At 47.0% G+C, this 128,872-nt stretch overlaps 2 protein-coding genes across 2 annotated transcripts; both read right to left on the bottom strand.

The window, feature by feature from the left end:
• Nucleotides 1-24,720: 24,720 nt before the first annotated feature.
• Nucleotides 24,721-72,519, bottom strand: LOC141155539 (olfactomedin-like). The gene is made up of 9 exons (XM_073642404.1): nt 72,457-72,519; nt 38,326-38,509; nt 37,429-37,496; nt 35,412-35,506; nt 34,464-34,587; nt 31,453-31,605; nt 28,278-28,493; nt 28,041-28,191; nt 24,721-25,544 (listed from the first exon to the last, which is right to left on the bottom strand). Exons 1-9 carry the CDS (start codon nt 72,517-72,519, stop codon nt 24,721-24,723), a joined length of 1,878 nt encoding a protein of 625 aa, XP_073498505.1.
• Nucleotides 72,520-72,798: 279 nt separating this feature from the next.
• On the bottom strand, nt 72,799-74,279 carry LOC141155538 (olfactomedin-4-like; the record flags this gene model as incomplete). Its single annotated transcript, XM_073642403.1, is given in 4 exon segments — nt 72,799-72,924; nt 72,927-73,253; nt 73,255-73,340; nt 74,111-74,279. Coding segments are annotated over 4 exon segments (708 nt in total), but the record flags the coding sequence as incomplete, so codon positions are not given.
• Between the last annotated feature and the right edge of the window lie 54,593 nt (nt 74,280-128,872).

Here is a 128,872-nt window from a genome sequence, read left to right as displayed (position 1 = left end):
TTTTTTCCCCAAATATTGGGTATCTGCGTGCCCAGGGGAAATTGCACAACAAATTTTGGGGTCCATTTTTTCTTGTTACCCCTGTGAAAATAAAAAAAATTGGGTCTAAATTAACATTTTTGTGAAAAAAGTTAAATGTTCATTTTTTTCTTCCACATTCAAAAAATTCCTGTGAAGCACCTGAAGGGTTAATAAAGTTCTTGAATGTGGTTTTGAGCACCTTGAGGGGTGCAGTTTTTAGAATGGTGTCACTTTTGGGTATTTTCTGTCATAAAGACCTCTCAAAGTGACTTCAAATGTGATGTGGTCCCTAAAAAAATGGTTTTGTAAATTTTGTTGGAAAAATGAGAAATCGCTGGTCAACTTTTAACCCTTATAGCTCCCTAACAAAAAAAAATTTTGGTTCCAAAATTGTGCTGATGTAAAGTAGACATGTGGGAAATGTTATTTATTAACTCTTTTGTGTGACATATCGCTCTGATTTCAGGGCTTAAAAATTCAAATTTTGAAAATTGCAAAATTTTCAAAATTTTCGCCAAATTTCCGTTTTTTTCACAAATAAACGCAAGTGATATCGAAGAAATTTTTCCACAATCATGAAGTACAATATGTCACGAAAAAACAATCTCAGAATCAGGGGGATCCGTTGAAGCGTTCGAGAGTAATTACCTCATAAAGTGACAGTGGTCAGAATTGTAAAAATTGGCCCGGTCATTAACGTGCAAACCACCCGCGGGGCTTAAGGGGTTAAGGAGGCATGCAAATTGTATTTCAAGCTTCGTCCCTACTCCTCCGGTAACGAGAAGCAACGGGTTGGCATTGTGATCTCTCTACTGCAGGGCAATCCTCAGTCATGGGCGTTTTCGTTACCGCAGGATTCGGTTTGTCTCCAATCTGTGGAGGGGATTTTTGGAGCTCTTGCCCTCATCTATAATGACCCTGACCGAGTCGCCTTGGCTGAGTCTAAGCTACGTTGCCTTCAGCAGGGGATTTAGTCAGTGGAAACATACAGTTCAGAATTCCGTAGATGGGCAACGGATTCCAAATGGAATGACTCAGACCTTAAAAGTCAATTTTGTGAGGGGCTAACGGAAAGGTTGAAAGATGCCTTGGCTGTATATGATACCCCTAAGTCCTTGGATGCTGCCATGTCTTTGGCCATACGTCTGGATAGGCGCCTTCGGGATAGACGGGTCCTTCTCCGGGGCCTTCTTGTCGGGGTTGTGTACCTTTGCCAAGGGAGCGGTCTGGGGTTGAACCAGTACTGGGGGAGGTGGATGAACCCATGCCGTTGGGGGTGTCTCTACAGCATACATCTCCAAGGAGATTCGCAAGAAAAAAGGCGTATTTTTTTCTGTCCTTCAATTCCTAAACAAAAAGAGACTCAATTAACTCTCGGTAGTCTGGAGTTGGATAAACAAGGGGTGCATTTGTGGCCAAACTGCAGTTCCCGCTTTGTCCTGACTGCAGAGGTGGTGCTAGAGAGCAAAATCAAAAAAATTATTGTGTTTGTTGACAGTGGAGCTAGGGTCACCATGGTTGATGCTGAGTTTGTGAAAACTCATGGTCTCTCTTGCTGTGCTTTAGCTGAACCTATTTCCATCTTTACCATTGACTCGGCGCCATTTGCACAGAAAATATTTACTCAGATTGTACATAATGTGAAACTGAGGGTGGGGTCAGTTTATTGTGAAATCATCCCTTGCTATGTTTTGGAGAATCTCCCTACTCCGATTGTTTTAGGTATCCCCTGCCTAGTTAAACATAATCCATTGGTGGATTGGCAAACCGGGGAGATTATTGAATGGGGAGAACTGTCTGAATGTTTCCATTGCTGCTGTCTCTGCGGAGGTACTGCCTGCTTTTCTGTCTGGTTTTGAGGATGTTTTTTCTGAGAGGGGGTCTCAGGATTTGCCTCCTCATCGTGCATATGACTGTCCTATTAACCTGACCCCCGGAGCTAAACTACTGAAATCCAGACTGTATAATCTTTCTGGCCCTGAGAGACAAGCCATGAAGGATTTCATTGCAGAAAGTCTGGAGAAGGGACATATCAGACCCTCATCTTCACGCGTGGCGGCAGGGTTTTTCTTTGTGAAGAAAAAAGATGGCGGTCTACGTCCCTGTTTCAATTTCCGGGAATTAAATCAAATTACCATGCGTGATCCATACCCTCTACCTCTGATTCCTCATTTGTTCAGCCAGGTTGTGGGAGCCAAGGTATTCTCCAAGTTGGATTTAAGGGGAGCCTACAACCTGGTTAGAATCAGAGAAGGGGATGAATGGAAAACAGCGTTCAAAACCCTGGAAGGTCATTTCGAGAGTCTGATTATGCCTTTTTGCTTGACCAATGCACCTGCGGTATTCCAGCATTTCATGAATGATATTTTCCATCATTTGGTGGGGAGGTTTGTGGTGGTCTATCTGGACAATATTTTGGTTTATTCACTTGATTTTGAGACCCATCGGGGGCATGTTAAGCAGGTGCTCCAGATATTAAGGGATAACAAACTCTATGCCAAACTAGAGAAATGTGTTTTCGCTGTTCAGGAGGTGCAGTTTTTGGGGTATTTGTTGTCATCTTTGGGTTTTCGGATGGATCCGGAGAAGATCCGTGCAGTCCTTGACTGGGAACGTCCCGAGAACCTGAAGTCCTTACAACGTTTTCTGGGCTTTACTAATTTTTACAGGAAATTCATCCAAAAGTACTCTGTTGTAGTGAAACCCCTTACTGACATGACTAAGAAGGGGTCTGATTTTTTTCAAATGGTCGGAGGCTTCTCTCCAGGCTTTTTCTTCCTTAAAGAATCACTTTGCCACTGCACCTATACTCAGTCAACCCAATGTTTCTCAACCCTTTATTGTGGAGGTCGATGCTTCGGATGTCGGGGGTTGGGGCTGTGTTGTCTCAGGGTTCGTCCCCTGGTAAATGGCGTCCATGCGCCTTCTTTTCTAAAAAATTGTCTTCGGCTGAGAGAAATTGTGACATGGTTAATAGGGAACTTTTGGCGATCAAATTGGCGTTCGAGGAATGATGACACTGGTTGGAGGGGGCAGTCCATCCTATTACTGTTATTACTGACCATAAGAAGCCGTCATATCTCCAGTCAGCTAAACGTCTCAACCCTAGGCAAGCTAGATGGTCCCTGTTTTTTACTAGGTTAAATTTTGTTGTCACTTTGTCCAGGGGTCAAAAACGTCAAGGTTGATGCTTTGTCCCGGAACTTCCCTTGTGGTGGTGACCATGAGAACCCTGCCCCGATATTATAGAAAGGGGTAGTTATTTCGGCTATTTTTCCTGAACTGGAGAGGGAGGTGCTGGAGGCTCAGGGGGACGCCCCTGCCTCCTGCCCTTCAGGAAAGTTATTTGTACCACCTGATCTGTGCCGTAAAGTAATCAAGGAACATCATAACTCTGTGCTTGCTGGACATTCAGGTGGTAATGTGGCGCCCAGGGGATGGGGACGACTCGGCGCCCGGGCCTTAATGCCTGGACTTGGGGGGATGTCGCGGTGGTCGGCTCCCGGGCCCGTACCCTGGGGTCTCTCTTAAAAAAGGGGAAATTGAAATGTCAAAGTTCGTGACGCCACCTGTGGTGTCTGGTGAGGATCACCAGCGCTGCGGCAGTCCACTGAGGCCGGTGTTACGGCAGCTTTGATGGTGTAGCTCCTCACAGGTGGAGCTAGGCCTCAGGGCAGCGATGTTTGACAAGGTGCACGATATGGCGGTGACCCAGCCAGGTCCAAGGAAGAACAGGGGACACACACACACGGTTTGCTTCTGTACCTTTTACTGGTGGGAATGCAGGTACCGTCCGGAGCACTGTAGGGTGAGGGGTGCACTGCAGGACTCTCCCCAGTGAGCAGGTGTAGGGCCTCCTGTTTCTTCGCCGCTTAGTGTTAGTCTCTGGCCTGCCTGGAGCTAGGCCTAACTTAGTCTCTGTTCTGCACCGGCTGATCCTGTGGTAGGGCCTTCTGTTGGAGTTCACACTCCCTGGTATATGGGGCCTCGGTAACTCCTGACCCTGGTATAACAGTCAGCGTTTGGTATTCCTGGGACATGTAGTTCACCAGGGGTTCTGGTTGTCTTCTGCTGGGTGTAAAGAATCCCTGCAGACTCGGACCCTGTGTCCGGTATATGGTTTCTGGGGTGAGCTGGTAAAGCTCCTCTGCCCCCAATGCTACTCACTTCTCTAGCCTTCGGCCTACTAGGGCCCTCACTAGGCTATACACATTGGCAGTTAGATGGCTGCCTCTTCTGCTGTTCTCTGAGCGTCAGCAACGCTCCTAGCTCACTTAACTCCAGCTGCTTGAGTCTGACTGAGCTCCACTGCAGACTGACCTGTTTCTCCATGTCTCACTCTGCAGGAACTGGCTGTGGACTCCAGACTGTTCTGTCTCCACTCTCTTCCTGAGGAGAACTCACTCACAGACTCTCTCCTTCTGTGTCTGAGCAGAAACTGCTGAATCACTGTCTGGGCTGCATAGCTCCACCATCCCTATTTATATCCCTATCAGGCTCCCTCTGGTGGTCTGAGGTGGAAGGTGGAGGTGTGTGTATGCTCTGAGGGCCTCTTGTGGAGAAAACCTGAAGTGCACCCCTCCAGGATCTGTGGCTCCATGCACAGCAGGGCGTCACAGTAAGGCAACCGTGGACCTCCTCTCTCATCGTTTTTGGTGGCCGTGGTTGCATCGGGATGTAATCACTTCTTCCGCTACCTATCCCTAGCAGGCCATGGACACACTTGTCCATGGATTTTATTACTGACCTACCGGTTTCTGCAGGCAAAACGGTGGTTTTGGTAGTAGTAGATAGGTTCAGTAAAATGGTTAACTTCGTCGCTTTACCTGCACTTCCCAATGCTAAGACACTTGCCCAGGTGTTCATAAATGAGATTGTGAAGCTTCAAGGGGTTCCCTCCAATGTGGTGTCTGATTTGGGGACCCAATTTATCTCCAAGTTCTGGAAGGCATTCTGTTCTCGACTAGGGGTGCAGCTGTCCTTTTCCTCTGCCTTCCACCCTCAATCGAATGGTCAGACCAAGCGTGTCTATCAGAACTTGGAGACATACCTCAGGTGTTTTAGCTCCGAAAATCAGGAGGATTGGGCATCCTACTTGCCGCTGGCAGAATTTGCCATCAATAACCATCGTCAAGAATCCACTGGCAGGTCACCGTTCTTTGGTGCATATGGTTATCATCCACAGTTTGGTACCTTCAGTGGGGGTGAAGCTTCAGGAGATCCTGAGGAGGAACGGTTTGCTTTGTCGCTCTCCTCGGTATGGCAGGGTGTTCTGTTTAATTTAAAGACCATGGGTGACAGGTATAAACGTATGGCTGACTGAAAATGCTTGCCAGGTCCAGACCTGAATGTGAATGACTTTGTGTGGTTGTCTACCAAGAATATAAGATTGAAAGTTCCTTCTTGGAAGCTGGGACCTAGGTTTATTGGTCCCTACAAAATAACCACCTTTATTAACCCAGCAGCATTTCGTCTTGAACTTCCTCAGACCCTTAAGGTCCATAATGTGCTTCATAGGTCCTTACTCAAAAGGTACGTAGAACCTCTTGAGCCCTCACCTCTACCACCGCCCCCAGTAATGGTTGATGGTAACCTGGAGGTCGAGATTTCGAGGATTGTAGATTCTCGTCTCCAACGTCGTTCTCTACAATACTTGGTGCACTGGAAAGGCTATGGTCCAGAAGAGAGAATGTGGCTTTCAGCGTCAGAGGTAAATGCTCCCAGATTGGTTTGCTCTTTTCACACCTCTTTTCCTGAGAAACCCGGTCCTGAGTGTCCGGAAGCCACTATTAGAGGGGGGTTACTGTCACAGGTGTATCAGAGGTGAAAGACAGTCGTCCTGCAGTGGTTTGCAGGAGATCTCCACGTTTGGCAATGCAGACAGCTGCCTAGATAGGAGGCTGTCTTTAGGATCCATTGACAACCTCCCTGTGGCCTGGGTGTGTATATACCTGATCTTTCCAGGTGGGCGTCACCTGTTATACTCATTTCTACTTGGAACTTGGCTGAAGCAGAATTACGTCCTCTCTGGAGTCTTGAGGCTGTGTGCCCTGTTGGAGTTCTTCTAAAAACTAAGTTGTTATTCCCCTGTGTTGTCTTCCCCTTTGGTCTTTAGAGTGCTAGCGGAGGTTGACTAGTGCTCATCTCCTACCACCCCCAGCTATAGCCTTACGCCAGGGATAGTAGGGCGAGGCACGTGATCGGCGACAGCTGCGGAGGCTGTATAGGGACGTTAGGGGGAGACAGGGTGATGCTAGTCCTGATTAGGAGGTCACCTCTTCCCCCTTTCCCTAGTATCTTGGCTTCCTTTCCCCTCTGTGTTGCACTCACACCTGACGTAACTCTCTTTGTTGCACTCACACCTGGCGTGGCACCTGCGCTCCAGACCGACGCAAATCTGGAAAAGCAGTTACTAGTAGCAACATCATCTATACCACCTAACATCACAGCTGCACCAAAGAGAAGCAGTTCCAGCCGTCACATTAAGGGTGGGTTAATTAAATGTTTGACCCAATATAGCAGGGTAATTTTCAAGTTGATAACAGGGTTATAGATATCCAAATGGCCCTTAGGCTGTGCGCCCACGATGCGTTTTTTAAGTGTTTCCGCAGCGGCAAAAACGCTGCAGAAACGCTTAAAAAACGCATGGTAGAAGGCCTGCCATGTTCCCCAATGATAATCCGCATGTGCTGTGCACATGCTGCGGAAATTTCCGCTGCGGATTATCATTGCAGAAAAAAACGCAGCACTACCAATTATTTTGCGGAAGCGCCGCGTTTTCGCCACCATTGACTTGCATTGGAACGCTTGGATTCCGCATCACTGTATATGTAGATGCGCATTCCATGCGTTCCAATGTGCGGATATTACCCGGGTCTAGAGGATAGTAGACTCTCCTCCAGACCCGGGTACCATAGAACCTGTGAAAAAAAGAATAAAGAATAAAATAAATGTTATATTTACCTTCTGACGGCCTCCGCTGCGCTCGTCCTCCCATGCCGGCAGATTGCGGTGGACTGAAGGACCTGCACTGATGTCATAGTCATGTGACGGGTCACTCGATGCTGACGTCGGCAGGTCCTTCAGTGTACCGCGATCTGCCGGCAGCCAGGACGGAGCGAAGCAAGACTGCGGGGGCCATCGGAAGGTAAGTATAGATTTATTTTTTTATTTTTAACTATTCTTTGGGGTCACACTATATAAATCCACGCCGGTTGCATGGATTTATATAGTGTGACCAAGTTGACAAACACTTTCCAAGTGATGCTAAAATCACTTGGAAAGCGCTTGTCAACACGCATGTGGAAATGCATGTGAAGAACACTTCACATCCGCATGTCCCTGGCAGGAAAAACGCATGTACAATCCGCATGTACAATCGGCATGCGTTTTTTATGCCAAGGTGATGCAGAAACTCTCAGGAAAAATCCGGAGCATTTCTGCATCGTGGGCACATAGCCTTAGCAGAAAAAAGGTTCCTCACCCCTGCTATACAGTGTCTATGATATTGGTTAATTAATTTTACATTGTTATAGATCAGACTTTTATGGACTCAGCAAGACTGATTAAAAATGAATGAATCTTTTTAAATTTGAAATTTCTGGCTTCATCAAATTTTCTCTGAAAATTTAATTAGCAGCAAATGGATTTGCTGCAAATCACAATACTGCATAGTCTCCAATTGCCCAGAAAAGACATTGTGTGGGACTCTGAGGTCTCCTAGGACTATATATTCTAATATTAATTTAATAATACAGTGCACTGACAGACTTTTAAAAATTTAAAAAACGGTTCTAAATTACTGAAGGTTTGGCAAAAAATTCCAAGTGAAGTGAAATGGTGAAAAAAAATGCAATTTCGGGATTGTTTTGTGGGCTTCTTTTTTACATGATTCTGGACAGTGCAATTAAGGTAATTCTAAACTTAGTAGTGACCAATAGTAGTTAGTAGTAGAGAAGTGTCACGGGTGTGTCAGATTTAACAGGCAGTCATTTCAGACGTCTTCCTAATTTGTCTGCTTTTAGGACCTAGCAGCCACCTCCCTTCTGCTCAAATTGACACACCATGGTCTGGGAGTTTAAAACCTTTCAGTCTTATCCAGGGCCTATCTCTAGTAACATACAGGGTGTAGCGTCGGCGTCCCTGCCTCCTGCTAGGCAGGGACGCTGTTCCCCTCACCTCCCCGCTCCGTGCCCGGCGTCTTCCTCCCGCTCTGCTGGCAGCGCGCGCTCCTTCCCGGCCACTGTGCTTAGGGCGCGCGCGCTCCCCCTCTCTTAAAGGGGCCGCGCGCGCCGTCCTAAGGAGTCCCCGGCCAATGGCCGGAGGATCTCTCCATATATAAGGCACCTCCTCCAAAATGGAGGTGCCCGAGCAATGTTGTTGCAAAGCCTTCACTCTGCTTCAGCCCTCAGGTCCCGTTACCAGTTACCTGCCAGTCACCTGCCAGATTCCTGCTTGTTACCTGCCAGTCACCTGCCAGATTCCTGCCTGTTACCTGCCAGTCACCTGCCAGATTCCTGCTTGTTACCTGCCAGTCACCTGCCAGATTCCTGCCTGTTACCTGCCAGTCACCTGCCAGATTCCTGCTTGATACCTGCCTGATATCCGCTTACCTGCTTGCAAGCCTGCGGTCCGACGGTCTGCCTTCCGACACCTGTCAGTCTGTCTATGGACCAGCCTGCCCGCTCACCTGGGAGCGCTCACCTGCTACCTGCCTGCTAGCCTACCTGGAGGCTCTGCCGTCACTTGCCATGACCACCTGCCAGTCCAGAGACTCTTGCCCGCTCACCTTGGAGCGCTCACCTGCTACCTGCCTGCTAGCCTACCTGGAGGCTCTGCCGTCACTTGCTGTGACCACCTGCCTGTCCAGAGACTCTTGCCCGCTCACCTGGGAGCGCTCACCTGCTACCTGCCTGCTAGCCTACCTGTAGGCTCTGCCGTCACTTGCCGTGACCACCTGCCTGTCCAGAGACTCTTGCCCGCTCACCTGGGAGCGCTCACCTGCTACCTGCCTGCTAGCCTACCTGGAGGCTCTGCCGTCACTTGCTGTGACCACCTGCCCGTCCAGAGACTCTTGCCCGCTCACCTGGGAGCGTCCACCTGCTACCTGTCTGCTAGTCTACCCAGAGACTGTCCCTGTCACTTGCTGTGACTACCTGCCCTTCTACCCCGAGACTGTCCCTGTCACTTGCCGTGACTACCTGCCCTTCTACCCAGAGACTGTCCCTGTCACTTGCCGTGTCTACCTGCCCGTCTTCCCTGGGAGCCACCCGCTTCCTTACAAGGACCGCCCCCTTGTATAGTTGCTCAGAGGTTCCGCCTCCTAGACCCGTTACAGTTTGCTCGGGCCATGGAACCCGGTGGCACCCAAGCTCCCTCGCTCTCGGACCTATGTCATGAACTTTCCCGTCAGAGGTCCCAACAGGAGTCCATCCTGAGTCACCTGCGTGGAGTTAACTCTCGCCTGGACACTCTGACTGCTCCACCAGCAACCACCGCTAGTGTCATGACTCGCAACCCGGCAGCGCCACTGCTCACCAATACCATGGTATCCTGCCCCGGACCCCGGCTTTCTGCACCTCCTCGCTTCGGAGGCGATCCCGCTCAAGCCCGGGGCTTCATAAACCAGTGCACCCTGCACTTTGAACTCCTGTCCCACCAGTTTATCTCTGACCGGGCCAAAGTAGCCTTCATTATGTCCCACCTCACGGGGGAGGCACTGGCTTGGCTAAATCCTCTATGGGAGAGAGGAGACCCCCTGGTGTCCGACCTGCCAGCCTTTCTCACGGCTTTCCGGAAAGTCTTCGACGAACCCGGACGGAAGACCTCATCCGCATCATCTCTGCTATGCCTCCATCAAGGAAATCTCACCGTGGGCCAATATGCCATACGGTTCCGTACCCTTGCTTCGGAGCTGGCCTGGGATAACGACGCCCTGGTGTCTGTCTTTTAGGAGGGTCTGTCCGGCCGTATTAAAGATTAACTCGCCGGTCGGAACATTCCTACCACTCTCGACGACTTAATAACTCTTGCCACCCGGATTGACATCCGGTTCCAGGAGCGCGCCAAAGAGGTCACCCGTGAGAGGAGGTTTCCACGTCTAGCTCCTACCTTTCAGAAACCCGTCTCTTCTCCCGCTACTCCCCAGGCGCACTCACCCGAACCTATGCAGGTCGACCTGACCAAGATGGTCAAAACCCGTCTAGAGTTACGCCGAGCTGAGGGGAGCTGCTTCTACTGTGGCAGTAAGGAGCACCGGATCCGTACCTGCCCGGAGAGGTCGAGAAACGCCTGTGTCTAGGATCGCTTAGAGAGGTCGTCCTAGACAAGAATAAACCCTCTCCATCTCTGCTGCTGTCGGTCTCTATCATCTGCGGGGAGAACCGTTACTTTGAACTAGCCCAACTTGACTCTGGAGCTGCCGGGAATCTCATTTCTCAGTCCCTGGTAGAAAAATACCGCATTCCCACCAAACCTCTGGCTGTACCCTTATCTGTCGCTGCCGTGGATGGGGGCCTCTTACCACATCCCATCCAACTCATCACCGAATCCATTACTCTGCAGGTGGGAATGCTGCACTCTGAGAGCATCTTCTTTCATGTTCTGCCTGGACTCTCTCACGCCCTCTTGCTAGGCCTACCTTGGCTTCAGAGACATGCACCCGTGCTTGATTGGCAGACCGGAGAAGTCCTTCTCTGGGGACAGGACTGCCATAAGACTTGTTTAGTTCCCGTCCATCCAGTCCGTCCTTCTCCTACCCCAGCTAATCTACCTGGACTTCCGATTCCTTATTGGTCTTATGCGGACGTCTTTAATAAAAAGGAGGCAGAGACATTACCCCCTCATAGACCATACGACTGCCCAATCGACCTGTTACCCGGCTCTACTCCTCCCCGTGGGCGTATTTACCCGTTGTCCGCTGCTGAGACCCGGTCTATGTCTGAATATATTGAGGAGAATCTGGCCCGGGGATTTATCCGGAAATCTACCTCCCCGGCGGGAGCAGGCTTCTTCTTCGTTAAAAAGAAGGACGGCTCTCTCCGTCCCTGTATAGACTATAGAGGCCTTAACCAGATCACGGTGAAGAATAAATACCCCCTTCCGCTCATTCCGGAATTATTTGACCGTCTGAGGGGGGCTAGAATCTTCACCAAGCTGGACCTCCGTGGGGCCTATAACCTGGTCCGTATCCGTCAGGGGGATGAATGGAAGACGGCATTCAACACTCGGGACGGCCACTATGAATATCTGGTAATGCCCTTTGGTCTCTGTAACGCTCCCGCCGTCTTTCAAGAGTTGGTCAATGACATCTTCCGGGATCTTCTCTACTCCTGCGTAGTGGTGTACCTGGACGACATCTTGGTCTTCTCTCCGGATCTCCAGACTCACCGGAGGGATGTTCGTCAGGTTCTGCTCAGGCTCAGGCAGAACCACCGCTACGCTAAATATGAGAAGTGCCTCTTTGAGCAGACCTCGCTTCCGTTTTTGGGCTACAGAATTTCTCAGACCGGCCTACGAATGGATCCTGAGAAACTGTCTGCCATCGAGAAGTGGCCTCGACCAGAGGGGTTGAAGGCTATTCAGCGGTTCCTGGGCTTCGCCAACTTCTACCGCCTCTTCAGACCGCACTTCTCTTCCCGGACTGCCCCAATCTCTGCGCTCACCCGTAAGGGCACTAATCCCAGAGAATGGCCGCCTGAAGCAGAGGAAGCCTTTCTTTCCTTAAAACAGGCTTTCTCTTCCGCCCCGGTGCTGCATCGCCCAGACGGCAACAAGCAATTCTTCCTGGAAGTTGACGCCTCCTCCTCTGGAGCCGGAGCGGTACTTACCCAAAAATCGTCTTCCGGGAGAATGGTAACTTGCGGCTTCTTCTCCAAACTCTTCTCCTCTTCTGAGCGCAACTATTCTATAGGAGACCGAGCGTTATTGGCCATTAAGCTGGCATTGGAGGAGTGGCGTTACCTGCTCGAGGGGGCTCTTCACCCGGTAATAATTTACACGGACCACAAGAACTTGGCTTACCTCCAGAGTGCCCAGAGACTTAACCCGCGCCAAGCACGGTGGTCCTTGTTTTTTGCTCGCTTTGATTTTGTTCTTAATTTTCGCCCGGCTGACAAAAACATCAAAGCTGACGCCTTGTCCCGATCCTTCCTGGTGTCTGATCTTGAGGAGGAACCTAAACACATCATCGATCCGGCCAGAGTAATGCAGGTGGCCCCCGTGAGTCTAAATCATCTCCCTCCCGGTAAGACGTTCGTAAGGGTACCTGATCGGGAGAAGATCCTACACTGGGGTCACTCGTCTAAGCTAGCTGGCCACGCCGGTCAGAAAAAGACCCTCCAGCTTATCACCCGGCACTACTGGGGGCCTACCCTGCACAAGGACGTAATAGACTTTGTTTCTGCCTGTGTGTCCTGCGCCCGCAACAAGGTTCCGAGACACCTGCCAGCCGGTCGCCTCCTTCCTCTTCCAGTACCTGCTGCCCCCTGGCAGCATATAGCTATGGACTTCATAACAGATCTCCCTGTCTCTGCCGGTTGTACGGTCATTTGGGTAGTCGCTGACCGCTTTTCCAAAATGGCTCATTTCATTCCCCTGCCAGGCCTCCCGTCTGCACCCGAGCTGGCTAAAGACTTTATCCGCCACATATTCTGTCTTCATGGCCTGCCCCTCCACATCGTGTCGGATCGTGGGGTTCAGTTCACCTCACGCTTCTGGAGAGCCACATGTAAGATGCTGGACGTCACCCTGGACTTCTCCACATACCACCCACAGTCCAATGGTCAAGTGGAGCGGATCAATCAGATCCTGACCAGTTACCTCCGGCACTTCGTTAATGCCCACAATTCAGACTGGGTGGATCTCCTGCCATGGGCCGAATTCTCTTACAACAATCACGAGAGCGAATCTTCCTCCAAATCCCCGTTTTTTGTAGTCTTCGGTCAGCATCCTCGGATCCCATTTCCCGTCTCCACCTCGGTGGACAATCCGGCTGCGGAATCTCTCGTTAGCAAATTTTCCTCCATTTGGGAGAGTACCCGATCCGCACTCCTTCAGTCGTCCGAGCGGATGAAAAAACACGCTGACAAAAAACGCCTGGATCCTCCACAATTCCGTCCTGGAGATAAAGTCTGGCTCTCGTCCAAGTATGTCCGGCTCAAGGTTCCTTCCTACAAGTTAGGGCCTCGGTTCATCGGCCCACTGGAGGTTATCAAACAGATCAACCCGGTGGCCTATAAATTGAAACTCCCGGCCAACTTGCGGATCCCTAATTCCTTCCATGTATCTCTCCTCAAACCCGTGGTACTTAACTCTTTTTCCAAGTCTACAGGTACACCTCCTGCTCCGGTTTCCGCTGAAAACGAGTTTGAGGTAGAGAACATTCTGGCCACCAAAAGGGTAAGAGGAAATACCTTTTTTCTAGTAGATTGGAAGGGGTTTGGTCCTGAGGAGAGAACGTGGGAGCCCCGGGAGAACATCCATGCCCCTCTTATCCTTGGTAAATTTCTGTCTGGTCTAAAAAAGGGGGGGCCTAAAGGGGGGGGTACTGTAGCGTCGGCGTCCCTGCCTCCTGCTAGGCAGGGACGCTGTTCCCCTCACCTCTCCGCTCCGTGGCCGGCTTCTTCCTCCCGCTCTGCTGGCAGCGTGCGCTCCTTCCCGGCCACTGTGCTTAGGGCGCGCGCGGGCGCGCTCCCCCTCTCTTAAAGGGGCCGCGCGCGCCGTCCTAAGGAGTCCCCGGCCAATGGCCGGAGGATCTCTCCATATATAAGGCACCTCCTCCAAAATGGAGGTGCCCGAGCAATGTTGTTGCAAAGCCTTCACTCTGCTTCTGCCCTCAGGTCCCGTTACCAGTTACCTGCAAGTCACCTGCCAGATTCCTGCTTGTTACCTGCCAGTCACCTGCCAGATTCCTGCCTGTTACCTGCCAGTCACCTGCCAGATTCCTGCTTGTTACCTGCCAGTCACCTGCCAGATTCCTGCCTGTTACCTGCCTGTCACCTGCCAGATTCCTGCTTGTTACCTGCCAGTCACCTGCCAGATTCCTGCCTGTTACCTGCCAGTCACCTGCCAGATTCCTGCTTGTTACCTGCCAGTCACCTGCCAGATTCCTGCCTGTTACCTGCCAGTCACCTGCCAGATTCCTGCTTGTTACCTGCCAGTCACCTGCCAGATTCCTGCTTGATACCTGCCTGATATCCTCTTACCTGCTTGCAAGCCTGCGGTCCGACGGTCTGCCTTCCGACACCTGTCAGTCTGTCTATGGACCAGCCTGCCCGCTCACCTGGGAGCGCTCACCTGCTACCTGCCTGCTAGCCTACCTGGAGGCTCTGCCGTCACTTGCCGTGACCACCTGCCAGTCCAGAGACTCTTGCCCGCTCACCTGGGAGCGCTCACCTGCTACCTGCCTGCTAGCCTACCTGGAGGCTCTGCCGTCACTTGCTGTGACCACCTGCCTGTCCAGAGACTCTTGCCCGCTCATCTTGGAGCGCTCAGCTGCTACCTGCCTGCTAGCCTACCTGTAGGCTCTGCCGTCACTTGCCGTGACCACCTGCCTATCCAGAGACTCTTGCCCGCTCACCTGGGAGCGCTCACCTGCTACCTGCCTGCTAACCTACCTGGAGGCTCTGCCGTCACTTGCTGTGACCACCTGCCCGTCCAGAGACTCTTGCCCGCTCACCTGGGAGCGTCCACCTGCTACCTGTCTGCTAGTCTACCCAGAGACTGTCCCTGTCACTTGCTGTGACTACCTGCCCTTCTACCCCGAGACTGTCCCTGTCACTTGCCGTGACTACCTGCCCTTCTACCCAGAGACTGTCCCTGTCACTTGCCGTGTCTACCTGCCCGTCTTCCCTGGGAGCCACCCGCTTCCTTACAAGGACCGCCCCCTTGTATAGTTGCTCAGAGGTTCCGCCTCCCAGACCCGTTACACAGGGCTTAGGTTTCCTTCTCGGCGATTATTGTGGAAGCAATATAGGGGCGGTAGGGGAGGCAGGGTGTTATTTGATCTGCCTAGGGGTCTCCACTCCCCCTTTCCCTAGTGTCTGGGCTTCCTGCCCCTCATCCCTTCGTGTTGCACTTAGTCTTTCCCACACTGTGAGTGACATTATCACCGGCCTTGCATATTTAGGAAAAAAAAACAACTGACACCTGGTTTAATTTGTGTGTGTTTTTTTCTTCTCTTGGTTATGGATCCGGTTGCAGAGCTGGCAGAGCAGCTGTGCAGGCTGTCTCTAGAGGTGACTGACCCCCGCCATGAGGTTCAGCAGCAGCAACATCGGCTGCAGGTCGCTAATGTTGGGGTCTCGGCAGGTAGGCCGGTCCAGCTTGAACCCAAGGTTGCCCTCCCTGACAGGTTGTCAGGAGGTAGGGACAAGTTTTTTGTGTTCAAGGAATCTTGCAAACAGTATTTTAAACTTTCTCCTTTCTCCTCCGGAAATGAGGAGCAACGAGTCGAAATTGTGATCTCACTGCTGCAAGGAGATCCTCAATCCTGGGCTTTATCTTTGCCAGAGGGTTCGGTTTGTCTCCAGTCTGTGGAGGGGTTTTTCGGGGCTCTAGCCCTCATCTATGATGACCCTGACTGAATCTCCTTGGCTGAGTCCAGGTTGCGTCGCCTTCAGCAGGAGAATCTGTCAGTGGAGTCGTACAGCTCCGAATTCCACAGATGGGCAACTGATACAAAATGGAATGACCCGGCTCTCAGAAGCCAATTTTGTCAGGGCTTTACTGAAAAGTTGAAAGATGCTTTGGCAGTGTATGAAACCCCTGAGTCCTTGGAGGCTGCAATGTCGTTGGCCATACGTGTTGATAGACGCCTTCGGGATAGGTAGGTAAGACCACCTTCTCTGGGGCCTTCTTATCGGGGTTATGCCCCTTTGCCGGGGGAGCGGTCTGGCAGTAAACCAGTACTGGGGGAGGTGGAGGAACCCATGCAGTTACGGGTGCATCTGCATCGAACATTTCCCCGAAGATTTGCGAAAAAAAAAGGTGTGTGTTTTTTTTTGTGGAAAAAAGGGACATTTTATTGGGGCCTGCCCTTTGATGCCTAAGGAAAAGGAAACTTGTTTAACCCTTGGTAGTCTGGAGTTGGATAAGAAAGGGGTGCATTTATCATCACCCTGCAGTTCCCGGTTTGTCCTGACAGCAGAGGTGGTGCTAGAGAGCAAAACCGAGAAAATTTTTGTGTTTGTTGACAGTGGAGCCGGGGTAAGCATGGTTGATGCTGAGTTTGTGAGAGCTCATGGTCTTGCTTTCTATACTTTAGCTAAGCCCATTCCCATCTTTGCCATCGACTCAGCGCCACTTGCACAGAAAGCTCAGACTCAGATTGTACATAATGTGAGACTGAGGGTGGGGTTGGTTCATTGTGAGATAATTCCTTGCTATGTCCTTGACGGTCTTCCCATCCCAATTATTTTGGGTCTACCCTGGTTGGTGAAACATAATCCGTTGGTGGATTGGCAAACCAGGGAGATCATTGAGTGGGGAGATTACTGCTATGAGAACTGTTTAGATATTTCCCTTGCTACATTGTCTATGGAAATATTACCTGCATTTTTATCTGGTTTTGAGGACGTTTTTTCTGAGAGGGGGTGTCAGGATTTGCCTCCTCATCGTGCTTATGACTGTCCTATTAACCTGACCCCCGGAGCTAAACTACCAAAGTCCAGACTTTATTATCTTTCTGGCCCTGAGAGACAAGTCATGAAGGATTTCATTGTGGAAAGTCTGGAGAAGGGACATATTAATCCCTCAGCTTCGGCCGTGTCGGCAGGGTTCTTCTTCGTGAAGAAAAAAGATGGCGGTCTATGTCCCTGTTTAGATTTTCGGGAATTAAATCAAATTACCATCCGGGATCCATACCCTCTTCCTCTGATTCAAGATTTGTTCAGTCAGGTTGTGGGAGCTAAGGTGTTCTCCAAGTTGGATTTAAGGGGAGCCTATAATCTGGTTAGATTCAGAGAGGGGGATGAATGGAAAAGAGTGTTCAATAACACTGAAGCACATTTCGAGAGTCTGGTTATGCCTTTTCGGTCTGACCAATGCACCTGCGGTATTCCAGCATTTCATTAATGATATTTTCCATCATTTGGTGGGGAGGCTTGTGGTGGTCTATCTGGATGATATTTTGGTTTACTCACCTGATTTTGAGACAGAACGGGGGCATGTTAGACAGGTGTTTCAGATATTAAGGGATAACAAACTATGTGCCAAAATAGAAAAATGTGTTTTCACCGTCCATGAGGTGCAGTTTTTGGGGAACCTGTTGTCAGCTTCAGGTTTTTGGATGGATCCGGAGAAAATCCGTGCTGTCCTTGATTGGGACCATCCCAAGAACCTGAAGGCTCTACAACGTTTTCTGGGCTTTACTAATTTTTACCAGAAATTCATCCAAAATGAATCAGTAATTGTGAAACCCCTTACTGACATGACAAGGAAGGGGTCTGATTTTTCCAAATGTTTGGATGCTGCCCTGCAGGCTTTTTCCTCCCCAGGCCCGGCATCAGCACCTGGTGCACCCGGGCAAGTCCCGGGGCCCTGAGCAGGCTGGGGGGCCCACTCGCCGTCAGGCACCCCGGCGCGCTATGGGGCCCGTGAGCGGAGGAGCCAGGACCCTGGCACAATACTTACCTCTCCCCGTGCCTTCGCAGCAGGCCCTGTCGCTTCCGTGTCTCCTGACTGTGACTGCTCAGGTCAGAGGGCGCCCTCTACTGAGCCGTCACAGTGCAGCAGAGAGTGGGAAGACAACGACACTGACGAGTCCGGAGCAGAGCAGCGGCAGCAGGAGAGGAGAGGTGAGGTGAGTATTTTATTTTTTTATTTTTTTATGTATGGATGGATGGGGCATTACATGGGGGTCATACAGGATGGGGTATTATATGGGGCCATACAGCATGGGGCATTATATGAGGCCATACAGGATGGGGCATTATATGAGGGCCATATAGCATGGGGCATTATATGGGGGGCCATACTGGATGGGGCATTATATGGGGGCCATACAGGATGGGGCATTATATGTGGCCCATACAGCATGGAGCATTATATGGGGCCCATACAACATGGGGCATTATATGGGGCCCATACAACATGGGGCATTATATGGGGGCCATACAGCATGGGGCATTATATGGGGGCCATACAGCATGGGGAATTATATGGGGACAATACAGCATGGGGAATTATATGGAGGCCATACAGGATGGGGCATTATATGTAGCCATACAGGATGGGGCATTATATGGGGCCATACAGCATGGGGCATTATATGGGGGCCAGTATTCTGGATGGAGCATTATATGGGGTTCATCCTGCATGGAGCATTATATGGGGGCCAATATCCTGTAGGGAGAATTATATGGGGTCCATTATTCTGTATGGAGCCTTATATGGGATCCATTATTCTGGATGAAGCATTATATGGGGCTGATTAATGTGTATGGAGCATTATATGAGGCCCATTATTCTGGATGGAGCATTATATGGGGTCCATTATTCTGTATGGAGCAATATATGGGGCCCATACTACTGTATGGAGCATTATATGAGGCCCATTATTCTGTATGGAGCATTATATGAGGTCCATTATTCTGTACGGATCAATATATGGGGCCCATAATACTGTATGTAGCATTATATGAGGTCCATTATTCTGTATGGAGCAATATATGGGGCCCATAATACTGTATGGAGCATTATATGATGTCCATTATTCTCTATGGAGCATTGTATGGGGTCATTATACTGTATGGAGGACTATACTGTCCGGTCTGCACTGTGCGCTTCGAGGATTCGCTGGTTTCTGAGCTATTGTAGAATTTACAATAGATATCACTCATGTAATGTAAGAAGTGAAATCCCACTATGCAAGACCGCAATCTTACCTGTCAGTCCAGCCTGAAAATATTGCTCCAGTTCATGCTGTGTGCATGTCTCTTGACTGACTGCTTAGGGCGGCGGCCCGCTTACTTCCTGATTCTTATAGCTGCTGTGGGCGCACCCCTAATGCGTCTCCAACCTATTGCTGTGAGTCACTGGATATTTAAACCCCCTCCACCCAGTAGGAGGTGCCTGAGCAACACTAACATTCAGTGTGCTCCTTGACTCTGAAGTTGCCAGGTCCAGCTCTGCTTCTTGTCTGTTTCCGCCATCTCTGGGGGCTGCATAACCAGACCTGTTACCTGTGACTTCTTGTCCGTTTCCGCCATCTCTGGGGGCTGTATACCCAGGCCTGTTATCTCTGACTTCTATTCTGTTCCGCCACTCTGGGGGCTGTATACCCAGGCTCGTTCTTGTATCTCATTGCAGTAGCAGTTCCTGTCTGAACTGTATCCTAGCCTGTTACCTGTTTTTCTCTATGTCTGTACCTTCCCTTTTCCTGCAGTATCTGAACCTGCACCTAACTCCTACTCGTTGTCTCTGTACTTCTGTTTGTGAGTTTTGTGTCCACTCGCTACTTCATAGTAAGTACTTTGTGTGTATCTGGTTCTGCTTGTCCCTTTTCCCTTCCTCCGTATCCACCTCCTGTGTTCTAGCCATCTTCCTGCATTTTCCAGTCTGTTCCATGTGAACAGAGCCCTGTCCTCTCTGCCTGCACCTTCAGCCCTGTTCTGCTCTGCCTTGTCCACCGCACCTGCGGTTTCGCTCCGCTCTGTCTTGCCCACCGCTCCGGCGGTTTCTCTCTGCTCTGACTTTCCCACCGCTCCGGTGGTTTCCCTCTGCTCTGCCTTACCCGCCGCTCCGGCGGTTTCTCTCTGCTCTGACTTGCCCACCGCTCCGGCTGCTTCCCTCTGCTTTGCCTTACCCACCGCTCCGGTGGCTTCTCTCTGCTCTGCCTTGCTCATCGCACCAGCGGTTTCTCTCTGCTCTGACTTGCCCACCGCTCCGGCGGCTTCTCTCTGCTCTGCCTTGCCCACCTCTCCGGCGGCTTCTCTCTGCTCTGCCTTGCTCACCGCACCAGCGGTTTCTCTCTGCTCTGACTTGCCCGCTGCTCCGGCAGCTTCTCTCTGTTCTGCCTTGCCCATCGCTCCGGCGGTTCCGCTCTGCTCTGCCTTGTCCACCACACCTGCGGTTTCTCTCTGTTCTGCCTTGTCCACCGCTCCGGCGGTTCCGCTCTGCTCTGTCTTGCCCACCGCACCTGTGGTTTTCGCTCCGCTCTGCTTGCTCACCGCACCAGCAGTTCCTCTCTGCTCTGCCTTGTCCTCCGCTCCGGCAGTTTCGCTTTACTCTGCTTGTCTACCGCATCTGCGGCTCTGTACCTGTCTCCCAGTCTGTACTGGACCCTATCCAGCCTGCGCTCCAACCTGCTAGTACCTCCTGGTCTGCACTCCAGCCGTGCTTGCCAGTATCTCCCTGTCTGCATACCAGCCGTGCTTGCCAGTGCCCACCTGTCTGCATACCAGCCGTGCTTGCCAGTGCCCACCTGTCTGCATACCAGCCGTGCTTGCCAGTGCCCACCTGTCTGCATACCAGCCGTACTTGCCAGTACCCACCTGTCTGCATACCAGCCGTACTTGCCAATACCCTCCTGCCTGTATGCCAGTCTAACCTGCCTGTTCCTGCATTCCCCGGTGTGGGTCAACAACTGTGACCGGGGTCTGACCTGGAGTCGCACCTGGTTCCTCTGCTCGGTTCCTCCTTGGTCCACGGAGTCGACTAGCCGCCGTGCGACCTTGGTCGGATCGGGTTCATACTTAGTTACGCCCCTCCAGGCACTCCTCGGTTCATGGTACAGTGGGATCACTAATCATGCTCACGCCAGTCAGTCCGGGCGCGAGCGTAACAATATATATATTTCTCTGTGGTATCTGTGCATCATGAATCGTGGTATGTGTTAAGGGGGCCCACTGAGACTCTTTCGCCCGGGGCCCACGAAAACCTGGAGCTGGCCCTGTTGCTCCCTAAAGAGTTGTTTTGCCACTGCACCTATACTCAGTCAACCCGATGTTTCCCAATCCTTTATTGTAGACGTTGATGTGTTGGAGGTGGGGATTGGGGCTGTCTGTCAAGGGTGTGTCAGATGTGACTGTCGCCCTGCAGTTGGTTGCAGAAGATCTCTTCGTTTGGCATTACAGACACCTTCTTAGCTGTTTCACTCTAGGACCCAGCGGCTACCTCCCTCCTGCTCTAATTGACACCCTGGCCTGGGTGTTTAAATAGTTTCACTTTGCTGCAGGTCGGTGCCGGTGATATTCACATGTTTCCTTGTGAAAGCTTGGAGCGAGTGCAGTCTGTTTACTTCCTCTCTGGTGCTAAGAGGACATGTGTGTTACCTTTCTGAAGTCGGCTCAAGCTAAGTTATTTTTCCCCCCGCTTCTGTCTACCTTGTTGTCTTTAGTTGTTAGTGGGGATCGACTAGTACTTATCCCCCTTCCCTATCCAGGGCCAAGTGCTAGGGAAATACAGGGGTAGGTTCCTGTGCGGTGATTGGGGAAGAACCAATATAGGGACGGTAGGGTAGGCAGGGTGTTATTAGATCTGCCTAGGGGTCTCCACTCCCCCCTTTCCCTAGTGTCTTGGCTTCTTTACCCTCAGCCCTTCGTGTTGCACTTAGTCTTTCCCACACTGTGCGTGACTAGTAGTGACCAATATGTATATTTACAAAACTTGTAATAATCTGATGTTTCTGAGTTTGAGCTTTTCGATAGATACAAAATGGAATATTAGCTTCATGAAAATACTTTGACCCACCGCTCTAAGCGGCCTCATACAGTATATGTAAGTACAAAGTAATGAGTTGGGCAATATCCTCTGTTCATATTCTTTATTTTTCACTTACAATCACGAGAAAACCAATTTATGATTTCATATTTACTTATCAATCATTTGCATATGAACAAACATCAGGGTGACTGATTTATTACCTTCCTCCCCAGCAAAGTTATAAATGCTCTGACGGGATGGCAAGAAAGAACAAGACACAAGACAATTCATGGAGAGAGGACAAACGTGAAATAAAGCATGTATTCTGCTTACACTACATATTCTGCTTACAGTATGTCTTATGCTGACAGTATGTCTTATGCTGACAGTATGTATGCTGCTGAGTGCTGACAGTATGTATGCTGCTGAGTGCTTACAGTATGTCTTATGCTGACAGTATGTATGCTGCTGAGTGCTGACAGTATGTCTTATGCTGACAGTATGTATGCTGCTGAGTGCTGACAGTATGTCTTATGCTGACAGTATGTATGCTGCTGAGTGCTGACTGTATGTCTTATGCTGACAGTATGTATGCTGTTGAGTGCTGACAGTATGTCTTATGCTGACAGTATGTATGCTGCTGAGTGCTTACAGTATGTCTTATGCTGACAGTATGTATGCTGCTGAGTGCTGACTGTATGTCTTATGCTGACAGTATGTATGCTGTTGAGTGCTGACAGTATGTATGCTGCTGAGTGCTGACAGTATGTCTTATGCTGACAGTATGTATGCTGCTGAGTGCTGACAGTATGTATGCTGCTGAGTGCTTACAGTATGTCTTATGCTGACAGTATGTATGCTGCTGAGTGCTGACAGTATGTCTTATGCTGACAGTATGTATGCTGCTGAGTGCTGACAGTATGTCTTATGCTGACAGTATGTATGCTGCTGAGTGCTGACTGTATGTCTTATGCTGACAGTATGTATGCTGTTGAGTGCTGACAGTATGTCTTATGCTGACAGTATGTATGCTGCTGAGTGCTTACAGTATGTCTTATGCTGACAGTATGTATGCTGCTGAGTGCTGACTGTATGTCTTATGCTGACAGTATGTATGCTGCTGAGTGCTGACAGTATGTCTTATGCTGACAGTATGTATGCTGCTGAGTGCTGACAGTATGTCTTATGCTGACAGTATGTATGCTGCTGAGTGCTGACTGTATGTCTTATGCTGACAGTATGTATGCTGTTGAGTGCTGACAGTATGTCTTATGCTGACAGTATGTATGCTGTTGAGTGCTGACAGTATGTCTTATGCTGACAGTATGTATGCTGCTGAGTGCTGACTGTATGTCTTATGCTGACAGTATGTATGCTGTTGAGTGCTGACAGTATGTATGCTGCTGAGTGCTGACAGTATGTCTTATGCTGACAGTATGTATGCTGCTGAGTGCTAACAGTACATATGTTGCTGGCAATGTGTATTCTGCTGACAGTATGTATATTGTTTACAGTATATATGCTGCTGACTGTATGTATTATATTGACAGTATATATGCTGCTTACAGTATGTATTCTGCTGACAGTATGTATTCTGCTGACAGTATGTATATTGCTTACAGTATATATGATGCTGACAGTATGTCTTATGCTGACAATATATATGCTGCTGACTGCATATATTCCGCTGATTACATATTCTTCTGTATATGTAATCTGCTGTAATGTATATATGTATATTGCTTCCAGTATATATGTTACTGACGGTATGTCTTGTGCTGACAGTATATATGTTACTGACAGTATGTCTTGTGCTGACAGTATGTCGTGCTGACAGTATATATGTTACTGACAGTATGTCTTGTGATGACAGTATATATGTTACTGACAGTATGTCTTGTGCTGACAGTATATATGCTGCTGACAGTATGTCTTGTGCTGACAGTATATATGCTGCTGACAGTATGTCTTGTGCTGACAATATATATGTTACTGACAGTATGTCTTGTGCTGACAGTATATATGCTGCTGACAGTCTGTCTTGTGCTGACAGTATGTCTTGTGCTGACAGTATATATGTCACTGACAGTATGTCTTGTGCTGACAGTATGTCTTGTGCTGACAATATATATGTTACTGACAGTATGTATTGTGCTGACAGTATATATGCTGCTGACAGTATGTCTTGTGCTGACAGTATGTCTTGTGCTGACAGTATATATGTCACTCACAGTATGTCTTGTGCTGACAGTATGTCTTGTGCTGACAGTATATATGTTACTGACAGTATGTCTTGTGCTGACAGTATGTCTTGTGCTGACAGTATATATGTTACTGACAGTATGTATGCTGCTGACAATATATATGTTACTGACAGTATGTCTTGTGCTGACAGTATATATGTTACTGACAGTATGTATGCTGCTGACAATATATATGTTACTGACAGTATGTATTGTGCTGACAGTATATATGCTGCTGACAGTATGTCTTGTGCTGACAGTATATATGTTACTGACAGTATGTCTTGTGCTGACAGTATGTCTTGTGCTGACAGTATATATGTTACTGACAGTATGTCTTGTGCTGACAGTATATATGTTACTGACAGTATGTATGCTGCTGACAGTGTATATGTTACTGACAGTATGTCTTGTGCTGACAGTATATATGTTACTGACAGTATGTCTTGTGCTGACAGTATGTCTTGAGCTGACAGTATATATGTCACTGACAGTATATATGCTGCTGACAGTACACGTTCTGCTTACAGTGTATGCTGATGTTACATTAGGGTAAGAGCGCAAAGCATGTGTGATTCTATAGTGTGAGCGCAGACATAAGGACGAGTATCCACTGTGTCTACTTGATCAAATTGAAGTATGAAGGCCAGAAGCTTTTATTGTGTTGGGTCTATATAACAGGAGGGGTGGAGAATGTATCTGAAAAGCATGATATTCAGGGATATTGATTACAATTAAGGGATTTTTAGACCGAACGAGTGCAGATAAGAATATAAAGAGCTCTATTAGTAAAGACAATAGACATACCGAGAGCTCAAGGCTTGACCATAACATCATAGTGCACCAGATAGCCATCACTATACATGTAAAGCTTGCGTTCATTGGCGTTATAGCTCAAACTTTGCACCTTATCAGATATCTTCTCCATCATGAAGCTGATCTGACCTCCCTTTCCAGTCTTGGTGTCAAACATATAGAAGATTTCCTCAGTCTTTTTGCTTACAAAGCGAGTAGTATAAAGAACTCCGCACATCATGAATGCATTGGTAACCTGAGTCTTCATCTGTGTGGTGGTCCAGGTCTTATCTACCATCATGGTGCCAACATTGAACCTACCCACCACAATGTTTCCAGCACTTTCATCTGTGGCATAAATCACCCAGAGACCCTTCTCATCAGAAGCAAAGTCTATGTCTTGGAAGCTAACTCCTGAGTAGGAGTATTGGTTGTTGAATGCGGCATTGGATAGAGGCTTTCTCTGGTAGACCCCGTTGCTCAAGCTTACTCTGCACACGTCGCGACTGTTGTAGCAGTTGTAGTACAGATTGTTGTTGTAGACGATGGATCCTGCACCTTGACCGGCAAGCGTGTGGTTCCATTTGTTCTTGATGAGCACAGACAGGGGAAGGTCAACAGAGTTTTTGTACATTTGTATGTCATTCATGGAATTGTAAACACGTATGGACTCAAGAATTCGGCCATCGGTATTAAGAGCACCGACCCAATACATTGATTTCTTGGTGGTGTTCCATGCTGCATCCTTACCCCATCCTCCTGCCTTGAACCCAACTCCCTTCCAGTTAAGCTGCAGTAGGTTGGGTTTGCTGATAGAAGATAAGCCACGGTGTTGACATGATCCTTCGGGAAGAAATAGGATACCGTTATTAGATATAGACAAAAATAAAGGGCGTTTTGGACCCCCAAAACTGAAATTTAAGTATTCAGAATATACGTGTCAAACCCTGGCCCGTGTGCCAAATCTGGTCGGCAGGGTGGTTTTATTTGGCCCGCAACACCAGAACCACCACACCTATGTGGAGCCATTATTCTGTATGGAGGAATATGCGGGGCCCATTATTCTGTATGGACACTGTATGTGCACGCACTCGGCTACTGCAGTGTCAATGTGTGCAGAGCTGGAGATTTAGATCAAGCAGCGCTCCAAAGCGAGCACGGTCAATCATCGTAAGGGCAGGGGCGAAGGATGGTAATTAAAGAGGCAGAAAGGTGCACCTAGCATGTGGCCACTCCAAGGGAGGCCCCTCATCCACAGTACATAGATGATAAAACTGTTTTTATATAAAATGAAAATTACTAAAATCTACAGTGTCAGTGTGATTCTTAAATGGGCAAATCCTCCTATATAAAGATCTAAATAGTTTAATTTAGTTTTTGGGGATGACAGACTCTCTTTCATATTGATTTTAATTAACAATGTGGCTATTTTTATGTTAATAATATATATAATTGATGTTAAAGAAGCACTCCTCCCATCAAAGTTTTTATCTTCTTAATATATTGTGATCATCATATTACATAGCATTGTGTACTTACAATTGCTCATTTTGTCTTTCTACCCAGATAATGCTTCTCTTTTCCATTAGGTCTATGACATCATGTGATTAATAACAGACTGGCTGAATCCTTCTAAGCTCTATGTAGGAACAGGAATTCTATTTTCCCTGCATGAGTCATGAGTCTCTGCAAAAGTCCCTGGCGGGGGGGGGGGGGGGGGGGTCAGAAGTGGAAAAGGGGAATGATTTTTGCAGGGAAAAGAGACTTCTTGTTTCTACACAGAGCAGAGAAAAGAGAAGAATTATCTGGGTAGAAAGACAAAATGAGCAATTGTAAGTGCACAGCGCTGTATAATATGATGACTGCAATATATTAAGAGGATAAAAACCTTGATGGGAAGAGGATGAGGAGGAGGAGTGCTTCTTTAAGGGTTCTGGTCACTTTTTGCACTGTCATTTTATTTTATTTTGCTTAATCATCTTGAACTGTGTGCATTTGCTATGAAATTCCTACCATTATAGTTGCAGCACATGGTCACTATTGTAATTACATTTTAGCCATTGTTTGACATGTTATTGTGTTTTTGCACAATATTATTAATTTGTGACCGATCGTTGTACTGTAACGTCTAATGTTGATCATACCCTATACTCCACCTATTACTTGAATCATTCTAAAATACATCTTTTTTATTAATGGTACATTTTACTTAATTATATGAGGAATAATATGTTTTACTCATTCCTCTTGGCCGTTTATGATTGTATAATTTTTGTGCACAGGTAGTCATTTATATAGAGTTTTCACTATTTTCGATAATTGGTAAATTGTAGCGAGGTCTAGTCTCTTGTCGCAATGTTCCTGGCAGAGTTACATAAGTGGCAGCTAGTGAATTTTGTTATACTTGTAAATATTATATATTGAAGTGTTCAGTCCTGCTGATTAGCCTCCTACAGTATTAGCCTAACATCCCCTACCACCATAATAAAGGCCCTCATACACATTGGCCTAGTATCATCCGCACCTTCCGATATTGACAGGTTCTAATATGTTTAGGGGAGCTTGCCAATTGATTGTCCGGAGATGCTGTGTCGAAGATAAGCCGCCGGCATAGATGTCTGTCAGTGGCTTTTGCATAGAGAACACAGGAGCGCTCAGCCAAGCTAGCGCTCCTGTATATTGGAGAGCAGCCAAAGCATGCCGACCGCCATCTAAAAAGTATGGGGGCCTTTAGATTGCCAAAGTTCATATGTTGCATTGCCAGAAACAACAGCGAGCAGCCTATCTCCTGGGAGAACAACAGGATTGGGTAAGGACAGGGTTGAGAGGTCCCCCTTGATATTAGATGTTGGCTGATCCAGTTGAAATCAGTGGGGACCAATGCAGTAGAGCAGCAATTGTCTACATGTTTTATTAGAAAATATGGATGACATAAAGGGGGGAAGGGGTTCCTCTGCTCCAGAGCCCTGTCTATTAGCCAAATTTGAGAGCCATTGCAAAGGATGCTACAATCTGGAGGACTCGACACATGTAATACCACATTTCTCCTTCAGTGGCCACTGCAGCATAAATGTGCAGCTGCTTTCAGTTGATCGATGATCACTGGTGAGTGGCCTATTTATAAAATTGGAAATCCAATTAGGACAACCACTTTATTTTAGCTACACTGAGCCATGTCTGGTAATAGTTTGGACATTCATGGAGTCCTTGGTTTATCTTTGGAGGCTAGCTGAACAAGATGTTACAGAAGAAACTTTCGTGCCTTTCAGATTCCTGAGATTTAAATCCTACATTTTTATTGCTTTACTTCTCAATTTGGGGATATGCTAACCAACTTACCGAGTGGTACCATGGGTGCAGGTTTCAGTTTGAGATTCTTCTCACAATCTGCAAGACGTTTCTTCAGATTCTCCATTTCTCTCTGGGCTCGGAGGACGTTGTTCTTGTCAAGGCTTTCTAGCTGTCCAACAGTCTTCGAGATGTTCTTCACCTAAAGATACAAGCCCATTAAGACTCCGCTCCAGTCATAAGTGTCTGTTTTAATGTTCCCACTTGTAGAGTCCACTTGGAACGTACCTCAGTATAGAGACCTTCCACGTGAGCGTTGCTTCCATTAACTTTGCCTCTTATTTTCATGATGACTATCTCCATCTCTTTTATCTCCTTCTTCAGTTCATCATATTTCATTTCAATCATATCTTCAGGGCCACGCTTCTCCAACCATTCCAATTTCTTGGTTAGGTTGATGAGTTTTTCGATATAGTTGTCCAGTCTGATGTCCTGCTCTTGTATCTACAAAAATATGAAACCTTATCATCACATAACCTGGTTCGAGTCATGAATAGTTGAGAACAATACTAGGAATATAACTGGTAATTGTAGTTTGTATTCTTATAGACTATATAAAGTATAGGAATTACATAAAGGTCATCAATGTTTGATCGGTGGGGTCTGATTTCTAGATGTATCCTCACATACCTTGTAGGTACTTGGTGTTATTTCTCACAGAAGGTTTGGCATGTCATAGAGATGTCATGAATCAAACTGTGCCCAGCACATACTAAGTTCACCATTCATTGGGTATGTCTGACCAGGATCAATCTATCTATCTGTCTATCCATCTTTCTATCTTTGCCATGTTTACTGTACACACCAGTCGACTTGTCCATTCGGACATTGGAAGTTTTAAAAAATCTAGAGAAACTTATTTAACTGGGACCCAAAGATGAGGGTGCTTTCCTTATCTCTCCTGTATGAATTGCTGTCACGCCAGGTGTGAGTGCAACACAGAGAGTCACGCCAGGTGTGAGTGCAACACAGAGAGTCACACCAGATGTGAGTGCAACACAGAGGGGAAAGGGAAAGGGATCCCAGACACTAGGAAAAGGGGGAAGAGGTGACCTCCTAATCTGGACTAGCGTCACCTTGTCTCCCCCTAACCTCCCTATACAGCCTCCGCAGCTGTCGCCGATCACGTCTCTTGCCCTACTATTCCTGGCGTAAGGCTATAGCTGGGGGTGGAAGGAGATGAGCACTAGTCAACCTCCGCTAGCACTCTAAAGACCAAAGGGGAAGACAACACAAGGGAATAACAACTTAGCTTAGAAGAACTCCAACAGGGCACACGGCCTCAAGACTCCAGAGAGGACGTGATTCTGCTTCAGTCACGTTCCAAGTAGAAATGAGTATAACTGGCGATGCCCACCTAAACACACCAGGTATATATACACCCAGACTAAAGGGAGGTAGTCACTGGGTCCTAAACACAGCCTCCTATCTAGGCAGCTGTCTGCATTGCCAAATGTGGAGATCTCCTGCAAACCACTGCAGGGCAACTGTCTGTCACCTCTGACACACCAGTGACAATTGCCCACTGATGATGAAGGGTTCAACTTTCTCACATCCCATCACCAATGTACAGTACAGCATTAAACATTATATTACTTGCAACTCTGATTATGTGATACACCTTTTGCAGTGCCCTTGTTCCTTGTAGTATATCGGTGAGACAACGTGGGACTTTAAAACCAGAATTAACCACCACCGATATACCATAAGGAAAAAGAGGATGGACTTCCCTGTTCCAAAACATTTTACTGAACAGGGACATAGTGAGAAACAATTAAGATTCATGATAATTGATTGTATTCCTCCACAAAGAAGAGGGGGTGATCAGATCCGAAAGCGTGAATTAGAATGGATCCATAGACTCAACACCTTGAGACCACATGTTCTCAATGTGGAATTAAAGGTTATGTCCATATTATAAAAGTTTACTAACTGCCTTTGAAAATTACCTTTTCTTTAATCCAACCATATGTAATGATTTTTTCATTATTCCTTTTTAATAATCTATTATTAATTGTTTTTATTGTTTTGTCTACACTTGTGAAGAAGTGTACTCATCCATATACATTTCTGAGCATTGTCCTTATGCATTTTCTCTATTTTTGTAAGAATTATAATAAAAACATTCTTGTAATTTAAATAGCGGTCTTGCCAATCATATGCCATTATGCTGCAGCGTTTAACAGCAAGATATGGGCTTTTCCTTTTGGTTTGGGGTGGAATAAGAGGCTACCGTTAATAGAATGCAGTACTCTTTCCTAGTGGTGCCTTAGGAGAGCGTCCTCTTGACAGGGAGACTGCACCCCATGGTACATCCTTGTTTCTGACGTCTATCTGCCGGGAGGTGGATGGAGGTTGGACTATGGAAATTGAGCTTATGCAATAGCACTGATCTATTTGATATCCCCCTCTTTAATGTAGTAAAATATGAGTAAAGTTGCAAATAATATGATTATTATATAATTAAAACCTATAATTGCAGTTCATATAATAGGGATCTACTTCATTTTGTCACGGGTTTGTCAGGTGTGACAGACAGTCGCTCTGGATCCGGCTGTAGAAGATCACTGCGCTTGGCATTGCAGACACCTTCTTGATCCTCTCATCTCTGTAGTATAGTTTTATCCTTCTTCCTTTAGGACCCAGCAGCGACCTCCACCTTCTGTTGCTGATTGACATACCCTTGCTTGGTAGTTAAAAACTCTTAGTTTCTCCAGAGAGTCGCGGTGATAGTTCTATGTACCTATGTGCAGACTTGGAGCACTAGCAGTTGGCTAGTTTCTTCTCTGGTGCTCTTGGAGGGCAGTTGGCGTTATCTCTCTGGTGTCTGCGCAAGCTGAGTGTATCCCTTTTGTTTGTTTACCTTGTTGTCTTTAGTTTGTAGTGGGGCCTGACTAGTGCTCACTGCATCCCCTCCCTATCTAGGGCCTAGCTCTAGGGACGTTCAGGGATTAGGTTCCTGCTCGGCAATAGATATGGAACCTATATAGGACGATAGAGTAGGCAGGGTGATATTAGATCTGACTAGGAGTCTCCACTCCCCCTTTCCCTAGTTGTTGGGCTTCCTTCCCCCCCTTCCTGTCATTGTACACTTGTGCCTTCCCTCACCTTGCGTGACACATTTTCAGCGATTTTAACGCCAGCATCTTGTAAGAGAACAGTTTCCTGAATCTAATATGGTGCCCTCTTTGCCTATATGCTTTCTGCGCATGCGAAGGCATTCATGTGAATCCTGCGCGTTTGTGATTGTCCGAACCACCATGACGCGCGCAGATATGCGCGGTCTCACACTTCCTGACGCCGTGTAAATTGTGAACTACTGGTGCTGCTCCATCTTCTTTTGAAATGTCTGTCTATCCATCTTTCTATCTTTGCCATGTTTACTACACACCAGTCGACTTACCTTTTGCATTTCATCCTCCACACGGTTGGTCAGACGCAGAGTTTCATCCTCCAGGGCAGCCACCCTCTTGGCTGGAAAGGTGGTATCTGGCAGGTTAAGCTCACATACACAGCGGTCTCCTCCATTTACCTTCCCTGTAAAATTTTGAGTCACCTGGGGTAAAAGTAGACAGAGGTTTACATGAAATAAATGTTCAGACTGTAGCACAGTGGTACACTGAAGAACAGATAATACAGTGATACTCAATATCATACATCTTCATACAGGCATATTGATCTCTCTTTCATTGGGTTGTATTGGATGTCCAAGTTGCCAAAACTCAGAATCTCCGAATTTGATATGACTTGATAGGTCATTTACTGCATGTGTTATAGTAGGTGATTGACTACCAACCATACCGTTTACTTTATTCTTAAAGCACCACTCCATCGTTTTTTTTAATTGCACCTCTGGAGTGGTGCTTTAAATGTAATTCCCCTGCCCCCTGTCTCATACTCACCTGCTGCCACCTTCATTATTTTCCAGTGTCGCTCCGGCGAAAGTGACCTGCGGCAGATAGTAGTGTTGTTACTTTTCAATGCTTCTCTATGAGAGCCTCGTTCTGGCTCTCATAGACTTGCATTGAGCTCTTGTGTCGTCACTTCTGACTTCCGGCCAGTCAGAAGTTACGGGCACAAGATGGCGCCGTGGGACCGGAGCAGCGTCGGTGAAAGGTGAAAATGCCAGAAGGTGAGTAAAAGAACGGCGGCAGAGGGCTGACATTTAAAGCGCCACTCCAGCACTGAAAAACAAAAAAAAACCGTTGGAGTGGTGCTTTAAGTGATTCCTATGGTGTCCACCCAGGAGTCCGACACAGCAGTCACTGAAGAACAGAGGGCAGGGGTTGTGAAGCACACAATTCAGAGAGTTGAGGACAAATTAGTGTCGGGGAATCCAAACTGGACACCTGTGGTTGGGATAAAAACTTCACTTTCTTCACTCTCATCTAAATCTTACAAAAGTATTATTAAACACTATTTCTGGTTCCTATCTAGTGCAGTTAGCAATTTGGTGTTTCGATGATAGATAGATAGATAGATAGATAGATGATAGATAGATAGATAGATATTAGATAGATAGATAGATAATAGATAGATAATAGATAGATAATAGATAGATAGATAATAGATAGATAATAGATAGATAGATAATGGATAGATAGATAATAGATAGATAATAGATAGATAATTGATAGATAATAGATGGATAATAGATAGATGATCGATAATAGATAGATAAATAGATAGATAATAGATAGATGATAGATAGATAATAGATATATAGATAATAGATGATTGATAGATAATAGATATTAGATAGTTAATAGATGGATGGATAATAGATAGATAGATATTAGATAGATAGATAGATATTAGATAGATAGATAGATATTAGATAGATGGATAGATAGATAGATATTAGATAGATAATAGATGGATAGGTAGATAATATATGGATAGATAGATAAAGACTAAAAATGATAATACCCAACACATTTTTTTCTGTATATTATTATTTTATTCACATTGTAATAAATCATACGCTGCACATATATATGATAAATTGCATATTGTAGGTGTTTTTTCTGAGTTAAAAGGGTAGGTCATCAATATATCAATCTCAGTATCCCTTTAAAGAAAAGCAAATTGCAAACTCAAAACACTAGTAATAAAAATAAAAGCATGTGCAGTACATTCAAAAATTTGTCTTACAGGGGTGGTTCAGGATTTTAAATAATGTTTTTAGCCAGAAACATTAATACTTGTTCATAGGCTGTGCTAGGAATTGCCTCTCATCCCAATAAAGTGAATGGAGCCGAGCTGAAATACCAGTCACAATGGGAATGGTGTTTCATCTGTGGGAAAAAAGCCGACCCATTTTTCTTATACTAGGGAACCCCTTTAATACCATTAAGCATTTTATCTACACAGAAAGGTGAAGAAAACCCCTTTAATATGAGAGCTGCTGTGGTGATCAGCTGATCTCCACAGATCCCGCCTTGAACCCCCCAACAAATAGAGATTTAAGGCAAGATAAGTCTCTATTGTGGTGTTTCTCCTGCAGTGGCCTCTACAGGGAAAATGTAGTATTACATGCAGCCTCTCAAGAGCTTGTAAGCGCTGTGCTCAATGCCTAGGAGACCGGCTACCTCTGTGTGAACCCCTGAGTGATCTGGCTAGTCTGCTTTGAAGTCATGGGATCTAGAAGAGTAGCTGAGTGGCGCTGTAAGTCGGGGAAGTATTTTAATCCACTTACTTTATATTACATGTATATATATATATATATATATATATATATATATATATATTTAGAAAGGATTAGGTGATGCAATATTTTGCAGGGAGTGTTTCTGATATCTGATTGATGGGGTCCGACTCCAGACAGTTCCCAATTAGCGTTTTGTTTAGGAAAAAGCTGCAATACCCAGCACAGCCACTACCCTATGTATGGCGCCCTATTATACAGAGCAGTAATGAAGAGGCCAAATCGGTCACACAAGTGCTGTAGCCCTGACAAACAGCTGTTCATTACTGGAGGTTGAGGGTTGGACCCCCCACTGATTAGAGCTGGTGTGGATCCATTTACAGGACCTGGTCCAACAGCCACAACGTTAGTCTATGGCTACTGGATGGGAGGCTTAAGAACCATCTATCATGTGACGGCATCCGCAGATCTTCTTTTGATTAGCTGGCCTGGCGTAAAGCACATGTGTTATCGTGCCAAGCTAGCTAATCAAAAGAAGAGTTGAGGATGCTGTCAGGCAAGAGATGGTTCTCAGGACTCCCATCTAACGGCCAAGAATATTGATGTGGCTGATGGACCAGTTCTTGATTCAGACCAACTCTACCACTGATCTGATATTGAGGACCTCTCCTGAGGATAGGTCATCAATTTTAGAGAACCGGAAAGCCCTTTAAAATGACAATAAACCATTTGATTGCTATTGTATTTTAGGTACGTGACCTTCTCACCAGCCATAGGCATTTCTTTATTTCTGCTTCTTTGTCTTCAAAGGGCTCTTCATTCTCCTTAACATAATCCGAAACATGGTGAACTCTGGTGTTATTTCTATGCAACCTTTTCAACAGGAAACGTCTGCGTAACATGGAGGACATAGGGTTGAGCTATACAATGGGTTAATATAAAATAAAGGACATTTTAATAGACCTTACTGGAAAGGGTATATGGCTCTTGAACTGGAATTGTAAGGCCGGCACCAAACTGGCATAATGCAGTCATGGGACATTGCATTGGATAAAACGTCTACTCTCCCGAATTGTCCTAACATCTTCTGAAATAAGTATGATCTCCCACAATCCAGATAGATCTGACACATTGCCCACCAAGGCTTCTAAGTCTCCCAAAAAAGGGGTAATCTGGCACCTATCCATTGGAGCAGTGATAGATAGATGGTCATCTATGCAAGACCACTGCTTCATTCAAAGAAGGGACATGAGAGCCCTGTTTTGGTGATTAGTGGGGGTCTCAGCAGTTTCATCCCCATTGTTATTGCAGTTATCTATCCCGATGATAGGTGATAACTCATATACTGGCACTTTTCATTTTTTTATATTGACATTTTTCATTATTTTTAGGTCAACATATTGGAATTGGAAGCATGGACGTATTAGGTCTTATCTTTTGTCTTAGCTTCTGAGAAACAGAAAATCAGACTGTCCTTAGCAGTATGTTCTTTTAAGTAATAAAGTGATGGTTTTATTATACATTTCTGAGATAATTGAAAAGTGACAACCAATATGGCTGAACTTCCTGTTGACGGTTTTTCAAAATGGCCACCACAGCTTGACTACAAAAAAAAGCCAATGTTATTTAATTTCATATTTCTATAATCTAAGATCTTTGCAAAATTAGGTGAAAGGGAAAAAGGGAGAAATACAAGTGTTATTATTTCGGTTCACTTTCTAGCCGCATCTTGTATTGTCTCTGGGAGCTTCTCGGATGAAATATTCCAGATCACAATTGGATGGGTTTTGTTGTCGCGATGGCCAATTCTCTGCAAGCAGGAGAGAAAATATAAAATTCATGTAGAGGATTGCAATGAAATCAGTAGCTCAATTTTTAAAGTGAAAACCTACTTTGATTTTCATTTACTCTAGCATCTTTGTAATATATACTTATAATAATAATAATAATAATTATTTTTTTATTGTACTGTTAACCTAATTATACTTGAGTATTGCATGCAGGTCTTATTAGTTAGAGTTATCCCTAAAATTACTGTATATACTTTAAAGTTGCTCTGTCAGCTGACCTATTTGAAGACAGCATAGGATCGAGAAGAGAATTGTGAATTTAGGGATATATCATTTTCTATGATTTTGTTCAGTACTCGCAGGCTTTCTCTGTGATTTGGTGGGGAAAGAAGGACTCAGACTTTCTCTATGAATGGGCGGGGAAAGCAGGACTCACAGGCTTTCTGTATGAGTGGGCAGGGAAGCAGGACTTACAGGCTTTCTCTATGAGTGGGCGGGGAAAGCAGGACTCACAGGCTTTCTGTATGAGTGGGCAGGGAAGCAGGACTCACAGTCTTTCTCTATGAATGGGCGGGGAAAGCAGGACTCACAGGCTTTCTCTATGAGTTGGAGGATGCAGGACTCACAGGCTTTCTCTATGAATGGCAGGAAAGCAGAACTCAAAGGCTTTCTCTGAGTGGGTGGGGATGAAGGACTCACAGGCTTCTCTATGAGTGGGTGAGGATGCAGGACTCACAGGCTTTCTCTATGAGTGGATGGGGATGCAGAACTCACAGGCTTTCTCTATGAATGTGTGGGGTGAGCAGGACTCACAGGCTTTCTCTATGAGTGGGTGGGGTGAGCAGGACTCACAGACTTTCTCTATGAGAGGGTGGGGTGAGCAGAACTCACAGACTTTCTCTGTGAGTGGGTGGGGTGAGCAGGACTCACAGGCTTTCTCTGTGAGTGGGTGGGGTGAGCAGGACCCATAGGCTTTCTCTGTGAGTGGGTGGGGTGAGCAGGACCCACAGGCTTTCCATGTGAGTAGCTGGGGTGAGCAGGACCCACAGGCTTTCTCTGTGAGTGGGTGGGGTGAGCGGCACTCACAGGCTTTCTCTGCGAGTGGGTGGGGTGGGCAGGACTTACAGGCTTTCTCTGTGAGTATGTGGGGTGAGCAGGACTCACAGACTTTCTCAGTGAGTGGGTGGGGTGAGCAGGACTCACAGGCTTTCTCTATGAGTGGGTGAGGTGAGCAGGACTCACAGGCTTTCTCTATGAATGGGTGGAGTGAGCAGGACTCACAGGCTTTCTCTATGAATGGGTGGGGTGAGCTGGACTCCCAGGCTTTCTCTGTGGGTGGGGTGAGCAGGACTCACAGGCTTTCTCTGTGAGTGGGTGGGGTGAGCAGGACTTACAGGCTTTCTCTGTGAGTGGGTGGGTTGAGCAGGACTCACATGCTTTCTCTGTGAGTGGGTGGGGTAATCAGGACTCACAGGCTTTCTCTATGAATGGGTGGAGTGAGCAGGACTCACAGGCTTTCTCTATGAGTGGGTGGGGTGAGCAGGACTCACAGGCTTTCTCTGTGGGTGGGGTGAGCAGGACTCACAGACTTTCTCTGTGAGTGGGTGGGGTGAGCAGGACCCACAAGCTTACTCAACTAGAATATCTGACAAGCTTTCTCTGAGTACCTGTGTGTGTTGGGGCATTATACGGTGGCACACTGCTGCTTTCTCTGACTAGCAAATCTGCAATCTGAGCGTAGAGTGTATCCAAAGTGTAATTAGCCTTATCTCTCTACGATGCCGGAGCACCTTGTCCCACTAATCCATCACTAGCGCTAATGCACCCCATACACTTTGGGTAGCTGTCGGCTAATGATTGCTTGGCCGACCGCTATCTCTCTCTCAACTCTCTTCACGGGAATGGAGAGAGCCGCGGATAAACTCCTGTGGAAGCGGCTTACCTCCAGGGGGAACAAAAAGATCAACTGCTTAACTTCAGCAGCCCGGATCCTTCTCGTCTCAATATCATCTGTTGAGTCGGGAGGAACCCTTATATCTTAGACTGTCACCAAAATGTAGTCTAATGTGTACGGGGTCTTAACACAATACTCTGAGCTGTGCCAAAGGCATTTAAACCCTTTTATTACATTTCGTCTGAGCCATTATGATTTCTTACATGTTTTTATGTAAAGATCTTTCCAAAACTAAAGATACATTTCAGCAGTGTAATACCAATATAACATCATAGCCATTCTGAGTATTTCCTAGCACTTCCAACCGCATCCAATTTGGTAAAATTGTTCATTTTGCTAAATCCTTTTCTAAATTGTTCTTATCATAATATACTTATTTAATTTGATGAAAGGTTAAAAGGGATTTCCAAGAATGATGTTTTTTTTTACTTGATAGGACAAATAATAAGCAGCTTTTTATTCTGGGGCAGGGTCTTCACTGCTGCCACTGGTCTTGTTGATAGGCTGCAGGGGTGACATCACCTCTATAGCACATATGTCATGGTAGCCAATCACTGAGCTCAGCAGCTGGTGCCTTCTACATGTGATTGGCTGCAGTTGTCACATGCGCTGTAGTCATGACATGACATCGTTGCTGCAGCCTGTCAAGAAAGATCAGAGGCAGCGGTAAAGACTCAGCACCGGAGCAGGATAGAGTCTTTTGTTTTCAACCTGTGGATGCTTATGCAGTAAAAAAAAATGTCATTCTTGGAAGTAAAAAAGAATATTTCCTGGAAACCCCTTTAAATAAATTCTCAGTATAAATCACATGGCTGGAAGTGTGCAGAAATACTCAGTATCACTGTGCATTGCAAAATGTTTCCATATGTAGCAAAAGGAACGTACCATAGATGTTATTTTCTTTCTTCTCACAGATGTCCACTTTACGTGACGTGAGCTTGGTTCTCTGATTCCAGATGTTGGCTGATGTTTCTCTGTCGAGCTTCCAATAAGGTAAAAAAAATGCAGGGTCCTTGTCTTGTAATACGACGTCCTGTAGATCTGATAGATCTAGTGATACACTCCACCACTTTGGTGGAATATGTAACTGGCGCAGGAGTTGAGATCAAGGTGACTCTGCTACTGACCATGTCTTCTATTCCTGGGAACGACACCCGCAGTGCTGCTCTGTTCAAAGTCTATGGCACTGACAGAGGTAACCAATTATAGCGGTACACACCGAGTCCCTTGGTCTCTGAAGAGTACGGCAGCTCTCATATGCAATCAATTACTCGACTCAAACACCAGATAAAAGTCAAAATGAATCCCACATCTGACCAAGGCATCCTCCAAACTACTATCCTTTCTTTCAGTGTTAATAATTGCCATTTTTAGTCCATAATCTCTGCTGATTAAATTTCATAATGTATCTTTACAAGTCTCAGAGCACCATTTCTTCATCACACAGGCCCAAATTATCACTTCCCGTCACACAGCTATTCAGTTTAACTACATGGTGCATAAGTGCAACTGTACATGTGCCATTAAGCTGAGCCTGCTCCATACCAGGCAGATGCCGGCTGTGTTATACAGCCGGCATCTGCCTGTTACAGCAGCAATAAGAACTGGTTCAGATCGCTGCTGAAAAACTATTTAGATGCTGCTGTTAATCACTGACAACTTAAAGAGGTTATCCACTACTTTAACATTGATGAGCTATCCTTAGGATGGGTCATCGATGTCTGATCGGTCGGGGTCCGACACCCAGCACCCCCACCGATCAGCCATTCTCGATGTCAACAGGTGCCAGCCGGAATTGCTCAATTGTGGAGCTACTCCTTCTTCTGATAGTCACCACGGCCGGGTACTACACATCCACCTCCTATTGATTTGAATAGAAGGCGGATGTGCAGTTCCTGCCACGGCCACTATCAGAAGACGGAACAGCTTCGCAATTGAGCAGTTCCAGCCGGCATCCACCGCCGTCACCGAGAACAGCTGATTTGCAGGGGTGCCAGTTGTCTGACCCTGACCGATCAGACATTGATGACCTATCACAAGGATAGGTCATCAATGATAAAGTAGTGGACAACCTCTTTAATTTAAATTATTTAGTTGCTTGTGCATGCATGCACCAGTTCCCATTGAAACCCCTGCGACAAAATCACGGGGTGCTGATGGTTACTATGTCAGCCGTGGGCATACTTTCAACACCCTTGCTCCTATCTTGAACCTCCAATGAAGCCCAAGAGGAGGACGTCATAAGTGATTGTTATTTTCTCTATATACTGTAGTATGATCAAAGGATCGCAAATACAAAAACCTCCCAGAAAATGGAAAAAAAGTTTTTGAACATATTTAAAAAATAGACATAAAAATTCAAATGATCCCATTTTCTTCAATTTAAAATAAACTAAAGAATAAATACATTTGGCAATGACTTGATCACAAAAGTCTAATGTATAAAAATGTTAAATTATTTAACCCGTACAGTAAATTCCAAAATGAAAAAAAAAACCTTGAAACACTAGAATTGCCAGTCGTGCACGACCACAAAAAATGCAGCTAAAGCAATTAAAACATCATCTGCATCCCAAAATGTTATCAATAAAAACTACAGTTCATCATGCAAAAAACAAGCCCTTCCCCCACCTACACTAGAGGTAGTATATAAAAAAGTTATGGATCTGATTTTTATCACCACTTAAATTAAAAAAATATGTAATTTTGGTATCTCCCTAATGATGATGCTAAGGCATTTTTACTGTAAAAACAAAGCCCAAAAAAACAACGTTGGAATTAAAAAAATGTTTTCACCACTTGAAATTTATTTTCCATTTTCAGTACATCATATGGTAAAATTAATGGTATCATTCAATACTACAACTCATTCTTGAAAATACAAGGCCTCATATGGCTCTTGATGGAAAAAGAAAATAGTTTTGTCTCATGGAAGACGGGGAAGGAAACAATGAAAGCACAGAAATTAAATGGCTACGATGAGAAGGGACTAAAGAGATTTTTTCCACTAACTTTAGATATCACCTATCCACAAAACTGGTGATAAATGCTATGCTCCATGCTATTCTATAAAACTGATGGCTAGGATAGCCTTATCAATCCCATAGAAGTGAATGGAGCTGTGATCATGCACATGCACGATTGCTTTATTTACAGAGAGGACGCAATTTGGGGGTCGGTAGTGGTCTGAATAATTGGACCCTCAGCATTTATACACTTATGTTCTATCTTTTGGGTAGATGTAAATACTTTTATGCCCAAAAATGCCAAAAGTTTTCTAGGAGTGATACTTTTATTGACTAGCCAGAAAAATTATGTTTGCAGCTTTCAGGGCACTGAAGCTCCTTCTTCAGGCAGGTTTACAGAAGAAGGAGCCTCTGTGCTCTGAAAGCTGCAAACATAATTTTTCTGGCTAGCCAATAAAAGTATCACTCCTAGAAAACTTTTGTCCTTTTTGGGCATAAAAGTATTTACATTGATTTTTCTGGCTAACATGGTACCACAATATTATTTTTTATTTTACATCATCTTGTGGGTAGATGATTAATGTTTATGGGAAAACCACTTTTAATGGCAAAAATTGTGGCTGTCCATGACTACCACTAGGTGGAGCTAACTGCATATGGAATTATTCAGTAAGTAATAGCTGTACAAATCTGTATGCAGTGCACTCCCTATAGGTTTAGCTTTTAGGTAATATTAGTACCAAATCTTATGCAAAGATTGATAGCAGATTTATGATGTTGTGTTACGACTATACAGTATATAAGCATAAGTTTGTATGTATAAATTACGGGATTTTTAATATTCCTTGACCAAGAACATAAAAAAAGAGTCCACCAAAGATGCCAAAAGAGTAAATTAGGGGGCACAATGAACATTTCTCAATACAAATCTCCACGTATCTAAAAGGACATTTCCCTTCTAACCATACATGAACATGCTACAATATACAGCAGTACAGAGTATGTCAGCACACTTTAGGAAACCCAAAATAGCAAAACGTTCACATCTATTTACTGGGTAATCCATTCAGCATCATGCTTATTGTCACTGCATGAAGTCGGGGTGAATTGTACAAATACCATGTATCGGTAGATATTCTCTATGAATGAACTGAGTAGTGTGATTAATAACCATAAATAGGTAGTTCAAAGTACGGTGTAGTCAGGAGTTTGCAAAGACAAGGACAGACGACCACATGGAAAACATCTACTGTAAATAAGAACTCTTCCTTGTGCTGGTTCACTCTCCTAGAACTCTTCCATCCTGGAAATTGAAGTTTCCTGGAATCACCAATAGAGGGAGCTTACTGTACACTGTTTCTACTCAGAGCACAGTCTACAGTAAACTCTTAGGCTCCCCCTAGTGGTGGCTACAGGAAGTCAGAATACAACCATTTTAGAGCTCTATATCAGAAAAATTGAGCTCCACCTGCTATGACAAAATATAAGGAAAGTAATCAGCTCAAAATTTAGTTCCATTTATTTTGAAACAGTCTACTTTGTGGTATGACGTTGCATATATCTTTATAATCCTGGGCGACCATTGTTAAACGGAACCCGTCATCTGATTCATATTGCCCAAACCACGAGCAAAATGAATCAGGCGCTAGCTGCGGTATGACAGCCATGAATATGACTTTTTTTTTCCCCCTAAAAACAAGTTAAAGAAAAAACTAAAAAAAATATTTTGGATTTTGCTCAAAATTCACGGCTCACTGGCCCCATTTTGAAGAATTTGTCTAAAAAGATGTTAACAAATGCCGCAAGACAAAAAAAACCCCACTCAAATGATTAATCAGGCTGCATGTGTCTTAGATGAGTCCAAGTCCAAGAGGCCGGACCCCGGTGTATTCTCCCGCCCCACTTCCATTGATTGACAGGCCTATCTAATGTGTGTGTATAAGGATGGACCTGTCAGTCATCGGTAGTGGGGTGGAGAGAAGACATGGCGGACCAGCCTCTTGGACTAGTCATCCAAGACACATAGTCCCCAGCCGGCTTTTCGAATCATGTTTTTCCTGACACTCTGCAGCGTTTCTGAGTAAAACATAGACGACTGCCATAATGCGGCCAGACTCTGCTTCATGCTGCCCTTGGTTCGAGCAGCATGAATCTACTGTCAGGTTCCCTTTAATTTATGATTGTCCAGAATGGCTGTAGAAAGTTCTGATGAAAGTTCTGAACCCATATACTCACAAATCCAGCAGCAGCGTGGAGCAGGACCAGGGTCAGGAAACAGAGATACATCTTCACTTAGGATCAATCGTCTGTGCTTTAGGTCCACGATGCTGGGATTTATATAGGTGGATGCTGAGCCCCCAGCACACCTCCCCCAGCCTATTACTCCCTTGTTATCTTGATCCTAAAATGATGTGCTCGGGATGATTACACGGTGCAATAAACACGTATCAATGGCCTGTTTGTAGAAAATTGGATTACTGGTGTATGGTGACAAGTGTCAGGGATTACAGCACATAATGTCATAGTCTTATAAGTAATGCATTATCATTCTTACTGACCATTGTTCTATTCCCATATTTAGCATATTGGGAATTAAGTTTGCTGGTATTTATTTTACAGTCACTTTTCAGTACCTTTATATTGGATATGGCTCCATAGAAGTGAATTGGGCCCATATGTACCTCTGGATGTCTCCCAGTCCAAAACATTTTTTTTTTCTCTTTAGATTTAATAACCCTCTAGGCATTGCAAAGTTATGATTTTTTTTTGCAATATACTTCATTATCTTATTTTGCTTTCCTTCTCCCTCAGTGCAGTTCCTGTTCTTTTAGAAGCTGCTTTTAACTGCTGCTCATCAAGAATCTATACATTATAGTCAGTTTGTACAGGAATTCCTCTGTCTGAGCATTCTACTCACCTACTAGGACAAGAACATTTCCATACTCTGATTAGTACTCGTCTGTCTAGTTAATATTTAAAGGCATTTTACCCTTATAAACATTGCCGTAAAGTATAAATTTAGGAAAACACATGAAAATTAAAGGAGTACTCCTGTTTTAGTACTCCAATTTGACATTCGTACTTGCTACACCACTTGCCTGTTGTTGTATTTGGCATTTTGGACGTCCACCTAGCATTTCTGGTTCAGTTCTTTTTGACATTGTTTTAAAAAAAGCAAAAAAAAAAATCCAGACATTTAACTGTGACTGTGTTTTCTCACAAACCTTATTTGCTTATCAAATTGGACACCCAAAAACACCATGCCAATTCTATGGCCTATTGCTGGCTTTATGAATACCTAGCATTTCTTGTTCAATCCTTTTTAGGAAGAAGGCTATAATTGGGATTGAAAACAGTGATAAAAGTTATTTATAGTGTACTAAAAAATATATTGTAAAACAAAAAGTGGCAATGGATGGGGTAATGTAAAAGAAAAATAAATACCACACCATCTGTCAATAAGATTGTAGGATCCACAAGCAGAGCAGCACCACCACCAGGACACAATTGGCCTCATTGGCAAACGTATTAGTGGGGATGAAGCAGCGGAAATTATGGAAAATGTGGCATATCACTTGGCTCTGTCACAGCAGGAAGATGTTATCTCTGACAGTGACACTGTCAGTTTGAGTCAGTGTTCGGCTCAGTCCTCCTCCTCTTTTCTAACAGTTCATCTTTTAAATTGCAGACTGTTAATTAAACACTACCTCAATCTGTTCTGTCCATTAGTCCCTTAATTAACCCCAAGGGCTAAGAAAAATATTTCACAACAACAACTTCTTCTAGTTGACTTATTGGATGAAATGAACAGTCAGCCTTTGTATTCGGATGAGATAGGGCTGGAGGCGATGGAGGGCATGATTCGAATGCTTAGTTGTGTTGATGACTCAGCCACCCATGGTGGTAGAGGTACCAGAAGGGTCAGCAGAGGTGGTAGTGGCAATCTTACCCCAGGTAAATCTAGAGGTGGGAATCAGGTGGTGGGGAGCATAAAGCTGTGGACATTTCCCTCACTGAGGCAACTGTCAGCTGAGTCAGGGATGGTGATGATAATGATGATCGTGTGGTGGACAAGACCTGGACACCAGATCGGGGTGACGAGTGGGGGATGTCTTCATAGGAGGAGGGTGTTAGCATTGGTGATAAAGAGTGGAGCTGACATCTAACCAAAAGATCTTGTGGGAGCAGACCTGTTTCTTCTGTGGTCAACCCAGGAGCAGGTTATGCTGCAACTGCTGTTAGTGGAGGATGCTGAACAGTGCCTGAAAGCTCTGGTTGTGGGGGTGATGAATCCAACATACAGTCATCTGCCCAGGTATGAGAAGGCTATGCAGTAGAAAAATAAGTCATGGACATCATGGCACAAATCGACTAGGAAAGCAAGCTGGCCAGCAATATGAGAAGGCTCAAACTGTCCACATATCTCTTCTCCTTGTGCTCGTCTTTCTGGTAGCCAGGCCACATTCTCAAGTAGTGCCTGGTCATTGTCATCACCACCATACTCATCCTCATCTCTGCCTCCTTTACTTCCAATGCGTTGTCAGTTAGCCATGTGAGTGCCCAAGAAACATGATTCCCAGTCATCTCAACTCCTACATGTCCAAGTTCACTACCACCCGCACCAGTTAATGCCATTGACTTTACATTTCTGTTATGGGCCATGGTGTCAGTGTTTTCAATTGCGAAGATTCACTACTGCAAGCGGACATTGTGTTTACTGCTGAAAGCGGCACAGCAGGTGACGCTTATGGACGCTTATGGACCTCCTCTACATCCTCCTCAATGGACATCTACCTGTCCCCAACAGCAACTGGGCAGCATGTTGTATCAAATGTCACACTGGATAGCTTTTCATCATTGAGAAACCAACTAAATGACAAAGGTAGAAACATCATGGCTGCCATGCGTTTGGGTCAAGTAACACATGCTCACTGTGTAAGGAACCGATCGTGGTGAGGTTTGCTTCGCAGTTCAAAGCATCTGCTTATGGTACCCCTGAATGTGTGTATAAAATGTAGGAGGTTGCTGACTACCTCTATACAGGCCACGGATGGTTTGATGATATGGAGACCTTGAAAATATGCGATGAATCAGTGAGACCAGAATCCGTTGTATAAAAATAAAAACTTCTTTACTGGAATTTCTTAAATGGAACGGTAACAAACGATAGCAGGCACAATACTTTTGGTACCTTTCTTCTGTATCATACAGAGACCTTCTTCTTATGCGTAACAGACACAAGTGACAGAGTACTTCCCAAGCTTCTACGTTCTGATCTTTACAACCACTATCCTTCACTACAGGTGTATCTTCGTGTCACATCCTGGTCAGAATACAAAGTACTATCTTCAAGGACATGGCACACGTCCCCAATATCATCACACACAATTTTGTTCAAATAAAAATTCATGGGCTTCCATGACTATAATTTTCTTTACCATCATCATTTTTAGTCAATATGAGAAACTTTGTTGGTTGACTGTTAACTTTCCCCTGTAGAACTTGGCGCAGGGCTGAGAACAAAAGGCAACATTTTTTTTCAAAGAACAAATTCTTGGTCATCTATGACTACTATTCTTCTGTACCATCATCAAAATGTTGAATCTCTGTATTTTAACTGGTATGAATTTCTTCAGTAGAACCCTGTATAGGATTTGGCTCCTGCTCAAGGATGGGCACAAAAGTCAACATTATTTTTATAAAATAAATTCAGGACTTCCGTTATTAGCATCATCCTCATTTTTTTTTTGTAAAATTAGGATTTATGGTGTGAATTCCCCTGGAAGATCCCTAACGCCAGATTGGGCCACTGCCCAGGACTAGGAACATAAAATACTTTTTTTTGTTACTTTCTCACATGTTATTTATTTTTCTCACATCGTTGGAGTGGGTGATTAAACTATGACTCCATGTTTCCTGTGGTCTGGACACCAGGAATGGATACATATAGAAGTTGGCCCCTGTGCAAAAGCAATGTATGGGCCCTTTGCAGTCCAATAGCTCATCATAATTCACAATTCTACCTTCTTTGGAATTCCACCTTATCTCTTGGGCCCCTGTTCATCTGCACAAGTTGCATCAATGGTATGCCTGTGACGCTCGCAAGCCCTGCCCTGGGAAGATGGGGTACTCGGAGCCGGGTCCGACGTTGAGAACGGGGATGCAGTCGTGGCCTGGACCCGTTCCGTGCCCAGGGCCGTCACATTGAAAATGATGTTAGGGCTTTCTGGGTTGAGTGGTAATTGTCGACTACCGAACCAACAAAAACCAACAAAAGTTGGAAAACCAGGGTACAAAACTAAACAACAAAAACCAAAAGAAGACCCATAAAAAATACCTTTAATAGTTTCTTTTATAAAAAAGATACTCAGTGGTACCTAAGGAACAGAGTATACAAACAAAAGCAAATATATACTTTGATATACAGTACAGACCAAAAGTTTGGACACACCTTCTCATTTAAAGATTTTTCTGTATTTTCATGATTATGAAAATTGTACATTCACACTGAAGGCATCAAAACTATGAATTAACACATGTGGAATTATATACTTAACAAAAACGTGTGAAACAACAGAAAATATGCAATTATATTCTAGGTTCTTCAAAGTAGCCACCTTTTGCTTTGATGACTGCTTTGCACACTCTTGGCATTCTCTTGATGAGCTTCAAGAGGAAGTTACCGGAAATGGTCTTCCAACAATCTTGAAGGAGTTCCCAGAGATGCTTAGCACTTGTTGGCCCTTTTGCCTTCACTCTGCGGTCCAGCTCACCCCAAACCATCTCGATTGGGTTCAGGTCTGGTGACTGTGGAGGCCAGGTCATCTGGCGTAGCACCCCATCACTCTCTTTCTTGGTCAAATAGCCCTTACACAGCCTGGAGGTGTGTTTGCGGTCATTGTCCTGTTGAAAAATAAATGATGGTCCAACTAAACGCAAACCGGATGGAATAGCATGCCGCTGCAAGATGCTGTGGTAGCCATGCTGGTTCAGTATGCCTTCAATTTTGAATAAATACCGAACAGTGTCACCAGCAAAGCACCCCCACACCATCACACCTCCTCCTCCATGCTTCACGGTGGGAACCAGGCATGTAGAGTCCATCCGTCACCTTTTCTGCGTCGCACAAAGACACGGTGGTTGGAACCAAAGATCTCAAATTTGGACTCATCAGACCAAAGCACAGATTTCCACTGGTCTAATGTCCATTCCTTGTGTTCTTTAGCCCAAACAAGTCTCTTCTGCTTGTTGCCTGTCCTTAGCAGTGGTTTCCTAGCAGCTATTTTACCATGAAGGCCTTCTGCACAAAGTCTCCTCTCAACAGTTGTTGTAGAGATGTGTCTGCTGATAGAACTCTGTGTGGCATTGACCTGGTCTCTAATCTGAGCTGCTGTTAACCTGCGAATTCTGAGGCTGGTGACTCAGATAAACTCATCCTCAGAGGCAGAGGTGACTCTTGGTCTTCCTTTCCTGGGGCGGTCCTCATGTGAGCCAGTTTCTTTGTAGCGCTTGATGGTTTTTGCAACTGCACTTGGGGACACTTTCAAAGTTTTCCCAATTTTTCTGACTGACTGACCTTCATTTCTTAAAGTAATGATGGCGACTCGTTTTTCTTTACTTAGCTGCTTTTTTCTTGCCATAATACAAATTCTAACAGTCTATTCAGTAGGACTATCAGCTGTGTATCCACCAGACTTCTGCACAACACAACTGATGGTCCCAACCCCATTTATAAGGCAAGAAATCCCACTTATTAAACCTGACAGGGCACACCTGTGAAGTGAAAACCATTTCCGGTGACTACCTCTTGAAGCTCATCAAGAGAATGGCAAGAGTGTGCAAAGCAGTCATCAAAGCAAAAGGTGGCTACTTTGAAGAACCTAGAATATAAGACATATTTTCAGTTGTTTCACACTTTTTTGTTAAGTATATAATTCCACATGTGTTAATTCATAGTTTTGATGCCTTCAGTGTGAATGTACAATTTTCATACTCATGAACATACAGAAAAATCTTTAAATGAGAAGGTGTGTCCAAACTTTTGGTCTGTACTGTACTTAAATTATCATACAAAGGGAGGGATGTAAGACAACGATCCAAAATTGCCCTAGGTCACCCTAGTAGTAGATAATAGCCCACCTAAAGGCCAAGTATTCAGTTCACCCTAAGGGTTCGAATGATGTCCCCACTCATCAGTGGGTAAAGCTAAACTCTCCCTATATCCCCATGCACACACAAGTGAAAAATATATCAAAATAAAAATAATAAATAAATTGCAAGGCGTCAGACACAGTGACAAGATGCCAGTCACATACAGTATCAAAAATGGACTAAATGAAAAATAGCCCGTTATACATGGCAATCGACTATACAAAATAGACTTAATCAACTATCGCCCGCAAGATACCAATCACATACAGTATCAAAAATGGACTCAATTGAAAATAGCCCGTTACACGTAACAATCACATATACAAAAAAATGGCTCAGTAAACTAACGTCCGTTTTTTGAGATATCAGCTAGTACTTGTTAAAAATATAGCTTATGGGACCTCAAATTGCCTGGGATCATGAAAGAAATATACGTTTTTTTGAATTATGGAAGCACACATTTGCTGTGCACCTACTATGGGCTTTCTCCTCTGATACTGTCTGTCCCCTGATGAACCCCACACTGAGGAGGGGGTGAAACGCGTAGGGACTGGGACTAGGTCAATGGGACCTCATGTTTGGCATATCACCTTGGGACATCTTTTGATGGACTTTCTTTGGATAAACCTGAATGGGCGTACCTGTTGACAACCCCTTATCGGACATCCATTGTTCTTTTTGGCTGGTTGATCTCCATGGTCCCTCTAGGAACATTGCCTGGAATATATCATCTGTCATCTTAGAAGAAATGCGCTTAAGATATATCTTGTCACTGTGTCTGACGCCTTGCAATTTATTTATTATTTTTATTTTGATATATTTTTCACTTGTGTGTGCATGGGGATATAGGGAGAGTTTAGCTTTACCCACTGATGAGTGGGGACATCATTCGAACCCTTAGGGTGAACTGAATACTTGGCCTTTAGGTGGGCTATTATCTACTACTAGGGTGACCTAGGGCAATTTTGGATCGTTGTCTTACATCCCTCCCTTTGTATGATAATTTAAGTATATCAAAGTATATATTTGCTTTTGTTTGTATACTCTGTTCCATAGGTACCACTGAGTATCTTTTTTATAAAAGAAACTATTAAAGGTATTTTTTAAGGGTCTTCTTTTGGTTTTTGTTAATTGTCGACTACGCCACCTGTGGTGTCTGGTGATGCGCCACCAGCACCACTGCAGTCCGCTGAGGCCCGATGTCATGGCGGCTAAAGTTCTCGCTGCTCCCCACAGGCGGAGCGCGGCCTCAGGGCAGGGGAGGCAGGAAGAAGGGGGTAGTAGTAGTGTGGGAGTGCGGGCACCGTGTCACGTGGTATGGCGCGTAATGAACAGTCCGGAGGCCATAGGGATGAATTTCCAAGGCTTTACTCACAGTTCTCATAAGCAGCGCAAAGCTTCTCCCTGCTCCTCGCGGAGTCCTGCGACCACCAGGGACGGGGGTCCGACTACCTCCGAGGAAGTCCAGTGTGAGGTAGCGTCCCTACACCAGAGTATTCCTGCACTACAGACTTTACCCTTTCCCATCTGTGCGTGTGTAGATAGGCCGAGTCTCCCTCTGAGCTCCTCTCAGGTGTAGGGCTCGGGTGGCAATTCCTCTCCATCCCAAGCCCGGCGGGATCCTCAGGGCCTAACCGGGCTTTCCCGTCCTGGACCTAGAGTACGAGGTCGGGTGTCGGGGGCCGGTACCCCTCTTGCAGCCGGAATCCCTCTGAATAGATCAGGTAGGCGAGGACAGGTGGCGTACTCCGCTCCGTCTGCATCTTCCCCGGGACCCATTTGCTAGAGAGCCACACTCTAAAGCTCCCGGGCCTTCTTGATCCTGGTCCTTGGCCGGGTTGAGACATTCCTTGTCTGCAACCTACCTCTCGTCCCATAGATCGGGGTACGAGGGCTGTGTCCCATGCCGGTGCAGGCCCACACAGGATCTGCGCTCCCGGAGGGAAGTCACTTTACACACAGTATTTTGACAGCTTGACAGCCCAAGAACCGCCAAAGAACCAAGATCAAAGATGGCATACTATTAAATATGAAATTAGAAGTGTCACTAACTAACTGTTCCTCCACCCACACCCACTAACTGGTTCCTACCACTTTGTGTTCCCCAGTGTCCCTGTAACCAGGGGAGCAGCACCTAGTGCATACTAGCTCCCTCTGGTGGAATGTGGTGTTGGATGCAAAAGGCTGGAACACTACCATCACACCAGGCTTACCTCAGAGGAGGAACACCACACTCCATTAAAGAAGTGCAGCATTCCTGTGGCAGCCGAACCCTCAGGGGCGCCACATTCCCCCCTGGTAAAACACAGCACGTCAGCGGGCTGCAAAGGAATAGCACCCAGGAAAATTTCTTTTTATATAACAAATAAAACTATCATCCCTTTATGGGAGGCACATTTCTTGTAACGTTGCATAACAGTTATAAAAGTACAAAAGTGCAAAGTATAAAATTATAAAAGTACGAAGATATAAAAGTGCAAAATTATAAATTAAGACAAGAGACTTTTTGATCAAGACAGCGGACTGCTTAAAGGTAACGACGGTCAGTTCAGTAGCAAGAGAGACATGCCCTAAACCCTCTACGTGGGCACTGGGGTGGCTGCAGGGCATGAAGATCCGGAGTTGGACCCCCACACAAGCCACTCCAGACAGGTTTTGCTTCTGAGGTCTGAGGTAGAAAGTAGGCACGGTTTTGTATAAAACCAATAGGGAGCACCTAAATAGATGCATAACTATTTACAATGCAGTCCGCCGCCTGCCATAGTCCGCAGGGACCAAAGTCTCTATAAATGAAGAAACACACAAATAGCAGCAATTAACTAAATTTCAAACAACTACAGCAGCAGCCGGGGGGGCTGCTTTAGACTTGGGGCTCACGTGGAGGGAAGGGCTCATTCCTCCCGACAGAGGCTAACCGGTCACCTGAGGCTGAGGGCGGGGTGGCGTCACTCCCAGACACTTTACGGACGTCCAGGGCGTACCACCCACGCTCCCCCTGGTGGCGAGTGAAAGTCACAGTATCGCCCGGGAAAAGGTTCCGGCCGGGGTGTCCCTTCTTAAGGCGCGGCTCGACGTCCCGCCTGCTGACGAACACATCGTCCTGGAACAGGGGACACCGGATAAACCCCCACCCCGCCTCATGGTGAAATCGGACGATCTGGCCTTCATACCGGGTACTGGGATGGGTGGCCTCCTCCAGTCGCGCCCGAGTCTTTGTAGCCTTGGTCCTCACCTCGAGGCACTCGCAGCGTTGCTCCCGCCGACGTTGCTCCCGTGCCAGTTGGAAGATCTGGTCGCTGCACCATTGGTTCCTCCTGCGCGCTTCAGATCTGGTCTCCCGCGGGAAGCCCATAAGGTCGCCCATCTGGTTTTCCCAGGCCCACTCCTCTGCCTCGGGCCAGGTTACCGCTGGTGCAGGTAGCGGGGTTAGGACGGGTTGCTGCAAGTCCTCTACCGATGCGGACCAGTCCAGGTTGGAGCCGGTAGCCTCCTCCGCAGCTCCAGGCACCTCCGTTTCTGAGCTCTTGTGACAGCGTTAGTCCCCGCCAACAGCTGCCGGTTGCAGCTCAGGAGCTAGTGCTTGCTCCCAGGTGACCGCGTAGGGGACTATGTACTCCGCCATGAGGTCCAGGATTGTCTCTGATGGCTCCGCAGCCGGAGCAGGGGTTGCACTCTCACCTGCCGCTAGGTCACCCTCGACTTCGACCTTTGGGTCGACTGGTCCTGGAACCTCCTCTCCTTGATGGCGGTCTCGGATCCGCTGCAGCATCTCCGCTTTCCACGCAGCCGTCGCCGCCTCCTGGGCCTCCTTCTGCCTCCTTGCAAGTCCCGGAGCTTCCGAGTGGAGAAACTCAGTATCTCCCGGTGTTAATACGCCGCCACTTCGCTCTCTGCCGGGTGAAGGGCCTGGACCAGGTTCAGTTGTCACGTGGTCTCGCTCCCCAGAGGCATCCATGACTGCCTCCGTTGACTGCCAAGCTCCGACTGACATGGCCGCACCTTGTTGCTTTCCTTCTTCTTCCTCCTCTTTCGGGGCGGTTCCTGGGTGGCATGCTGACAGGCCCGCCTTCGTTCAGCCCATCCTGTTTAACGGGCATTACCCCGCGGACAGTCTCTGATGGAAGGGGCAGTCCACATTTTTGGCGCCAAGCAGGAGCCCAGCCCACGATGGGAGGTGTACAAAGACAGTCTTTTCACAGCATTATGGCGCCTGTTCTTCTTGGGTTGGCGCCATTTTAAGTGTAAAACAACAGTCCAAAGGTGTAAGGCACACAGTACCCGATAGCAATGGGCACTTTTCTCCGTTGCTGCGGGCGCGATATCCTGCCGACTACGCCAGTGATGTGACGCTCGCAAGCCCTGCCCTGGGAAGATGGGGTACTCGGAGCCGGGTCCGACGTTGAGAACGGGGATGCAGTCGTGGCCTGGACCCGTTCCGTGCCCAGGGCCGTCACATTGAAAATGATGTTAGGGCTTTCCGGGTTGAGTGGTAAATGTCGACTACGCCACCTGTGGTGTCTGGTGATGCGCCACCAGCGCCGCTACAGTCCGCTGAGGCCCGATGTCATGGCGGCTAAAGTTCTCGCTGCTCCCCACAGGCGGAGCACGGCCTCAGGGCAGGGGAGGCAGGAAGAAGGGGGTAGTAGTAGTGTGGGAGTGCGGGCACCGTGTCGCGTGGTATGGCGCGTAATGAACAGTCCGGAGGCCATAGGGATGAATTTCCAAGACTTTACTCACAGTTCTCATAAGCAGCGCAAGGCTTCTCCCTGCTCCTCGCGGAGTCCTGCGGCCACCAGGGACGGGGGTCCGACTACCTCCGAGGAAGTCCAGTATGAGGTAGCGTCCCTACACCAGAGTGTTCCTGCACTACAGACTTTACCCTTTCCCGTCTGTGCGTGTGTAGATAGGCCGGGTCTCCCTCTGAGCTCCTCTCAGGTGTAGGGCTCGGGTGGCAATTCCTCTCCATCCCAAGCCCGGCGGGATCCTCAGGGCCTAACCGGGCTTTCCCATCCTGGACCTAGTGTCACAGGTGTGTCGCCACGAAGATCGTCACGATTACACAGCCTGACTTCTCGCAGCTGAGTTTTTGGTGCTTTGTGTTTTTCGGCACTGAGGGAGTTAACTCTCTCTCTCTGTGCTAGACGAGGTCCAGCCTCGCCCAGCTGCAATCAATGCTGCTGTAGTGGGACTCCTTCAAATGCCTGCCGGTCTGTTGGGGAAGTGTCGGTGAAAGCATTTCATGCAGACTAACAGAGCGGATCGTGGTATTTGGAGTTTAAGAGCTAAGTGTATTTGGAGCGTTTTTTCCCTTCCTCGCTTTATCATTTATCTCCTTTCCCATTGGTGTTCCCTCTGTTGTAGTTGTGTAGTTTTTGTATGCAAGGTGGTTTTGGTTTTACCCTTGTACTGTCTCGTTCGTCTAAGTACTGAGTGTGGGCATATTATTACCTGTCCCCTTTTGTTGTGATCAGGGGTCCTTCTCAGGACTAGATTACTTAGGTGCAGGGATCCTCAGGAGGTAGGGGTTACGCTGGCGGCCTGGACCTCTGTACCTTTAACAGTACCTCCAGGTAGAGGGATTAGTCAGGGCCCCAGCTTAGGGTCAGCTTAGGCCCCCTACCTCCAGTACACAGAGACAGCGTGACACCTAGAGTACGAGGTCGGGTGTCGGGGGCCGGTACCCCTCTTGCAGCCGGAATCCCTCTGAATAGATCAGGTAGGCGAGGACAGGTGGCATACTCCGCTCCGTCTGCATCCTCCCCGGGACCCATTTGCTAGAGAGCCACACTCTAAAGATCCCGGGCCTTCTTGATCCTGGTCCTTGGCTGGGTTGAGACATTCCTTGTCTGCAACCTACCTCTCGTCCCATAGATCGGGGTACGAGAGCTGTGTCCCATGCCGGTGCAGGCCCACACAGGATCTGCGCTCCCGGAGGGAAGTCACTTTACACATAGTATTTTGACAGCTTGACAGCCAAAGAACCACCAAAGAACCAAGATCAAAGATGGCATACTATTAAATATGAAATTAGAAGTGTCACTAACTAACTGTTCCTCCACCCACACCCACTAACTGGTTCCTACCACTTTGTGTTCCCCAGTCTCCCTGTAACCAGGGAAGCAGCACCTAGTGCATACTAGCTCCCTCTGGTGGAATGTGGTGTTGGATGCAAAAGGCTGGAACACTACCATCACACCAGGCTTACCTCAGAGGAGGAACACCACACTCCATTAAAGAAGTGCAGCATTCCTGTGGCGGCCGAACCCTCAGGGGCGCCACATGCCCACCCCTGCTGGACGTAATGGTAGGCACAGCAAGCAACATAGATTTTGATAGGACACAGGGTCAGCTACAAAAGAATGGATGGTCATCCTGAAGTCCTGGACCTTGCGTGCATCATTTATAAAATGCAGGGTCAAACCAGGTTTTGCATGGACCAGGTGAACTCTTAGAAACCCCAGAAATTTCAATCGTTCTCCTAGAATTATGCACAGTGATTGTACGGTCTACCTGATCACAAATGACTAAGAGGGATAATTTTTGGATCGTTTTCCAATTTTAAAAAATTATGAAATAACTGTTTTATAAAATAGGCTGCTGGTTACTACCATTACCATCTGTTTAAATGGTTACTTTACATAAAGCTGTGTTTACATAAAAAAGCTCGATAGAATTTGGCTTTAGTCCTAGGAGACCTCATAGTGTTACACGTGTTTTTCAGGGCAATTGGAGGCTTGCAAGTATTTGCGATTTACGGTGAATAAAATATTTTAGAAAAATTTGCCAAAACTTGTGAATTTTAAATTTCAAAAGTTTTGCTCATCTCTGCTGATTTACCAATGTAGATCCATGGTTTTAGAGATGTGGAAAAGAAGAGGGTTGCGTTTTAGATTTTTTAGGTCATGTCCGGTATTAACCTCAATCAGGACAATGTGACGTGACTAATTAGAGGCATACCAGTAAAACGGTATTTAGACCTTACACAGTCACATTCAGTGACTTCAGTGAGGCCAGCGGACTGTATAATATGAAGCTTTGGAATTCATACTACCACACGTGGCTAAAAAGATGGACACCACCGTCAAGGAGATCAAATTGAGTCCAGAATTTCATATTTTAGAATCTGTTTGCCTCATTCAGCTGAATGACTACATCGGGAGAACATCTGAATAACATTTTTCGGCTGTTCATGCAGAAACCTCCGACAAAGTGCTGAGCGGGAAGAAGAATGTGATGTGACTGCTGCCTTCAAGGGTATACAAACATTTGGTAAAAAATAGACATATGCCGTATACACATAGGTCCGCATGGGAACTGCTGCCACAAAATGGTGGTATAATTTTAATCAAGACTTTTTGCTATATTGTTATATTTAAGTTGTTTTTATTTTTTTTTATTTTGGTTGCTTTGCAGAAGCGGATAAATTTATTCATTGGGAGAATGAAGTAGACACTTTTGCAACATTATTTTTTAATACATTCCTAGTTGAATGCTCATAATCTGGTGTTCCGTCATGTCTTTGTCCAATCCTAAAGGCCATGACCCCTCTAGCTCTCTTCCTATAATTCGCACAATCCATGATACATTAGCCGGAGTATTCTGTAACTTGACTCTCCAGCCGTAGACCAAACATCCCATTGTTCTGGCGTTATATAACGGTGATTATCTGATAAATATTGAGACACTTAGCAGGAAATCTCCACCTGACGTAGAGTTTATATCATGGACTGGAAAATATGACACCTTATATGAGCACAATCTGTACTAAGACATCTCAGAGACAATCTTTTACGGTGTGTGGTAAGAATAGAGAGCTAGTCAGGTCATTGCACTGTAATAGGACCAGAGCCGTTCGGCCCAAATCTACGGAGATGTTCACGTTGTCATGCGTTCTTCACAGTTCTTAGCTTCACATCATGAAGGTATACATTGTTATAGACCATCCAAGATTGTCCATCTTTAAATGATTGCCCCGTGCTATAAGTAAAGAAGCCTTCAAAGTAGCTACACTGATTTATCAGCAAAAGCAGTGCCTTTAAGCCCCCATAAACTTAAGATAGCTGCCGGCTGAATGATGGTTTGGCCGATCAGTCAAGCGGTAACTATCTCCCCCAACTCTTCCACACACAGGAGTACTCGATCTGCCGAGTGCTAATGTGTTCTTTAAGACAGCGCTGCTGCCAGACATCTATGGCGGCTTTTTATCTTTTAAGGCCCCCATACACATTAGACTAACTTTGTCTGAACCTGCCAATATCGATGGGTTCGGGCAATGGTCCAATGTGTATGTTGGCCTCCTGACTGTCCCTTGATAGATGATGTCGGGGACAGAATGACCTGGCAAGTCTGATTTAGGTCTGCCAATCCTTTTGTTCTCTGAGATAGACAACCACCATAGGAGCCTGGTAGTGTCTGTCTCATAAATGACACAGGAGCGCTCAACAGAGTGAGTGCACCGGTTTACTTGAGAAATCTTTTAGGGACCAAAAGAATTGGCAGTCTGAAAATGAACAAGCTCTATATCATCTATTGGAGCACAGTCGGGAGGCTTCCATACATATTAGATTGTCAGTCAAACCTATCGATATTGGAGGATTCAGCTGACATTCTACTAATGTATGTGGGGGACTTTAGGGTTTGTGCTTACAAAGAAACATATCGGGCTATAATGCCAATGAGGAAGCCTTTAGTATTTGTATGTTTCAGTGATTGAATTAGTAGTTTCTGGACTGGTTCACAAGTTCAACCCATTCATGGGCAACGTAAGGTCCTCAGAACTCCACAGATCCTCAAAATTTATAATTATGGGGCATTTGATGGTATGAAACAAATGTAACCCCTAAATTGGTAGCTTCCCATGTAATGGATACCGCATTGGATGCCAAGCTGGGACTTACTTTCGCTGGCATCAGAACTTCTCAGAACTTCTTTCTTCTATGTGTCCGTAACCAAGAGTTAGGAGTTAAATATGTGTCTGTGACCAAGAGGTAGGAGTTAAATAGGAAAAGACTGATTGTCAGAGTAAACCCCTGACAGAGCAGGTCATGCAAGAGGTAAAGAGGAGAACCACTTGATCAGGAAAGAGGCATTTTATTGCTGCGTCCATTGTAAGTTGTATAATCCGTCTTGTTAGTGTGTACAAAGGTTCTGCGGGGTGTCCCTAGCAAAAAAGGAAGAACCTCCTATATTTCTGTAGGCATCGTAGCAAAATTCAGGTAGAGGCTTTGTACGATAGTGAAGTGGGATCTAAAAGATACACATGAATCACTCAACGCAGTGATCTCCAACCTGTGACACTTCAACTCCTTTGAAACTTCAACTCCTAGCATGCTTTTATGAAAGTTGTATATGCACAAAAGCAGGAGAGTTTGCGCAAGCAAGGCATCAAAATGATAAACTCAGGACAGTTTATGGGACATACTGGGCTAATTTATGAAACTAAATGCTCCAGAAATTTGAATTAATTTGTGCCAATTTTGAATTTGTGCCACATGTATCATTCAAAACTTTTTTTTTCAAGCGACACATGGACGTGGCCTATTAGAAAGCGGGTGGAGTAAGGGATGTGGTCTAAATTACAATCCAGATTTGTGCCAAATTTTGTAACTTTGTGGAAAAAAGTAAGCCAACTAACAAATAGTGTAAGCTAAGTTTGCACTGTCTAAAAGTAAAGGCCTCTGTACACATAAGACTAATTTTGTCTGAACCTCTGATATTGACAGGTTTGACTGATAGATGGTGTTGGGGGAGATAAGGATTTCGAACTGCTGATCTTTTTGTTTTCAGTGAGATAAGCCGCTGCCAGAGATGTCTGTCAACGACTCTCATGAAAACACAGGAGCGCTTGACAAAACGAGCAATCCTACGAATGGTGGAGTCAGGACTCAGGAGAGATAGCTGCAACCCAAGCGATTGTCCGATAGTCATCTTTTCTGTATAGGACCACTTAAGCTGGCCATAAACATTAGTCTTATGTTGGCTGAACATGATGAAATCGATGGGTTTGGCCGATAGTCTAATGTCTACTGGGGCGTTGGCCAAATGATGGTCGGGAGAGATGTCGATGAGGCATGTCTGATTTCGGACTGACAACCACATTGTTTTCCCTGAGATACTACACCTGCCGAAGTGTCAGTCGGCGGCTTTCTCATAACAGGAGCCTTGACCGAACGAGCGCTCCTCTGTATGGGAGAGTCGGCTGAGATGGTGATCGGTCGGACAATCTTTCGGCTGAGAGCCATCTAACGTGTATGGCCGGCCTTAGTATAGAAATTGAGATGTTCCTGCTTATCCCTCACCGACCAAAAACTATTTCTTTTTAACTTTGCTTGCCCAGTCTTGCCTTAATAATAATAATTCCGCAGCACTTTACTATTCTAGGGGGGACTTATACAGACAATATAGAATAAATATATCTCATATCGAAAGGAGTGAGGGCCCTTCTCGCAAGCTTACAGTCTATGAGGAAATGGAGGAGACACAAAATGTAAAATGTACATATATTGTATAATGCAGCCTTGATATACTAAATAGGATAAATAATAATACATGGACTGGTCGCCTGCCAGTATGTGTACAGTCCAGACCCAGGCTATTAAGTGCATGGATGGTATGACCTGAAATTGAAGAAGATTTTAATATGGGGGAAAACTGGGACAGTTAGATAGTATGTTGAGGCGATAGGCCAGTCTAAAGAGATGGGTTTTTAGGGTCCGCTTGAAACTGTGGGTATTGGGAATTAATAGAACTGTCCTATGTAGTGCATTCCAAAGAATTGGCGCAGCACGCGAGAAATCTTGGAGACGGGAGTGGGAAGTTCGGATTATGGAGGATTTTAGTTTTAAGTCATTGGCAAAATGGAGGGCATGTGTAGGGTGGTGGACTGAGGCAAGGGAGGAGATGTAGGGGGGTACTGAAGCGTGGAGTGCTTTGTGGGTAAGCATGATAAGTTTATTTTGAACTCTATATTGGATGGGCAACCAATGCAATGACTGGCACAGGGTAGAGGCATCGATGTAGTGGTTGGTGAGGAATATGATCCTGGCTGCTTCGTTAAGGATGGATTGGAGAGGGGAAGGTTTAGTAAGAGGGAGACCGATTAGTAGAGAGTTGCAATAGTCGAGACGAGAATGAATACTGTAAGAGCTACAGTAAGAGTTTTTGCCGAGTCAAAGGTGAGAAAAGTCCTGATTCTTGAGATGTTTTTGAGGTGTAGATGACCTGAATGAGCGAATGATTTGATGTGAGGAGTAAAGGAAAGATCTGAATAAAAAATGACCCCAAGACTGTAGGCGTGTTGCTGGGGAGTAATGGTGGAGCCACAAACGGGAATGGCAATATCGGGCACAGGTAGGTTAGTGGAGGGAGGAAATACAAGTAGTTCAGTTTTTGACAGATTCAGTTTTAGGCAGAGGGAGGACATGATGTTAGACACCGCAGAAAGACAATCACTGGTCTTTTGTAATAATGCAGGGGTGATGTACGGAGAAGAGGTGTATAATTGGGTGTCATCAGCATAGAGATGGTACTGAAAACCGAATCTGCTGATTGTTTGTCCAATAGGAGTGGTGTATAAGGAGAAAAGAAGAGGGCCTAGGACTGATCCTTGAGGAACCCCGACGGTAAGGGGAAGGGGAGAAGAAGAAGAGCCGGCAAAAGACACAGAGAAGGAGAGGTCAGAGAGATAGGAGAACCTGGAGAGAACAGTGTCCTTGAGGCCGATAGAGTGGAGCATAGTGAGGAGGAGCTGGTGATCCACAGTGTCAAAAGCGGCAGAGAGATCCAGGAGAATCCGCAGGGAGTAGTGACCATTACCTGCCTTTATATATACTCCAGAGCAGTACATCTGTTACCTGATAAATACACGGGTGCAGTGTTTCTTGCGGAATAGTAATCAGAGCTGCTTCTTGTAACAACTCGGGGCAGAATTTTTATAATCCGGAAGCTCACACTCACTGACTACAGGCAGAGATATTAAACACCATAAAGCATCGATAAAATGGATGAAATCTGAGTATCACAATCTATTGTCTCATTTTTTTAATTTTTAAACTTTTTTTTTTTTTTTACTTTTTGAAAGTAGAAAAACATTAACAAATCTATACACATTTAGTAACACCATAATTGTACTGATGGCGAAAATATATCTTTCCATTTTACGCCAATTATTTTTTTTCCTTTAGTTCCGTACTTTATAGGGTAACTAAAATAACTAAGCCACGATCAAAAGTAAAACATGTCTGCAAAATAGCAAGTTCCTTAAAAAAGCTGTGGTTATAGGAAGAGGGGGACGGAAAAAAAAAAGAAAGTTAAAAGCTACAAAAGAGTGTAATGTCCTCTACCTGCTGTGGTTGTATAATCATATTACACTATTATTACTATTATTATTATATTCATACTGTGTATGTCAGTGTGTCACACCTAACAGGGATAAGGAAAGGAAGAGCACAAAACTGATTCCCATGCTTGCTTTAATACATGGTTCCACTAGAGGGAGCTTGATTTATGCCTTTTTTTCAGCTACCATTGAGTTAAGAGTAGTGTTGAGCATTCCGATACTGAAATATCGGGTATCGGCCGATATTCACTGTATCGGAATTCCGATACTTAATTCCGATACTTTTATAATATCGAATACCGGAATCGGAAGTTCCCATAATGCCTGCGCTCTGCAGTGTCTGTGAAGGATGACAAGCTGGATGGCAGCGCTCAGCTGCGATCCAGCTTGTCATCAGAATGCCATCCCAGCGTGGGAGAATTCTCCTGATTGTTTAAAAGCCGGCGGGCGGTAAAAAGCCGCCGGCTTTTAAACAATCACACAGCCCCATACTGCTTCCCCGCAGCCTCCCACCCCGATCCTCCGCTCCCCTCGCCACCTCCAATCCCAATCGTAAATTAGGACCGGGCGGGGAGCGCAGCACCAAGGAGCGAAGGACCCGGGCGGGGAAGCCGGCAGTGAAAAGACTTCACCGCCGGCTTTCCCGTTCTGTGCTGCGCTTTCCCGCCGGTTATTTCAAATGAACAGCTGAGGTATCAGGTGATGCCGATCAGCTGTTCATTTGAAGTAGCCGCGGTGCCCTCAGAGGGTTCATGTGAGTTCATGCTTGACTGCATGAACTCACATGAACTTTCCCACGGCCGCACAGGTCAGCCTCACCTCCCAGACCCGTCATGATTAGTGTGTGCGGGGTGTGTGTGTGCGGGGTGTGTGTGTGTGCGGGGTGTGTGTGCGGGGTGTGTGTGTGCGGGGTGTGTGTGTGTGCGGGGTGTGTGTGCGGGGTGTCTGTGCGTGCAGGCAGACATAGGCCGATGTGACACTACTACTCCCATCGGCCTATGTCTGTCCCCCGTCCACTCGTGCCAGCAGTATCAGCTCGATGGGAGCAGTAGTTCCCATCAGCCTGATCCTGCTATATAAATTGCCCTACTGTGTCCCCAATAAATGTTAGATACATGTCATTGGTGGCCAGTGGTTACCTAAAAGAAATTAGTTTATACATTACCTGTCCCCGCCGATCGTCACCTAAAATAAAGTAAAAAATAAAAAACTACACCTATACTCACCTAGACACCTAATTCCCCGAAGCCATCGATCTCCTGTAATAAAATATAAAATAATAAACCACAACCTTATCCTTACCCCTCCGTAGCAGTCCACGAGTGTCCCACGAAGATCTCCAGTTCAGAGCAGCCACATAGAATGTGACCGCTCTGAACCGCTGCCGCCGCTAGAATGACGGGGCCGTAAGGGTTCACCAGAGTTAAGGCAGCGCTGCTCCGGTTAGCTGCTTTACGGCACTGCTGTATCGTGAGAAATTCCCACGGTACAGCACTGCCGTAAAGGAGGTCTCCGGAGCTGCGCTGCCTGAATGCACTCCGGTAACCTCAGTCAGTGGCTCCCGCTGCCGGGAGCGGACGTGTTCCCGGCAGCGTGAGCTTACAGCAGCCATGCACAGCTGTCACCATCTCCAGATGTGACAGCTGTGCATGGGAGATCAGCGCAGGAACGTGGACAGGTAACTATTTTTTTTTAGTAAACTAAGAATTAAATAAAATGGTGTTTTATTTCAAATAAATTATTTTTTTCTGGGTGTAGTGTGTTTTTTCTTTTTAACACTTTGTAGGTTAGTAATGGGGGTGTCTTATAGACACCCATCATTACTAACCTGGGCTTCATGGCAGCTGGCGCTGACATGAACCCCACCACTATTACCCCCTGCCACCGCACCAGGGCAGCGTGGAAGAGCGAGGCTAAGTGCCAGAATTGGCGCATCCTATGGATGCGCCATTTCTGGGGCGGCTGACGGCTGGTGTTTCTAGCCTGGGAGGGGGCCAATATTCATGGCACCCTTCCTGAGCTATTAATATCAGCCCCCAGCTGTCTGCCTAGCCTTTGCTAGCTATTAAAATAGGGGGGACCCCACGTCATTTTTTTGGGGGGGTCCCCCATTTTAATAGCTAGTAAAGGCTAGGTATTCAGCTGGGGGCTGATATTAGTAGCCTGGGAAGCTCCGTGGGTTTTACCCCCTTCCCAGGCTTCAAACATCTGCCCCAGCCGTCTGCTTAACCTCCGCTAGAGACTAAAATTATGGGGGATCCCACGCCATTTTTTTTTAAAATAAATCCTTTATTTTAACACTAAATGACATTTGAGGACTTAATAAAGATGCAGTCCCTAAATTATTATTTATTTTTTAATAAATTTTTCCCAAAACTTTTGACGTGGGCTTCGCCATATTTTTGTATGCCAGCCAGGTACAGCATCCAGCTTCTATGAACGCGCCATTTTCCGGGGCGGCCGCGGACTGCAATTTTCAGCGGGGGGCAGAAAGCTTGGGCCTCCCTGCGCTGCAGATTCCATCCCCCAGCTGCCTAGTTGTACCTGGCTGGACACAAAAATAGGGAGAAGCCCCACGTTTTTTTTTTTTTAATTATTTCATGAAATTCATGGAATAATTAAGAAAAAAAGGGCTTCCCTATATTGTTGTGTCTGGCCAGGTACAAATAGGCAGCTGGTGGTTGGGGGCAGCCCGTTCCTGCCTGCTGTACCTGGCTGGACACAAATATAGTGTGAAGCCCCACGTCAATTTTTTTTTAATTATTTCAGGAAATTCATGAAATAATTAAAAAAAAATTATGTGGGGCTTCGCCCTATATTTGTGTCCAGTCAGGTACAGCAGGCAGGAACGGGCTGCCCCCAACCACCAGCTGCCTATTTGTACCTGGCCGGACACAACAATATAGGGAAGCCCTTTTTTTCTTAATTATTCCATGAATTTCATGAAATAATTAAAAAAAAATTGACGTGGGGCTTCGCACTATATTTGTGTCCAGCCAGGTACAGCAGGCAGGAACGGGCTGCCCCCAACCACCAGCTGCCTATTTGTACCTGGTTGGACACAACAATATAGGGAAGCCCTTTTTTTCTTAATTATTTCATGAATTTCATGAAATAATTAAAAAAAAAAAATACGTGAAGCTTCTCCCTATTTTTGTGTCCAGCCAGGTACAACTAGGCAGCTGGGGGATGGAATCTGCAGCGCAGGGAGGCCCAAGCTTTCTCCCCCCCCCCCCCCCCCGCTGAAAATTGCAGTCCGCAGCCACCCCGGAAAATGGCGCGTTCATAGAAGCTGGATGCTGTACCTGGCTGGCATACAAAAATATGGCGAAGCCCACGTCAAAAGTTTTGGGAAAAATTAATTAAAAAATAAATAATAATTTAGGGACTGCATCTTTATTAACTCCTCAAATGTCATTTAGTGTTAAAATAAAGGATTTATTTTAAAAAAAATTGACGTGGGGCTTCGCCCTATATTTGTGTCCAGCCAGGTACAGCAGGCAGGAATGGGCTGCCCCCAACCACCAGCTGCCTATTTGTACCTGGCCGGACACAACAATATAGGGAAGCCCTTTTTTTCTTAATTATTCCATGAATTTCATGAAATAATTAAAAAAAAAAATGCTTGGGGCTTCGCCCTATTTTTGTGTCCAGCCAGATACAACTATGCAGCTGGGGGCTGGAATCCGCAGCGCAGGGAGACCCAAGCTTTCTGGGCCACCCCCGCTGCAAATTGCAGTCCGCAGCCGCCCCAGAAAATGGCGCGTTCATTGAAGCGCCATCTTCTGGCGCTGTACCCAACTCATCCAGGGCCCTGGTGCGGTGGCTCACTGGGTAATAAAGGGGTTAAGGCCAGCTTGGTATTATCAGCTGGCCCTAAGCCCAAAATTCATGGGGTCACGCCAATATTAGACATGACCACCATGAATTTCTAGTAAAGTATTTAAAAAAACACAACACCCAGAAAAAAGTCCTTTAATTGAAATAAACACACAATTCTTTATTGTTCTAAATTAAACCATACTTACCATCACGCCCATTCCAGCTGAAGCCAACGATCTCCTGCAATAAAAGTAAAATAATAAAGCAACCTCATCCTTACCTTTCCATGGCTCCCACGACAGCTTCAGCTCTGCTACATCGAGATGACAGGCTGGACCGCAGCAGAACGCTGCCATCCATCCTGTCATCCCGCAGACACTGAGAAGCACAGGCATGCTTGTGCTCCTCAATGTCTGGCTGTGACGGCATCCAGATGAGCCGAGGTCATGTCCAATGAACTCAGCTCACCTCATGCACGTCACTGACAGCGTGGGAAAGTTCTCCTGCACTCAGCGCTTCAGCGTGAGAATTCTCCCACGCTGTCAGTGACATACATGAGGTGAGGTCATGTCCAATGAACTCAGCTCACCTCATGTACGTCACTGACAGCGTGGGAAAATTCTCCTGCACTCAGCACTTCAGCGTGAGAATTTTCCCACACTGTCAGTGACGTGCATGAGGTGAGCTGAGTTCATTGGACATGACCTCACCTCATGTATGTCACTGACAGCGTGGGAGAATTCTCACGCTGAAGCGCTGAGTGCAGGAGAACTTTCCCACGCTGTCAGTGACGTGCATGAGGTGAGCTGAGTTCATTGGACATGAACTCGGCTCATCTGGATGACGTCACAGAGAGACACTGAGGAGCGCAAGCATGCCTGCGCTTCTCAGTGTCCGCGGGATGACAGGCTGGATGGCAGCTTTCTGCTGCGGTCCATCCTGTCATCTCGATGTAGCAGAGCTGGAGCTGTCCTGGGAACCATCGAAAGGTAAGGATGAGGTTGCTTTATTATTTTTCTTTTATTGCAGGAGATCGTTGGCTTCAGCTGGAATGGGCGTGATGGTAAGTATGGTTTAATTTAGAACAATAAAGAATTGTGTCTTTATTTCAATTAAAGGACTTTACTCTGGGTGTTTGTGTTTTCTTTTAACTTTGACTATGGGGTTAGTAATGGGGGTGTCTTATAGACGCCTCTCCATTACTAACCTGGGCTTGATGTCAGCTGGCATTATAAGCTGACATCAACCCCAACCCTATTACCCCCTGCCACCGCACCAGGGCAGCGTGGAAGAGCGAGGCTAAGTGCCAGAATTGGCGCATCCTATGGATGCGCCATTTCTGGGGCGGCTGACGGCTGGTGTTTCTAGCCTGGGAGGGGGCCAATATTCATGGCACCCTTCCTGGGCTATTAATATCAGCCCCCAGCTGTCTGCCTAGCCTGTGCTAGCTATTAAATTAGGGGGGACCCCACGTTATTTTTTTGGGGGGGTTCCCCCATTTTAATAGCTAGTAAAGGCTAGGTATTCAGCTGGGGGCTGATATTAGTAGCCTGGGAAGCTCCGTGGGTATTACCCCCTTCCCAGGCTTCAAACATTTGCCCCAGCTGTCTGCTTAACCTCCGCTAGAGCCTAAAATTAAGGGGAACCCCACGCCAATTTTTTTTTAAATAAATCCTTTATTTTAACACTAAATGACAAGTACAGTAATCAACACTGTCACTGTACTTCATATATATGTGACTGACATGTTTCTATCTATCTAATCTATGTGTGATTCTCTATTCTTTCTGTTCTAAATTGTCGGGTACAGATGCTGAATTGCCGGCCGGCTTTCTTAAAGAGACGGTGCATGAAAACACTATTATTTTTTTAAATAAATCCTTTACACTAAATGACAAGTACAGTAAGCAACACTGTCACTGTACTTCATATATATGTGACTGACATGTTTCTATCTATCTAATCTATGTGTGAAGCTCTATTCTTTCTGTTATAAATTGTCGGGTACCGCTGCTGAATTGCCGGCCGGCTTTTTTAAAGAGACGGTGCACGAAAACACTAATATTTTTTTTAATAAATCCTTTACACTAAATGACAAGTACAGTAAGCAACACTGTCACTGTACTTCATATATATGTGACTGACATGTTTCTATCTATCTAATCTATGTGTGATGCTCTATTCTTTCTGTTGTAAATTGTCGGGTACCGGTGTATGCCGCTGATGAATTGCCGGCTTTTCATGTCATTCTACATTATTCTTAGTTGTTTTACTTCATGTAGAATTAACCTACAAGGAAAGAAAGGGTTTATTTTCATTCCGATATTTGTGTCCCATTGACTTGCATTGGTTTCCGGTATCGGAATCGGCGATATCCGATACTTTTTGGGTATCGGCCCGATCCAATCCGATACGATATTTCCTGATATCGGAAGGTATCGCTCAACACTAGTTAAGAGGGAATCTATTTCCTATATTTTTTAGTAAATATAGGGAATCTGTCAGCAGGATTTCATACTCCAAACTATACCCGCATGTAGCTCTTTCAAAGACAAGTCCAGCAATACCTTTACATGGCCAGTCTGTTCCTCTGAGAAATCGGCCTTTGTATTTGTATGCAAATGAGGCTGAAGTGCTACGGTAGATCTGAAGCCTCTTTTGTTGGCATGTACAACAGATTAGGACTTATTATAAGTGTAAGGAGGACTTTATACTAACCAGACAGCAGATGGCGATAGTGTGTAAAGTTATATGCTTGCTGTTATGGGGGAGGAAAGCTCTCAATTGTTGGTTGTTTTTACTTCCTGTGTTTCCTTTCTTTCCTGAATGTGTTATGTAAGCAGCACACGGACTGTGTGACACTGAATTGTATCTCATGTTTAACCAGTATGAAGTAAATACTGTTTACTCAAGATATCTTGCTGATTGAAGCTCTCGTAAGTACAGTGGTGACTGTAAGAAGATGCACTCTGCGACAGGTTATGGGCCCAGGCTGGAACCCAGACACTAAAGCCCAGACACTACAGGCCCGCACTACAACAGGATCCTGGTTTATAACCCCAGATAACGGAGCACACAGATAAGCTCTATAAACAGGAGGAAATAAATCCAGATACAGAGTGACAGAGGAATTCATGATCCCAGGAGCTGGATATAATTACAGAGAATTCAACACAGGCAGGACATACAGGAACTATCAGCAAGAAGAAAAAAACAGGAGAATATCTTCAGTACAACTCTCTAAACAAGTAAGACTATATAAAGATGATGAGTAACACAGAACTGAAATTCACAGTAGCTAAACTGAATAGTGAAAATTATCAGTTATGGAAATTGAGTGCAAATGATGACATGCAGAAACACATATTCTCAATGATGGAAGTGATATCACAGCTAAGATCTATTGGTGAAGACATTAAAGAAAGTCATGTAGCAACTACATTATTGTGCAGTTTACCAGATTCGTATACAGCCTTGATAAATGCCTTTGAGACGAGACCAGAAACTGACATTACATTCGATTTTGTGAAAACAAGACTAATAGATGAATATCAGAGAAGAAAAGAACAAAGAAATGATTCTTCAACTGAAAAGGACAGTGAAAACGCTCTTACAGCTACAGAATTTAAAAAACCCTATAATAAAGAGACAAGAGAATGCTTCAGATGTAAGAAAAAAGGTAATTTAAAGAAAGACTGTACCATATGGAAAGCAGAACAACAAAAGTTACAACATAAAAAGCATACACAGAAAGTAAAAAACACAATTTCTGATTCATATGAGAATAATTGGAATGGCACATTTAAAGTAACAGACAAGAAATCATCACTTGGTTGGTTTATTGATTCAGGAGCAACGAGTCATATGACAAGTGACAAGAATTTCTTTACTGATCTTGATTTAGATAAGAAAGAAGCCATTTATCTTGCAGATGGAAGCAAAATAACCACAGAATGTATCAGACAAGGTATGCTAAATTGTTCAAACAAGTTCGGACAAGATTCAAAGATACTTGTACAGGATGTGTTCCAAAATTGGAAGGCGGATTATTATCTGTGAAACGTTTAACAGCAAGAGGACTTACAGTAAAATTCAAAGACAATGAGTGAGCAATTATTGCAGGAAACAAGGTGATCACCAAAGTCAAGGCAGATGAACAATTATATAATTTTGACACACCAAAGGAACAGATGAAGGTATGTACATATGATCACAAAAACTGTATTCACATGTGGCATAGACGTCTAGGACATAGACACCCTGACAGTATAAGGGAACTACAGAGAAAAGAATTGACAAAAGATTTAAAGATATCAGATTGCTCAATTACCATAAGATGTGAATGTTGTATAAAATCCAAAGCCACAAGGATATCTATTCCAAAAGAAAGTGAGATGAAAAGCGAAAGGCCATTTGATTTGGTGTATACTGACGTATGTGGACCCATGAAAGTGACTACATCAGGAGGCAATAGATACATGTTGACTTTTATAGACGACTACTCAAGATACACAGTCACATACTTAATTAAGAACAAAAGTGAAGTTTTTGATAAACTTGTAGACTATGTAGCAAGATCAAGTAACAAATTTCAAAGGAAGCCAATTGTCATCAGAAGTGATAATGGAGGTGAATTTACAGGTCACAGAATGGAAGACTACTTAAGACAAAATGGAATAGATCACCGGAAAACTGTTCTATACACACCTGAACAAAATGGAGTAGCAGAAAGGAAAAACAGAACTCTAACAGAAATGATAAGATGTATGCTGACGGATTCCAAACTACCAGAGAAATATTGGGGTGAGGCAGCAATGACAGCTACATATCTACAGAACCGACTTTTTTCCAGAAAACTGACGAAAACTCCATATGAACTGTGACAAGGTATGAAACCAAGTGTCAATCATTTAAAAGTTTTTGGATGTAAAGTTTTTATATTCATTCCAACAGAAAAACGTTCCAAACTTCAAAACAGATCCATGGAAGGAATATTCGTTGGATATAGTGAAAATTGCAAAGGATATAGAATCCTAGATCCCAAAACAGACAGAGTTACGGTGAGTAACAGTGTGACATTCATTGAAGATTTAAATGAAGACATTATGATTTCAGTTGAAACAAAAAATGAGAAAAACAATAGTGACATAACTGAAGAAATATCTGATGAGAAAGAAGTAGAAATCAATGAAGAACAAAATACTGAAAGTGAAGAATCACAACTACAAACAGACACAGAACCAAGACGTTCAATGAGAGAGAACAAAGGAAAACCACCAAAACGTCTCTCATACAAGACAAGCATAAGAAAAATCTATGAGCCTACCTCTTGGGAAGACATATCTAAACTTCCTGAATAAGAAGCTAATAAATGGATAGAAGCAACAGAAACAGAAATTAAATCCATGTATGATTCAAATACATGGACACTAACAGATTTGCCAGAAGGAAGAAAAGCCATAGGATGTAAATGGATTTTTAAAGTAAAATACCAAACAAATGGCACAGCTGAAAGATACCGAGCAAGACTCGTACTAAAGGGTATTCTCAAAAATATGGAGAAGACTATGTTGAGACATTTGCTCCAGTTGTCAAACACACTATAATAAGAACTTTACTTACAGTTGCAGCAATGAAACAGATGGAACTGAGACATCTGGATGTAAAGACAGCTTTTCTGAATGGAGATTTAACAGAAGACATTTACATGGAACAACCTCCAGGATTCAAAGATGAAAGAAATCCAAACAAAGTTTGCAAACTACAGAAAAGCATATATGGTTTAAAGCAAGCAGCTAAAGCGTGGAATGACAAAATCACGGAAGTACTTACAAATGAAAAATTTCAAAGAAGCAAAGCTGATCCATGCTTATACACAAAAAGGCTGATTAATAGATGGATTTATGTACTCATATATGTAGACGACATTTTGATTTCTTTTAAACAAGAAAGGGATAAAGAAAACATTCTAACAATCCTGAAGCAATATTTCGAAATCAAAGACTTGGGAAATGTAAAACAGTACCTAGGAATACAGGTAGAAAGAGTAGAAGACGGAAGTTTCCTACTGAATCAAAATCACATGATTCAAGACATAACAGAAAAATTTGGATTAAAGGATGCAAAAACAGTAAAGTCTCCAATGGAAACTAATTATCTCAAAGAGATGAACAGTGAAAAAAAAATTCTACCAAATAATGAAGAATACAGAACAGCAATAGGAAAACTACTGTATCTAGCGACTGTTACAAGACCAGACATCGCAGCAGCAGTAGGAATCCTGAGTAGAAAGGTATCAAAACCAAATAAAGCTGATTGGAATGCTTTGAAGAGAGTAATGCGTTATTTGAAAGGAACTAGCAATGTTAAACTGAAATTACCCACAAGTGATAATTGCATTTTAACAGGATATGTTGATGCAGATTGGGCTGGAGATCCAACTGACAGAAGATCTACCAGTGGACATATTTTTTTTTCTCTCAGGTGGACCAATCAGTTGGACAAGTAAGAAATAGTCAATTGTGACACTGTCTTCAACAGAAGCAGAATATGTTGCCGCAGCACATGCGAGTCAAGAAGTACTGTGGTTAAGACAATTGTTGACAGAATTAGGACAACCACAGTTGGAACCAACAAAACTGAAAGAGGACAATCAAGGATGTCTTGTTCTTGCTCAGATGGAAAGAGTCAATCCAAGAACCAAGCATATTGATGTGAAATATCATTTCTTGAGAGATCATCAGGAACAAGGAGTCTTGAAGTTAGAGTATTGTCCTACTGAAGAAATTACAGCAGACATCTTCACGAAGGTGTTGAATGCTGATAAACACCAGAGACTAATAAAAAAGTTGGGTTTGATTGAATAAGTCCTTACTGTTGAGAAAGGGTGTTGGCATATACAACAGATTAGGACTTATTATAAGTGTAAGGAGGACTTTATACTAACCAGACAGCAGATGGCGATAGTGTGTAAAGTTATATGCCTGCTGTTATGGGGGAGGAAAGCTCTCAATTGTTGGTTGTTTTTACTTCCTGTGCTTCCTTTCTTTCCTGAATGTGTTATGTAAGCAGCACACGGACTGTGTGACACTGAATTGTATCTCATGTTTAACCAGTATGATGTAAATACTGTTTACTCAAGATATCTTGCTGATTGAAGCTCTCGTAAGTACAGTGGTGACTGTAAGAAGATGCACTCTGCGACATCTTTCACTCAAGCTCATTATTTCATTTAAAAAAAAATGGACCAGTTTTAGACTATTTTCATTTATATTTTTCTAGTCCAAAAAATGATTTTATGGTGAAACCCTATTACATATATGTAGCGTACATTAAAATAAAACAACGTAACCAAGTGCAATGACATGTAGCTTTATTTGCATGGAATTAAATCAATTGAACACTGTCAAATATGAATCAATTATATATTATAATCATGATTGTACATTTTCTCTTTTGCAGTTACAAGAAAAATATACTAGAAATCAAAAGGGTTTTTTTGGGTTCAGAAACAGTGCCACTCCTTCCTGAGGATTTGCCTCGTATTACTCTTGTAAATAGGGACAAATTGCAATACCATACACGTCCTACGAACGGGAGTGGTGCTTTATTGCTGGTAAAAAGAAAATGGACCATTTGTCTAATCTTATTAACCTCTTTAAAGGTGTTGTCCAGTGGAGCCATTTTTTTTTTTATAAGGGCTTAGATTAGCTTAAAAAAAATTGAAGCAGTAATACTCACCTTCTCCGATTCCCACTCTCCCATTCTGACACTTACTGGGTCCACTCTACTTCGTGGTCCCATCTTGACACACCTAAAATGGCCAGAATAGCCCACTCATTGGCTAAGGTGGAGCACATCGGCAGACATTTTCAGTGCATTGAGACCGGACCAGGAAGTAGAGACTGGAGAAGAAAAGGTAACTGTCAGAACACTTGTGGAGAATCAGAGAGGTCTAAGATCATTTAGAAATCTTTTTCAGACACTGGACAACCCTTTTAAACATAAATGATCAACAGATCTTAGTACTCTTGATTATGGATAGTTTCTGATAATTTCTTGACTTTAAAATTATGAATCTTTTCATTTAAGCTCCTTGAAAGTAAGATCATATGTGATGAGATAACCATCATTGTACATGTAGAGCTTGTGATCGTTGGGGTTGTAGGAGAGACTCTGCACAAACTCCATCATTTTATCGAATGTTATACCCGATTGTTGCAGGCGGCATTAGCGAAAGTCTTGTGCTCTGCAGTGTTGGTGTGAAAGTTCAGTTTGCAGAGATCCGAGGTGTTATAGCAGTTATAATACAGTGAATTGTTGTACATGATCATCCCACCTCCTTGACCACACTTAGTGTAGCTAGTGCTAGTGCTACTAACTTTTACTGGAAGGGACCTTTCCATGTAAGTGCTGTAGATCAGGAGATTGTAGGTGCTATAAAAGCATAGGATGTCCAACCTCCTGCCATCCGTATTGAGAGGAGCCACAAATTGCATTCCTTGGTCAGCTCCAAGACACGAGTCACTTCCCCAACCTACCATATTTGTAGTTGAATCCCTGCCAGTTCAGTTGTACTACAAAAGGTTTGCTGATATTCACTATTCCTCCATGGTCACATTTGCCTGCGCAAAGGAAAAAAAATAACAGTGTTGGGTATTAATGTGATGTGTACAGTACGTTCAAACCCCCTTCACCTTTTCCAATACATTACAGTATTTTTTTTCATCAATGTATAGACAAAATCACCACATTGACAAAGTGAAGCCAAATTTCTACGACTGTCCAAATATATCATAAATAAGAAACTCAAATAACAGTTTCTTATATGGACCCTTTGTTCAGTAATGAAGAAACCTATTGTGGCAAGTACATACTCAGGTCCTCAATCGTACATGACTATGAGCTTGACATACCTGAATTTTTGTAATTTATTCAATTTTTCTCTACAAATGCTCTAAATCTCTGTCAAATTAGATAGGAAGCATTGCTACGTATTTATTTTCAGGTTTTGCAGACATCTTCAATCATATTCACATCTTGGTTCTTCCAGACATGTCATGATTGGTGGATCTGGTTCCCACAGTGGGACACTAGAAGCCTCTCAGAGTCACCAATGGGTTTTTGATCAATTCCCTGTTCAAGACTCTTGTTTCCTCATTGTTCAGTTTGGCAGGGAAACCCGCACTGGCATGAGTGGTGGATCCATTTAAGAAGAATTAGGTCCACGTCATTGGGATTGTCAGTGTTACAGCAATTTTTTTGAAACCTAGTGCAGATAAATTCTTTTACACAATCCAATCGCTCAAGAAAATAATGGAATATGGGAAGCCACTGCTGCAATAAAACACAAGTGTGAGCTTAACTTTTCTTGACTTAGGCTTTCCTGACTCACCGTAGTTGGCTGGACGAAGGTTAGGATTTGGTCTTGTCTGGTTCTTCTCACAAGCCTCCAACCATTTTTGTAAGGCTGCAATTTCTCTTCTGATTACTAGAACGTTGTTCTTATCATAGACTTCTAGCTGGTTCACCATGATGGAGATGTTACGTATCTGCAACAGATACACATTGTGATGAAACGTGAGCAGAAAATGTGGTCAGTTTGATGTCACATGGGCTCCAGCTATTGTACACTGATATTCTAAATAATAATTTGGATAACATGTTCCAATGTGCTCAGTATTAAATTTTCAACCTTAATTTGGAAATATTTAAGAATCCTATATTTTTTTTTTTTAATATAAATATTTCTTTACATAGATTTCTGATCAGCCATAAGAACATAGCTGGAACCAGGTCTGGTTGTGCATGGGCCATGAACTATGGATGTTTGGTATAAGATTCCATAAAGAAATGCGTTCTCAAGCAATTAGATATTAGGTGAAATTTATGGGTTCATGGCTGTGATTTTCACAGGTTAGGTGCAGCATGGGAGAAGTCCTGAGTACTAATAAAAGAGGATGTAATAAGGGAAGATTATAGTTAAAGGTTATTAGCTTAGCAAAGAGCATGAGTGGGTTTGTAAACTGAGATGTGAGTGGGAACGTATGATACTGCAGTATTGTCTAAAACATTATAGAACTGGAAACTGTCATATTCTTCTATTGTACATCTCTGGGGTATATCTCAATTTATGCTAAATTCCCTTAGAGACAGTCATGGCTTTTTCTCGCCCCCGGGGGCCTTACTGTTTGGGGACAGTATATATCACGGTGGCTGGCCCAGGGCGGACAGTGCACAAAGGGGTGTCAGTTATTAATAAAAGTTCAGAGAAATTCGTGACTCCACCTGTGGTGTCTGGTGAAGGTCACCAGCGCTGCAGCAATCCACTGAGGCAGGTGTCAAGGCAGCTAAAGATGGTACAGCTCCCCACAGGTGGAGCGGGCCTCAGGGCAGTGTAGATAGATAGATGGTAGAATGGTGTGCTGGGCGTTGTAGTGCGGTGAGGATCAGTGATGCCGGTGAAGAAACAGACAGAGGCTGTTCGATGCAGTCGTCCAAGGTTTTACTTACAGTTCTTAGGCAATTGACAAATGCACTTTGCAGATGAAGGACTCCCTCGGCGCGCTGCCTTCACCGGACAGGGGTTCACTCCTTCTTCAAGCAGCTTAGGAATGCCTGGCGGAACCCCACTTTCTCGTGTACCTATCTTGACCTTTTTCACACTCGGTCCTTCTCACCGTTGTCCTTCACTGCTCACTCTCATTCCCGCTTTGGTATGCTGAAGTCCTTCCTGTACGTCGGATCCGGGACCAACCTGACCCCCTGGGGTTTTAAGTGTAACAACCGATCCTTCCTGACACCTGGCAGGAGCGGGGCGTACGGGTGCCGTCCTGCACGCGCCGTACCCCCTGGGATCTTTCACGTAGAATGGAGCCTGCTCCCTGCTCCCCTCCGGGGCCTCTATCCTGGGCCCTAACTTGTGGAGCAGAGCTCTGACTGAGCCTCTGCTCCCGGACTGTTCCACTGAACAGCCCTCATTAGACTCTCCCGGACCTAATATGGCTTCCTATTATACAGTACAGACCAAAAGTTTGGACACACCTTCTCATTTAAAGATTTTTCTGTATTTTCATGACTTTGAAAATTGTACATTCACACTGAAGGCATAAAAACTATGAATTAACACATGTGGAATTATATACTTAACAAAAAAGTGTGAAACAACTGAAAATATGTCTTATATTCTAGGTTCTTCAAAGTAGCCACCTTTTGCTTTGATGACTGCTTTGCACACTCTTGGCATTCTCTTGATGAGCTTCAAGAGGTAGTCACCGGAAATGGTCTTCCAACAGTCTTGAAGAAGTTCCCAGAGATGCTTAGCACTTGTTGGCCCTTTTGCCTTCACTCTGCGGTCCAGCTCACCCCAAACCATCTCGATTGGGTTCAGGTCTGGTGACTGTGGAGGCCAGGTCATCTGGCATAGCACCCCATCACTCTCCTTCTTGGTCAAATAGCCCTTACACAGCCTGGAGGTGTGTTTGTGGTCATTGTCCTGTTGAAAAATAAATGATGGTCCAACTAAACGCAAAGCGGATGGAATAGCATGCCGCTGCAAGAAGCTGTGGTAGCCATGCTGGTTCAGTATGCCTTCAATTTTGAATAAATCCCTAACAGTGTCACCAGCAAAGCACCCCCACACCATCACACCTCCTCCTCCATGCTTCACGGTGGGAACCAGGCATGTAGAGTCCATCCGTTCACCTTTTCAGCGTCGCACAAAGACACGGTGGTTGGAACCAAAGATCTCAAATTTGGACTCATCAGACCAAAGCACAGATTTTCACTGGTCTAATGTCCATTCCTTGTGTTCTTTAGCCCAAACAAGTCTCTTCTGCTTGTTGCCTGTCGTTAGCAGTGGTTTCCTAGCAGCTATTTTACCATGAAGGTCTGCTGCACAAAGTCTCCTCTTAACAGTTGTTATAGAGATGTGTCTGCTGCTAGACCTCTGTGTGGCATTGACCTGGTCTCTAATCTGAGCTGCTGTTAAACTGCAATTTCTGAGGCTGGTGACTCAGATAAACTTATCCTCAGAAGCAGAGGTGACTCTTGGTCTTCCTTTCCTGGGGCGGTCCTCATGTGAGGCAGTTTCTTTGTAGCGCTTGATGGTTTTTGCAACTGCACTTGGGGACACTTTCAAAGTTTTCCCAATTTTTCGCACTGACTGACCTTCATTTCTTGAAGTAATGATGGCCACTCATTTTTCTTTACTTAGCTGCTTTTTTCTTGCCATAATAAAAATTCTAACAGTCTATTCAGTAGGACTATCAGCTGTGTATCCACCAGACTTCTGCACACTACAACTGATGGTCCCAATTCCATTTATAAGGCAAATCCCACTTATTAAACCTGACAGGGCATACCTGTGAAGTGAAAACCATTTCCGGTGACTACCTCTTGAAGCTCATCAAGAGAATGCCAAGAGTGTGCAAAGCAGTCATCAAAGCAAAAGGTGGCTACTTTGAAGAACCTAGAATATAAGACATATTTTCAGTTGTTTCACACTTTTTGTTAAGTATATAATTCCACATGTGTTAATTCATAGTTTTGATGCCTTCAGTGTGAATGTACAATTTTCATAGTCATGAAAATACAGAAAAATCTTTAAATGAGAAGGTGTGTCCAAACTTTTGGTCTGTACTGTATACTTACTGTATATGTGCACCGTGTAACTGTTTCCTCCACTCACACCCACTATTGGTTCCCCCTACCTTTGGGTTCCCCCCCTACTCCAGCCAGGGGCAGGGCTCAGCAGAAAACTACATTGCGTCTTGCCCCTCCTGCTGGCCTGGAGCAGTGTAGTGTTGGATGCAGGTGTTTGGGGTTCCATGCAGCATTCCCTCCTTACCTGAGAGAAGGGAGACACCACACCTCTGGGTGAGGTGTAGTACCTCTGTGGCGACTGAACCCTCTGGGGCGCCACAGCTTTAACTCTACATGATGTCAGATATGAAATACTGGCTGAACTCTAAGATCTTGTTCACATGTTCGGGATTCTCTCAGGTTAAAGGGGTTGTCAAAAACTGGACAATCACTTTTGAATCGCTCCAAGTTGCAGCATAATAAAAAAATGCTATACTTACCACCTGGACCAGGGCCATTTCTTCAGTGTATGCCACAGAGCCCTCTATGCCACATAAGAAGTCACCAGTATTGTAAATGGCACATGGTAGATGGGGGGTCTGGTTCAGATTTTACATTGGGACTAAGGAGCTTACACTTGTGTCTTTCTTCCTATTTTCATCTTTCCCTATGTTACTCACTCCACTAGCCTTCGGCCTCGCTCGAGGCCCTCACTAGGCTACACACTAGCAGCTGGGTGGCTGCGCTTCACCGCTCTAATGGCGTCGGCACACCTTAAGCTCTCTAAAACTGAGCTCACTGAGTCTAGACTTGCAGGAGCCTCGTGCTCCCCTGCTGAACTCTTAGCTGTGTTCTGTAGACTGTTCTAGACTACACTAGACTAACTCCACCCTCCAGTATATATAACCCTATCCGGGCTCCCTCTGGTGGTCTGAGGTGGTAGGGTGGAGGTGTGTGTATGCTCTGAGGGCCTCTTGTGGAGAAATCCGTCCATGCACCCCTCTGGGATCTGTGGCACCAATGCGTAGCAGGGCGCCACACTGCTGTGTCAGGGAGAGATTTGATCGTGTATTAGGTAGTGTAGGGAGAAAAAACGTACATTACACATATCCATCTTAACAAACAGTCCTTTTGAGGACTAACTAATCCATCTGCAGAGATATCAGGCAGGAGTGTATATAGGCAGGCAGGGTATTTATATATATATATATATATATATATATACTGCAGACTGCAGTGCACATAGCACAAGAGGCTCCATTCCAGTTCTGTCAGCTGCTGCTGTTAGATATTTCTGGAAATAGGCCCAGGTCTCCGGGGAAAGAAATAATTTTATTTGCATCTTAAGCCTCATTATTTGCTTAAAAAGCAATCCGGAGAACACTGTTTTTCGCTTGTTGGCACTGCAGAATACAGCCAGTTCCTTTCCATATTACAGCGCTAAAATCCATCTATTTAAAACCGTGTTTTCTCCATCACACCGCTCACATATACTTTTTCAGAAAATACTACCATTTCTGGCCTCCTTTAAATTTTTTTTTCAGTGTGTCAGCAAAGTTTTTAACACTAGTTTGCTGTTCAAAACAGCTACCTACAGGCCAGGTATTTAAAACCGTGTTTTCTCCGTCACACGGCTCACATATACGTTGTCAGAAAATACTACCATTTCTGGCCTCCATTAAAATATTTTTTCAGTGTGTCAGTGAAGCAATTCACAGCAGTTTGCTGGTCAAACTACTTACCTACAGGCCAGGTATTTAAAACTCTGTTTTCTCCGTCACACGGATCACATATAAATTTGATCCAAACTCAGTCATTTGTAGTGAGCGTGGAAGATACTGTCCTCCATTTAAAATAGGCAAAGCACGTGGCAAAGGACGGGGAACTGGACGTGATGGTAATGGTGCATGTGTGACACCCCAGGGGTCTGGTTGCCACAGTAACGTAATGTTATGTCTGAGAGCAGGTGGGAGGTCCTTTAGTCAGGGATCCTGTGCATGCCACACCTCCTGCCCAGTCTTGGGAGGGGAAGAACTTCCCCTATATAAACCTGGGGCTGAGGCAGGGTGAGTGAGTAGAAGAAGAGAAGAAGTATAGACAGCATAGGAAGAAACAGCAGTTACAAGGAGTCAGGGGCTGGCAGCTGCAGAGTTCGCCCTGACTAAGAAGACTTTTTACCGGACCCGGAGTCCGAGGCTGTGGGGACTAATTCCTGCCCAGCAGCAGAATCCGTCAGGCAGGGGATTTCAGGTCCTCTGGCCCAGAAGCCCGAAGGCACCGCCATCGTGGAGCGGAAGCCATTAGAAGGCCCCGAGTCACCGGCCATACGGGTGAGCACCACACGGTACACTCAGGGACGTGGGCTACTTACATCAGCTCCTAGCAAGGTAGCCAGAAGAGTACAGTCAGTTTGGGAGGCCTACAACTACGCCTGGCCAGGGGAGATCCCATCTGCTCAAGGACTGACCAGGCCCCATCCGCTAGCAAGTACTCCGGGAGGGTCTTTTGTTGTTACCAGTAAAGACCCTGAACTACATCGTACCGTCTCTGAGTGGTTCCTGCTACCCCCATCATCCACGTCGGCTGCCCTGAGGCCATACCCCTCCCGTTGGGGGTTATACTATCACGCTGCACAATCCCACCATCGGCCTCAGCGGTCTGCCCTGCAGCAGCAGCCCCCTGGCTGCACTCAACGGGTGGCGTAGTCATCAACCATTTACTACTAATGGACTGCCGTCTAGTTTGACTCCCTGGGCACGGACCGGGTCACCGCCACGAGACTACAACCCTCCACAGATCCGGCTCCGGGTAAGCTCCCGCATGCGCAGCGCAGCGCGACACAGGCCCAGGGGCGCGTCACATGCAGAGGCCGAGGACAAGGCCGTGGGCAAGCCGAAATTGTGCCACAACAAATACCCACATCTTCTCTCCTGACCTCCCTGTCCCAATTTCTAGGGAACTGCAGCACACCACTATTGAGCTACAGAGTAGTGTCAAAAGGTTGTTGGTTGGATAGCGGATAATGCTTCCAGTCACTTAGCCACCACCACCACCACCCTGTCTTCCACACGGTCAAGTCTCAGTAGCCGTGAGTCTGGACCGCATATTCCTCACCCTGATCCTCCTACCTCCCACCATGCTGAGTACGCAGAGACAACTGATCTCACACATGGACACTCTGAAGAGCTGTTCACTTTTCCATTTATAGATTCTGGCCTCTCGCCCAGTCCACTTGAAGCGGGGCAAGAGGAGATCGTGTGTAGCGATGCCCAAATATTTGAGCAGCCACGGTCATACGAAGGCGACGGGAAAGTGTCACAAGAGGTGGACGATGATGAGACACAATTGCCAGAAAGTCAGGAGGAGGACCAGGGTGCGGAAGTGGAAGACGAGGTGGTGGATGATATAGTAACTGACCCAACCTGGCAGGAGGACATGCAGAGTGAGGACAGCAGCACACAGGGGGAGGGAGGCAGAGCACCCCAACAGGCAGGAAGAAGCAGTGTGGTGGCCGCAGATAGTAGGCAGGCAACCGTTCCCCGTAACACCAACACAAAGGAAGTTGCCAGTATAACTGTTAGGTCTTCCCAAGTCTGGTTGTTTTTTAAAGACTCTGCCGATAACTCTAAAAAGGCAATTTGCACCACCTGCCAGGCCAGCATCAGCAGGGGTGGCAAAACAACCAGCCTGACCACCACCAGCATGATCAGGCACATGGCAACAAAGCACCCGACTTTGTGGGCCTAACCCCAGGGTCCAGGAACAGTGTCTGCGGGTGGCATCATTGCTTCTTTCGCTGTTGTGCATGCAAGTCAATCCCCTGTCCATGGTGCATGCGAAGATGCCTCCTGCCCTGCACCTGTTGTTGCACACTCTCAAGTAACAGCATCAGGAAGCACGTCCATGTCATTGTCCTAGCGCAGCGTTCAGTTGTCCATACCCCAGTCCTTGGAACACAAGCGCAAATATTCAGCCAACGCCCCACAGGCCACACTACTAAATTCTCACATTTCACGACTGCTTGCGCTCCAAATGTTGCCTTTTAGGCTCATGGAGTTGGAAGCATTCCGCAACCTGATGGCAGCCGTCCCTCGGTACTCGGTCCCCAGCCGCCACTATTTCTCCCGGTGTGCCGTCCCCGCATTACACAAGCACGTGTCCCAAAACATTAGCCGTGCTCTCAACAGCGCAGTTACCGGTAAAGTCCACCTAACCACGGACACGTGGACAAGTGCTTGTGGGCAGGGATGGTATGTATCGCTGACGGCACACAGAGTTAACATAGTGGAAGCCGGGACCCAGTCGGACCTTGGAATGGAACACGTCCTCCTGACGCCAAGGATTGCGGGCCCTAGGTCAATGAGGGTTTCCCCCTCGGTCTACAGCTCCTGCACCTCATCCTCCTCAGCCTCCTCCTCCTCTTCAGCCTCCATCTCCAAAATGACCACATCAGTCACAAGCTGGAAGCACTGCAGCACTGCCTCGGCCAAGCGGCAACAGGCTGTGCTGAAGCTAATATGCTTAGGTGAAAAACCACACAATGCTGAAGAGTTGTGGACAGCTCTGACCTACAGCCCAGCATGGTTGTGTGTGACAATGGCCGGAACCTGGTGGCGGGTCTGAGGCGAGCCGAGCTAACACACGTACCATGCCTGGCCCATGTGCTTAACCTTGTGGTTCAGCGGTTTCTCAAATCCTACCCAGAGCTGCCGGATCTGCTTGTTAAAGTATGCTGCCTGTGTGCCCATTTTAGAAAGTCAGCTACAGCTTCCACCGCCCTTGCAGTGTTTCAGCAGCATTTGCAGCTTCCGGCTCACAGACTGGTGTGTGATGTCCCCACGCGTTGGAACTCTACACTGCAGATGTTTGGAAGGATTTGTGAGCAGAAGAGGGCAGTTGTTGAGTACCAGCATCAACAAGGCCGTCGGTATTCAGTTCAGACTCCACACATAAGACCTCAGGAGTGGACATGGATGTCAGACATATGTACCATCCTCCAAAACTTTGAGGACTCTACCAAGATGGTGAGCGGCGATGACGCCATAATTAGCGTCACTATCCCGCTTCTCTGTCTTCTAAAACTCTTTCTGCTCACAATCAAAGAGGATGCATTGCAGGCGGAGCACGATGAGATGGAGCAAGGAACCATACAGGGTGATTTCACACAGCCAAGCCTCATCCCATCCCAATGTGGATTGGGTGACAATGAAGAAGAGTAGGAAGAGGAGGAAGGACAGGAGCTAGTTTCATGCATTATAGACGGTACTACCTGCACAGCTGTCATACCGTCTGTTCAGCGTGGATGGCCAGAGGACAGAGAGGAGGAGGAGAGCATGGTCAGTCATCCTGTTGGTGAGGACACGGAAGTCTTGCCTGTTAGTAGTCTGGCACGCATGGCCGAGTTTATGTTACGCTGCCTTTCCCATGACTCTCGCGTTCTCAAAATTTTGGGTGACAGTCATTACTGGTTGGTGACACTTCTAGACCCACGCTACAAGGAGAACTTTATATCTCTTATTCCTGAGGCGGACAGGTCTACAAAAATGGGGCTGTACCAGAAGGCCCTTGTTGCGGAACTGTTAAAAAAATTATCATCTGAAAACGCTGGCAGCAAAGGGCACACTTCGCTGGACAACCAAGGAGTACAGGCGAGAGAGACACAAGTTCAATCCAGCAGAGGCAGGGGAACACTGTCAAAGTTCTGGGAGAATTTTCTCAGACCCTCCCATATCACAGGCCCTGAGGCGCGGGGTACTCTCACAAGGAGTGCAAAGTTTGGGAAGATGCTGAGGGAGTACCTTGCCGACCGTACCAACGTCCTCCGTGATTCCGCTGTGCCTTATGATTATTGAGTATCCAAGCTGGATACGTGGAATAAACTGGTTCTCTATGCCTTGGAGGTCCTGGCCTGCTCTGCCATTAGCGTTTTGTCAGAGCGGGTTTTTAGTGCCACCGGTGGAATTCTAACCGATAGGCTCATTCGCCTGTCAACTGAAAATGCTGACAGGCTGACTCTTATAAAAATGAACAAGGGCTGGATTGGGCCAGACTTCTCAACACCACCGAATGATAGCAGCGTAACATAAACTCCAATCCTGTGTCTTTTCTTGGGAGGTGTATTCCCATGCACCTTTTCACACCCACACCTGGGTATATGCTTCCTGATTTTGGCTATTTGCTCTTGTCCTCCTCCTTCTCCTCATCCTCCACCACCATATCACCAGGGTAACCGTGGTCCGTGATGCAACACCCACCTAATTTTTTTTTAAGGGCGTTTATGATGCCCGTAAAAAAATTTTTTTATACAGAATGTTCATGTATACCCCCCAGGGGTAAATGTTTGTCAGCCCATACACTTAGTGCATGGGCATCACAAGTATAGGAGGCCCGCTCCTTTCTAATGGGAACATTTTTTTATGAGGCCCTCCTCCACGTCTCTTCCAAGGGGCATTGAAGTGCCTCCAAATTTTGGGCAGCCCTTGCATTCACTGCATAGGCCAACACTATGGGAGACTCTCTCCTTTCTAATGGGAATTTGTCGTTACTGTGGCCCTGCTCTGTGTGTCTTTAAATTCTTAGTGGTGTTTTAACTAAAATTTGTTATCCATTGGACTCACTGCATACCCTATAACTGTATAGCAGAACCTCTCCTTTCTAATTGGAACATGTCATACCTTGTTACTGTGGCCCTGCTCTGTGTGTCTTTAAATTCTTAGTGGGGTTTTTCCTAAAATTGTCAGCTGTTGGACTCACTGCATAACCTATAACTTTATAGCAGACTCTCTCCTTTCTAATTGGAACATGTCGTACCTTGTTACTGTGGCCCTGCTCTATGTGTCTTTAAATTCTTAGTGGGGTTTTTCACAAATTTTAGCAGCCCTTGCAGTCACAGCATGGGCATTACCACTATAGGAGACCCGCTCCTTTATAATGGGAACTTTTTTTTACTGAGACCCTCCTCTATGTCTCTTCAAAGGGATATTGGGTTGCGTCCAGATTTTTGGCAGCCCTTGCAGTCACTGGATACGCAATAACAGTATAGGAGACCCACTTGTTAATAATGGGAACAACAAAGCATAGCTGGCTGATGGCTCTCTAACAATAGCTAGGGCCGACTGCTGGCCTTTTAAGAATAGTAAGGGCCGTCTGATGTCCCTATAAAAATAGGCTTTATGACTTTCAGAGTCCCTGCATCATAAATAAAACAGGATGTGTCTGATGATGTGTCACACACCACATTGCCAGATAAGGTTGTAAAATGTTAAAATGACATTTCATGGTGAATGCATTTGTCTTAAAAAAAAACGTAAAAAAAAACAAAATTTCTTTAGTATAAAAAACAGCATCACCAATTTAACAACAATGTAATCACAATTTTCCTCTCATGCACCTCCTCCTCCATCTCCAAAATGACCACATCAGTCACAAGCTGACAGCACTGCAGCACTGCCTTGGCCAAGCGGCAACAGGCTGTGCTGAAGATAACATGCTTAATGCTTAATTAACAAACCGCCCAATGCTGCAGAGTTGTTGAAAGCTGTAACACAGCTGCCTGATCTGTGGCTCTCACCTCTGAAGATACAGCCAGGCATGGTCGTGTGTGACAATGGGCGGAACCTGGTGACGGAGAAATGACAGCCGAGGTAGATACGGTTTCCCTCTATGCCAGTCCTTTCACCGAGCTAAAGAATATGGCTGTGGTGAAATACAACTCCCACTGAGAATCTGTTTCAGATTGAAAAACATTGTGCCCACCAGAGGATTTGATTCTGAGGGCTAACCTTTCTCCCCCGCTCAACAGCCCCATAGCAGTTGCAAAGTTAGTGCTATCATGAACTCTCCTGAGGTAGAAGCCAAGGCACACCAGAGGATTCTCTGGTGGGACCGTCCAACCATGCCAAGAAGCAGTCCTGGCTAAGAAAAGTGTGTGGGAAGGTTCCCGGACACTCTATGGCTGCTTTTTTACTGAGGAGGAAACACGCCGCAAACACGGGGAGAACATACAAAGTCCTTGCAGATGTTGTCCTTGCTGGGATTTGAACCCAGGACCCCAGTGCTGCAAGTCTTCAGTGCTAACCACTGATCCAATGTGCTGTCGTTCACCCTCTAATATCTAACAGGCTGGAGAAACTTGCACCTACTGCCACTCTATCTTCAGCTCCTTTCTGAGAAAATGTATTTGGGTAGCCACTCAGTCTACCAAATAAAATTCCTGAGAAGGAAATTGGGGATGGCTTCGCTACTGGTACTGGGGGCAGTGCTAATACCATGGCGCCGTACCATAGTTTGCTGGAAATATTCCAGGCTGGTAGGAGGCAAGCAAATTCCCACAGAAAAGTACCAGCAGTAATGTTCAGGCCACATTTCAAGTGCAAGCAGCTTTAGAGAACTTCCTGGGAGAAATGACACGCAGGGTGGATACGGTTTCTCTCTATGCCAGTAGTGTTGAGCGAGCACTAAAATGCTCGGGTGCTCGAAGCTCGGGCCGAGCTCGCCGTGATACTCGGGTGCTCGACCCGAGCAACGAGCCCAATGTTAGTCTATGGGAGACTTGAGCATTTTTGCGGTGGCACCCCCGGCAGTCTTTTAAAAGCCTAACAAGTGCCCAAAACGATAGTGACAGTGCTCAAATGACATGGGGACAGTATGGGGATCGCCCCAGGAAGCATTTCTGACCCCCAGGTCACTGCTGTCAACAACGTGGTCAGAGGTATTAAGCCACTTTTACGGGCTCATAATAAAACGTTCAAAAACGAAAGTGAAACTTTTTTCCTGTGAAATATGTTAAGGATAGTGTTGAGCTATACCTTCCGATATCAGGAAATATCGTATCGGATTGGATCGGACCGATACCCAAAAAGTATCGGATATCGCCTATTCCGATACCAGAAACCAATGCAAGTCAATGGGACACAAATATCGGAATGAAAATAAACCCTTTCTTTCCTTGTAGGTTAATTCTACATGAAGTAAAACAACTAAGAATAATGTAGAATGTATTACGCGAAAAGCCGGCCATTCATCAGCGGCATACACCGGTACCCGACAATTTACAACAGAAAGAATAGAGCTTCACACATAGATTAGATAGATAGAAACATGTCAGTCACATATATATGAAGTACAGTGACAGTGTTGCTTACTGTACTTGTCATTTAGTGTAAAGGATTTATTTAAAAAAATAATTGTGTTTTCATGCACTGTCTCTTTAAAAAAGCCGGCCGGCAATTCAGCAGCGGTACCCGACAATTTATAACAGACAGAATAGAGCTTCACACATAGATTAGATAGATAGAAACATGTCAGTCACACATATATGAAGTACAGTGACAGTGTTGCTTACTGTACTTGTCATTTAGTGTAAAGGATTTATTTAAAAATATAATAGTGTTTTCATGCACCGTCTCTTTAAAAAAGCCGGCCGGCAATTTAGCATCTGTACCCGACAATTTAGAATAGAAGGAATAGAGAATCATACATAGATTAGATAGATAGAAACATGTCAGTCACATATATATGAAGTACAGTGACAGTGTTGATTACTGTACTTGTCATTTAGTGTTAAAATAAAGGATTTATTAAAAAATTGGCGTGGGGTTCCCCGTAATTTTAGTCTCTAGCGGAGGTTAAGCAGACGGCTGGGGCAGATGTTTGAAGCCTGGGAAGGGGTTAATACCCACGGAGCTTCCCAGGCTACTAATATGAGCCCCCAGCTGAATACCTAGCCTTTACTAGCTATTAAAATGGGGGACCCCCTCAAAAAGATGACGTGGGGTCCCCCCTAATTTAATAGCTAGCAAAGGCTAGGCAGACAGCTGGGGGCTGATATTAATAGCCCAGGAAGGGTGCCATGAATATTGGCCCCCTCCCAGGCTAGAAACACCAGCCGTCAGCCGCCCCAGAAATGGCGCATCCATAGGATGCGCCAATTCTGGCACTTAGCCTCGCTCTTCCCACTGCCCTGTAGCGGTGGCAGTGGGGTAATAGGGCTGGGGTTGATGTCAGCTTATAATGCCAGCTGACATCAAGCCCAGGTTAGTAATGGAGAGGCGTCTATAAGACACCCCCATTATTAACCCCATAGTCAAAGTTTAAAAAAAACCCACAAACACCCAGAATAAAGTCCTTTAATTGAAATAAACACACAATTCTTTATTGTTCTAAATTAAACTCTACTTACCATCACGCCCATTCCAGCTGAAGCCAACGATCTCCTGCAGTAAGAGAAAAATAATAAAGCAACCTCATCCTTACCTTTCCATGGTTCCCAGGACAGCTTCAGCTCTGCTACATCGAGATGACAGGCTGGACCGCAGCAGAACGCTGCCATCCAGCCTGTCATCCCGCAGACACTGAGAAGCGCAGGCATGCTTGCGCTCCTCAGTGTCTCTCTGTGACGGCATAAAGATGAGCCGAGGTCATGACCTCACCTCATTCACGTCACTGACAGCGTGGGAAAATTCTCACGCTGAAGCGCTGAGTGCAGGAGAATTTTCCCACGCTGTCAGTGACGTGCATGAGGTGAGCTGAGTTCATTGGACATGACCTCGGCTCATCTTTATGCCGTCACAGAGAGACAGGCTGGATGGCAGCGTTCTGCTGCGGTCCAGCCTGTCATCTCGATGTAGCAGAGCTGAAGCTGTCGTGGGAACCATGGAAAGGTAAGGATGAGGTTGCTTTATTATTTTTCTTTTATTGCAGGAGATCGTTGGCTTCAGCTGGAATGGGCGTGATGGTAAGTAGAGTTTAATTTAGAACAATAAAGAATTGTGTGTTTATTTCAATTAAAGGACTTTTTTCTGGGTGTTGTGTTTTTTTTAAATACTTTACTAGAAATTCATGGTGGTCATGTCTAATATTGGCGTGACCCCATGAATTTCGGGCTTAGGGCCAGCTGATAATGCCAAGCTGGCCTTAACCCCTTTATTACCCAGTGAGCCACCGCACCAGGGCCCTGGATGAGTTGGGTACAGCACCAGTGTAACGGGTCTGGGAGGTGGAACCTCTGTGCAACTATACAAGGGGGCAGTCCTTGTAAGGAAGCGGGTGGCTCCCAGGGAAGACGGGCAGGTAGTCACGGCAAGTGACAGGGACAGTCTCTGGGTAGAGGGGCAGGTAGTCACGGCAAGTGACAGGGACAGTCTCTGGGTAGAGGGGCAGGTAGTCACGGCAAGTGACAGGGACAGTCTCTGGGTAAAAGGACGGGTACTCACGGCAAGTGACAGGGACAGTCTCTGGGTAGAAGGACAGCAGGCAGGTGGCTGGTGAGCGCCCCCAGGTGAGCGGGCGAGAGTCTCTGGACGGGCAGGTGGTCACAGCAAGTGACAGCAGAGCCTCCAGGTAGGCTAGCAGGCAGGTAGCAGGTGAGCGCTCCCAGGTGAGCAGGCAAGAGTCTCTGGACAGGCAGGTGGTCACGGCAAGTGTCGGCGGAGCCTCCAGGTAGGCTAGCAGGCAGGTAGCAGGTGAGCGCTCCCAGGTGAGCGGGCAGGCTGGTCCATAGACAGACTGACAGGTGTCGGAAAGCAGACCGTCGGACCGCAGGCTTGCAAGCAGGTAAGCGGATATCAGGCAGGTATCAAGCAGGAATCTGGCAGGTAACTGGCAGGTAACAGGCAGGAATCCGGCAGGTGACTGGCAGGTAACAAGCAGGAATCTGGCAGGTGACTGGCTGGTAACTGGTAACGGGACCTGAGGGCTGAAGCAGAGTGAAGGCTTTGCAACAACATTGCTCGGGCACCTCCATTTTGAGGGAGGTGCCTTAAATATGGGAGGTCCTCCGGCAATTGGCCGGGGACTCATTAGGACGGCGCTTGCGGTCCCTATAAGAGAGGGGGAGCGCGCGGGCGCGCGCCCTAAGCACACTGCCGGGGAAGGAGCGCGTGCCGGAAGCAGCGGGGAGAGAAGCGCAGGAGGACGCTGCGCCAGGAGCGGGGAGGTGAGAGGGACGGAGTCTCTGCCTAGTACGGGGCAGAGACGCCGATGCTACAGTACCCCCCCCTTTAGGCCCCCTCTTTTTTTGTCCAGAAAGAAATTTTTCAAGGAGAAGCGGGGCATTGATGTTCTCCCTAGGTTCCCAAGTTCTCTCCTCAGGACCAAACCCCTTCCAATCTACCAGAAAAAAGGTCTTTCCTCTTACCCTCTTGGAGGCCAGAATACTCTCTACCTCAAAGACGTCATCAGCGGAAACCGAAGCAGGAGGGGCACCTGGATTATTGGAAAAAGAGTTAAAGACAACGGGTTTGAGGAGAGATACGTGGAAGGAGTTGGGAATCCGTAGGGTGGCCGGGAGTTTTAATTTGTAGGCCACAGGGTTAATTTGCCTGAGGACTTCGAAGGGACCGATGAATCGAGGGCCCAACTTGAAGGAGGGTACTTTGAGCCGCACATGTTTGGACGAGAGCGAAACCTTGTCTCCCGGACGGAATTGAGGCGGATCCAGACGTCTCTTATCAGCATATCTCTTCATCCGCTCAGAGGACAGAAGAAGAGCGGACCTGGTACTCTCCCAAATAGTAGAAAATTCGCTGACAAGAGACTCCGCAGCAGGGTTGTCCACAGAAACGGAGACAGGGAGCGGAATCCGGAGGTGCTGGCCATAGACAATAAAGAACGGGGACTTGGAAGAGGATTCGCTCTCGTGGTTATTATAAGAGAACTCGGCCCAAGGAAGGAGGTCCACCCAATCAGAATGGTGGGCATTAACAAAGTGCCGGAGATAGCTGGTAAGGATCTGATTGATCCGCTCCACTTGACCATTGGACTGAGGGTGGTAAGCGGAGGAGAAGTCCAGGGTGACGTCCAGCAGTTTACATGTGGCTCTCCAGAAGCGTGAGGTAAACTGAACCCCTCGATCCGACACGATGTGGAGGGGTAGGCCATGGAGACAGAAGATATGGCGAGTAAAGTCCTTAGCCAGCTCAGGTGCAGACGGAAGTCCAGGCAAGGGAATGAAGTGGGCCATTTTAGAGAAGCGGTCCGCGACCACCCAAATGACAGCACACCCGGCAGAGACAGGAAGATCGGTAATGAAGTCCATAGCGATGTGTTGCCACGGGGCAACAGGTATGGGAAGCGGCAGGAGATGACCAGCCGGTAAGTGTCTGGGAATTTTGTTGCGGCCACAAGATGAACAGGCAGAGACGAAGTCTACCACATCCTTACGCAGGGTAGACCACCAGTAATGCCGGGAAATGAGTAGGAAGGTCTTCTTTTGGCCGGCATGGCCAGCTAGTTTAGAAGAATGACCCCAGCGAAGAACCCTCTCACGGTCTGGAGGCGCCACGAACGTCTTGCCGGGTGGAAGACGAGTCAAATCCAAGGGGGCCACATTCATCACCTTGGAGGGGTCGATAATGTGCATAGGCTCCTCCTCTTGGTCGGAGGACAGGAAGGATCGGGACAAGGCATCAGCTTTGACATTTTTGTCCACCGGGCGGAAATGAAGGATGAAATCGAAGCGGGCAAAGAACAAAGACCACCGGGCTTGACGTGGATTAAGTCTCTGGGCATTTTGGAGATATGCCAGGTTCTTGTGATCCGTATAGATGATCACCGGGTATAGGGCCCCTTCAAGCAGGTAACGCCACTCCTCCAGCGCCAATTTAACGGCAAGCAGTTCTCGGTCTCCTATGGAATAATTGCGCTCAGAGGAGGAGAAGATTTTAGAGAAAAAGCCGCAGGTTACCATTCTCCCGGAGGAAGACTTCTGGGTGAGCACCGCTCCGGCTCCAGAGGAGGAGGTATCAACCTCCAGGTAGAACTGTTTGTTGCAGTCCGGACGGTGCAGCACAGGGGCAGAGGAGAAGGCTTGTTTCAGGGAAAGGAAGGCCTCCTCAGCTTCGGATGACCATACCTTGGGATTTGCTCCCTTACGGGTGAGCGCAGATATGGGCGCAGTCCGTGACGAGAAGTGAGGAATGAAGAGACGATAGGAATTAGCGAAGCCCAGGAATCGCTGTATCGCCTTCAAGCCCTCCGGACGGGGCCACTTTAGGACAGCAGAGAGCTTCTCTGGATCCATTCGCAAGCCTGTCTGGGAGATAACATAGCCCAGGAAAGGAAGAGAGGTCTGCTCAAAAAAGCACTTCTCGTATTTAGCATAAAGGTGGTTCTGCCTGAGCCTAAGCAGGACCTGACGAACATCCCTCCGGTGTGTGGGAAGATCCGGAGAGAAGACCAAGATGTCGTCCAGGTATACCACCACGCAGGAGTAAAGAAGGTCACGGAAGATGTCGTTGACCAGTTCTTGGAAGACGGCGGGAGCATTGCAGAGACCGAAGGGCATCACACGGTACTCATAGTGTCCGTCCCGGGTATTAAATGCTGTTTTCCACTCGTCTCCCTGACGGATACGGACCAGGTTATACGCTCCACGTAGATCCAGCTTGGAGAAGATCCTGGCGCCTTTAAGACGATCAAATAACTCCGAGATGAGCGGAAGGGGGTATTTATTTTTAACCGTGATCTGATTGAGTCCTCTATAGTCAATACAGGGGCGTAACGAGCCGTCTTTCTTTTTGACAAAAAAGAATCCGGCTCCAGCCGGGGAGGTAGATTTCCGGATAAATCCCCTAGCCAGATTCTCTTCAATGTACTCAGACATGGCCCGGGTCTCGGCTGCAGACAACGGGTAGATACGCCCACGGGGAGGAGTGGTGCCAGGTACCAGGTCGATCGGGCAGTCATATGGCCTATGGGGTGGCAACGTCTCTGCTTCCTTCTTACCGAAGACGTCCGCATAGGGCCAGTAAGGAGCCGGGAGACCTGGTAAATTAGCTGGAGTAGGCGGAGGGCGAACTGGGCGGATCGGAACCAGGCAGGTCCTATGGCAGTCTGGACCCCATCGGAGTACTTCACCGGATCGCCAGTTCAATACGGGTTCGTGTGTCTGGAGCCAAGGTAGACCTAACAACAGGGAGTGAGAAAGTCCGGACAACACATGGAATGAGATTTCCTCAGAGTGCAGCATTCCCACCTGCAGGGTTATGGGTTCAGTGACGAGCAGTATGGTCTCCGAGAGAAGTCTTCCATCCACGGAGGCGACTGATAATGGTTCAGCCAGGGACTTGGTGGGAATACGGTATCTCTCTACCAGAGACTGGGAGATGAGGTTTCCAGCAGCTCCAGAATCCAGGTGGGCAAGTTCAAAGTGACGGTTTTCTCCCCAAGCAATAGAGACCGGTAAAGTCAGAGACGGAGAGGGCATACTTTTGTCTAGGACGACCTCTCCGAGCGATCCTAGACACTGGCGTTTCCCGGCTTCTCCGGGCAGGAACGGATGAAGTGCTCCATACTGCCACAATAGAAACAGCTTCCCTCGACTCGGCGAGATTCTTGGCGAGATTTGACCATCTTGGTCTGGTCAATCTGCATAGGTTCAGGCGAGGGCGCCCGTGGAGTGACTGATTGAGAGGCAGGTCTCAGGGAAGTAGGAGCAGAGCAAGAAAAGTCTTTCTCCCAGGTAGTCTCTTTGGCACGTTCTTGGAACCGGATGCCAATCCGGGTAGCTAGTGACACCAGGTCATCCAGAGTGGTAGGAATGTCCCGGCCAGCTAACTTGTCCTTAATCCGACCGGAAAGACCCTCCCAGAAGACGGACACCAGAGCCTCATTTTCCCAGGCAAGCTCAGAAGCGAGGGTGCGGAACCGTATGGCATATTGGCCCACGGTGAGACTCCCTTGGCGGAGACGTAGCAGTGAGGAGGCAGAAGAGGTTTTCCGTCCAGGTTCATCGAAGACTTTCCGGAAAGCAGCGAGGAAAGACGGCAGGTCGGACACCAGGGGATCCCCTCTCTCCCACAGGGGATTTAGCCGTGCCAGTGCCTCCCCAGTAAGATGGGACATGATGAAGGCCACCTTGGCCCGGTCGGAGATGAACTGGTATGCCAATAGCTCAAAGTGCAGGGTGCACTGGTTTATGAAACCCCGAGCTAAAGTAGGTTCGCCGGCAAAGCGTGGAGGTGCCAGAAGCCGAGGTCCATAGTCGGGTACCATGAAGGGACTGGATTGCTGTACCGCAGGAATGGGCACGGCTTGACCAGATGTAGACATAGACAAGTCACACAATGCGCCTAGACGAGAGTTAATGGACCGTAGATAGGACAGTACCACCTCCTGCTGAGTTTTCTGACATAAGACTTCCTGGTGCAGATCGGAGATCTGGGGACCACCGGGTTCCATGGCCCGAGCAAACTGTAACGGGTCTGGGAGGTGGAACCTCTGTGCAACTATACAAGGGGGCAGTCCTTGTAAGGAAGCGGGTGGCTCCCAGGGAAGACGGGCAGGTAGTCACGGCAAGTGACAGGGACAGTCTCTGGGTAGAGGGGCAGGTAGTCACGGCAAGTGACAGGGACAGTCTCTGGGTAGAGGGGCAGGTAGTCACGGCAAGTGACAGGGACAGTCTCTGGGTAAAAGGACGGGTACTCACAGCAAGTGACAGGGACAGTCTCTGGGTAGAAGGACAGCAGGCAGGTGGCTGGTGAGCGCTCCCAGGTGAGCGGGCGAGAGTCTCTGGACGGGCAGGTGGTCACAGCAAGTGACGGCAGAGCCTCCAGGTAGGCTAGCAGGCAGGTAGCAGGTGAGCGCTCCCAGGTGAGCAGGCAAGAGTCTCTGGACAGGCAGGTGGTCACGGCAAGTGACGGCGGAGCCTCCAGGTAGGCTAGCAGGCAGGTAGCAGGTGAGCGCTCCCAGGTGAGCGGGCAGGCTGGTCCATAGACAGACTGACAGGTGTCGGAAAGCAGACCGTCGGACCGCAGGCTTGCAAGCAGGTAAGCGGATATCAGGCAGGTATCAAGCAGGAATCTGGCAGGTAACTGGCAGGTAACAGGCAGGAATCCAGCAGGTGACTGGCAGGTAACAAGCAGGAATCTGGCAGGTGACTGGCTGGTAACTGGTAACGGGACCTGAGGGCTGAAGCAGAGTGAAGGCTTTGCAACAACATTGCTCGGGCACCTCCATTTTGGAGGAGGTGCCTTAAATATGGGAGGTCCTCCGGCAATTGACCGGGGACTCCTTAGGACGGCGCGCGCGGTCCCTATAAGAGAGGGGGAGCGCGCTCGCGCGCGCCCTAAGCACACTGCCGGGGAAGGAGCGCGTGCCGGAAGCAGCGGGGAGAGAAGCGCAGGAGGATGCTGCGCCAGGAGCGGGGAGGTGAGAGGGACGGCGTCTCTGCCTAGTACGGGGCAGAGACGCCAATGCTACAACCAGAAGATGGCGCTTCTATGAACGCGCCATTTTCCGGGGTGGCTGTGGACTGCAATTTGCAGCGGGTGGGGCCCAGAAAGCTTGGGCCTCCCTACGCTGCGGATTCCAGCCCCCAGCTGCCTAGTTGTACCTGGCTGGACACAAAAATAGGGCGAAGCCCCACGTATTTTTTTTTTAAATTATTTCATGAAATTCACGAAATAATTAAGAAAAAAAGGGCTTCCCTATATTGTTGTGTCCAACCAGGTACAAATAGGCAGCTGGTGGTTGGGGGCAGCCCGTTCCTGCCTGCTGTACCTGGCTGGACACAAATATAGTGCGAAGCCCCACGTCAATTTTTTTTAAGTTATTTCATGAAATAATTTTTTAAAAAAAGGGCTTCCCTTTATTGTTGCGTCCTGCCAGGTACAAATAGGCAGCTGGTGGTTGGGCGCAGCCCGTTCCTGCCTGCTGTACCTGGCTGGACACAAATATAGGGCGAAGCCCCACACTTTTTTTTTTTTTAATTATTTCATGAATTTCCTGAAATAATTAAAAAAAAATTGACGTGGGGCTTCGCACTATATTTGTGTCCAGCCAGGTACAGCAGGCAGGAACGGGCTGCGCCCAACCACCAGCTGCCTATTTGTACCTGGCCGGACACAACAATATAGGGAAGCCCTTTTTTTCTTTATTATTTCATGAATTTCATGAAATAATTAAAAAAAAAAATACGTGGGGCTTCTCCCTATTTGTGTGTCCAGCCAGGTACAACTAGGCAGCTGGGGGATGGAATCTGCAGCGCAGGGAGGCCCAAGCTTTCTGCCCCCCCCCCGTGCAAATTGCAGTCCGCAGCCACCCCGGAAAATGGCGCGTTCATAGAAGCTGGATGCTGTACCTGGCTGGCATACAAAAATATGGTAAAGCCCACGTAAAAATTTTTGGGAAAAATTAATTAAAAAATAAATAATAATTTAGGGACTGCATCTTTATTAACTCCTCAAATGTCATTTAGTGTTAAAATAAAGGATTTATTTAAAAAAAAATTGGCGTGGGATCCCCCATAATCTTAGGCTCTAGCGGAGGTTAAGCAGACGGCTGGGGCAGATGTTTGAAGCCTGGGAAGTGGGTAATACCCACGGAGCTTCCCAGACTACTAATATCAGCCCCCAGCTGAATACCTAGCCTTTACTAGCTATTAAAATGGGGGAACCCCCCCCAAAAAATGACGTGGGGTCCCCCCTAATTTAATAGCTAGCAAAGGCTAGGCAGACAGCTGGGGGCTGATATTAATAGCCCAGGAAGGGTGCCATGAATATTGGCCCCCTCCCAGGCTAGAAACACCAGCCATCAGCTGCCCCAGAAATGGCGCATCCATAGGATGCGCCAACTCTGGCACTTAGCCTCGCTCTTCCACGCTGCCCTGGTGCGGTGGCAGGGGGTAATAGGGTTGGGGTTCATGTCAGCGCCAGCTGCCATGAAGCCCAGGTTAGTAATGATGGGCGTCTATAAGACACCCCCATTACTAACCTACAAAGTGTTAAAAAGAAAAAACACACTACACCCAGAAAAAAATAATTTATTTGAAATAAAACACACAATTTTATTTAATTCTTAGTTTACTAAAAAAATAATAGTTACCTGTCCACGTTCCTGCGCTGATCTCCCATGCACAGCTGTCACATCTGGAGATGGTGACAGCTGTGCATGGCTGCTGTAAGCTCACACTGCCGGGAACACGTCCGCTCCCGGCAGCGGGAGCCACTGACTGAGGTCACCGGAGTGCATTCAGGCAGCGCAGCTCCGGAGACCTCCTTTACGGCACTGCTGTACCGTGGGAATTTCTCACGATACAGCAGGGCCGTAAAGGAGCTAACCGGAGCAGCGCTGCCTGAACTCCGGCGAACCCGCTTATGCAATGACGGGGCTGCTTTACGGCCCCATCATTCTAGCGGCGGCAGCAGTTCAGAGCGGTCACATTCTATGTGGCTGCTCTAAACTGGAGATCATCGTGGGACACTCGTGGACTACTACGGAGGGGTAAGGATAAGGTTGTGGTTTATTATTTTATATTTTATTACAGGAGATCGATGGCTTCAGGGAATTAGGTGTCTAGGTGAGTATAGGTGTAGTTTTTTATTTTTTTACTTTATTTTAGGTGGCGATCGGTGGGGACAGGTAATGTATGAACTAATTTATTGTAGGCAACCACTGGCCACCAATGATATGTATTTAAAATTTATTGGGGACACAGTAGGGCAATTTATATAGCAGGATCAGGCTGATGGGAACTACTGCTCCCATCGAGCTGATCCTGCTGCCACGAGTGGACGGGACACAGACATAGGACGATGGGAGTAGTAGTGTCACATCGGCCTATGTCTGCCTGCACATACACACCCGCAGACATCGCACGGACACCGCACACACTCGCAGACATCGCACAGACACCGCACACACCCGCAGACATCGCACAGACACCGCACACACTCGCAGACATCGCACAGACACTGCACACACTCGCAGACATCGCACAGACACCGCAGACATCGCACAGACACCGCGCACACCCGCACACACCCGCACACATCGCACAGACACCGCATACACCCGCAGACATCACACACACCCGCAGACATCGCACAGACACCCCGCACACACTCGCAGACACACGCACAGACACCCACACACACCAATCATGACGGGCTGATCGTCTGGGAGGTGAGGCTGACCTGTGCGGCCGTGGGAAAGTTCATGTGAGTTCATGCAATGCAGTCAAGCATGAACTCACGTGAACCCTCTGAGGGCACCGCGGCTACTTCAAATGAACAGCTGATCAGCATCACCTGATACCTCAGCTGTTCATTTGAAATAACCGGCGGGAAAGCCGGCGGTGAAGTCTTTTCACTGCCGGCTTCCCCGTCCGGGTCCTTCGCTCCCCGCTCCTTGGTGCTGCGCTCCCCGCCCGGTCCTAACTTACGATCGGGATGGGAGGTGGCGAGGGGAGCGGAGGATCGGGGTGGGAGGCTGCGGGGAAGCAGTATGGGGCTGTGTAATTGTTTAAAAGCCGGCGGCTTTTTACCGCCCGCCGGCTTTTAAGCGATCAGGAGAATTCTCCCACGCTGGGATGGCATTCTGATGATAGGCTGGATCTCAGCTGAGCGCTGCCATCCAGCTTGTCATACTTCAGAGACACTGCAGAGCGCAGGCATTATGGGAACTTCCGATTCCGGTATTCGATATTGTAAAAGTATCAGAATTAAGTATCGGAATTCCGATACCGCGAATATCGGCCGATACCCGATATTTCAGTATCGGAATGCTCAACACTAGTTAAGGAACATCCTTTCCAGGGAAAAGACTTGTGTATAAGTTAAAATAAATGACCAAAAACAAAAATACTCCTCCACACCTTCGGCTATGTTCACAAGTAGCATTTTTTATGCGTTTTTGCACTTTTGTATTGCTTTCAACTATGACAAATGCATTCACCGTGAAATATCATTTTAACATTTTACAACCTTATCTGGCCATGTGCTGTGTGACACATGCATAAAGTGCTGAAAAGACAAGGGAACAGCATGGGGAAGACCCCTGGAAGCATCTCTGACTCCCAGGTCACTGTCTAAAAGTGTGCCCATCATAAGTGATCCTTACCGCATCAGAAGATCAGACAATGTGAACTGAGGTCCAAGATGGCAGACACACAAGAAACAGAGGCATGTTCACACTAGCAAAAAAGAAGCAAGACAAAAATATATCTCATACCCTACCATAATTATATATAAATGTAAAGCAAAGTTGCATAATAAATATAGGGTACTTAGTGAACTATTTTTGAGCTTTGTTGAGCTGATTGGTATATATGTAGCTTACCACGGGCCTAGGTGGTCTGGAGTTGGGACCCGGTCCTATTTGTCTACCCTTTTATATGCATTACTTCAACTTTGATATACAGTAAGGTTTTTAATATATTCAGTATAGGTACCGTCCCAATTTAGGGTCACCTTGCCGCTGGTGGGACGGCTTGTATACTTTTTTTGATCAAAAATAGTTCACTAAGTACCCTATATTTATTATGCAACTTTGCTTTACATTTATATATAATTATGGTAGGGTATGAGATATATTTTTGTCTTGCTTCTTTTTTGCTAGTGTGAACATGCCTCTGTTTCTTGTGTGTCTGCCATCTTGGACCTCAGTTCACATTGTCTGGTTTTTTGACTTGTTTGCATTCTGTGCAATTTAAGGGTGTGGCATGCCCTTTGTTGAGCTGATTGGTATATATGTAGCTTACCACGGGCCTAGGTGGTCTGGAGTTGGGACCCGGTCCTATTTGTCTACCCTTTTATATGCATTACTTCAACTTTGATATACAGTAAGGTTTTTAATATAGGCAGTATAGGTACCGTCCCAATTTAGGGTCACCTTGCCGCTGGTGGGACGGCTTGTATACTTTTTTTGATCAAAAATAGTTCACTAAGTACCCTATATTTATTATGCAACTTTGCTTTACATTTATATATAATTATGGTAGGGTATGAGATATATTTTTGTCTTGCTTCTTTTTTGCTAGTGTGAACATGCCTCTGTTTCTTGTGTGTCTGCCATCTTGGACCTCAGTTCACATTGTCTGGTTTTTTGACTTGTTTGCATTCTGTGCAATTTAAGGGTGTGGCATGCCCTTTGTTGAGCTGATTGGTATATATGTAGCTTACCACGGGCCTAGGTGGTCTGGAGTTGGGACCCGGTCCTATTTGTCTACCCTTTTATATGCATTACTTCAACTTTGATATACAGTAAGGTTTTTAATATAGGCAGTATAGGTACCGTCCCAATTTAGGGTCACCTTGCCGCTGGTGGGACGGCTTGTATACTTTTTTTGATCAAAAATAGTTCACTAAGTACCCTATATTTATCATGCAACTTTGCTTTACATTTATATATAATTATGGTAGGGTATGAGATATATTTTTGTCTTGCTTCCTTTTTGCTAGTGTGAACATGCCTCTGTTTCTTGTGTGTCTGCCATCTTGGACCTCAGTTCACATTGTCTGGTTTTTTGACTTGTTTGCATTCTGTGCAATTTAAGGGTGTGGCATGCCCTTTGTTGAGCTGATTGGTATATATGTAGCTTACCACGGGCCTAGGTGGTCTGGAGTTGGGACCCGGTCCTATTTGTCTACCCTTTTATATGCATTACTTCAACTTTGATATACAGTAAGGTTTTTAATATAGGCAGTATAGGTACCGTCCCAATTTAGGGTCACCTTGCCGCTGGTGGGACGGCTTGTATACTTTTTTTGATCAAAAATAGTTTACTAAGTACCCTATATTTATTATGCAACTTTGCTTTACATTTATATATAATTATGGTAGGGTATGAGATATATTTTTGTCTTGCTTCTTTTTTGCTAGTGTGAACATGCCTCTGTTTCTTGTGTGTCTGCCATCTTGGACCTCAGTTCACATTGTCTGTTTTTTTGACTTGTTTGCATTCTGTGCAATTTAAGGGTGTGGCATGCCCTTTGTTGAGCTGATTGGTATATATGTAGCTTACCACGGGCCTAGGTGGTCTGGAGTTGGGACCCGGTCCTATTTGTCTACCCTTTTATATGCATTACTTCAACTTTGATATACAGTAAGGTTTTTAATATAGGCAGTATAGGTACCGTCCCAATTTAGGGTCACCTTGCCGCTGGTGGGACGGCTTGTATACTTTTTTTGATCAAAAATAGTTCACTAAGTACCCTATATTTATTATGCAACTTTGCTTTACATTTATATATAATTATGGTAGGGTATGAGATATATTTTTGTCTTGCTTCTTTTTTGCTAGTGTGAACATGCCTCTGTTTCTTGTGTGTCTGCCATCTTGGACCTCAGTTCACATTGTCTGGTTTTTTGACTTGTTTGCATTCTGTGCAATTTAAGGGTGTGGCATGCCCTTTGTTGAGCTGATTGGTATATATGTAGCTTACCACGGGCCTAGGTGGTCTGGAGTTGGGACCCGGTCCTATTTGTCTACCCTTTTATATGCATTATTTCAAGTTTGATATACAGTAAGGTTTTTAATATAGGCAGTATAGGTACCCAATTTAGGGTCACCTTGCCGCTGGTGGGACGGCTTGTATACTTTTTTTGATCAAAAATAGTTCACTAAGTACCCTATATTTATTATGCAACTTTGCTTTACATTTATATATAATTATGGTAGGGTATGAGATATATTTTTGTCTTGCTTCTTTTTTGCTAGTGTGAACATGCCTCTGTTTCTTGTGTGTCTGCCATCTTGGACCTCAGTTCACATTGTCTGGTTTTTTGACTTGTTTGCATTCTGTGCAATTTAAGGGTGTGGCATGCCCTTTGTTGAGCTGATTGGTATATATGTAGCTTACCACGGGCCTAGGTGGTCTGGAGTTGGGACCCGGTCCTATTTGTCTACCCTTTTATATGCATTACTTCAACTTTGATATACAGTAAGGTTTTTAATATAGGCAGTATAGGTACCGTCCCAATTTAGGGTCACCTTGCCGCTGGTGGGACGGCTTGTATACTTTTTTTGATCAAAAATAGTTCACTAAGTACCCTATATTTATTATGCAACTTTGCTTTACATTTATATATAATTATGGTAGGGTATGAGATATATTTTTGTCTTGCTTCTTTTTTGCTAGTGTGAACATGCCTCTGTTTCTTGTGTGTCTGCCATCTTGGACCTCAGTTCACATTGTCTGGTTTTTTGACTTGTTTGCATTCTGTGCAATTTAAGGGTGTGGCATGCCCTTTGTTGAGCTGATTGGTATATATGTAGCTTACCACGGGCCTAGGTGGTCTGGAGTTGGGACCCGGTCCTATTTGTCTACCCTTTTATATGCATTACTTCAACTTTGATATACAGTAAGGTTTTTAATATAGGCAGTATAGGTACCGTCCCAATTTAGGGTCACCTTGCCGCTGGTGGGACGGCTTGTATACTTTTTTTGATCAAAAATAGTTCACTAAGTACCCTATATTTATTATGCAACTTTGCTTTACATTTATATATAATTATGGTAGGGTATGAGATATATTTTTGTCTTGCTTCTTTTTTGCTAGTGTGAACATGCCTCTGTTTCTTGTGTGTCTGCCATCTTGGACCTCAGTTCACATTGTCTGTTTTTTTGACTTGTTTGCATTCTGTGCAATTTAAGGGTGTGGCATGCCCTTTGTTGAGCTGATTGGTATATATGTAGCTTACCACGGGCCTAGGTGGTCTGGAGTTGGGACCCGGTCCTATTTGTCTACCCTTTTATATGCATTACTTCAACTTTGATATACAGTAAGGTTTTTAATATAGGCAGTATAGGTACCGTCCCAATTTAGGGTCACCTTGCCGCTGGTGGGACGGCTTGTATACTTTTTTTGATCAAAAATAGTTCACTAAGTACCCTATATTTATTATGCAACTTTGCTTTACATTTATATATAATTATGGTAGGGTATGAGATATATTTTTGTCTTGCTTCTTTTTTGCTAGTGTGAACATGCCTCTGTTTCTTGTGTGTCTGCCATCTTGGACCTCAGTTCACATTGTCTGGTTTTTTGACTTGTTTGCATTCTGTGCAATTTAAGGGTGTGGCATGCCCTTTGTTGAGCTGATTGGTATATATGTAGCTTACCACGGGCCTAGGTGGTCTGGAGTTGGGACCCGGTCCTATTTGTCTACCCTTTTATATGCATTACTTCAACTTTGATATACAGTAAGGTTTTTAATATAGGCAGTATAGGTACCGTCCCAATTTAGGGTCACCTTGCCGCTGGTGGGACGGCTTGTATACTTTTTTTGATCAAAAATAGTTCACTAAGTACCCTATATTTATTATGCAACTTTGCTTTACATTTATATATAATTATGGTAGGGTATGAGATATATTTTTGTCTTGCTTCTTTTTTGCTAGTGTGAACATGCCTCTGTTTCTTGTGTGTCTGCCATCTTGGACCTCAGTTCACATTGTCTGGTTTTTTGACTTGTTTGCATTCTGTGCAATTTAAGGGTGTGGCATGCCCTTTGTTGAGCTGATTGGTATATATGTAGCTTACCACGGGCCTAGGTGGTCTGGAGTTGGGACCCGGTCCTATTTGTCTACCCTTTTATATGCATTACTTCAACTTTGATATACAGTAAGGTTTTTAATATAGGCAGTATAGGTACCGTCCCAATTTAGGGTCACCTTGCCGCTGGTGGGACGGCTTGTATACTTTTTTTGATCAAAAATAGTTCACTAAGTACCCTATATTTATTATGCAACTTTGCTTTACATTTATATATAATTATGGTAGGGTATGAGATATATTTTTGTCTTGCTTCTTTTTTGCTAGTGTGAACATGCCTCTGTTTCTTGTGTGTCTGCCATCTTGGACCTCAGTTCACATTGTCTGGTTTTTTGACTTGTTTGCATTCTGTGCAATTTAAGGGTGTGGCATGCCCTTTGTTGAGCTGATTGGTATATATGTAGCTTACCACGGGCCTAGGTGGTCTGGAGTTGGGACCCGGTCCTATTTGTCTACCCTTTTATATGCATTACTTCAACTTTGATATACAGTAAGGTTTTTAATATAGGCAGTATAGGTACCGTCCCAATTTAGGGTCACCTTGCCGCTGGTGGGACGGCTTGTATACTTTTTTTGATCAAAAATAGTTCACTAAGTACCCTATATTTATTATGCAACTTTGCTTTACATTTATATATAATTATGGTAGGGTATGAGATATATTTTTGTCTTGCTTCATTTTTGCTCGCATCAGAAGATGCAGACTTGCAACTATCCCCATGCAAGTTCTAGTCCCAGGGCAGTGTTCAATTGTACCTCCCCCATTCCTTGCAATACAAGCTAAAGTATGCAGCCTGCCACCCACCCACCCCCAGGCTGCAATAGCATACTGCTTGCTTGCTTGCACTTTAAATTGGGCCTTTTAGGCATGTGGAGGCGGAATCTGGCCACCACGCCATGGCTGTGTCGGCGGCCTGGTATCCATACTCAGTCCCCAGCCGCCTGGTGGCCGGGTGTCCCCGCTTGCTCCCCAGCCTCCAGGGGGTGGCCGGATGTCAATACTCGGTCCCCAGCCACCCCTATTTGTCCCGGTAACCTTTCCCACACTTTTCTTAGCCTGGCCTGCTTTAGGGCAGCATTGGCCGAGCCCACCGGACTATCAGACTCCTCTGGTGGGCCCTGGCTTCTCCATCAGGGGAGTTGAGAGTGCCAAGGTGAGGAGCATGATGAGGATGATAGAAGTTAGCATCTGCTTTGTTTTGTTGTAATGCAAGCGCATGTATGTAGTAGCGGCTAGGCCTGAGGTGGTCAGCGTTTTGGCGCATATCCTACCTCCTCCGAGGATTGCTGGATGTTTTCCTGCTACTATCCAAGTTCTATGACTCCCTTTAAAACAAAGCTTCAGGTGATAAATGATGGATGAGGTAGTGGCAAAGGAGAAAGAGCAGGAGGAACAGGGACCATTCACATCAATATCAGGCCAGTCAACCAGATATATCTTGTAGGATATGTTTCTGTAACAAAAGGAGTGGTTCGGCTACACAGTTATAGGGCATACAGTGAGTGCAATGCCTACCAAAAATTTCAAGGCACTCCAATGCCCCTTGGAAATGACATGGAGGTCAGAGGGCGTTAACTAAACCTTTTTTTCCATTTATAGCAACTGGGTCTCCCGTGCACTGTTGGCCTAAGCAGTGAATGGAAGGCTTTCCAAAAATTATGAGGAACTCCAATGCCCCTTACAAGAGCCATGTGTGGCACCCCAGGGGTCTGGTCACCACAGTAATAGAGATATTACGTCGGAGAGCAAGTGGGAGGTTTCCTGGTCAGGATCCCTTAAACATGCAACATCCTCCTGCCCCAATCCTGGGAGGGGAGAATTCTGCCCTTATAAACTGGATCTGGGGCGGGGTTGAGTGAGTCAGAGAACAGTCAGAGTCAGAGTGAGAGCAAGGGAAAGTAACAGCAAGGAGCTCTGTAGGAGCTAGGAGCTAAAGACCAGGGGCTGGAAGCTGAGCAGAGCTCGCCCTGGCAGAAGACAATAGCAACCGGACACAGGAGTCCGAAGCTGTGAGGACTTATATATCCAGCAGCAGAAATCAGTCGGCAGGGGATTTCAGGTCCTCTGGCCATAGAAGCCCGGAGGCTCAGTCACAAGCAAGGGACCAGCACCGCCGTCTTGGAGCGGAGGCTAACAGAAGGCCCCAAGTCACCAGCCATGCGGGTGAGCACTGCACGGTACACTCAGGGACGTGGGCTACTTCTACCCGCTTACAGCAAGGTAGCCAGGAAGAGTGCAGACAGACGGGGAGGCCTACAACTCCACCTGGCCAGGGGAACTCCTGCTTGCTCACAGACTGACCAGGCCTCTTATGCTAGCCAGTACACCCGGGAGGGTCTACCTTATAATCATCAGTAAAGACCCTGAACTGCACTGCAAAGTCTCTGAGTCATTCCTGCTGCGCTCGTGGACCATCACCCCCATCATCCACACTCACTGCCCTGAGGCTATACTCCTCCCGAGGGGCGTAATCCCATTCTATGCTGCGCACACAACACCAGCCTCAGCGGTCTGCCTCGCAGCGGTGGTACTCCCTGACCGCAATCCACGGGTGGCGCAGTCGGACAATTAACCTCAAAACCTAAGAAAGACTGCCACTGGTTTGACCAGCCTGAGCCACGGGACCGGGTCACCGCCACGGAGACTACAGACCCCAGAGACCCGGCACCGGGTATCCCACACACGTGTACACACGGCCCAGGGGGCGCATCACATGCAGTATAGCATATTACAAACATAAGTCCCATTATTGGGGAGTGGGTGTCCCATGGTATTTGCTTATGCTTTCCAAGCAAAAGTTGCCAAAAATTAGGACGGAGCAACTTGCAATGCCCCTTACAAGAGCCATGCAGTACAGCATATTACAAACATAAGTCCCATTATTGGGGAGTGGGTGTCCCATAGTATTTGCTTATGCTTTCCAAGCAAAAGCTGCCAAAAATTAGGACGGAGCAACTTGCAATGCCCCTTACAAGAGCCATGCAGTACAGCATATTACAAACATAAGTCCCATTATTGGGGAGTGGGTGTCCCATGGTATTTGCTTATGCTTTCCAAGCAAAAGCTGCCAAAATTAGGACGGAGCAACTTGCAATGCCCCTTACAAGACCCATGCAGTACAGCATATTACAAACATAAGTCCCATTATTGGGGAGTGGGTGTCCCATGGTATTTGCTTATGCTTTCCAAGCAAAAGCTGCCAAAAATTAGGACGGAGCAACTTACAATGCCCCTTACAAGAGCCGTGCAGTACAGCATATTACAAACATAAGTCCCATTACTGGGGAGTGGGTGTCCCATAGTATTTGCTTATGCCTTGCAAGCAAAAGCTGCCAAAAATAAGGACGGAGGAACTTGCAATGCTGGCACCCTGGTGGTATAGTGGTGGTGGAGGCTGAGGATAAGGAGAAGAAGATTAAACAGCCGAAACAAGGAAGCGTATACCCATGTGTGGGTGTAAAGCGTTGCATGTGAATACACCTCCCGAAATAACACAGTGGATTTGACTTTATGTTACTCTGCTGTCATTTGGTGGTGATGAGAAGTCTGGCCCAATCCAGCCCTTGTTCATTTTGATAAGGGTCAGCTTGTCAGCATTGTCAGTTGACAGGCGAGTGCGCTTATCAGTTATAATTCCCCCAGCAGCATTAAAAACATGTTCCGATAACACGCTAGCGGCAGGGCAGGCCAGGACCTCCAAGGCGTACAGAGCGAGTTCATTCCAAGTGTCCAGCTTGGATACCCAATAATTAAAAGGCACAGAAGAATGACGGAGGACGCTGGTACGATCGGCAAGGTACTCCCTCACCATCTTTTGAAACTTTCCACTCCTTGTGAGAGTACCCCGCGCCTCAGGGCCTGTAAGCTGGGCGGGTGTCAGAAAACTGTCCCAGAACGTTGACAGTGTTCCCCTGCCTCTGCTGGATTGGAGTTGCATCTCTCTCGCCTGTACGCCTTGGTTGGGCAACGAACTGTGACCTCTGCCGCTAGCGTGTTCAGATGGGAATTTTTTTAAGAGTTCTGCAGCAAGGGCCTTCTGGTATTGCCCCATTTTTGTAGACCTCTCCACCTCAGGAATAAGAGAATGAAAGTTCTCCTTGTAGCGGGGGTCTACAAGTGTCACCAACCAGTAATGACTGTCACCCAACATTTTGACAACGCGAGGGTCACGGTTAAGGCAGCCTAACATAAAGTCAGCCATGCGTGCCAGACCGGTAACGGGCAAGATTTCCGTGTCCTCACCAAGATGACGACTGACCATGCTCTCCTCCTCCTCTTCCTCCTCCCCCCTGTCCTCAGGCCACCCACGCTGAACCGACGGTATGACACTTGTACAGGTACTACCGTCTACAATGCATGATAGCAGCTCCTGTTCTTCCTCCTCCTCCTCCTCTCCCTCATTGTCCCCCAATGCACGTTGGGATGAGATGAGGCTGGGCTGTGTGTAATCACCCGCTACGGCTTCTTGATCCATCTCATCATACTCTGGCTGCAATGCCTCCTCTTTAATTCTCTGCAGAGAGCGTTGCAAAAGACAGACAAGTGGGATGCTGACACTAATGATGGCGTCATCGCCACTCACCATCTTGGTGGCCTCCTCAAAGTTTGTCAGGATGGTACATATGTCAGACATCCAGGTCCACTCCTGAGGTCTTATGTGTGGAGTCTGAACTGAATATCAACGGCCTTGTTGCAGCTGGTACTCCACAACTGCTCTCTTCTGCTCACAAATCCTTTGCAACATGTGGAGGGTAGAATTCCAACGTGTGGGGACATCACACACCAGTCGGTGTGCCGGAAGCTGCAAACGCTGCTGCAACACAGCAAGGGCGGCGGAAGCTGTAGCCGATTTGCGAAAATGAGCTGACAGGCGGCGTACTTTCACGAGCAGATCTGGCAACTCGGGGTACGATTTAAGAAACTGCTGAACCACGAGGTTAAGCACATGAGCCAGGCATGGTACGTGTGTGATCTCACCTCGCCTCAGAGCCGCCACCAGGTTACGGCCATTGTCACACACGACCATGCCGGGATGTAGGTTCAGCGGTCTCAGCCACAGATCTGCCTGCTCTTTCACAGCTGTCCACAACTCACAAGCAGTGTGAGGTTTATCACCTAAGCTTATGAGTTTCAGCACAGCCTGTTGCCGCTTGGCGGAGGCAGTAATGCAATGCTTCCAGCTTGTAACTGATGTGGTGATATCTGAGATGGAGGCTGAACATGAGGAGAAGGAGGAGGAGGAGGATGTGCAGGAGCTGTACACTGTGGGGGCAACTCTGACTGACATAGGGCCCGCAATCCTCGGTGTGGGGAGGATGTGTTCCGTCCCAAGGTCCGACTGGGTCCCGGCTTCCACTATGTTTACCCAGTGTGCCGTCAGAGAGATGTACCGTCCCTGGCTACAAGCACTTGTCCACGTGTCCTTTGTCAGGTGGACTCTCCCAGTAACTGCGTTGTTGAGGGCACGGCAGATGCTTTGGGACACGTGCTTGTGTAGTGCGGGGATGGCACACCGGGCAAAATAGTGTCGGCTGGGGACCGAGTACCGAGGGATGGCCACCGCCATAAGATTGCGGAAGGATTCTGTCTCCACCAGCCTAAAAGGCAGCATTTCCAATGCAAGCAGTCGTGAAATGTGCGAATTTAGGACTGTGGCCTGTGGGGCGTTAGCTGCGAATTTCCGCTTTCGTTCAAAGGTCTGGGATATGGACAATTGAACGCTGCGGTGGGACGTGGACGTGGACGTAGATGCTGTTTCTTGAGAAACTGCCATAACAAGTGAAGACTGAGAGGAGGGGGCATCTTTACATGCAGTATGGACAGGGGATTGCCTTGCACACACAACAGGGGGTTCTATTGCACGCACAACCGTGGAAGAAGCAGTGGTGACACCCGCTGACACTGGTCGTGGACCCTGGGTTTCGCCCCACAAAGTCGGGTGCTTTGCTGCCATGTGCCTGATCATGCTGGTGGTGGTCAGGCTGGTAGTTTTGTCACCCCTCCTGATGCTGGCATGGCAGGTGGAACATATGGCCTTTTTGGGGTGATCAACAGAGTCTTTAAAAAAATTCCAGACTCTGGAAGACCTACCGCTTGTACTGGCAACGTCCCTCGTGTTGGTGTTACGGGGAACGGTTGCCTGCCTTCTGTCTGCGGCCACCACACTGCTTCTTCCTGCCTGTTGGGGTACTCTGCCTCCCTCCCCCTGTGTGCTGCTGGCCTCACTCTGCATGTCCTCCTTCCACGTTGGGTCAGTTACTAGATCATCCACCACCTCCTCCTCTTCCACTTGCGCACCACGATCCTCCTCCTCACTTCCTGGCAATTGTGTCTCGTCATCGTCCACCTCTTGTGACAGATTGCCAACGTCGACTTCCTGTGGCCGTGCCTGTTCAAATATTTGGGCATCGCAACATGGGATCTCCTCTTCCACCACTTCAAGCGTATCAGGCGAGGGGCCCAAATATGGAAATGGACCAGTGAACAGCTCTTCAGAGTGTCCAAGTGTGGGATCACTTGCTGTCTGACGACACTCGGCATCGTGGGAGGAAGGAGCATCAGGGTGAGGAGGAGTATGCGATCGAGACTCACGGCTACTAAGAGTTGACCGTGTGGAAGACAGACCGGAGGTGGTGGTGCCCTGGTAACTGGAAGTATTGTCTGCTATCCAATTAATAACCTGTTCACACTGATCAGTTCTCAATACTGGTGTTGTAGTGTGCTTCCCTAGTAATTCAGTCAAGAAGTGGGAGCGAGAAGATGTGGCTGTTGGTTGTGGCACATTTTCACCTTGGCCACGGCCCCGTCCTCTGCACGAACCATCACAAGAACGTCCACTTCTACGTCCCTTGCCACGCGCCTTGCCCATTGTAAATGAAGTAAAATAGCTTACACTTGCACTATCAATGGAAAAAGGGTAATAAAGAGTAGATTAGAACCGTGGAAGAGGAAAACCACAGTTATTGTTTACTGGGGTATACCACACTTTTTTAAATAGAGATATTTGCGGCTGAACAGTGAGCGACACACTCAAACTGCTTTTTTTTTAGATACCAAAGGCCCAAAACTGGATAGTACAGCGATTTGACCCGTGGAACTGCGAAACCACACTGGGATGTCGGGCCTACACAAGACTATTTTCAACAGATATATTTTTGTGTCACAACAGTCAGGAGACACTACTGTTTTTCTTTACGGAAAAAAACTACCAAAACCTGAATAATAGAGATTTTTTTTACCGTGGAACAGCAAAACCACAGTTATAATTTACTGGTGTATACCAGGCTTTTTAAAATATATATATATTTGCGGCTGAACAGTGAGCGACACACTCAAACTGTTTTTTTTAGATACAAATGGCCCAAAAGTGGATAATACAGAGGTTTGTACCGTGGAACTGCAAAACCTCACTTGTATTTCTTGGGCCTACACCAGACTATTTTCAACAGATTTATTTGTGTCTGGAAAATCAGGGAGACACTATTTTTTTTTTTTACAGCAAAAAATGCAAAAAGCAGGATAATAGAGATTTTTTACCGTGGAACAGCAAAAGCACACTTCTGTCTCTCTGGCCTACACCAGACTATTTTCAACAGATATATTTGTGTCTGAAAAATCAGGGAGACACTATTATTATTTTTATACAGCAAAAAATGCCAAAAAGAGGATAATAGAGATGTTTTACCGTGGAACATCAAAACCACAGTAATAATTTACTGGTGTATATGTGGCACCCCAGGGGTCTGGTTTCCACAGTAATAGCAATATTACGTCTGAGAGCAGGTGGGAGGTCTCCTGGTCAGGAATCCTATGCATGCCACACCTCCTGCCCAGTCCTGGGAGGGGAAGAACTTCCCCTATATAAAACTAGGGCTGAGGCAGGGTTAGAGGAGAAGAAGAAGAAGAGGAGTCCCAGATGTAGACATAGTCTAGTCTGGAGAGGAGCGGCTATAGGAAAGAAAGATCAGGAGCTCAGTGGGAGCAGTGCTAAAAGGAATCAGGGGCTGGAAGCTGTAGAGCTCGCCCTGATTGAAGAGTTCTTACCGGACCCGGAGTCCGAGGCTGTGGGGACTAATCCTTACCCAGCAGCAGAAACCGCCCGGCAGGGGATTTCAGGTCCTCTGGCCAAGAAACCCGAAGGCACGGTCACACGCAAGGGACCAGCACCGCCGTCGTGGAGCGGAAGCTACCAGAAGGCCCCGAGTCACCGGCCATACGGGTGAGCACCACACGGTACACTCAGGGACGTGGGCTACTTTTATCAGCCTCTAGCAAGGTAGCCAGAAGAGTACGATTAGTTGGGGAGGCCTACAACTCCACCTGGCCAGGGGAGATTCCATCTGCTCACGGACTGACCAGGCCCCGATCGCTAGCCAGTACTCCGGGAGGGTCTACCTTTGCCACCAGTAAAGACCCTGAACTACACCGCACCGTCTCTGAGTGTTTCATCATCCACGTCCGCTGCCCTGAGGCCATACCCCTCCCGTTGGGGGTTATACCATCCCCGCTGCACAACCGTATCACCGGCCTCAGCGGTCTGCCCTGCAGCGGCGGTCTCATGACCGCATTCAACGGGTGGCGTAGTCGAACATTCTAACATCTACTGCTAAATACTGCCGCTCAGTTTGACTCCCTGGGCACGGACCGGGTCACCGCCACGAAACTACTACCCCTCTCAGATCCGGCTCTGGGTAGGCCCCCGCGTGCGCAACGCTACTCAGCACAGGCCCAGGGGCGCGTCAACTTTGGCGTAGTCGGCAGGATTTCGTGCCCGCAACCACCGGATACTGCGTGCCTGAAAAAGAGACTTTTAAACTTACCTGTGGTGAAGATTCCCGCCATCCGACGCCATCTTCTACCTTCTTCCCGCCATCCGTGGAGTTTTCCCGCCGTTGGACGCCATCTTCTGCCTTCTTCCCGCCATCCGTGGAGTTTTCCCGCCGTTGGACGCCATCTTGAAGACACCGCGCGGGAAGAAGAGGGGCGTGGACTCCGAAAAGCCCGCGAGAACTGAAGCCCCGCCTCACGTCCGGACGTTGCGTAAGGTCCTGGAAGGAGCCCAGCAGACGCCGACGTCATAGGAGCGCGACGGAAGGTCCTCGACCTTGACGATCCACTGCGGAGCCGCGGCCTACGGAAGAGGATCATCGCAAGGTAGGCCACGGTCCACTAGGGGGGAGGAAGATGTCGGATACGGAGGAGAGCTTCACTGCCGCAGCCACCGCCAGCGCCACCGCTGCTGCGGTCATGCCTTTCACTATGCCCTATATCCCGGGGGCAGCCTGGCTACCCCAGTACTCAGGGGAGTCACATACCCTGAATGACTGTAGAGAAAAGCTGGATAGCCTCTTCCAGGTGTACCCCCTCACAGAAGAGCAAAAAGTGAGCATCCTGGTGGCCCAACTAACCGGGGCAGCCCAAAGGGAGGTAAAGTCCTGGCCACCTGGGAGGAGGACTGTCGCAGGGATATTAACCCGGCTGAAGGACACCTTTGATACCCGCACCTCAGCTGAGATTAAGCTTAGATTCTACGGGTGCAAACAGCGAGCACATGAGAATATAAGGGACTATGCACTAAACCTACAAGAGGCCCTGAGAGCCATTAAGCAGACCGACCCTGACGGCGTGGGAAATGAGGACAGGCTGTTGACCGAACAATTTATAGAGGGACTATATTGCAATGCCCACCGAACCCAGTTGCGGGCAATGGCCTTACAGGATCCTCATCTGGACTTTGCACAGTTCAAGGACAGAGCCATTCGGGTGCTCCGAGAACCGGCACCGGGTGGCGTTGTGGCCCACAGGCGCCCTACTACCGCTTACCACCAGGAGGCGGCGCCCTTGTCGGCAGGGCCTGTGGGAGCTGATGCGCAGGCTTTGAACAATGACCCGGCTCCAGACCTGCACCATCAGGTCCAAGAGCTAGCTAAAAGCGTAGCTGCGCTAACCCGAACTGTGCAGTCGTTACAGGTTTCTGCTCCAGGGAAGATCCAGCTGGCATCCGGACCGGAGGACATCCCGTGGCGTCGACCAAGTAGGACCCCACCGGCCAGAGGAAGACCCAGCGACCGATACAACGAGGACGGACAACCCATCTGCCGCCGCTGTAATCAACCCGGACATATGGCAAGGTACTGTCCTTTAAACTGGCACAACCTGGGGTAGAGGGCCAACCCCTAGGAATAAGATCACCAGGCCCATCGAACTGGCGTGACAAATATGTGGGAGGACGTCCAGTCTTGCCTGTGGTACTGGATGGCATTCCTATGAGTGCCCTACTTGACACCGGGTCACAGGTCACCACCATCCCATACGTGCTCTTTAAGCAGTACTGGAATGACTCGGATATAACCCGCTACCCTGACGACGACTTGAGTATCATCTCCAGCAATGGTCAACCCGTGCCACAGATCGGATTCAAAGAGATGACCATTAAAGTCGGTAGAGTCGAACTGGCAGCACAGGGACTGATCATTGTAGACATTGACAAGCGCGAGAGTCACCCAAAGATAACGCTAGGAACTAATGTGATTGAAAATTGTCTTGCAGAGGTGATTTTCATTTTACAGCAGGTTGCCAAGAACGCCAGCTCCGGCCAGCAGCGAGTGCTCCAAAAAGAGATCCGGGCACTGATGCGGCGGCAACAGGTGGAACTCTCCGGTGGTGAGATTGGAAGCGTGAGAATGTGTGACCCTTTCCCAATTGCCATGCCCCCAAAAAGTGAAATGATGATTTGGTGCCGGGCAGCTATTGGTCTAAGAGGTAGAGACTACCAAGCAATGGTAGAACCCGTCTACTCAGACAGTAGGCCCACCATTTTGACAGCACGGGGGGTGGTTGATGTACGCCATGGGAGGGTGCCCGTTCGCATAATAAACATCGGGAAGAGAGAAGTACACCTGCCCCGGTATGCCACGCTAGCTAAATTGTTCACCATAAACCAGAATTCTGTACAGGCCGTGGAACCCTTGCCTCCATCTCAACCAGAGGAAGGTAACGGCTCTAAGAAAACAATAGAGGACTGGTGTCAGCAACTACATTTGGGTACTGACTCCACTCCCTCACACCAGAAATAGGGAGTCTATCGGGTGGTTCAAGAGTACGAGAGAGTGTTTAGTAAACACCCGTTAGACTTCGGGCGAGTAAAGGGGGTAGAACACCACATCCCCACGGGAGACCATCCTCCCATAAAGGAGAGATACCGACCCGTACCCCCTGCACACTACCAACACGCCAAGGGGATGCTTAGAGACATGAAGGAGGCTGGGGTAATCAGGGATAGCTGTAGCCCCTGGGCAGCTCCACTAGTCTTGGTTAAAAAGAAAGACAACACCATGAGAACGTGTGTAGATTACCGGAAAATCAACCGTATCACACACAAAGATGCGTACCCCTTACCAAGGATAGAGGAGTCTTTGGCTGCTTTAAAATCTGCTAACTTCTTCTCTACTTTGGATCTCACTAGCGGGTACTGGCAGGTTCCTGTAGCAGAGGCGGACCGGGAGAAGACCGCATTCACCACCCCGATGGGACTTAGCGAGTTTACCTGCATGCCGTTCGGACTCTGCAACGCACCAGGAACCTTCCAACGGTTGATGGAATGCTGTCTGGGACACCGAAACTTCGAGACGGTCCTGTTATACCTGGACGATGTCATCGTCTACTCCAAGACCTACGAGGACCACCTGAAACACCTGGCAGAAGTGTTCGAAGCCCTGGCAAACTACGGCCTAAAGGTGAAACCCTCCAAGTGTCACCTCCTGAAACCAAGGGTGCAGTACCTGGGACACGTGGTGAGTGCTGACGGAGTGGCTCCCGACCCTGATAAGATCACCGCAATTAAGGAATGGCCAAGCCCCTCCAGCGTAAAGGAAGTGCGGCAGTTCCTCGGGTTGGTAGGCTACTACCGAAGATTCATTCCCGGTTTCACCAAAAAGGCAGCTCCTATGCAGGACCTCCTGATAGGCCAGTCCAGGAAGGCCAAGAACCAGAGGCCGCCCTTCAGATGGGAGAAGCTGGAAGAAGAGTCCTTCCGCCAGCTGAAGATGGCCCTCACGGGGGATGAAATCCTGGCGTACCCGGATTACAGCCAGCCTTTTATCCTCTACACCGACGCAAGTAACATCGGGCTAGGAGCCGTACTGTCCTAGATCCAGCAGGGGAAGGAACGGGTAATTGCTTACGCCAGCCGAAAACTGCGACCCACCGAAAGAAACCCTGAGAATTACAGCTCATTCAAGTTAGAATTCCTGGCAGTGGTGTGGGCAGTCACCGAACGCTTTAAGCACTACCTCGCCTCTTCCCGGTTCACCGTGTACACGGATAACAACCCGTTGACACACCTGGATACGGCAAGACTCGGTGCCCTGGAGCAGAGATGGATGGCCCGCCTGTCCAACTATGAGTTCACGATCAAATACCGGGCAGGACGCTCCAATACCAACGCGGATGCCCTGTCCAGAATGCCAAACCTACCGGACGTGGGGGAAGATCCAGAGGAATTGGAAGAAGTTGAACTCCCCGCGTTCCACCGTCATGGGACTATCCAGTATTCCCACCGTGTAAGGAGTAAGCAATCTGCTACGTTCAATCCCTTACCTCATTACAACTGGGCGGAAACGCAAGATAGTGACCCCGCCGTCCGACTGGTGAAGGAGATGCTGACTCAGCCAGATGCCCACCTTGACCCAGACGCTCCGGAGGAGACCAAGCAACTGTGGGCTGAGAAGAGTCGACTGTTCCTTTACAAGGGGAAGTTGTGCCGCAGAATGGTTAACTCCCGGACGCATGAACTGATCTAGCAAGTAGTGGTGCCAAGAAGAAACGCGGCTATGGTACTGGAGGCATACCACAACGGAGCTGGGCACTTCGGATGGAAGAAGCTGGAGTTCCTGCTGCGCGGGCGGTTCCACTGGGTAGGCATGAGAGGAACCATCGAGAGGTGGTACAGAGACTGTGGACCGTGCCACCTAAGAAGGAAGGACCGTGCCAGCCAGAAGACTCCCTTGCAGCCCATCATCACCCGACAGCCACTGGAACTGGTAGCCCTGGACCATGTGAAACTGGCTCCAAGCAGATCTGGGTATGTCTACGCCCTCACAATCGTAGATCATTACTCCCGGTTCCTGGTGGTGGTCCCGGTCAAGGACTTAACGGCTCAAACAGCAGCTAGAGCCTTCCAGCAGCACTTCTGCCATCCACACGGATACCCGGAGCAGGTGCTGACGGACCAAGGACCTGCCTTTGAAGCGGAAGTCTTCCAGGAGTTCTGCACTCTGTATGGCTGCCGGAAGATAAGAACAACACCCTATCATCCGCAAACCAATGGACTCTGTGAGAAAATGAACCAGGTGGTGATAGACCTTCTGAAAACATTGCCCCTGGAAGAACGCAATCTGTGGCCTGAGAAACTGCCTGATCTGGTGGACCTATACAACCACATCCCGGTAGGTTCTACCAACTGTACCCCGGCTTACCTAATGAGAGCAAGACCTGGTAAGCTCCCTGTTGATCTGGAGATGGGAGTCCTGACACCCGAGGGCACTTCACCAGAAGCAGACTGGGACACAGAAAGGCAGCAGCAGTACCGGAAAGTACAGGAGAGCGTGGAGCGAAGTCTCTGTCAAGCTAGAGAGAGACAGGAGAAGACTTACAACCAATATGCTCCCGCTGTTCCCCTGGTACCTGGAGAGCAGGTCTTGAAGAGGAAGAGACGGCTCCACAAGTTGGACGACCAGTGGGAGAAGGACCGTACTACCCTCAAGCCACGAGAACCCGAAAGTCTGCACAATCAGTAAGGACGGAGGAGAAACCACAGCCATTGTATCCCGAGATCACCTGAAGAAGTGTCCCGAACAGCTACGGGACCCTGAATAAGAACAAGAAGACCCTCGACCCGCAGAGGAAAGGGAGGAGATGGTTAGTACTGTGCTCGGAGACTTCCCTCGGTCTTGGACTCAAGTAAATGGCGCTGTTGTGGTACCCGTCCTCACCTTCCTCCAACCAGCATCCCAAGTGCCTACGGAGAAACAGGTAGAGCTGGAAGAGCAGCCGGTCCAGGAGGCAGAAGACCCCACACAAGCAGACCAGGAGGATCAACCCTCTGCTTATAGTGAGCCTGCCGTACCCCTAGTGAGCCAAAGAGCCCGTAGACAGCTGCCCAGTTTAGCTTTGACAGCTCCTACACCCCGTAGCTCAGGACCAGTCAGTCAGCTCCGTAGGTCCACTAGAGCCACTAGAGGCCAGTTGCCCGTACGTTGGAGGATCTAAGTGTTTAGACTGCTTTATTTGTATTTACCTGTTTATTGTTGCCTGTAAATAATTGTGTATTTTTAGTTATTTTATAGGTGTCGTTTAGGGATTATCCGGAATCCTTTGTACATATGTTTGGAGCGTAACCCAGGAATGGACTAAAGACTGTTAAGGACTCGGGGCAGGACAGACCCCTACCTGGTTACGGCTCCCTGTTCCTTGGTGAAATGGACACCCTTGTTTTCTTCAAAAACTGCACCCGGTTGCGGACACGCCGTGACCATCCTAATGGGTTTTTCTTTATTATGCTGTTTCTGTTTATACTTGTTATGTTTACAAAAATATGTTTAGTCCCGGAGTGCTAAATTTTACTAGGGGGGAATGTGGCACCCCAAGGGTCTGGTTTCCACAGTAATAGCAATATTACGTCTGAGAGCAGGTGGGAGGTCTCCTGGTCAGGAATCCTATGCATGCCACACCTCCTGCCCAGTCCTGGGAGGGGAAGAACTTCCCCTATATAAAACTAGGGCTGAGGCAGGGTTAGAGGAGAAGAAGAAGAAGAGGAGTCCCAGATGTAGACATAGTCTAGTCTGGAGAGGAGCGGCTATAGGAAAGAAAGATCAGGAGCTCAGTGGGAGCAGTGCTAAAAGGAATCAGGGGCTGGAAGCTGTAGAGCTCGCCCTGATTGAAGAGTTCTTACCGGACCCGGAGTCCGAGGCTGTGGGGACTAATCCTTACCCAGCAGCAGAAACCGCCCGGCAGGGGATTTCAGGTCCTCTGGCCAAGAAACCCGAAGGCACGGTCACACGCAAGGGACCAGCACCGCCGTCGTGGAGCGGAAGCTACCAGAAGGCCCCGAGTCACCGGCCATACGGGTGAGCACCACACGGTACACTCAGGGACGTGGGCTACTTTTATCAGCCTCTAGCAAGGTAGCCAGAAGAGTACGATTAGTTGGGGAGGCCTACAACTCCACCTGGCCAGGGGAGATTCCATCTGCTCACGGACTGACCAGGCCCCGATCGCTAGCCAGTACTCCGGGAGGGTCTACCTTTGCCACCAGTAAAGACCCTGAACTACACCGCACCGTCTCTGAGTGTTTCATCATCCACGTCCGCTGCCCTGAGGCCATACCCCTCCCGTTGGGGGTTATACCATCCCCGCTGCACAACCGTATCACCGGCCTCAGCGGTCTGCCCTGCAGCGGCGGTCTCATGACCGCATTCAACGGGTGGCGTAGTCGAACATTCTAACATCTACTGCTAAATACTGCCGCTCAGTTTGACTCCCTGGGCACGGACCGGGTCACCGCCACGAAACTACTACCCCTCTCAGATCCGGCTCTGGGTAGGCCCCCGCGTGCGCAACGCTACTCAGCACAGGCCCAGGGGCGCGTCATATACCAGGCTTTTTAAAATATATATATATTTGCGGCTGAACAGTGAGCGACACACTCAAACTGTTTTTTTTAGATACAAATGGCCCAAAAGTGGATAATACAGAGGTTTGTACCGTGGAACTGCAAAACCACACTTGTATTTCTCGGGCCTACACCAGACTATTTTCAACAGATATATTTGTGTCTGAAAAATCAGGGAGACACTATTTTTTTTTTTTTTTCAGCAAAAAATGCAAAAAGCAGGATAATAGAGATTTTTTACCGTGGAACAGCAAAAGCACACTTCTGTCTCTCTGGCCTACACCAGACTATTTTCAACAGATATATTTGTGTCTGAAAAATCAGGGAGACACTTATTATTTTTATACAGCAAAAAATGCCAAAAACAGGATAATAGAGATGTTTTACCGTGGAACATCAAAACCACAGTAATAATTTACTGACGTATACCAGGCTTTTTAAAATATATATATATTTGCGGCTGAACAGTGAGCGACACACTCAAACTGTTTTTTTTAGATACAAATGGCCCATAGAACTGCAGAACCACACTTCTATTTCTCTGGCCTACACCAGACTATTTTTAACAGATATATTTGTGTCTGAAAAATCAGAGGCACACTTTTTTTTTTTTGAGGGGGGGGGGGCACCAAAAGGTTAATAAGATGGGTATTTGTACATTGTGAAGGAGGAAAAAAAAAAGAGGATTTAGATAAAAAAAAAGGATTTTTCCTGGCCCCCGGGACCTGGAGCTAAGTCCAGCAATTTCAGCAACAGGAGCAGCACACAGGACTGTAATGCAGCGTTTGCTGGTATAACCACTGCGTCTCCTATACAGCCTGCCTGCCTGCCTGATATACCTGGGATGGATATTAGTCCTGAGAAGGACTGTTTGTTTGATCTGTCAGCCTTTATAGACCCTACACTAACTATTTTGCAGGATATATCTCTCCCTAAATCAGCAGCGCTGTCCCTACACTGTCTGATCCGGAGCGACTGTGTCCAAGATGGCGGCGCCCGGTTTTAAATACTCGAGGTGACGCTGTGCGGCCAGCCAATCACTGTAATGCCCACAAACAACATGGCTGTGGCATTACAGTGACTGGCTGGCAATCCCTGCATGTTCATTGGCTCTGTAAAGAGCGCCAAACATGCAGGGCGGAGACCCGAGCTCCCGCCCGAGTAACCCGGAAATGCTCGGTGCTCGCCGAACATCACGAGTAGCGTGATGCTCGGACGAGTACCGAGCAGTGTCGAGCATGTTCGCTCAACACTATATGCCAGTCCTTTCACCGAGCTAAATATAACTCTCAGTAAAAAAAAGTTGTGGACTGCCTCCGTACCGTCCCTGGCCACATTCACCTGTCCATGTGTTTGTGGTTAGGTGGTCCTTCCCAGTAAGTGCTCTGGGGAGGGCCCGGGTAATGTTGTGGGAACCGTGCTTGTGGAAGGCAGATGCTATACCGGGAAATATAGTGGCTGCTGGGGACCGAGTATGGACACCCGGCCGCCGCCGGCATGAGGTTTTGAAAAGCTTCCGCCTCCACGAGCTTAAAAGGCCATATTTCAAGGGCAAAGAGCTGCCCAGAAATCTGGCAGTTTAGTGTTGCGGCCTGTGGGTGGGTGGCTGGCTGCAAACTTGCACTTGCATTCCAAGTAACAGAAAACTAAACAGATGGTGGCCTCTATTATCATCATGGCCTCACCTCGGCACTATGAATTCTCCTGAAGGAGAAGCCAGGGCCCGCCGGAGGAGTCTCCGGTTCTGTGGTGGGCCCGTCCAACCCTGCCGAAAAGCAGCCCTGGCTAAGAAAAGTGTGGGGGAAGGTTCCCGGACACTCTATGGCTGCTTTTTTAATGTGGATCAGCCATGCTTATGCATGTTATTTCTCAAAACGCATTGCATACCAGGCCATTGTCCAACTCTGTATTCAAGAAATTAAATGCTCAAAGAAAGATTTGTGTGTATCAAAGCACCACCGACAAGTGCGAGTTGATGTTGGAAGGGCTGCCATTGCTTCTGCAACAAGCTCAATTACAGGACTTCCTGGGAGAAATGACACACAGGGTAGATACGGTTTCCCTCTATGCCAGTCCTTTCACCGAGCTAAATACAACTCTTAACAAAAAACAGTTGTGGACTGGCTCAGTACCGTCCCTGGCCACATTCACCTGTCCACGTGTTTGTGGTTAGGCTGTCCTTCACAGTAAGTGCACTGGGGAGGGCACGGGTAATGTTGTGGGACCCGTGCTTGTGGAAGGCGGAGGCAATACCGGGAAATATAGTGGCGGCCGGGGTCCGAGTATGGACACCCGGCCGCCGACGGCATGAGGTTGTGAAAAGCTTGCGCCTCCACGAGTTTAAAAGGCCATATTTCAAGTACAAAGAGCTGCCCAGAAATCTGGCAGTTTAGTGTTGTGTGGCGCCCTGCTACGCATTGGTGCCACAGATCCAGAGGGGTGCATGGACGGATTTCTCAACAACAGGCACTCACAGCGTACATACACCTTCACCCTACCACCTCAGACCACCAGAGGGAGCCCGGATAGGGTTATATATATGGAGGGTGGAGTTAGGCAGGCAGTCTCCTCCAGAAGTGAGTTGAGAGAACAGAACAGTCTGAGGAGAGCCCTTGCAGAAGCGATACTGCAGTGGAACTCAGCCAGTTTAGTTCAGACTCAGGGAGCTCAGAATAGTGAGCCTAAGGCGTGCCGACGCCATAAGAGCGGTGAAGCGCAGCAAGCCTGCTGGTAGTGTGTAGCCTAGTGAGGGCCTCGAGTGAGGCCGAAGGCTAGTGGAGTGAGTAACTTTGGGGCAGAGGAGCTGTACCAGCTCACCCCAAAAGCATTTACCGGACACCGGGTCCGCGTCTGCAGGGTCCTATACCCCCTGCAGAGACAACCGGAACCCCTGGAAGACTTCAGGTCACAGGATCACCCAAGAGCTGATACGTACCAGAGCCAGGAGTCATGGAAGCCCCGCAAGCAGGGAGAGTGATCTCCAACCAAAGGCCCTACCACAAGATCAGCCGGTGCAGGACAGAAACCAAGTTAGTCCTAGCTCCAAGCAGGTCAGAGACTTACCAAACAAAGGCAAGAGACAGGAGGCCCTACACCCGCTCACTGGGGAGAGTCCTGATATGCACCCCTCACCCTACAGTGCTCCGGATTGTGCCTTGAATACCACCAGTAAAAGGTACTGAAGTGACTATCGTGTGAGTCCCTGTTTTCACTCTGACCCGGCTGGGTCCCCTCTGTCCTGCAATCCCTGCTTCCACGCTGCCCTGAGGCCCTGCTCCACCTGTGGGGAGCCATACCATCTTAGCTGCCAGAACACCGGTCTCAGAGGACTGCTGCATCGCTGGTGGTCCTCACCAGAAACCACAGGTGGCGTCACGAACTTTCATTATTTCCTTTCTTTTAAAAGAGACCCCAGGGTACGGGCCCGGGAGCCGACTACCGCGACATCCCCCAACACCAGGCATTAAGGCCCGGGCGCCGAGTCATCCCCAACCCCTGGGCGCTACAGTTTCGGCCTGTGGGTGGGTGGCTGGCTGCATACTTGCACTTGCATTCCAAGTAACAGAAAACTAAGCAGATGGTGGCCTCTATTATCATCATGGCCTCTCCTCGGCACTATGAATTCTCCTGAAGGAGAAGCTAGGGCCCACCGGAGGAGTCTCCGGTTCTGTGGTGGGCCCGTCCAACCCCGCTGAAAAGCAGCCCTGGTTAAGAAAAGTGTGGGGGAAGGTTCCCGGACACTCTATTGCTGCTTTTTTAATGTGGATCGGCCATGCTTATGCATGTTATTTCTCAAAATGCATTACAGATCAGGCCACTGTCCAACTCTGTATTCAAGAAATTAAATGCGCAAAGAAAGATGTGTGTGTGTCAAAGCACCACCGATAAGTGCGAGTTGATGTTGAACGGGCTGCCATTGCTTCTGCAATAAGCTCAATTACAGGACTTACTGGGAGAAATGACACGCAGGGTAGATATGGTTTCCCTCTATGCCAGTCCTTTCACCGAGCTAAATACAACTCTTAACAAAAAACAGTTGTGGACTGGCTCCGTACCGTCCCTGGCCACATTCACCTGTCCACGTGTTTGTGGTTAGGCTGTCCTTCACAGTAAGTGCACTGGGGAGGGCACGGGTAATGTTGTGGGAACCGTGCTTGTGGAAGGCGGAGGCATTACCGGGAAATATAGTGGCAGCTGGGGTCCGAGTATGGACACCTGGCCGCCGCCGGCATGAGGTTGTGAAAAGCTTCCGCCTCCACGAGCTTAAAAGGCCATATTTCAAGTACAAAGAGCTGCCCAGAAATCTGGCAGTTTAGTGTTGTGTGGCGCCCTGCTACGCATTGGTGCCACAGATCCAGAGGGGTGCATGGACGGATTTCTCCACAACAGGCATTCACAGCGTACATACACCTTCACCCTACCACCTCAGACCACCAGAGGTAGCCCGGATAGGGTTATATATACGGATGGTGGAGTTAGGCAGGCAGTCTCCTCCAGAAGTGAGTTGAGAGAACAGAACAGTCTGAGGAGAGCCCTTGCAGAAGCGATACTGCAGTGGAACTCAGCCAATTTAGTTCAGACTCAGGGAGCTCAGAATAATGAGCCTAAGGCGTGCCGACGCCATAAGAGCGGTGAAGCGCAGCAAGCCTGCTGGTAGTGTGTAGCCTAGTGAGGGCCTCGAGTGAGGCCGAAGGCTAGTGGAGTGAGTAACTTTGGGGCAGAGGAGCTGTACCAGCTCACCCCAAAAGCATTTACCGGACACCGGTTCCGCGTCTGCAGGGTCCTTTACCCCCTGCAGAGACAACCGGAACCCCTGGAAGACTTCAGGTCCCAGGATCACCCAAGAGCTGATACGTACCAGAGCCAGGAGTCACGGAAGCCCCGCAAGCAGGGAGAGTGATCTCCAACCAAAGGCCCTACCACAAGATCAGCCGGTGTAGGACAGAAACCAAGTTAGTCCTAGCTCCAAGCAGGTCAGAGACTTACCAAACAAAGGCAAGAGACAGGAGGCCCTACACCCGCTCACTGGGGAGAGTCCTGATATGCACCCCTCACCCTACAGTGCTCCGGATTGTGCCTTGAATACCACCAGTGAAAGGTACTGAAGTGACTATCGTGTGAGTCCCTGTTTTCACTCTGATCCGGCTGGGTCCCCTCTGTCCTGCAATTCCTGCTTCCACGCTGCCCTGAGGCCCTGCTCCACCTGTGGGGAGCCATACCATCTTAGCTGCCAGAACACCGGTCTCAGAGGACTGCTGCATCGCTGGTGGTCCTCACCAGAAACCACAGGTGGAGTCACGAACTTTCATTATTTCCTTTCTTTAAAAAGAGACCCCAGGGTACGGGCCCGGGAGCCGAATACTGCGACATCCCCCAACACCAGGCATTAAGGCCCGGGCGCCAAGTCATCCCCAACCCCTGGGCGCTACAGTTTCGGCCTGTGGGTGGGTGGCTGGCTGCATACTTGCACTTGCATTCCAAGTAACAGAAAACTAAGCAGATGGTGGCCTCTATTATCATCATGGCCTCACCTCGGCACTATGAATTCTCCTGAAGGAGAAGCTAGGGCCCGCCGGAGGAGTCTCCGGTTCTGTGGTGGGCCCGTCCAACCCTGCTGAAAAGCAGCCCTGGCTAAGAAAAGTGTGGGGGAAGGTTCCCGGACACTCTATGGCTGCTTTTTTAATGTGGATCGGCTATGCTTATGCATGTTATTTCTCAAAATGCATTACAGATCAGGCCATTGTCCAACTCTGTATTCAAGAAATGAAATGCGCAAAGAAAGATGTGTGTGTGTCAAAGCACCACTGACAAGTGCGAGTTGATGTTGGACGGGCTGCCATTGCTTCTGCAACAAGCTCAATTACAGGACTTACTGGGAGAAATGACACACAGGGTAGATACGGTTTCCCTCTATGCCAGTCCTTTCACCGAGCTAAATACAACTCTTAGCAAAAAACAGTTGTGGACTGGCTCCGTACCGTCCCTGGCCATATTCACCTGTCCACGTGTTTGTGGTTAGGCGGTCCTTCCCAGTAAGTGCACTGGGGAAGGCACGGGTAATGTTGTGGGACCCGTGCTTGTGGAAGGTGGAGGCGATACCGGGAAATATAGCGCCGGCCGGAGACCGAGTATGGACACCTGGCCGCCGCCGACATGAGGTTGTGAAAAGCTTCCGCCTCCACGAGCTTAAAAGGCCATATTTCAAGTGCAAAAAGCTGCCCAGAAATTTGGCAGTATAGTATTGCAGCCTGAGGGTGGGTGGGTGGCTGGCTGCATACCTGCGCTTGCATTGCAAGGAATGGGGTAGGGACAACTGAACGCTGCACTGGGACAAGGACATGGACGGTGATTGTTGCAAGTCTGCAACGGCAGGTGCGTGGCGTGAGGCATCTTCGCATGCGCCAAGGATCACTTATGATGGGCACACTTTTAGGCAGTGACCTGGGAGTCAGAGATCCTTCCAGAGGTCTTCCCCATGCTGTTCCCATGTCTTTTCAGCACTGTATGCATGTGTCTGATGATGTGTCACACACCACATGGCCAGATAAGGTTGTAAAATGTTAAAATGACATTTCCTGGTGAATGCATTTGTCTTGGTTGAAAGCAATGCAAAAGTGCAAAAATGCATCAAAAATGCTACGTGTGAACATAGCCCAAGGTGTGGAGGAGTATTTTTGTTTTTGGTTGTTTATTTTGCCTTATATACAAGTCATTACTCTGGAAAGGATGTTCCTTAACATATTTTCCAGGAATATCCATTTTGGTTTTGTTTTTGTATGTTTTATTGTGAGTCCGTAAAAGTGGCGTAATACTCTGACAACGTTGTTGACAGCAGTGATCTGGGCATCAGAGATGTCTCAGGGGTCTTCCCCATGCTGTTCCCATGTCATTTGAACACTGTTCCCATCGATTTGGGCAATTTTCAGGCCCTCTGCAGACCGCTGGTGGGAGCCGCCTGAAAAATGCTCGGGTCTCCCATAGACTTATACTGGGCTCGTTCCTTGGGTCGAGCACCCGAGTATTCTAATTTGCTCGACCCGAGCAACGAGTACCCGAGCATTTTAGTGCTCGCTCATCACTAGTTATTATTTAATTATTTCTATTTTTCTTAACATTTTGTGTATATTTATACATGTGTTTGATGTCTTGATCTATTAACTTGTAAATCTTCGGAAATGACGATTCTCAAGAGGAAAAAGCAATTGATTTTTAAACAAATTCAATCTTTTTTTTTTATAAATTAGGGTATAAGAGTCGTACAACTACAGATATGAGAAGATTTATAACCGATGTGGTTTTCCCAGAGAAAGGAACAAAGAAATAAGAGATAAGAAATTATTGAAATTTGTCCCTAAATCACAGATCCTGTTGACTAATAATGTCATTGACCATTTCAAGTGAGTACATGACAAGGAATGACTATTATCTTTTCTATATCTAACCTTGCAATTCCTAGCTAAATACTGTAAATCTGATAAAAAAAAAAATATGACACCCCATGTAAGTTTTTATTTATTTATCAATCTATTTAGACATATAAAGAAATAGATTTTCAGTCAAATAGTATAAAAATAATTTAGGGGTTTTCTGTGACTTCTCAAAATTTGGCAGAGACAAGGGTTCGCTATCTGTGCTGCTCCAGCCCCATCACTCCAGTGGTCAGAAAGATAATGTGCTATTAAGGACATAAATCTTTGGCCCCACTGGTGAGGTGACTGATGCGACCTCATCCCACCAGAATTTATGTCATTTCATCCATCAGTCATCACTGCGGCCAAACAAAAGTCTTTAGGTAACTGATTGAAGGACTTCATCACATCCTGTCCTGACTGAGACAACCGGAATTACAGTGCTGGAGTGGTTGGGCATTCGAATAGTAAGTAACCCTCTAAAAATACTAAAGGATTAACTTTACATGGATTCATAGCTCTTATACCTGGTTTGGATTTATTTTTCCCTTAAGGCTGAGTGCCCACTATGTGTTTTTCAAGCATTTATGCTGCGGAATTTCCGCAGTGTAAACGCTTCAAAAACGCTTGGTGCCCCAATGACAAGTCGCACTGTCAATGCCCATGCTGCAGATTTTTCTGCAGCGTTTATGCTGCGCTCAAAAATCCGCAGCATGTCCATTAATTTTGCAGACACGCAGCGTAATCGCCGCCATTGACTTACATTGGACCGCGTGACATCCGCAACACTGCATCTGCACAAGCGGATATGACACAGTTCAATGTGCGGATGGTACCCAGTTCTGAAGGAGAGAAGACTCTCATCCAGAACTGGGTACCATTGTACCTGTGAAAAAAAGAATAAAATAAAAAATAAAGATTATGTTTACCTTCTGGCGGCCCCCGCAGTGCTTCTCCTCCTTTGCCCACAGATCGTGTTGGACTGAAGGACCTGCGCTGACGTCACAGTCATGTGACGGCAGGCCCTTCAGTACAGGGCATCGCGATCAGCCGGCAGCCAGAACAGGAGCGCAGCAAGACATCGGGAGACATCGGAAGGTAAGTATAGATTTTTTTTTTTTTTTTTTTAAACATTCTTTACAGTCACACTTCACACTATATAAATCCATGCCGGTTGCAGAGTTCTAGCAGCAGACACATCTCTACAACAACTGTTAAGAGGAGACTTTGTGCAGCAGGCCTTCATGGTAAAATAGCTGCTAGGAAACCACTGCTAAGGACAGGCAACAAGCAGAAGAGACTTGTTTGGGCTAAAGAACACAAGGAATGGACATTAGACCAGTGGAAATCTGTGCTTTGGTCTGAGTCCAAATTTGAGATCTTTGGTTCCAACCACTGTGTCTTTGTGCGACGCAGAAAAGGTGAACGGATGGACTCTACATGCCTGGTTCCCACCGTGAAGCATGGAGGAGGAGGTGTGATGGTGTGGGGGTGCTTTGCTGGTGACACTGTTGGGGATTTATTCAAAATTGAAGGCATACTGAACCAGCATGGCTACCACAGCATCTTGCAGCGGCATGCTATTACATCCGGTTTGCGTTTAGCTGGACCATCATTTATTTTTCAACAGGACAATGACCCCAAACACAACTCCAGGCTGAGTAAGGGCTATTTGACCAAGAAGGAGAGTGATGGGGTGCTACGCCAGATGACCTGGCCTCCACAGTCACCAGACCTGAACCCAATCGAGATGGTTTGGGGTGAGCTGGACCGCAGAGTGAAGGCAAAAGGGCCAACAAGTGCTAAGCATCTCTGGGAACTCCTTCAAGATTGTTGGAAGACCATTTCCGGTGACTACCTCTTGAAGCTCTTCAAGAGAATGCCAAGAGTGTGCAAAGCAGTCATCAAAGCAAAAGGTGGCTACTTTGAAGAACCTAGAATATAAGACATATTTTCAGTTGTTTCACACTTTTTTGTTAAGTATATAATTCCACATGTGTTAATTCATAGTTTTGATGCCTTCAGTGTGAATGTACAATTTTCATAGTCATGAAAATACAGAACAATCTTTAAATGAGAAGGTGTGTCCAAAGTTTTGGTCTGTACTGCATATATATATATATACTAGCTAGTGAACCCTTTCTACGCCCGGGTGGCGAGCATTTTTATTGGTATATGGTCTCCCATGCTGGTATGTGGTGCCCCCACCTGGTATTTGTGCTGCCCCCATCCTGTCCCCACCATCCTATCCCGGTATGCATGGCACCCCTCATCCCCAATCCCGGTATGCATGGGACCCCTCATCCCCAATCGTGGTATGCGTGGCACCCCTCATCCCCAATCGCGGTATGCGTGGCTCCCCTCATCCCCAATCCCGGTATGCGTGGCTCCCCTCATCCCCAATCCCGGTATGCTTGGCTCCCCTCATCCCCAATCCCGGTATGCGTGGCTCCCCTCATCCCCAATTCCTGTATGTGTGGCTCCCCTCATCCCCAATCCTGGTATGCGTGGCTCCCCTCATCCCCATTCCCGGTATGCGTGGCTCCCCTCATCCCCATTCCCGGTATATGTGGCTCCCTCATCCCCATTCCCAGTATGCGTGGCTCCCCTCATCCCCAATCCCGGTATGCCTGGCTCCCCTCATCCCGATCCCGGTATGCGTGGCTCCCCTCATCCCCAGTCCTGGTATGCGTGGCTCCCCTCATCCCCAATCCTGGTATGCGTGGCTCTCCTCATCCCCAATCCCGGTATGCGTGGCTCCCCTCATCCCCAATCCTGGTATGCGTGGCTCCCCTCATCCCCAATCCCAGTATGCATGGCTCCCCTCATCCCCAATCCCGGTATGCGTGGCTCCCCTCATCCCCAATCCCGGTATCCGTGGCACCCCTCATCCCCAATCCCGGTATGCGTGGTACCCCTCATCCCCACAATCCTGGTATGCGTGGTACCCCTAATCCCCACAATCCTGGTATGCGTGGTACCCCTCATCCCCACAATCCTGGTATGTGTGGTACTCCTCATCCCCACAATCCTGGTATGTGTGGTACCTTTCCTCCCCACAATCCTGGTATGCGTGGTACCCCTCATCCCCAATCCTGGTATGCGTGGTTCCCCTCATCCCCATTCCCGGTATGCGTGGCTCCCCTCATCCCCATTCCCGGTATGCGTGGCTCCCCTCATCCCCGATCCCGGTATGCGTAGCTCCCCTCATCCCCGATC

The sequence above is a fragment of the Phyllobates terribilis genome, unplaced genomic scaffold (assembly GCF_046119375.1).
Source record: "Phyllobates terribilis strain yellow unplaced genomic scaffold, ASM4611937v1 Scaffold_7__3_contigs__length_470593459, whole genome shotgun sequence".
Classification (NCBI taxonomy): domain Eukaryota; kingdom Metazoa; phylum Chordata; class Amphibia; order Anura; family Dendrobatidae; genus Phyllobates; species Phyllobates terribilis.
The sequence above is the reverse complement of the archived record's forward strand: the minus strand, read 5'-3'. Positions and strand labels throughout refer to the sequence as shown.

Coding starts and splice junctions, on each gene's coding strand:
- LOC141155539 (XM_073642404.1), bottom strand. CDS start 72,519: ATGGGACCACGAAGTAGAGTGGACCCAGTAAGTGTCAGAATGGGAGAG. Junction 37,497..38,325: donor GAAAGAAAATAACATCTATG/GTACGTTCCTTT, acceptor CCGACTCAACAG/ATGATATTGAGACGAGAAGG. Junction 34,588..35,411: donor ATACAAGATGCGGCTAGAAA/GTGAACCGAAAT, acceptor CATGTTACGCAG/ACGTTTCCTGTTGAAAAGGT.